This window comes from Lactuca sativa, chromosome 8 (assembly GCF_002870075.4).
Source record: "Lactuca sativa cultivar Salinas chromosome 8, Lsat_Salinas_v11, whole genome shotgun sequence".
NCBI lineage: Eukaryota > Viridiplantae > Streptophyta > Magnoliopsida > Asterales > Asteraceae > Lactuca > Lactuca sativa.
The window spans coordinates 45,246,740-45,390,918 of NC_056630.2; the positions used below are offsets into that span (position 1 = coordinate 45,246,740).

A 144,179-nucleotide genomic window follows, 5' to 3' on the forward strand; every position below is an offset into this window, starting at 1 on the left:
TTGGGTTGGGTTGAGGTTGTACCGCTCTGTACGGTAGCCAACAAACCCTGGAGCAATCCAGATATGAGCTGAGGGTCGGGTAGGGCATGCCAGACTCATACTGAGGGCTCATTAGAATTCCATATATGAGCTAAGGGTTGGGTAGTGCATAGCAGACTCATATTGAGGGCTTAGTAGCATTCCAGATATAAGATGAGGACCGATTGGTATGCCAGACTCGTACTGAGGGCCAAAAATTTGTGTGTCAGTCTAATGACTGATTAGGCTAGGGAGCAAGCTAGACATAAGCTGTGGGCCCGGGGGCAAGCCAAACTTATGTTGTGGGCTCAGGAGCAAGCCAAATATGAGTTGTGGGCGCGATAGGCAAGTCGGACTCATACTGTGGGCTCAAGGGTAATCCAGTCTTTTAGGTGTGGAACCCATTGCATGTTGTTATTGTATATGTGCTAATTTTTGTATGGGTACTTTAGGGGAACTCACTCAGCTTTGTGCTTACAGTTTTGGTTTATGGTTTCAGATAATTCAGTGGATCGTAGCAAGGTGAAGACGTAATCGTACACATCCTCGTGTTGTTGGAACTTAGGATTTTTGGGAGACTTTGATAATGAAAATGTTTTGAAAACTATGTTGTAAACGATTCCGGTTTTAAATAATGTTTTAGAAACAATGGTTTTTGTAAATACCTCTTTAGTGAATTGGTTGTTTTGTAACAACGTAAATTTTCAAACAAATTTTTTTCATTTAAAAATTCACATAATTCTCATATCAAGTTTCACAAAAATCCCATTTAATTTATTTAAAAAACACAACTCTATATTTATTTAATAATAATCCAGGATCCTCAAAACATAACTTCTTCTCTGGTGTGTACAATCGAGCCGGTGCCTTCCCGCGATCCTGAGAAAAACCTGAAACACATAACACATAACACAGTAAGCACGACGCTTAGTGAGTTCCCCAAAATACCACATACAACACATTAGCCAATCGAGGCTATAACTCTGTAGGACCCTCCGGTCCCACAACTCAGGTGGACCCTCTGGTCCCTCAACTCAGAAACTCAATATAATGTACAATAAGCATATCAAAAAACAAATAGCAAGATATCTCAATACACAACACATACACATAAGACCCTCTCGTCACACATAAGTTACTACTCAAGGTAAGTATCGTGAGAAGACTCACTTCGTAAGCTAGCAAGTGAAAACCTCGTACTCGGAAATCTCGAACTCTACCCACCGGTATAGCCTCCGCCTAACACATAATAATTATCCCTAATTAATATTGGCCATCAAGAAGGTAGACTCACCCTTCTACACTCACAGAAGGGTAAAATACCATTTTACCCATCCAGAGGCTTAATACTCCACAATTTGACCAAACCCTAAAAGTCAATGGCAGGGAATACGTTATGCGTACTCGATCTCTACGTTGTACATACTCGGCTGCCATGCAGGCATCGAGGATGCGCAACCCCTACGCTGCACGTACTGGATTTACGCCCAACGTACTCTCCAATTTCCTCATTCTCACTCATTTGGTCTTAAACAGTTAAGACCTTGGCTCATCTCATATATCCAGACTCTCTAATAGCTCCTAACCCATAAAGTCAGTGACTTTAAGCCTTTGTATGGTTGAAAAGGTCACCAACCTCAAAATATACACTATTTTGCCTCAAGGGAGCTCATAACTCATGCATGGAGTGATTTCAACGTCCAAGATTGGGTTTTTATGACATTGCACTACTCATATGATCAAAAGGGGTTGGTCCTAGTCTCTGGAGTTCAAGATTTCATCAAGTCTCCATCTTTTTGGGACAAAACCCTAAAATACTCAAATAAGATACTTATAACAAAAGAGAGGCAAAGTCTGAAGCTTTATACCTCAACAAGAAGCTCCCCACTTAGATTTTCTCGGATCTAGAAGCTTGGACTCCTACTCCTTCTTCTTCAAGACCTCCTATTCTCTTCAAAACCACACAAAAACTCTCAAAGCTCAAACACACACATACAAGCTCTAGAACGAGGGTTAGGGAACTCTTAGGGTTTTCTCTCTAGGAATGGTGGCCAGGAATGAGGCCATCATATCCCATATATAGGGGACTCACCCTAAATTAGGGTTTGCACTCTGGGCCTAGTACGCCCAGTATACTAGGTGGCTCCGCTTAAAAGTCATGTGCATGAGTATGCCAAGCATACACACACGTACGCCCAACGTACTCCGCTACCACCAATTTCAATCAAAGGACTTATCTTGCCCAAACTTCAAACTGACATCGCTTCCTCGATATAACCCCGATTCCCATGAACCCTGATCTCAGATGATCTGAAACAGGATGTTACAATTCTCCCCCACTTAACTTAGATTTCGCCCTCGAAGTCGCTCGTTATCAAAGACCAAACCAAAACCCGAAAAGACCCCATATATTACAACAATCTTCACCAAAAGCATCTGAACCCAACGGGGACTCTCGACCCTGAAGGAGGACAGACCCAACTGCCGCTGCGACTCTTTATCTGACTCTCCAGAACTTGAAACTCTAGTGGTCTATCTCCCTGGCAGACCACCCTCACAACACATCATCCTGCTAATCGCCCATCAACTAACGGACTCTAAGAACCCTCTTCCAACTCTAATCCTTTAATCGATCCCGATCGCAACTTGAAAGGAATGGAAAGGTCATAATCCCCTAAAGACCCACCGCCTGAACAGCTATCAAAACTCATCGGAAGGAGAGAACCCCAAAACTCAAACACAAGAAAAGATCGTGATCACTTGATTTCATCCTCTGATATCTATAGACATAAGCCCCAGCTTCTTCTCAATTATCCCCTTCAACACTGAGCATCAGGTCAGCTTTCGACCTGAAAGATGAACCTCCAAAGGTTACTCAAACCAAAACGTCTCACCAACTTCCTTTTCACGATAAATATCTCGACTCATCATGACACACAAATCACGAAGTTCGCTTTACCCCAAGCGAATGCTACAACTCATCTAAAATCGTTTCACCTCCGACCCCTGTCGACTACCACCCACTGGTTTCCTGCATCTCGCGGTACTCCTCATATCAACGAAATTGACCCACTACGGCCCAAGATATCAGATGGAGGTTAATATCCCCCCTCAAAATGATCCCATCTACAGATCTGAAACTTAATCATGCCTACTCGACACACGAATGGATCTAGACTCGAGCTCGAGAGTCTGGCTCAATAGCATAATTGGAGCCACTCATTTCCAATCTTGTACTCAACTCATGACCCAAAATTCGCGGATTATACTCACACCATCTCTCCAATTCCTTCCTATTACGATAATCCCCACTCAACTTGGGATATAACAATTCCCTACTAACACGGAGACCCCCGTCTCGTCCCTGGTTCAGCAACCAGGCTCCCAAATACTCAAGCAGTAAGGCTACCCAAGCCTAAGAACTCCTCTGTGCCATACTCTGACTGGTGAATACTACAGCTCCCCGCAGAACAATATTCACCCTTATCAGCTACCGAGTGCTACGACCTCCCCCGTAATCTTGCGATACTCTCTCACTAACTTGTGAATGCTACGACTCCCTGCAGTATCACAACACTCTCTCTCTAACCGGTGAATACTACGGCTCCACGTAGTATCACAACACTCACTTGCTCACTGACTCACCATGGGCTTACTCCATGGTGTCTCGTGATAATCCCAAGCGAATACTCCCACCCGGATCCACTTGCTTTCTTATCACCCCATAGCCTCATCATCACGCATCACCACACTGAGTTCACCAACTTATGCACCACCACCCCTGATGTAAGTTCTCGCAGGCAAGGCACTAATCTCAGCACGGATACACCCTTAGCTAGTCTCATTCCGCCGACAGTTAAATGATGGGTTCCCACGGGGACAAAATTACTCGGTACTCTACTCGCCATCTCACAACTTGAGTCCTATAATAACCAAAATTAGGACATCATACTCGGATACCTCGGTACACCATCACAGCGTCTCACGCGGACTTGCCTTTACCACTGATCTTTTGCTTACACAACTCGAAACCTCGAAATACTCCCATCTCCCAAATTAAAACACGGAGGAATCATCAACGACTGAATGACGAAAATCCGAAGCTCCACTCTCTATTGATCACCGCCCAAAGAAACTACTCATACCGACTCTAAAATTGGTCGACAAACCAAATGTTGCCCTCTTCTGGGGGATAGATTACAATCTATACCCATACCTGCAAATCTCAGTTACTGCACGTTGAACTTAGTGACCCATCCGCCTCGAACTCAACATTTGAAATTCCAAAAATTTTAGCCATAATAAATCCTCTGACCAACGGCCACCCGCCATGGATCCACCCCTCTTCCCTTAAGCACGTACTCATCCATCATCCCACCTGTAACGCCCCGGTTTTTCTCGGTACGTTTGGTTATTTTAATTTAATTATCCTTGTAACCTTGGGTTAATTTATTTAACCAATGTCTGATTTCTTATGTTATTGGAATCCTTTGATCATCTTGTAAACTCCTTTTATTGAAGTCCATGGACTATGGGCCTATTTGCAAAGTCCATCTAGTAAATAGTACTTAATGTGTTAATTGAGTCATTTGGAACACACACACAAGAAAAACACTCTAAAACCTCCCTCTCTCTCTCTCTCTAAAATCGTCCTCTATCTCTTTGGGATCAAGAGCAGCCAAGGGGATGTTGTTTGGAGCTTAATTCTTGTTCATTTCCAGCCTTGATTCATATTGGTATGAACCTCCTTATCATTTCTTACAACTTGATTCATAACCTTGTTCTAGTTTTATGATTTCATCTTCACTTCTTTTCCTTCTTATTTGATCTGTAATTGTATGTTATACATCATCTCAAGGTCCTATCTTCACCCCATATATGGTGGATGATGGATCTAGGGTTTTACATGTGGCAAAAGATCATGGAAACCCTAAAAGGGAGAATGGTGATTTTATGTGCTTTATGTTCATTTTCATGTTGATTGCTATTACAATCTTGTGGAAAAATGAAATCCTAATGATACCTAACCCTTTTTAGTACCACCATGATCATGGGGACTAAATTAGGATGATGAACACATCTTAAAATGTGTTTCAAAGGGAGAAGGATGGATAAGCCAAAAAGGAATCACGGGTGGCTACGATTATGTTTTCCATCAGATCTGTAGTCATTTTGTAAAATTCATATCTTGAGCTCTAGAACTCAAACGGACCCCAAACCAGTTCCAAAAGTTTAAAAATTGAGTTGGCTAACTTTCTTAAGAAGGCCAACCTCACTGATAAGGACTTTATCTATGGGAAAGAATGGCATCTTTGCTGTTAGGTCTGATCCGGGTCTGTTCTGATATGTCATTTTGTTTTCATAATTTCTAAGGCTTGGAAAAGGATCCAGAGTGATTCCAAGTTTCTATATGTTCCTTATATTATGAATTTAAGATCTGGAGAAGATGGGGTGTTATTTCCAATTATAAATTGGCTATAATGGATCCACACTCCAGATCAGTGGGCAGTCACCAACTTTTGCTAGTGCTGTGATTGTCCACAATGTGAATTTTATATCTGGAGTTTGGGAGATGCTTTTCATTCAATTCCAACTCTAAGACTTTCATTTGTATGTCCTTTACTTTTATTAATTTTGGTTTGGACGAATTCTACTCACAAGTTACTGTATTGTTGGAGACAGAAGTGATACACCATTTTGTAAAATTCATATTTAATTCATCTTTTGGAGTTAGAATGAGTTCTTTATAGTTGTGGAATCCTGAGCAATCATAGTTTCCTATAAAATTTAGTTAAAGCTATGTTTCTATTTTAGATTTTGGAGTAAATCCATTTTAAACAGCAGGTCTGTTTTAGAGACCTTGCTGTGATTACTCTTTTCTCAACTCATAGCTTCATTACTTCTCCTTTCTAACCTTTAGTCCTTCTTAGGTAGGGTTTTGAAGTTTGCTCAAGCTTGGTAGCATTATTTGATTCTTAGCTATCCTTACTACTCACTCAAGGTGAGTTCTCTCACACCGTTGTATTGATGATTGTGTTTGCTAGTTAGCTCGTGTGTGATTATTTGAATTTATTATAAAAGCATGCTATATAAGTATTGTTTTAATTCGTACATGTGCATTGTATGTAACTAATCATGGATATGGGGACACCACCAAAGGATACGGATTTACCGGTGCGGTGGGTAGGTAAGATCACCAACGTAATACTCATCATGAGGTGCGGTGATTAGGGCCAAGTGATACGGGATCTTCCTGGTGCGGCTCAAACCTACAAGTCCTTCTTGTATTATTGGCATTGATTCGTTCTTTGCCCTTATTATAAAACTATAATTGGAAAATGGATTAGGGTTAGTAAATATGAATGTTAGTACAATGTTTGTGTTTGAATTCACTAAGCTTTGTGCTTACGGTTTCCCTTATAACTTTTCAGGTGTTAAGATTAAAGAGGCTAAGGCTTGACATGGAGCACCGGGACATCACTACTAGTTATTTTTGTTGGGACCTTATTATTATTATTACTTCCGCACTTATTTTATAAGATTATTAAGTAGATGGATTATGTTATGACTATTTCAGTTGTTTTAATTTAATGTAAGATGAGTTTTAAAAGTTTAAAATTTTTGCAAAAATTTGGGTGTCACACCGCCTCGCACCTTGCTGCATCCACCAATATCCCAGATTTCATGTGTCCGCACCGCGGTCCTCCATAACCAGTTCTTTAACCACACTTGAATGAATTGCTGATATTCTCAATTGAATACCCAGTTCTACCCAACTCAGGGTTCGAACCATCACCAATCGGCATACCAAAACTTTACTCCATGGACTGTTTTAACAGGTACACCACACTTGACTCTTGGAATGTACCATAGAAATACTCAATGATCTTCCCGAAGGAAACCAAGCAACTCCAGATATCCCGAAAATCCGACAAAATCTCAAATCCTCCCAATGCGACTGCCTCTAGTCATCTCGAAATCTCATACCGATTATCCGCCGGACACCTCAATTGTTCCGAAAACCTTGACCCTCGGTCCGGAAATAATGCCCTATCACGCACCACGTCTCTGACTCCTCGTCCAGCCTCCCAACATGAGAATCACCATCAAAGCACGAAACCTCATTCTCATAACCGATACACAACATAACAACGAGGGTCACCGCCATGATATATTCCTCTTAACCACCTGAAATTGCTGCTAAAAAGCATGCTACACTCATAAAGGCACCTTATTGGGTCTCTTCCATCTCAGCCTCCACTAACGGCTCCTTGGTACTAGAAATATCTCACAGCAGACAAATTGCCCACATACTCTGATGAAAAGGTCACCACCAATTCTACCCCACGGGGTTTTTCCTCCAAACTCTGAAACTGGAAACTCGATATCTCCTTCGCTTATCCCGGAAAACGGGACAACGCAACTCTTGCCACAGAAGGTGACGTCTCATCCATCAGCCGATGGCTCGACTCATACCTCGATCCTCCAATAAGCATCATCTCTAGTCATCCCTGAGCCTTACGACTCCAACTAACATCTCACCAATAAAATTACTCGGAAATGAACTCGATTTCCCTTTTTAGGTATACTCTATTAAAACTTGCTCGACAAGGCCCTCTGGCCCCACGCTCTGTCACCTGATCTCAGACTAGACAACCACCACAGGACAACTGGTAAAACCAGAAGCACTAACCGCCACGAATCATGGTACTCGAACCATGTGATCACCTCTCAATCTTCTACTTAGGATCTCTGGTATTCTCCTTGTTTTGAGTACGGGTTTTCTGCTTTCAGTAGTACGGGCCCATACTACCTGCCACATCTACCCGTACTTTCCACCCGGATCGTCCCATAATTCCTAAGCAACTCCTTAACCCTCTCGATCACCAATCCCGTTAAACTTGGTCGCTTCCTAGCGAATACTCTCCTCTATCAGCGTACTCATCTGATTAAGGCCACTCCTTAGGTTCTTCCTAGGTCCCTTCACTTCTCTGCCATCAACTGCTGAAGATCTCCTTATGATGCCAGTCATCTACCTCCTGAATATCGTCATATTCACTTAGTAGTTGACTCCCATCATGAAGAGTTCCACAAAGCACAAAGCAAGCAACATTCGGGCATCGAATAATCTCCAGTAACACGTAAAACCACTCTAGGTTACAACTTTATTGCTCTAATCGCTCTCGAAAAGTATCACCGAACCCAAGCAACTCTACCCCTTGCAGTATCTAACTGCCCTCTCAATAGGCTCCTTCGATGCTCATTTAGGTATCTCTCCTAGATTACTCCTCAAAGCTCTCTCTCTAAAATATTATTGTGGTATACTCTTACTCCGCAAATTACTCAGGCACATCACAGATAGCAACATTCCTAGGCTAAGGTATCATAAATCAGGTAACTCTAGCCCTAAAGTATGAAACACCTAGCCTAACTTCTAGCATGCGTCACTAATATCTCAATAAGAACTCATAACACAAACAAATAAGGGTATTTTGGGAATTCACCGTTTGGGCTCTGGCTGATTGTACACACTGCTCCTTCTCGTTTTTCTCTTAGAAACTCTAGCTCATTTCAGAAAAATCATTTCTTTTGAAATTTTTTCTCAAATCCTCAGTTTGAGTCCAGATATACCCGAAGGTCCATCCGAATCCCTCAAACAAAGGCTCTGATACCAACTTGTAACGACGTAAATTTTCAAACAATTTTTTTTCATTTAAAAATTCACATTATTCTCATATCATGTTTCACAAAAATCCCATTTAATTTATTTACAAAACACAACTCTATATTTATTTAATAATAATCCAGGATCCTCAAATCATAACTCATTCTCTGGTGTGTACAATCGAGCCGGTGCCTTCCTACGATCCTGAGAAAAACCTGAAACACATAACACATAACACGGTAAGCATGAAGCTTAGTGAGTTCCCCAAAATACCACATACAACAGATTAGCCACTCGAGGCTATAACTTTGTAGGACCCTCCGGTCGATGTGTCTCAATGGGACCCTCCGGTCCCACAACTCAAGTGGACCCTCTGGTCCCTTAACTCATTAACTCAATATAATGCATAGTAAGCATATCACAAAACAAATAGCAGGATATCTCAATACACAACACATACATAAAAGAACCTCTGGTCACACTTAAGTTACCACTTAAGACATCCCCAAAATCACACCCAGAAAAGACCAATTTAATTTATGCTTTTAAAATAATTTTCAGAGTAATCCTTTGATTTAAAAGAGTTGCGGAATTTGTTCCCAAAACAAAATATGATAAATAAAATTTATCAAAGCATTCCTTAAAGAAATGTATTTTCATATATAACAAAACTCGGGATGTCATGTTCCAATACAGACCAAAAGCATAAACGGCACATTATAAGCCTTACAAAAGTTATATACAACTACTGGCCTATAAACAAAATAACTTGATGATTCATCCATCTTATGGTCTCGCGCCACTACCTATAATACAAATAAAACTGAGTGGGTCAGGCTTGGGAGCCTAGTGAGCGTATATGGTTTTCAACCCACAATAAATAATTATATTTAATTTCACCAACCAACAATAACCCGATTACCCATTCCCGTTATCCACACTTTATGTCCCTAAAACAACATCTATTACCAGGGACCTAATCTAGGATTTTCATCGGGATGGACATTACTGCAAAGGGGTTTCCTCAACAATAGATGTCCTAAAGGCAACCATGAGGGGGATAGAGTACACCGGTGAACACATCATTCACAACACCTACAGGTTATGAACCTGCCAACGTTCCTACTGGAAAGTCTAGAAAGAGTCTGTGGTCATAATCCATACTCCGCTAGATGACTAGATTAACAACAACATCGAGGCCTCTCATCATTTTTATTTCATCACACACCAACTATCTACCCATGTTCTACTCAAAATATTAGTAGATAAAATATACATATTTTATACATAGATTAAAAACTATATAGCATGTTAATTCAATACTCATTCCAAATAACAAATGATACATATACACATAACACGTATTCCATAGAGTATAATTCATATATGTGTATTATCAGGAAGCGACTGCACACTTTACTCATATCATATATCAAATGCATTCGTCAATACTTGTATTAAAATCGTGTATATGAAAGGGACTATGCACTCACTTGATAAGACGATGCTCGGACAACACTACGGCTCTTTAAAACAGTATTCTTCAGCGAAACCGGGATGCTTCACAAAAAGCGGACTTCTCGCGGGCAGAGCTTCGGCTCGAAACTCTTTTCTTCTCAGGATCTTCGGAGCTTCGGGACTCGCTTCGAGTGTTGGGATGATATCGAGGCTTCGGGGGTATAATTTGCACATAAATCGAGGTAATGTGGAGTGAGAGGAGAGAAATTGAGCAACCAATTTGGATGGACTCGACTTCTATTTATAGGGAGCTGAATTTCCATGCTCACATAATGAGCTCGATATGTCATGGCGTTCGTCATCAGGCCACTTGCCCTGGAAGACGTCCATCACCTGCTCACGTCGTGAGCTCTAACACAAGGGTTGAAGTTCATGCCCCAAACTTCAGAAATTCATATCTTTCGCATATGAGCTCCATTTTTAACGTTCTTTATATCCACACGTAGGTGAGATTATGCTCTACAACTCTCGTTTAGACTCTATCGGATAATTTTGACTTTAACTTTTATTATATTATTTTTAGTAGGACGGAACAGAAAAACTCCGTTAGAAGATCACAACTCCTTCATTTGACGTCTGTTTTCGTCTGTCTTTTTTACCCTTGGACTACTATCGATGAGATCTTTGATTCTCGTTAGATTGTTTCGGATAAAACTCACTCGATCTCAAATTCGAACTTTGGGCTGCATACGTTAAGTCGAAACTTAGAAAAATCATAACTTCCTCATACGAAGTCAGATTTAGACGTTTTTCTTATGCACGCTCTCACTTTAATGTATTCTATGAATTTCGTTTAGATCACTATGGCTAAATATCGCTCTATCGTAAACTCACTATTTACGTCATGCAGTGTCGTACCGGTTCTGTCGCGAAACTTCAACAGGTCATAAGTTCTTCGTTATAACTCAGATTTCGACATTCTTTATATATTCAGAATCCTTGTCACGACCTCTACGTCTTCATGTATCGATATGGGTTTTATCTAATATTTTGTTATTACGTTTATTATTGTTCTTAATTCATTTAAGTCACACAATTAAGCATAAAACACATAATACTCAAATAATACATTCTTATTATTTCAAAATGAGTTACAAAGGTTAACCTGGACTATTACATCAACATTAATGCATAGACTAGAAACACGGCCATTACACCACTCAAGGTAAGTATAGTGAGAAGACTCACCTCGTAAGCTAGCAAGTGAAAGCCTCGTACTCGGAAATCTCGAACTCAACCCACCGATCTAGCCTCCTCCTAACACATAATAATTATCCCTAATTAATATTGGCCATCAAGAAGCTAGACTCACTATTCTACACTCACAGAAGGGTAAAATACAATTTTACCCCTCCATAGGCTTAATAGTACACAATTTGACCAAACCCTAAAAGTCAACAAAAGTCAACGGCAGGGAGTACGCTGTGCGTACTCAATCTCTACGCTGCACGTACTCGGCTGCCATGCAGGCATCGGGGATGCGCAACCCCTACGCCGTGCGTACTGGATTTACGCCCAGCGTACTCTTTAGTTTCCTCATTCTCACTCATTTGGTCTTAAACAATTAAGACCTTGGCTTATCTCATAGATCCAGACTCTCTAATAGCTCCTAACCCATAAATTCAGTGACTTTAAGCCTTTGCATGGCTGAAAAGGTCACCAACCTCAAAATATACACTCTTTTGCCTCAAGGGAGCTCATAACTCATGCATGGAGTGATTTCAATGTCCAAGATTGGATTTTTATGACATTACACTACTCATATGCTCAAAAGGGGTTGGTCCTAGTCTATGGAGTTCAAGATCTCATCAAGTCTCCACCTTTTTGGGACAAAACCCTAAAATACTCAAATAAGATGCTCATAACAAAAGAGAGGCAAAGTCTGAAGCTTTATACCTCAACAATAAGTTCTCCACTCAGATTTGCTCGGATCTAGAAGCTTGAACTCCAACTCCTTCTTCTTCAAGACCTCCTATTCTCTTCAAAACCACACAAAAACTCTCAAGGCTCAAACACACACACCCACAAGCTCTAGAACGAGGGTTAGGGCACTCTTAGGGTTTTCCCTCTGGGAATGGTCATGAGGCCATCATATCCCTTATATATAGGACTCAACCTAAATTAGGGTTTGCACTGTGGGCCTAGTACGCCCAGCTTACCCTCTGGTACGCCCAACGTACTAGGTGGCTCCGCTTAAAAGTCACGCACATGAGTATGCCAAGCATATACACACGTACGCCCAACGTACTCCAAAACAGGATGTTACATGTTTTGAAAAGTTAAAATTTGTTGAAATTTTTGGGATGTTGCATTCTTCGAACTGTGGGAAGTCAAAGGCGTGATCGTATACACACATCACCAATTTTATGATTTGAGATTCCACAATGTTTTTCTTATTACTTAGATTTGGATTATTGTTTATGAACAAAATAATTTTATCTTAATTATAACTTTATGGAAATGAGTGTTTGTCTTAAATTAAAAATGAAAATTTTATTGTGAAAATTGGGACGTTACACTTTATCAATAATGTTGTACTGACATCTAACTAGACTTATTGTTCTAAACTCAATAAAAAAAATATTGGATCTTCGTTAGATGTATTTTATTTGTTTCATGCATTTGTATTGCATGCAAGTGTTACAATTCATGCATTTGACATTTTTCAGGACTTTATTTATAGATTGGTTGAATCTTTTTATTTTCATACTACTTAGTTGATTTTCAAGACAATTGAAGACTAGATCATGTTTAGGATGATGTTGAGGTGTTACATATCAAATTTCTTGAAACTTGAAGAAGAATTAAAAATGTAATTTTTTCAAAGAAATGACGTACTCATCCCAGTGGGCTTTCCGCTTGACTTCCACCCGGTTGAGTCAATGAAGAATAAGCAAATTACATGTTTTTGAAGGTCACTCGGTTGAGTGGAATTACATGCAAAAAATTACTTAGTCTAGTGGATATGAAATATCGGTTTTGAGCCTATAAAATACCTACTTAGGTCAGAACTACTATTAATCCTGACTTCTCAAGCAAAAAAATCACAATTTGGAGACAAATAAGCTTGGAGAACTCATTTGAAACATCATTTTGGTAAACTTTAGTTTAATGAGCTTGATATGGTTGTTAAATTACATTTTTGATTGTTCGATTTTCTCCATGAATGACTAAAAACCTTTTTTTTGTTTCTTGTTCAACACTCATCTAAGTATGGGTGATTTCATTAAATTGACGTGTTGAATAGTTTTTTGTTTACAATAAAAATAAATTCCATCAATTGTTACAACACACACCATCATATTAAGATAGAGAATAAATTTCATTTGAATTTCATACCTCCAAAACCATCTCTTCAAAAACCATCAATTTGTAACAAGATGTTACCAAAAGGCTTCTAATCCAACGTTATCCGGTGTTGTCATCTATCATTGAGGTTGAAAGTTCAAGTCCCGCAATGGACATAGATTGAATTAAGAAGTAGTTTAAGAATAAAGGTAGATAACGACGAGTTAAACATTTTTTTCCGAACTGCTAAACATTTTAAATGTTAATAAAACAACTAACATGATTTTTTCTTTATTTGTCTCATTTATGTTGTTGAAATGTTTCTCTAGCATATTAATTCTTTGTTTCAGCAAAAAGTGTCTCGCTTATGTCATTGGATAAACAGATTAGGCAAGTTAAATGTGATGATGTACATGACAATGATTTCTTGCTTATATCATTATCTCATGTATTAATCGATTTCATTATAATATTTCGATTTTTTGTCTTTACTTATATGATTATATCACCAAATTAAGTATAATTTAAATTTATATTAATTCTTAAATAGCACAAATCTCATGAGGAATCTTTTCATATCCACTAATCCACTTCATCGATCAAGGCTTTTTTTCCATTATCCGTAGTTTATATTATTTGTTATTATGGATAAATATTATAAGTAAATAAAATATGCTTTTAATACGAGCCAAAAATAGAGTGTATTTATAAATTTTACAGGTTATATTAAATATATTATCGGATCATGGTAAGAAAATATAGATATGTTATATTATAATTTATAAATAATAATAATTATTATAATAATAATAATAAATAGGAAAGATCGCAAGAAATCAAGAATGAATTTGGTTCCTATTTTCGCGCAACTGAATAAAAAATTGTTCAAAAATATCTCGTTCATCGTCATCGGTGCTCAATAATTTGGTGTTGCAAGACTCTATATCACCCTCCAATCATAGGCGTCGACACCACAAGCAAGCATAACATAAGGTCAAATGTTTGAGCTTTTTCTCTTTCTTTATCTCTTTCTTTTCATTTTCATCCGGCGGGAGGGAAGGAAGTAGATGAGTATACGAAACACATTTTCTCTGCTTCTACGGAACTGTTCTCTTAATCTTAATCCAATACAAGATTCCCCTTCAACTCAATTGCATTTATTATTTGCGAGCTTCGTGTGTTCTTGGTGCAAGTAATTTGTCTTATAGCCTGAGCCTGAGGTGAGTTCGCTTTTTCCTCTTCTTTGTTTGATTGATTATGAAGTATGGATGGATGATCGCAGTCGAATATTTTGTTTTTTCGTTTTCAGTTTTAGTTGTTTGTGGTTGTTAGCAGAAGAGTCAAGTGATTGTGTAAGTTTCATGGACTTTTTCACTTATTTGTTGTTTTCTGGAGTATATATGGTTTATCCGATCATCGAATGTTGTTGACCTGAGTGTTTCTCTGTAAAAATTTCCGATTCCTTCCATATAAGTCCATAATCTACGACTAAATCTATCTAATAGACTGTATATACAACTGTTCTTAAAGATATCTGCGTGATTTTGATTGAGGTTTTTTTTTTCCTACTAATGTTCGTCATCGTATTTTCCATGGTGGAGGGTTAAGTATCATATGAACCTTCAATATGTTTTGATGTTGATTTGTAGTTGAAGTTGAAGTTATGATGTAGTGATTGGTGAATTTACTATAACGGGTTGTTGATTCTGATCCCCAAAAGTAGTCCATATTTGACCCCAAACCATTTCTATTTCAAGATATCCTTTGAATTCCTCTCTTTTTTGCCAAAATTTGAACTTAGATCCTCTTTGACAGATGACATAATTACGTAATTTGAAGTTATAACCTATTTGACAAACATATTTGTTGAATCCATTTTTATGCAGTCAAATGGAGTACTTTTTAGTTGAAATTTGGTCAAAACTTATTTAGAAAAAAACATTAGTAGTTACTTTCAACTACAAACATTAGTAGAATCGAAACATTTCAGAGTCAGAAAACTAAAATCTTTATGTTGATTATGACATTGAAAATGATACAACATCTTTTTGCAAATAGGTGTCAGAAAGTAACTCAATGGAGCATCATCTACAAAATTCTGTTTCAGGTGAGTGGTTATATACTTATATGATATATCTCTTCTTATCATATACTGATATAACAAACAAATGAACAATAATATATATTATCTTTTCCATACAGGTCACCTAGAAGCTCAATTTGCCTCAACAATATTTCAAGAAATGGAAAACGAATGGGGGATTCGACACACAAAGGATAAATATCAAGCAACAAGTGACATAAGCTTGTTTTCAAGCTCATTACCTGTCATTCCACATGAAAAATGTATAATGGTTAATTGATTATTGATTATGTTAATCAGTTTTATCATATTACTTTAAAACAACATTTGGTTCAAATCTTGTTGATTCACAATCCAATAAACAATCTGTTGAAGGTGGAAGTGAAGATACACATACAGTTGGTGATATCACAAACAGTTTAACAGGAAGCATGCTTCCTGGTGATGAAGATGAGCTATTAGCAGGCATAACGGACGATTTTGACCTTGGTGACTTACCTACTCAATTGGAGGATTTGGAAGATGACTTATTTGAAAGTGGAGGTGGAATGGAAATGGATTTTGATTCCCATGATGGAATTCGATTTGGTCTCTCAAATTTAACCATGTCTGATGGTGTCCCTTTAATTAGTATTAATCGACATGAGCTCCTCAATAGTGGGAACACAGTTGTTGTTGGAGAACACCCTTATGGTGAACATCCTTCTAGAACATTATTCGTTAGGAATATCAATAGCAATGTTGAAGACTCTGAATTGAAATCCCTCTTTGAGGTACTTCTTCAAGATTCTTTCACTTTTCTCTTAACATTTTAATGGAAAAAGAGATTGTTTTTTCTAGGAATATGGAGAAATCAGAAATCTTTACACTGCATGTAAGCACAGGGGTTTTGTGATGATATCTTATTATGACATTCGACATGCAAGAATTGCAATGAGGGAGCTTCAGAATAAGCCTCTGAGAAGAAGAAAGCTAGACATTCATTTTTCTATCCCTAAGGTTTGTTTTTTTGTAATTGTGGCATAAATGTAATATTATTGTTGTTGTTTACTTATTTATATTTGTTTTTTATATGCATACAGGATAACCCATCAGAAAAAGATATTAACCAAGGGACTCTTGTTGTTTTCAACTTGGATTCATCAATTTCCAGTGATGATCTTCGTCACATATTTTCAGTTTATGGGGAAGTCAAAGAGGTGATATTTGTCATTTGACTTTCTTTTCCAAAGACTTCAATTACTTTCTTCAGTTCTGTGAATACATTTTGACTTTTTTTTAAGCAGATTAGGGAAACACCAAACAAGAGACACCATAAGTTTATTGAATTTTACGATGTTAGAGCTGCTGAGGTGGCACTGAAAGCTCTAAACGGGAGTGAAATTGCTGGCAAAAGGATAAAGCTTGAACACAGCAGGCCTGGTGGTGCTCGTAGAAGGTATGTATATGTATATATAAGTGGAGGGACTTCAACAGTTAGAAAGGAATTTACAAGGGACTAAAGTCGACATTTTACATTTATGTAGCATGATGCAACAGCTGAGTCAAGAATTAGAACAAGATGAAGCTCGAGCCTTATGGCACCATGTTGGTTCACCTGTCATCAACTCTCCACCTGGTTGGTATTTTTTTTTTTTTTTAAAATTATACTTTTTATCATTAATTAAAAACTTAATTTTTATTAATTTTATTTTTGCAAAATGCCACCTGGCAGGTAGTTGGTCATCAGGTTTTGGAACTCTTAGCCCTGTGAACACCACCCCTTTACATGGGCTTGCATCCATACTTCCACCACATATATCAAACCCCATGAAAATTTCACCAATTGGAAAAGATCAACAATCAAGTTCAAGATCTTTCCCTGATCATCATAACACATCATCATCTTTTCTTGATTCCAAATTTGACCCTTCTTCTAGTATTGGTACCCTGTCTGGCACTGAGTTTCTGTGGGGTAGTCCAACTACTTATTCTGACCACCAAAGTAATTCTTGGCGGGCATCTCCGGTGGGCCCATTTAGTCCTAGTCAGCATGGTACATTCCTGGGACCACCACATCATCATGTAGGCTCTGCGCCACCTGGCATACCTCTTGACAGGTCAGAGAGATCATTCATGTATAACGGAAACCAGATGGGTTCTTTTGGTAAAGGACAGATGTTGTTTGGTAATGTTACTTCATATCAAGGAAGGGGAGGAGGATTGAATGATGGATTAATGGTGGGGAATCGAACTCGGCGAGTTGACTCCAGTGTGACTCAATTAGGGAACAACAACAACAACAATAACAAGCAGTATCAACTTGATTTGGATAAGATTATTACTGGGGAAGACATGAGGACAACTTTGATGATAAAGAATATTCCCAATAAGTAAGAAAGTAACCATCTTTTTTATTTTTATTTTATGTGAAAGTAAATTTATTTTAAATTTTTTCTTTTTCTTGATATAAGGTACACTTCAAAGATGTTGCTTGCAGCCATTGATGAAACCCATACGGGTACCTATGACTTTGTGTATTTGCCGATTGATTTTAAGGTAATTTATATAGCCAAGAAAATTTCACCTTTATTGACAAAAAAAATGGTAATTTGATTTATCGTTGATGTTCACAGAATAAATGCAACGTGGGTTATGCTTTTATCAACATGGTGTCTCCTTCACACATTATCTCTTTTTATGAGGTACCATTTTTCTACCCTTACACATTTTCAAAATTCAAGTTTAATTTTGTTGACTTGTTGTTGTCCAGGCATTTAATGGAAAAAAGTGGGAGAAGTTTAACAGTGAAAAGGTTGCGACTTTGGCATATGCACGGATTCAAGGGAAAGTGGCACTCATAACACATTTTCAAAATTCAAGTTTAATGAATGAGGACAAATGGTGCAGGCCCATTCTATTCCAGTCAGAGGCCCAAGGGAATGATTATCTGGTACTATGTTCTTTTTTCTTTTTCCCATAAAATGATGTCTGATACTATTCCAAACTCCATTCATAATCGGTTTTGAATCTTGCAGGATTCTATTCCATACCATAACATGAACATATGTATTCGTCAACCAGATGGATCTTACTCGGTGGATTCATTCGACAGTTCCAACAGTAGTCTGGAAGAAAACCAGAGTTGACCAAAAATTACTTTTGAAGGAGTTGGTTGCATTTTTTCACTAATGAGAATTCGGTTTGTTGTATTGAGAGCAAGAAGTGGTTGTGTCCAAAATTGTGGCTTTGTGTAAATTAAAAATAATTGAAACTTATTTATATATGTGAATTAGAAGTATAGTGGTTAGGGTCTGTTTTCAAGTGTATAGAAGTGAGGCAACAGATCCCGGATGTAACTGTTATTGTAGGACATGAAGTTATGGTACAAAGACATGATCATAATTTCAAAATAATCATCTCATTGATGTTATATATATATATATATATATATATATATATATATATATATATATATATATATATATATATATATATATATATATATGTTATGGAGGTATTTTATAACATCTAGCAAGTTTGAAATTTGGATCTTTTGTGATAATGCTTAAAAACTTGATGTTGTAAGCTAACAAAAATAAGGAAAATACATGGTTATTCTAAGTTATTGTTGATTCCAAGTCTCCCATGTAAAGATGCATGATTACATGATAATCACAAGTCAACAGTCAGATAAATACTCTGTTTAATCATTAAACACTCCATAACATCATCATCATCATCAGAATTCATAAACAATCCAACCAATGCACATCATATTTGAAGTGCATCTGCAATCGATCCTGCAAGACTCAAGACTTCAAAAGGAGCTTTCTTTTCAATGCTTTTCACAGTAGGACAACATGAGTCAGTGATCCAAAAGTAGGCAAATCCCTTGCTCGAGTTTTCTGCACATAGTAACAATCCATACTTATGCTACACACAGTAAAAACACACACACACACACACATGAGAGAGAGAATGAGATATACTTACCACCATTTTTGTGTGTAAATTTCTCCCAAGAGTTTTTAGGAAACACTGCATGAGTGACATAAGCACTCACCTTGGTTGCACCATGAGCTGCCAAAACTTTCTGCAACACAAGAATCATTATTATATCTGTATATATGAAACTCATTGGAATATTATTATAAGTATATATGTATAATAGCATAGCACTAAAGAAAAACATATAAAAAAGTAGTACCTGACATTCAATTAAAGTGCCTCCAGATTGCACCAAATCATCAACAATCACCACATGACATCCCTCAGGATTACCTTCTTTCAGCCTTACTATTCTTTTATCACCCTCACGAACTTTTGCACAAACCACCTGTCATTCCCAATATCATCACCACAACTTGTACATAAAAATCAACCAACTTCCATTTTTACCCTTTTTCTAAATCAAAAATTTATCTCACCATGGGAAAGTGATCCAAGAGCTTGTGAAATCTTTTCCAAGCTCCATCATCTGGAAAGGCAATTACAACCTGAAATACCATAAAAAGAAACACATTACTATGCAAGAAAATACAAAATTTTAGAATTTTTTATATTAAATTCAAGTGCTAACTTTATCAGCATCAGGAAGCTGGTGAAGTCGTTGCTTCAAGAGAGGAATCCCAGTTTCAAAATAAGGCAAAACATTGTCACTAAAGTAGAACCTTTCCTGCATAGAATACGTGAACATTAGCTTAATAGTATGTAAATATCATAATATGATTCTTTTAAGTATTATATGTATTAAGAAACTTACCTGTAAAGCATGTATGTCATATATGACTAAGCTTGTTGGACCACCTCTTGATATTGGAATGTTTGATAAGATTCTTGCCATGGTGAATGCAGTAGCTACATCTCCTTCTTCTTCCATTCTTTCAAAGGATCCAGTTGGAAAGAAAGGTAACACCAAAGTGAAAGAAGCAACAAAGAGCCTTGGAAGTGCAAATATCACAGAGAGTTGCTCAAATATTACAGATGGGGAGCTGAAAGATGCGAGAAAAGAAACATGCTGCCCTCTGATATCTTGTGCATTGTTTATGAATAGGTTAGGAAATCCATCATCAAAACTCCTGTAACATGGTATAGTATACAGATATAATCATCAATTTATAAAGACAAAACCATAGCAATGAAAGGAATAAGAAAGAAAATGAATCAAGAGAATGAGATTTGGAACATCTGTTTGTTGATATCTAGTAATTGCAAGTACATTGCCCTAAATTTCTGGATAAATTCATTTTTCTGTGCCTCTCTGCTACTAATCAGTAGGTACTTTCAGCTATTGAACATTACATTATTAGATCCTTCAACATCCATCTGCATGCATTTTAGGGGTTCATCTTTTACAGCACAGGAAGTACTGGAATCGGAATTTATAGAGAAGAAAAATGTAACAAACAGCCTCTATGTTTAATTTTTGTATTTTAATAGCACTATTTTACAAAACCTAAGTCAAAATTGGGGTTTTTGGAGGACGGATGAAGTACGGCACAAATTGACACGGTAACTACGAAAAGAACATCACCATTCACCTCATCGAGCAATCGAATCTACTTGATATCAAAATCAGAGCTCCAATAACAAAACCGTAAGGTGAAAGGAGAGTGAAACGAAGATTTTGAAAGGCTAATTCGCATAGATAAACGGAATGAAGAAGAGTTTAGTTTAGTTTATATAAAAGTGGTGAAAGAAGAAAGAAAGACCTCCAGTTGATGGATTGGAGCCGAATGTGGTCGGATTGAGCGGCGATTTTGCGAGCAAGTTCTTCGGCTTCGACGCAGTAGAAGAGAAGCACTTGCTTTTTGTTTGGCTTCGCCATCGTCTTCACTGTCGCCATGCAAACACAGAGAGAAATTAACGCAACTGTTACCTAATTCCAAAGGGGGAATAGACTACTAGACTTTGCGTTTAGAAAATGCGACATTGTGCTTAAAAAGCATGATTCCAGCCAATATGCTACCACAATTGACAACCGAATATTTTTGGAAAATAAAAAACTTTTCTCAAGAAATCAAACTTTTGACCATTGCATTAAAAGTGAGCATTTTATCCATTTATATTTAGATATTATATTTATGATTTACCTTCGTTATTAACAATATATGAGATTTCTTATAGACTATTTAATTTCTCTTTCTAATCTATGCCTTGAAGACATATAAAAAGTATTAATTGAAGTGTTAATTATAAAAAATATTACTACAATTAAATATGATAAATAATAATTATAAATAGTATTGTTAATAATTAATATATTTTACATTTAATTATGATAATATTACATATAATTAATGTTTATCACATTTATTTACGTTAACATTTTTTATAATTAAGAATTTAATTAACGTTTCTTATATATGTCCTTAGACATATATTATAAAATTTCAACTTCAAAAATATAATGTGATGCTGCAAAATTACCATTAAAATTTTGACTTAAGGTTAATATTTGTGGCCATACTTTGATATCTACTTCATATTTTAGTATGGACAACTCCTTTACGAAATGAAATTGTGACATGTGTAACATTTAATGCTCATTTATTGAAATTTAAATATATTCCTACTTTTTGTTCTTACATATCTTTCTATCCAATTAAATAGTGACATGTGTAACATTTAATGCTCATTTATTGAAATTTAATGATATTTTAGGATACTAACATGACACATGTCATCATTTAAATGGGTAAAAAGATTGGTAGGAAAATGAGGTAGGAGGATATTTAATTTCTCTATTAGAAAATCTCAAAGCACACAATGGATGCAGAGTTAGAGTATCAATTAAAGGTAATCTTCAACTTTAAATCCTCCGATGTTTATGTTTATTTATTTTTTAATATTATAGGTTATAACAATTATCATAGTATTAATGGATTTTGATTATATATAAATTTTTTTGCATTTATAGGCTTATTTTTTATTTTTATACAAACCCTTTAAAATCTTGAGTAATATAAAAATTAATGCAAATGATCTCTAGCTCAACTAGGTGATGCATTCAGGTTTTTCCCATTGTGGGGTTTACTCCTGGAGGTAGTGGGTTTGAGCCTTGCTCAGACTAAAGTGGTGAAATTAGGTATGGGGGAAAGGGCGGCGATTCCGGGCAGCCTGGCTTATGACCGGAGTCGTGTCTAATGTTTCTGTGTGCTCCCGTTTAAATATAAACTCCGCCGTTTTCAAAAAAATATAAAAAATAATACATGTTTTTGAGCAAAATATTATATTTCTAATACTTTTTAAACGTAAAAAGGGTCTTTGAGAAGTAGCTCGAACCTTGCAGCTGATCGAATATGTCATCAATCCTCGGCAATGAATACTTGTTCTTCATTGTTGCCTTATTCAGCTCTCGGTAGTCTATGCACATCCTCATGCTTCCGTCCTTCTTCTTCACGAATAACACCGGAGCAGGGTGATGAACTAGGTCGGATGAAACCGTTGTCCAACAGCTCCTGAAGTTGCGTCATAAGCTCCTTCATCTCCGTCGGTGCTAATCGGTAAGGTGCCTTTGCTATCGATGTTGTACCTGGTAACAAGTCTATCCGAAACTCCACTTGTCTATCAGGTGGTAATCCGGGTAGATCTTCGGGAAAGACTTCCGGATAATCACACACAACCGGTATATTCTGCACTTCTTTATTTTCCTTCTTAGCATCGATTACGAATGCCAAGTATGATGCACATCCTTTGGACAAACATTTTCTGGCTTTCATTAGGGAGATGATTCCAGAATTCACTCTGCGTTTGTCCCCGTACACCATAAGTGATTCCTTTCCGGGTGGGTTTACCTTTACTATCTTCTTTCGGCATTGAATCTTAACATCATTGGCGCTAAGCCAATCCATACCCAATAACGATGGCCGGAGTGCAAGCGATTATCCAGATGATGTTGGATCGCCAAATAGAGGAAACAAGGCGTTTACTTCAACAGAACCGAGAAGAACTCACGGTACCAATTGAACAACCCGAACTGAATGATGGGCAGTCAGAAGGAGGAAACTACAGTGGGACTGTTGATCAAGCCAACCCACCGATAGTTAGGCAAAACCAATAGGATTGAGGAAATGACGGACGTGGATGCAAATACAAGGATTTCATGGAGGAAATGACGGACGTGGATGCAAATACAAAGATGACGGACTTGTGGCAAGTACGAAAAGGTATATGAGGGTGCATTTTGATCAACTATTGGGTGTTACGATTTTCCATCACTAAAGAACACAAGGTTGTTGCTTCGAGTTTTTTTCTTGATTGCGTTTTGAAGATATTCGGGGTGCCGTACCCGATTGACCTGATTCTCATCCCTGTGGGGGATGTATGCATGATAATAAGGATGTATTAGCTTAGCTGATTTGGAGCTTTGATTGATTTTGAGGGGCAGCAGGTGGTGGTTCGTACCCCAAGTGGGGGAGAGCTCACCATTTATGGTGATGGTATGTGACATCCCCATTTTCACGGCCAGAAAATACCGATTTTGTTTATGCTTTGTTTAAAAATCAGAGTAACATTTTAAATAAAAGTGATGCGGAATTTGTCCCAAAACAATTTATGATAACGATTTATCAAAAGCATTTCCATAGAAATGTATTTCATTAAAAGAATTGGGATGTCATGTTTGATACAGATCAAAAGCATAAACAGTACAATATAAGCCTTACTTCATTATTTCATATCTACAGGCTTATATCCGTAATCCCTCATCCAAAACATCACATCTATGCTCGAGCGCCACTACCTGTAATACATGAAACTAAGTGGGTCAGGCTTGGGAGCCTGGTGAGCACATAGGGTTTTCAACCCACAATAAATAAGTTTATTAATTTCATCAACCAACAACAACCCGATTACCCGTTCCCGTTATCCTCACATTACGTCCTTAACACCTATCATAAGGGACCTAGCCTAAGGATCATCATCGGGATGGATACTACTGCTAAGGGGGTTCCTCAGCAATAAATGTCCTTAAGGCAACCATGTGGGGGATGGAGTACACCGGTGAACACATCGTTCACAAACACCTACAGGTTGCGAACCTGCTAGCGTTCCACTGGACTATCTAGAAGAGTCCGTCATCGTCATCCATACTTCGCTAGATGACAGAATCAACAACATCAACATCGAGGCCTCTCATCATTTTATCACACATCACCTATTACATCTACCCATGTTTTACCCCAACATTTTCGTAGATATAAAATACATATACAGTTTAAATCATTGAAAACATGTATAAAAACGTTCATCCAGCATAGATAGCAAGTATTCAGATAATATGCACACATAGCACGTAATTTATATAAAATACTTCATATCTATGTGTAAGTTGAAAGTAACTATCCACTCACCTGAAAGGTGGTGACTCAGCACTTGGACAACACTTCGATACTCTCAAAACAATTTTCCTTCGATAAAACCTAGTATCAATACCACTATGGTTTAGTCTAAAGTCAACCGCGACTAATTAATAGTCTAGCTATTATTATTATTATTATATAAACATTAAATAACACTCAATATAACTCATAATAATAGCCTAAATAATTATTTTAAGGACCTAATAACATTACTATAATTATTTGAAAGCTATATTAAAAATTGTAGAAGCGTAGCTCACTTATAGTGGATTTTAAAGAAAACCGGGCTTTGCTCGGAGCAGCGTTTCGAAACCGAAAGACCCTTTTTCTCGGGACTCCGGGAGCCTCGGGGCTTCCCTCGGGAGCTAGGGGTTTACCTAGGGTTTTGGGAGGCTTAGGGCACTTAGAGAGAGAAAGTTTAGAGAGAAGAAATGAGGGAAGGTGTGAAATTTTCGGAAGAGTTCGCATGCTATTTATAACCTCAGCAGCCTCGGACTACGATGTGTGTCCAGCAGCTACGCTGGGCGTAGTCTCGGATAAGATCGCCGCCTTGGACCAACTGTCTGGCACACCGGATGGATAAGACCCAAAGGTATGTTGGGCGTACCAGATCTCGTACGCGGGGCGTAGCGAAGGGAGGCGTGTCCGAATCCGAAGCGTTCACTGATCAGCGATGGATGGCCCACAACGCGCCACGTCACCAAGTTCTTATCAGCCTTCGCAAATTCAACCATAAACTTTAAAAATTCGTAACTTTCACGCACGAGCTCCATTTTCGACGTTCTTTATGGACGCTCTTGGTTTAACGTATTCTACGACTTTCGTTTAGATCGCTAAGGCTAAAACTCGCTCTACCGTAAATTCACTATTTACGCTTCCCGGTATCATGTCGGTTTAATCACGAAACTTCGACGGGTCATAACGTCTTCGTTATAACTCGGATTTTGGCGTTCTTTATATCCCCGGAATCCTTGTTTCCACCACTACAACTTTATATAAAGATATCGGGCTTATCTCACACTTTAATTTTGACGCTTATTTTTATCTTTTATTTATTAAATATTTATAAATACATAATAAAATTCACACAATTCACATAATACTCAAATATTTCATCTTTATTACTTCAAAGTGAGTTACAATAGTTGAACTAGACTATTACATCGTCTAAAATGCTTAGCCCCGAAACCCGGTCGTTACATGGTACCAGGGGTGGTTCAGCGTTTTGTTTAGCCGTTAGGGATAGGCAGTATATCCAGCATGGGTGTTCAAGTTATCTTTCTTATTTGGTTGATACAAGATGATGGGAAGAAGTCAGTTTCTGATATGCCAGTGGTTAGGGAGTTTCCTGATATCTTCTTGGAGGATCTACCCGGTGTGCCTCATGTGAGGCAAGTGGAGTTTCATATCGATTTGGTTCCAAGTGCGGCCCCAATCGCTAAGGCGGCGTTTGCCTTGCACCACCTGAGATGCATGAGTTTTCCTCTCTGCTTCAGGAGTTGTTGGGCAAGCAGTTCATTCGCCCAAGTATTTCCCCTTGGAGAGCGCCAATATTATTTGTAAAAAAGAAAGATGGTTCTCATCACAAGTGTATCGATTACCATGAGTTGAACAAGTTGATAGTAAAGAAATGATACCTTCTCCCGATGATTGATAGCCTCTTTGATCAACTTCAGGGTGCATCTTGGTTCTCCAAGATATATTTGAGATTGTGTTACCATCTAATGAGGGTCAGAGAGGATGACATTGGGAAGACGACCTTCCGAACTCGTTATGGTCATTACGAGTTCGTGGTGATGCCATTTGGGCTCATACGCTTCCCAACAATGCTCATTTTTTCTCATATACTTGGAAGTGTGAAAACAAGTGATGTATGTTTTACAATAAGAAAACTTATTGTTTGTTACCAATTACTCCCTCCGTCCCAAATTGATAGTCCACTTTTGACTTTTTAAGTCTTTTTTCTTTAACTTTGACCTTAAATATTTTTATTTGTGTTATATATTATTTGATAAAACTTATAACAATGAAAAACCATTTAAAATACAATCCATTCATATATTTTGCATCAAATATTATCTATCAAAAACAAAAATATTTAAGGTCAAAGTTGAAGGAAAAAGACTTCAAAACTCAAAAGTGGACTATCAATTTGGGACGGAGGTAGTATTAATTTAATAGAACGATTAGGTGCCCTAAAAGTTAATTAACTATACAAAAATTCAATTCATGAAAGTGGCCAATAAGACACAAATCAAATTCAAGGATTCTAGTTTAAACAAAAACATAATCACAATAATAGAATCACAAATCAAACATCAAATCATATGCTTCAAGTCAAGCAATCAACATGTTTTGAACAAAAACTAGAAATTAGGGTTTCTTAGCCACTGTTAGATGCAATTTGTGCACCTTTTTGCACACCTTTTAGTCCTATTTCATACATCTATTTAGCGTAATTGTCCTTCATTTGTCTTGCATTTCATCATATTTCATGTTAGTCTCTAGAACAACATTATTTTCACATTTTCATGTCTTTTTCAGGTAAACCGGAGGTTGGAACGCGCTTTGGAAGGTTCCGGGAAGCTTTGGTGAAGATTTCGGGTTGATCGGGCGAGGAGCGAAAAAGTTGGAAAAAATCAAGTTTGGATTCGGAGTCAGAGGGGTATACGGGTCGTGTTAGATTTAAAACAATGTAAAATTAACACGAGCCATGTTGACCAAAAATAGGAGTTGTTGACCCTGCTGAACACGGGTCGTGTCAGCTTTACTCTATGTCCAACACGGGCCGTGTTCGACCCAGAAACCAACTTTTGGCAGTTTTTCCTATCTTTAATATTACGGGTTGAGGGCCTTTTTTACACACACATAAGATAACAGAGCACATTTTGAGAAGGATTTTCGAAGGTTTTTTCAAGGGTTTGATTAGCAATCATTTGGAAACATTATTTCTAGTATCTGTAAGTTGTAATTGCATACATTTTCATATTTTTAACTTGTGATCTTGTTCTAGTCATGTGTGGCTAGAACCCTAGTTTCTCCAATTTCATGTTTTGACTTCTTGGTAGTGAATTCAATCATATGACATTATGTTTGTTCTTAATTTCTATCTAGTGAATTTGATTTAGCTTTAATCGAATGTTTGATTCTAATTGTGATTCTTATTGGCCATTTGAATTAGGGTTAGGTCATTCAAGTTATCTCTTTTACAAAATCCGTAATTGTTTTGTGAAATTGAACAAGTAACAAGCATTAAATTGATCTCTATATTGAATAAATTTAGTGTAAATCTTATTCATACACTTTTACACCCCCGAGCTTGTGAGGAGCATTGGGTGTTGTTGGGAACATTCACATAAAGCTTCATGCAATCTTTTAATCTAACTCTAAGAGCTTGTTTAGATTAGGTTAGTAAGGTTAGGGTTAATCAAAGAGCTTGTTTTGGTTAATTAATGTGGTGAATGGGAAGTGTTAGAGCTTGTTAACACTTTCAAGTACCAACTTAGATATAACTGAACAAATATTGTGTCATCTTTGAATCACATTGCTAAGTTGTCATACATGAAGTTGGAGTCCTTACAAAATCTGAATTTTCTTACATATCTATTCAAACAGACAAGCTTAATATAATAAGAATTACTTTTATTAGAACATTGAATTAAATGTAAGAAAAAAACACCTTGTATTTAAATAAAAATGTGGTTTTTAAACGAAAAAAATATGTTTATACGGTTTAAAATGTAATAAAAAAAATATATTTATACGGTTTCAAATGGAAAATAGACAAAATTGAACAAAATTTGATAAATGATGTTTGATTGGAACAAGAAAAACATAGTGTCAAAATTGAAATAAAAAATTAAACTTAGTGTCAAAATCGAAAAAAAGTGAAAACTTAGTGTTTTTTTGTGGAAAACAAAATCAATTTTGACACGTCAGCATATCTTGTCAGCATGCCACGTCATTACAACTGACACGTCATCATGCCACGTCATCAAGTAATTTGGTTAACCGGTCAAGTGGTCAGAATTGTAACAAACTGGAAAACACAGTGTCAAATTTGACACAAGAAAAACAAGGTGTCAAAATCGAATTTCTATGTAAAAAAGATGTTTTTTATGTCATTTACCCGTAATTTTGCAACATCACATTATATTTTTGAAGTTAGAGATTTTCTAATATATGCCTATAAGAAAAGATTAATTGAACTATTAATTATAAGAAATGTCATCGTAATTAAATGTGATAAAGATTAATTATGTGTAATATTACCATAATTATATATAAAATACATTAATTATAAACAATACTATTTATAATTAATATTTATCATATTTAATTATAGTAAATTTTCTTATAATTAACACTTCAATTAATGCTTTTTATATATTAGGAAATTCCAAATCACACAATGCAGAGTTTTCAGTATCAATTGCATGGAATTTTTAACTTTAAATTAGTGGTGGCAATCGTGTCGTGTCGTGTCGAGACACTAAACGGGTTGAGAGTGTTTGACCCTAACCCGACCCATTTAATTAACGTGTCGTGTCGTGTCAACCCGTTTATTTTCGTGTCGAGTTCATGTCGGGTTTCGGGTTAGGGCTATACCTCGAAATATGTTGTGTCATGTGAGGTTAAAAGACTGAGCATGTTGAAAGAGTAGGAGTTAGGTAGGCAGAAAGGAAAAACTAATAGTTTGGAGGCAAAATAGATGAAGTCATAACAAGTTTAGATGACAAAATTAAAAGAGTGGAAGTTGGGGAGGCGGATGACAAAGGTCATGAGGATGCGAGAGTGGTGAAAGAGACTGGGTAGTTTGGGAGAGAATGGAAAAATTAAAATGAAGTCTTGATCTAGATGACTAAGTCATTTCAACATTACAAAAGAATTCAATTCGAAGACTTTCTTTTACTTATGGTTTTGATTTTGTATCTCTCTAATTTATTTAAATAATTCAAAATACTTGCATATAAATAAATGAGTCATTTTCGAGTCATATTCGAGTTGAAATTCTCAACCCTAACCTTACCCATTTAATTTTCGTGTCGTGTCGTGTCAACCCATTTATTTAAATGGGTTGAAATATCTTACCCAAACCCGTTTCTTTCGTGTCGTGTCAATTTTTGCCACCTCTACTTTCAATCCTCCGATGTTTATGTTTTTTTTTTTAATATTATAGGTTATAATAATTATCATAGTATTACTGGATTTTGATTATATATAAAAAATTGTATTTATAGGCCTGTTTTTTATTTTTATACATACCCTTTAAAATCCTGAGTAATATAAAAATTAATACATGTTTTCGAGCAAACTACTATATTTCTAATACTTTTAAACATAAAAAGGGTCTATAGGAGGATATTATTTTCAGTAGATACAATAAAGAGATTTAAATCCTAAATTGAACATAAATCAAGTGATATTTTCTTAACTTACTCGAAGGTAAGTTTCCTGCTATTAGATGATTTTTTTATTTATGCGAAACAGTTAAATAGAACAATAATAACCATCAAAAGGGGAAATCAGATGCAAAGCCCAATGTGAAGAAATTTGGGCTAGATATTGGGCCATACCGTTGGAGACTTTGATATCATTTTCCATTTGTTGAAATTGCATTTGATATCTCATATGTGTTTTCCGGGCTTTCCAAAATCAAAAGAATACACAAAATATTAGGTTGAGGATTGAACTTTAAAGTTTATATAATATTTAATATGTGTAAGACTCATGTATTATATGAGTTTATTTTAGAAAAATAACTATGAAATTCTTAATATTTTGAGAAATTTGAATTTATAAGAAAAAATAGAAAAATAATGAATTATTAAAACTAAGGTGTTTTTTTCTTTTTTAAATTTAAACTAATAATCCATATTCTAATCCATCATTATATATACTTATAAAGGAAGCATTTTTCCTTTCACCGCATTCATTTGAAACTCCCATGTATTTTTCCTTTCACCACATTCATTTGAAACTCCCTTGACTTTTCAATTTCTTTCTAATAATAATTATAATTTGGTTAATTATGTTAAATAAATATCAAACTTAAAGTGTAATCATATATATACTAAATCTCAGTATTAAAATAATATCTTTACTTTTACTTATAAAATTATGTTTTTAAATTTATACTTAATTTATTAGTTTTAATATATTGTTGAATGTAAACCATTATCATTTTAAAGATACAATTTTGGAACAATTTATATAAAAATACTTAAATTATTAATTTAAGTATAACATTACAGGGTCAACTTAACTATAAATTTTAGTTTAACTAAAACAACTCAAAGAATATTTTGTAAATAGTTAAAAGTGATAAATTGTAGTGTCTTTCTAATAATGATTATAAGTTGGTTAATAAGGTTAAATAAATATCCAACCTAAAGTATAATCATAAATGAACTAAATTTCAATTTTAAAATAATAACTTTATTTCTACTTATAAAATTATATCTTTAACTTTTAACATATTATACTTAATTATTAGATTTAATATGTTGTTATATATAAACCATTATCAGTTTAATGCTAAAACTTTTCAACAGTTTGGAGAAAATTTATAATAGATGTGTGTGTATATATATATATATATATATATATATATATATATATTATCATATAATTCAAAATAATCAATACATTACATCAATTTAGTATACAAATTATTATATCAAATTTAACAACAACGCTATTGTTTTATTTAAAAAAATATATTTATAAAGATTTCAACTATATATGTATTTCTACGCATTACAATGTCAACTTAAACATAAATTTCAGTTCCACATAAAAAACCAAAAAATATTTTTTTTAATAGTTAAAAGTGATTAATTATAGTGATAAATGCAAAAACTAAATTGTAATATCAATTTAACTAAAATATTTCCTAAAGATATTTTTATAATCTTTAAAAGTTTCCAAATAAATAGCTTAAAATAACTTAAAAAAACAATAGTTAAAAATAACTTTATATAAATGATTATATTGTTATCTTATTATAAAGTTATATCTTTAACTTTTAACATATTATATTTATTTATTATATTTTATATCAGTTTAAAGCTAAAACTTTTGAACAGTTTGGACAAAATTTATAATAGATGTATATATATATTATCGTATAATTCAAAATAATCAATATATTACATCAATTTAGTATACGAATTATTATATCAAATTTAACAACGTTATTGTTATATTTAAAAAAAAATTGTAAAGACTTCAACTATATATGTATTTCTATGCATTACAATGTCAACTTAAACATAAATTTCAGTTCCACTTAAAAAACCAAAAAATATTTTGTTAATAGTTAAAAGTGATAAATGCAAAAAATAAATTATAATCTCAATTTAACTAAAATATTTCCTAAAGATATTTTTATAATCTTTAAAACTTTCCAAATAAGTAGCTTAATATAACTTAAAAAAAAACAATAGTTAAAAATAACTCTATATAAATGATTGTATTGTTATCTTTAAAATAAAAAAAATAATGTTTGATGTTTTAAATAATTATAATGATAGAAATTAAAACATTAAGCAAATAAATTTTAAAAAATGAATTAACAATAACAACAACTATAAATAACATTAAACCATATATTATATTTAATTTTATTCATGTGTAACTCACGGTTAGAAGTCCTTCAAACGGATTATATTATGAAGTTATAATAGATGTATATATTATCATGTAATTCAAAATAATCAATATATTATATCAATTTAGTATAAAACTTATTATATCAAATTTAACAACAACGTTATTGTTACATTTAAAATAGACATATGTTTGTAAAGACTTCATATATATATATATATATATATATATATATATATACATATATATATATATATATATATATATATATATATATATAGGTGCTTCTACGCAACGCGCTCACATTCGCCTAGTATTCTAATAAAAGAATATCTTTTAACCTCCTTTTGACATGTGTCATCATATTGTGCTTCTTAATTAATACACATTTTATTCTTTTTTTGCCATGTGTCACCCTATTAAACTTCTTAATTAGTGCATGCCACTTGTCAACCTATTAATTTTCTATTTCAAATTTTAATATTCTCACTTTAATTACAATAAATTAATAATGGAATAAGAATTAAAATAAAATTAATACAAATTATAATGTGATATAATTTCACATATTTATTTAAGTTGACGATTATAATTGATTAATAATTTTGTGTTCTAACTATTAAAGTTTAATTAATTTTGTAACCGTGGTTTCACGGGTTATAAAATAGTAAAAGAATAAGTTTATTCTCCTTTTGACATGTGTCATCCTATTAGGTCCTCTAATTAATATCATGCCACTTGTCAACTTATTTATTCTCCATTTCAAATTTCAAAATTTAAAATTTTTCATTCTAATTACATTAAATTAATAACATTAATACAAATTTAAAGGTCATGTATTTGTTTAAATCAACATTTATAATTTTATATAACTAAAAAAATTCTTAATTAACAATTTAATTAAAATAATTGATTAATAATTTTGATTTCTTTTACTATGAAAATTTAATTAGTTTTAAAATCGTGGTTCCCACGGGTTATAAACTAGTTTAGATAAATAAACATAAGAAACTAACAAGACTTTAATTTAAAAGTTTTGAAATTAGAATAAATATCAATTAATGATATTGATATGCATATATTATTATATTTATTGTAATTATTATATTTAAATATTAAGTGAAATTTAATAAAATAAAAAAACACAAAATGCCATATGGAAAAACTTTAATTGAAAAAAATCTCAAAATGAAATGTGACCAAATCAATAAAAGTGTGACATGTAGGAGTTAGTGGTGACTCTTAAGAGTGGATAAGGAGTGTGTGCACACCTATTTGTGGTGGGCCAGGTGGTCTGAGAATCTCGTGCGCTCTTAAGGCAAAATATGGGTAGGTGTGGAAGGTAATATTAACCCGTATTACTGAAAGCACATGACCCATAGGCGTGTCAAGGAAGTCATGAGTTATGTATAGAGTATGATTGAGTGTTTTTGAGGTACGTTGTCTATGATTCTGACTCATCCCTTATTTATTTTCAGTATGGCGATGACGAGAGGTTCTAGTTTAGGCGTTGGGGTTCTCAAGAGATTCAGATTGAGCGATGATGAGATTCAGGGATTGATCTCCGCTCAGGTGACTGCGACAGTCAGGGAGACGATTCAATAGTTGTTCGGGTCTATTAAGATCACCATGATCGAGCTGTTTAATGAGTGTTATATCGTCATCATTGATACTGTTGCAGCTAGACATCAGGATGGAGGGTTGATGCAGTACTGAGAGTTCAATAACACGAAGCCCCTGAATTTGATGGGGTCAAGGACCCGATTGTGGCTATGAGGTGGATCTTTGATGTTGAGGGTTGTTTCTTTACTTGTTCATACCATGAGAATCTGAAGGTTAAGTTTGCATTGAACCTTTTTCGTTAGGGAGAGAAAGATTGGTGGCAGTTAGTGACTCGTGCTTATTCTCCAGCGGAGAAAGCCGTTGTGACATGGGAGCAGTTTTAGAGATGTTTTGAGCTGAGTATGTTCCATTGGTGGAGAGGGAAAGGTTAGCCCAAGAGTATCTATCGCTGAAGCGGACGATATAATCGGTGACAGAGATCACCAAGATGTTTACTGAGAGAGCCCTTTTTCTGCCCCGAGTATGCTGCTTCGGAGCAGGTGTAGATGTCACTCTACTTGAGCATGCTCAAGATTGGGATTCGAGAGTTTGTGTTGACCCAACAGTATTGTACCCTCTCCGAGCTTCAATACACGGCAGAGAGAGGTTGAGATTAATACCCAAACGAGAGCATAATCATGCCCCAATTCAGACCTAGCCGACAGCTAAGTGGTTCAAACCCGCTGATTCCCGATCTAGAGGACATATATAACGCAATTGTGGCAAGTACGAAAAGGTATATTAGGGTGCATTTTGATCAACTATTGGGTGCCACAAATGTGGCAAGGATGGTCATTATGCGAGAGTGTCGTCAGCAGCAGGCCCCGCTGTCGAGCACTCGTATATGTTATCATTATGAGTAGATGGTCCATGTGAAGACCCATTGTCCATTTTTTTCTGCTAGGCCCATGTAGGCACCAGCCCCGATAACTATTCAGATCACAGATGGATGTCAAGGAAGGTCTGATTCCCTGAAGGCTAAAGGACATGCTTTTCAGCTGATTGTAGAGGAAGCCAGGGTGGTGCCTGACGTCGTTACTAGTATGTATTCCTTTATTTTTTGTTTGATTATATTTTCTACATGTTTATATTTTGTTTTTGTTTAGCTACCTTCTTAGTGAATTCGATGTCTGCTCTCGTGCTTTTCAACTCGGGTGCGAGTCGGTCCTTTGTTTCTCAGTCTTTCATTAGGGGTTTCGATATGACCCTTAGAGAGTTGGAGTGTCCATTACAAGTTTCCATCGCTAATGAACACAATGTTTTTGCTTCGAGTATTTTTCATGATTGTGTTTTGGAGATATTCGGGGTGTCCGTACCCGATCAACCTGATTCCCATCCTTATGGGGGATGTGTGAGTGATAATAGGGATGTACTGGTGTAACACTTGAATTGGGGTATGTTTCCTTTTAGCCCTTTTTATTTCAAGATATTGTAATTTGGTCCTTGGGGTAGTACGTAAGCCATACCATTGGGTACACTTAGCGTACTGGCTAAGAAGCGAGTACGCGGGGCGTACCACATGGTACGCTTAGCGTACTAAGGTGTAACGCCCGTAGATCAGGGCTAGTCAATTTAGAGACGTTAAGCATCAAAAATGACTTTTTGAAGATTATTTTGAAGGAATAATCTTAACTAAGTTGTAGTATATGTTACAAGGATTCCGTACATATAAAGAACGCCAAAATCCGAGTTATAACGAAGAAGTTATGACCTGTCGAAGTTTTGCGACAGAACCGTCACGACGCTGAATGACGTCAAAAGTGAATTTACGTTAGAGTGATATTTAGCCTTAGCGATCTAAACGAAAGTCGTAGAGTTCGTTAAACCATTAGTGTGCATAAAAAGAACGTCCGAATCTGACTTCGTATGAGGAAGTTATGATTTTTCTAAGTTTTGACTTAGCGGTATGCAACCCGAATACTCGATTTGAGATCGAGCGGTTTTTAGCCGAAACAATCTAAACAAGAATCGAAGATCTTGTTGATTGTAGTGCAACGATAAAAATACATACGAAAACAGACGCCGGATGAAGAAGTTATGAATTTATAACGGAGTTTTCCTGTCCCGGCCTACTAAAATAATATAATAAAAATAAATTCAAAATTAGCCGACAGAGTCTAAACGAAAGTTGTAGATCATAGTCTCACCTACGCGGGGATATAAAGAACGTCGAAAACGGAGCTCGTATGAGGAAGATATGAATTTTTGAAGTTTATTAAATAATTAAAGTATTTAATTTAAATATAAATTCGGATATTATCCAAAGGGGGGGAATCAGCGGCCTTATCCAAGTTACGCCCAACATAACTCTATTTACGCCCAGCTTAAATCGTGAATCCAGCCCCTATATAAAGGGTGCGAGGCTTCCTTATTCATTTGCTCATTTTCTCTCATCTCTCTCCCGTTTTACCTCGTTTTTCGTGCAACAAATATCCCGTAGCCCCGGTATCATTCCCGAGACCTGAAGCCTAAAGATCCCGAGAAAAACAGTTTTTGAGCCGAAGCTCTGCCCGCGTGAAGCGCGGTTTTGAAGGAAACATCCCAGTTTCGTCGCAGAAGATTATTTCAAGAGCCGTAATGCTGTCCAGTCATCTTCTAATCAAGTGAGTGTGTGGTTACTTTCTTCTAACACATAAATATGAAGTATTTGCTTTGAAATACGTGTTATGTTTATATATATTGTTGTTTATTTGAGATGAGTGTGGAATTGATGTTTTATATAGTTTTTAAATGAGTTAAACTGTATATGTATTTTATATCTACAAATTAAATATGTTGGGTAGAACATAGGTAGATGAGATAGTTGGTGTGTGATAAAAGGATGAGTTGGATTAGACCAAGAGGTTAGTTTTAGATCTGGGAGTATGGATCAGGTAAAGAGATAAAATTTGTTATTAGTCCGGGAGTATGGATTAAGACTATGTTAATTGTCCCTGGTCCGAGAGTATGGATTGTGCACAGTTATTGATCCAGGAGTATGGATCAGATCAGGATTAAGGTATAGTTAATTGTCCCTATTTCGGGAGCATGGATTGGGTACAATTATTGATCCGGAAGTATGGATCAGATCAGGAGGTTAATTTTAGATCCGTGAGTATGGATCAGGGGAAAAGGTTAGTTTTAGATCCGTGAGTATGGATCAGGGGAAAAGGTTAGTTTTAGATCCGTGAGTATGGATCAGGTGAAAGGGTTGGTTTTAGATTCGTGAGTATGGATCGGGTGAAGAGGATAGTTTTAGATCCGTGAGTAGGGATCAGGTAAAGAGGAAAATTTCAGATACGAGAGTTTAGATCGTGTCGTTGTGAGGATCGATGGGGTGGGATAAGAGTGGCCTTTATATGGTGAAATCGTACAAGTCCGAATGTTCTATTTATATAAATATATGATATAACATTGTGGGATGAAAACCCTATATGCTCACCATACTCCCAAGCCTGACCCACTCAGTTTTCTTTGTATCACAAGTATTAATACGAAGACATATTTCACAGAGAGATTTAAAGGAGATATAAATCATTAATGTAATTTAATGTAAGTTCTGTTTATGCTTATATGTCTGTATCGGAACATGACATCCCGAAGTTTTATTATTAAATGAAAATACATTCTATTTGAGAAATGTTTTGATAAATTATTATCATATCTTGTTTTGGGAACAAATTCCACAACCGTTTTCTTTAAAAGATTACTCTGATTTTAAAAACAAAGCATAAACAAATTGGTCTTTTCTGGCCGTAAAATTGGGGATGTCACATAAGGAGGGGTGATCGTGGATCTGAGGCCTCATACGTTGGGCGTACGAGGGATTTAATGAAACCCTAGTTTTGGGGTGTTTCACCCTATTTAAGCTCCTTAAGTTCTTAGGGTTGGTCTCTTTATCAGCCTCCATTGTCCTAAAACCCTAATCTCGAACCCTAATTGCCTCTTTAAGTGTTCTTGAGCCTTGGTCTTGATTTTGGTGGTTTATACTCCTTGAAGTGAAAGAAGAAGAAGTGGGTGGACTCATTCTTTGGAAGGAAGCTTAAAGATCTAGATTTAGATCCATCTCTTGGTGATTTTTAAGGTATAAAGTCCCAAACTCGATTCTTGTACAATTAGATCTATTCATGTCATGGTTTTTATGCTTTTGGTACCTTTTTGGGTTAGTCTGATGAGTTAAGTCGTTTATGGGGATTATCCTTTTAGATCTGGGCATATTATGAGTTTCTTAATCTTAAAGGTGGAAACTTTATGGTGTTTATGGTCTCATGCATGCATTAAGTCCTCTTGAGCTTTAAGAGCTTCATTAAGCAATGCATGCACATAAAGTTAGCAACTTTACATGATAAATCGCCCCAAGGAAGTCATATTTAAGTTTTGGAGTGATGTCTTAATCAATTAAGAGTTGGAAATGAAAGTTGGCTGAATGAGGGAGTATGTTGGGTGTACAAGCAAGCACGCTTATACAAGTGGTACACAGTGAATTGGAAAGAGCTTTCAAGAGTTATGCAAAGTAGGATGTCATTTTGAGAAAAAATGCATAAAGTATGGTGCATATAGAAAACACCAACGCAAATTTTTCATGCCTTAATATCCAAAGTTGTGGAAGTTTCTGTTAAGGATCCAAACATTTTTTGCTTCTAACTTGAGTTTGGTGTATCCGATTGACCTTATTCCAGTTGCACTAGTTAGGGATGGATGAAAATGATATTTAGAAGAGTGTATTTTTTTATGACCCTCAAGGGTATTTTGGTTATTTTTTAACCTTCATATACATTATATAAGTTGTATCTAAGGGATGATTGTTTGTGAAGTTGAGCTAGAAGAGTGTGACAATCTACATTTGAGAATTAGGTGAGTACGTGTGGACTTTCTCACTTTGGGGTATATGGCTAAGTAAATAACTATCTTATGAAAATGTTTTGAAAAGTAAAGTATGTCTTTGAGATGTATATGTTTCTAAAATGTCTAGTTACTTATGATGCAAGTGATGAAGGTGTTTAAAGTTATATGTTAATGATAAAAGGAAAAAGATGAAATGAAAACTGTCTGAACCATGATGCCTCATAAGAGCTCTAGAGGAATCTCCTGGAATGGTACCTTCCCTTCGTGAAGTAGATGTCTTGGAAGCAAGATGCCTTGGTGGTTTGATTTATTCATTCCACCTTGGTCTTGGAAATGGAAAAGAAGTTAATGAAATGATAAGATATGAAATAATACTTATGATATGTATAAAAGGGATTTCCCTTGAAAATGATTGAAAATGTTTTATGGTCTAAAACTCATGTAGCTCACGATACATTTTGTCTTATGTATTATTTTATTATTATTATTTTTTTTTAATTTCATGTATCTCAGGTGATAACTAAAGATGTGAATTGTTTTAGAAGCAATGGTGTCCATAGGAGACTTAGTGGAACATAAGTAACATTTGCTTTTGATATTATAAATCTTGGTTTGCTTGCTATGGTTTATGTGATACAATGTTAGTAACATATATGAGAATGTTTTAAAACTATTTGTCTAAACTCTTATATTTTGTTAAATTTTTATTTTGTAATAAACAATAATGTTAAAATTTGTTTGAAAAATATAAGGTGTTCCAGTTACAAACCTTATGAATCAACAATCAAGTATGTAAAAATGTAACGGACTAGTATGTTGTTTCTATATTTGTTTTGAGACACACGTTTGACCCACTTTGGATTATGTTGAACTATGCTTCCGTTTGAAGTGACATCATGTCAATTATTATCGCTTCTATATGCTATATGATCTGGAGATGATTGTATCATACAAACATACACTACTTATATTGGTTATATGAAACTAATATGATCAAATGGTGACATCAGATTGTTATGTTTACACACAGGGATGTTGCTAATCTTATAAAATTTTAAAATAAAATACAATTAACGATTGTTACATGTAATTTTTGTATAATCATATACAACATATATATATATATATATATATATATATATATATATATATATATATATATATATATATATATATATATATATATATATATATATATATATATATGTGTGTGTGTGTGTTTTTTCTTTTTTTTCTTTTTTTTTTCTTTTTTTTGCTTCACCCCTATTAATATGATTGATGTTTTTCCTCGTGAGGCATCGAGCTTTTCTTGTTTTTTATTAAACATCAAATTCACATTAAATTCATTTTATGATAAAGCTCCTTATGTTAGTCATGTATTTCGAATACAACATGATTTTTTTCAAGAAGATAAACAATTGCTTTTCAATATTTAACTTTTATTAGTTGACAATAAGCTTCTAAATCTCCATTTTATTTCTTTAGATCTCTCTTTTAATAAGTTTTATATCATAATTGTTTAGCTGTCAATCCAATTAATTATTTTTTTATGTTGTACTTCTTCGTTATATTATATATTGTGATATTGTCGACTTTTGACAATTCGTTATTTGCATTTTCAATGACGTGATTAGATATTATTATGTCCACATCACCATGCTATGTCAAATACTCTTTTATTTTAAATAAAGTTTGACATTTTTTGTTGTTTAGAGTTTCTTTAACAACAATTATGAAACAATATCTTCTACCCAACAACAATATTTGAGGGTTTTATCATTTACATTCACATCCAATATACATAAATCAACATTAATTTTCATCTAAATGTATTCAGGAGAGTTTCTTCGATAAGTTTCTTAACCACAAATTATCGTCACATCAACAAACCATAAACATTAACATAAAGTTGTTTCATAAAACTTATTTACGCATCCTACCAATAATTTTTTATTTTGTGATTAATATGATAAAATAATTAACATTCTTAAATTATAAAAAACATTTCCATGAAGGCATGAACCTTGCAATCTTTCAAGCACTTTAGAAAAGTTTTGAAATAAAAAACTTTCACAAATCACAATATATATTTTTTTACTAGGTGTGACGTCCATTTATTATATAAGTTTATTAAAAAAAATTAAATATGAAATTTTAACAATTTGAAAAGTTTGAATTTATAAGAAAAATAGAAAAATTTTGAATTATTAAAATTAAGGAGGATTTAATACATTGAAATGAAAAATGAGAAAAATTTACCTTACATATTAAATATTGAATTTTAATTTAATAAAATAAAAAATACAATAAAATGATAATTTTTTTTTAATAAAATAAAAAATACAATAAATATTGTTCATTTTAATTTAATAAAATAAGAAAATACAATAAAATGAAAAATTCAAAAATTTTAAAAAGTGAGAGATGAGATATGACAAATTTTTTTATTTTATTTATTAGGAAGGATTTTAAATTTGATTAAAAAACTTTTAATAGACTATCATTGTTCATTCACACTGACACATTGTTTTTTGAGGGGATTTAAATGTTTTATTAAAAAAAGAATTGATTTGAACGGCAGTTTTTTTTCGTAAAGCAGAATTCGGGTTGGACACCAAGAATATGGCGGGGAGTAATAGCAGGAGTGGCGGCAAATCAATCGACGTGCAGATCGGTTTGTCAACGGCGTCACGACAGAAACCAGGTTAAGCATGGAAAAGCCTGCATCCGTCGTCTCTCGTCATATTCCTTGGATTTTCTCTCTTTCTCTCTCGGAATCACCTCTAGGGTTTAAGATTCTCGCTTTTTTCTCATTCATATTTCGGAAATTCGCCCCTGCTTTCTTCCTATTCATCGTATTCGATTTCGATCGCCTTTCGTAGAGAAAAAGAAAGCGTTTGTGGAGAATTTTCGGAGTTGAATGGAGAAATATAATTTTGTTGGATTCAATTCAACATTCGTTGTGCTCCGGGATCCGTTCATTGTTGCGCAGAATTAACATCAGGTTGTTTTTGAATTTTGATCGCGTGTACTGAAAGCGAAAATCGCGTCAGAATCCTTTTCAGATCTGCAAAATATCAGGTTACTTTCTACAGAATCCATTCGAGGGAATCATTTTCGTGAAAGAGGGTTGCTATTTGTGTAATTTTTGATACACGATCTAGGTTTGGTGCTGGATTCATCTGGTTATATGATCGATCAAGGGGCACGAAAGAAGAGCATTAACAATATTGTTTATCTTATTTATGGTCCCCTCGATATCTCAGTTATAGTGGGACCTTGGGTTAGAGAATTAAGATTATTAACTTTTGGACAGACAAATCGTTAACTCCTCCGTGTGATCGTTTTGGGTATTTAAGAGTTGATTAGCTCTCTCTACGCACTTAAATTCGAATTAACATTTCGTACCAATAACGGTAGACAAATTAATTCCTCTCTTCAAGTCCATCAAATCGCTGTCTGTGGATTAATTATAGGGTTTATGGATTCAGCGGAAACGTCTACAAGCAGTAATTATAGTATGAGACCTGATAACATGCGTGGTGGTGCATTTCGTAATGGCAACATTGATCAGCTCGACGATGATTCACCATATGGTCAAAGCTCTCCTTCATTAATGGATCCATCTGTTTCTCCTCAAAATTCGATTCTACCTTCACGAGGCTGGGATGACATCTCTGTGTACAATGCAAAGAAGGTAACCCTCGTCACAGCTCTTTCACATGTTTTCTCTCCTATGCACAATGAAACAAGTCGTCCTAAATCATCTCTACTGTTTCATTACATCCCTACTGCAAAACAGCAATCATTTTATTTTTCATGCATTTAATGTTTCTTGTTCTAATAATACAGAAGCAGCATGCTTGGTTTCAAGCCCCTGATGGGAACTGGGAACTTGCGAGGATTATATCAGTTACAGGGGATGAATCACTCATATCTTTTGCTGAAGGAAAAGTAAGTGACCTTATGGATTTTTAAGTACTTTCTTGTATGTGTAAAGATGAAGCAATAAGCTTTGATGTCTTTCTTCTCAATCTAGGTATGTAAGGTGCCATCTGATGTTCTATTACCTGCAAATCCAGAAATCCTTGATGGGGTAGCTGATCTCATGCAACTAAGTTATTTGAGCGAACCATCCGTCTTGTATAATCTTCAATATAGATATGACAGAGACATGATCTATGTAAGAATCAGTAACTCTTTAATAGTTTGAACTTTGAATGTTACTTTAGGAATGAAGCTTCTGATGATGTATTTTTCAACATTCTAGTCAAAAGCGGGACCCGTTTTAGTTGCCATCAATCCCTTCAAGAATATTCCTTTGTATGGAAGAGATTATATTGATGGCTATAAGAGGAAAAAAATCGGTCACCCTCATGTATATGCCATTGCTGATACAGCAATCCGGGAAATGATCAGAGGTTGTTTCTTATATTCCTTGTAAAGTTCTTTATCCAGTCTTTCAATCGACTTTTGACCATGTTTTTCTTGACCCTTTTTTTCAATTTTACAGATGAAGTAAACCAAGCTATTGTCATAAGGTTAGTCCAACTATCCTAATTGAACTCATTGTTTGGTACCCTTTTAATTCTGCCTAATTTGTACCTTTTTTTTTTTCTTCTGCTTAGTGGAGAAAGTGGAGCAGGGAAAACTGAAACTGCAAAAATAGCAATGCAGTATCTAGCAACAGTTAGAGGGGGTAGTGGAATAGAATATGAGATATTGAAAACTAATCCAATTTTGGAGGGTTTTGGTAATGCAAAAACATCAAGAAATGACAACTCAAGTCGTTTTGTAAGTGTACACTTTTTTCTGTATTTTTCTCTAGGCTTTATAATATTTCCTTAATTTCTCATATGTATATTCCAGGGGAAACTAATCGACATCCACTTCAGTGAAAACGGAAAAATATCGGGTGCAAGTATCCAAACATGTAAGATGTCAACATTTCTCTAAAATCATTTAATAATAAAAAAAAATAAGTTCGTATTGAAGTAGTAATACTAATTGCTTTCAAAATTTTAATTTGTTGCAGTTCTTCTTGAAAAGGTACTATTATGATCTTCAATTATTTTATATCTATCCCTTTGATTTTCAAATTAGAAGCTGCTTCCCTAATCTGTATATAATCAGTCAAGAGTTGTTCAATGCGGGGAAGGCGAAAGGTCATATCATTCATTTTATCAGCTTTGTGCAGGAGCTCCACCTTCTCTTAGAGGTAACAATTTCATAATTGTATCCTCTTTTGTTATCTATGAGTCAAGAGTTGCGATTGTTTTCAGTTAATTTGTCATTTATGTTTTGTACAGAGAAAATAAACTTGAAGAATGCTCATGAGTACAAATATTTGCAGCAAAGCAATTGCTACACGATTCCTGGTGTTAATGATGCTGAACAATTTCGTATTGCAATGGTAGTATACCCAAAAATCTGAATAATCAACAATCTTACACTTCTTTACGTTTTCATTTTCACAATTTTTCTTTACTTCAGGATGCTTTGGATGTTGTTCATGTCAGCAAAGAGAACCAAGAAAACGTTTGTGAAATGCTTGCAGCAGTTTTATGGCTGGGAAATGTAACATTTTCACTTGTTGATGATGAAAACCATGTGGAACCTGTGGTTGATGAAGGTAATGCATACTATTTGGGGATCATACTTCAGATCTTTTATCCATTAAGGCATATTTCTACTTTCATTTAGTAACATATAATGTCAATGGCATTGGCAGCTCTTCAAACTGTTGCTAAATTGCTTGGGTGTCGGATTGAGCAGCTACAGCTTGCTTTATCCTCTAGAGAAATGAAAGTTCGTGGTGAAAACTTTATTAAAAAGCTAACCCTAGCTCAGGTAAGAAAATTAATAGATACAAACAGTTGTAAGTATAATAATAAGAATCAAAAAAATATTATGATTTTTTTTCAGGCAATTGATGCAAGGGATGCTTTGGCAAAATCGATATATTCTTCTTTGTTTGATTGGTTAGTGGAACAAATCAACAAGTCACTTTCTACAGGGAAACACATGACAGGAAGATCAATCAGTATTCTTGACATCTATGGATTCGAGTCATTTGATGTAGGTTTATTTTCATTTCTCCTTTTTGTATATATATAGTTAAACAATTAACCTTTCTTCTGTTGACATTTCTAGGTAAATAGTATCGAACAGTTCTGCATTAATTATGCAAATGAGAGATTACAGCAACACTTCAATCGTCATTTATTCAAGTTACAACAAGAGGTAACTAATCTAATATCAATCTATCTGCATGCTCTCACAATCTACATATCTAATTATTCTATCTATCTGGTGTCTCTTTATTAGGAATACATCCAAGATGGAATCAACTGGGCAAAGGTGGATTTTGAGGACAACCAAGCTTGTCTGAATCTTTTTGAACAGGTATCCAATCCAGACTTCTTGTTTTCTATCTTAGGGGATGTTTTTGCTTTTTGACTTAATGGGCTTAATGGGTTATTGTACTTAATCTAGATAGCTATACATGATTGTTTCTTTTTCACTTGATTGAAATTTCCTTTTGGTGTATTTACAGAAACCATTGGGATTGCTAAGTCTGTTAGATGAAGAAACCACGTTCCCAAAAGCAACAGACTTGTCACTTGCCAACAAATTAAAGCAGCACTTGAGTTCTAATCCATGTTTTAGAGGAGAACGAGGCAAAGCATTCACAGTTCATCATTATGCTGGAGAAGTATGTTATGACTTATGAATATAATACTTAGTATTGTTTTGCTATCTAATATCTCTAATACTTCATGTTGTTTAAAATTTGGTTGTTTCACAGGTTAAATATGACACAACCGGGTTTCTTGAAAAAAACCGTGATTTATTGCGAATTGATTCCATTCAACTTCTATCTTCTTGCACAAGTGAACTTCCTCAGATATTTGCTTCGAATATGCTTTCTCTTCAATCTGAAAGTCCTTCGATTGGTTCAGTAAAGAAAGCAGGTGGAGTTGATTCCCAGAAGCTTAGTGTCATGTCAAAGTTTAAAGGCCAATTGTTCCAGTTAATACAATGTTTAGGGAACACAAGATCTCATTTCATACGTTGCATTAAGCCTAACAACTTACATTCTCCTGGAATCTATGATCAGCAACTTGTTCTCCAACAGCTAAAATGCTGTGGTGTTCTAGAAGTTGTTAGAATATCAAGATCTGGATTCCCAACAAGAATGACGCATCAAAAATTCGCAAGAAGGTATACTTCTAATCACATTCAATTCTTCCATTTTTTTATTATTCAAATACAACCTTTTCCTTTTGTTTATCTTTACTAGGTATGGCTTTCTTCTACTCGATAATGTTGCATCACAAGATCCACTAAGTGTATCAGTTGCCATTTTAAATCAATTCGGCATTCTTCCTGAAATGTTTCAAGTTGGCTACACAAAACTCTTCTTTCGAACTGGACAGGTAACAGGTTTCACTTCTTCCTTCCTTCAATTATCTATTACTTGAACTGTATGCCTATTTTTTCTTGCCAGATTGGAAAGCTTGAGGATACAAGAAATCGTACTTTGAATGGCATATTACGAGTTCAAAGCTGTTTCAGAGGTCACAAAGCTCGTCATTTGCTCAGGGAGATGAAACGAGGAATTCACACTCTTCAGTCATGTATGTATACCTTTGACTCTCATTCCGAAAACAAATTATTGATTGCAATCAGGTGATTACATTTTAGTTGATGCATCGTTCTTCTACAGTTATTCGTGGTAGAGAAGATAGAAAAAGGTACGCTATCTTACTACACAGACAACGAGCAGCTGTGACTATACAAAAATGGATCAAAGGAGGAATAGTCAGAAAAGAATTCAAAGAATTTAGTGATGCAGCAGCTGTGGTACAAGGAGGTAATATAATTGTACCAATTCGTTTTAACTTTTATAAATTGACGCATGAAGAATTTGAAGAACATCAAACCTGTACTTTTCAGTGATCCGCGGATGGCTAGTTCGGAGATGCACAGCAGACATTTCGCTGGTTCAGTTTGGATCTGGAAAGGTATGAACAGAACGACGAATTTAGGGTTTTACGATTTTTGTATCCAGATGATTTTAGGGTTACGAATTTTGTTTGAACAGAACGACGATGATGTGGTGGTGAGCAGAATGTATCTTGCAGAGCTACAACGACGAGTTCTTAAAGCGGAGGTCGGTGTACGAGAGAAAGACGAAGAACGGGAAATCCTATTGCAACGGATCCAACAATACGAGAACCGTTGGTCGGATTACGAGCAAAAAATGACATCCATGGAGGAATTATGGCAGAAACAAATGAACTCATTACAATCAAGCCTCTCCCTTGCAAAGCAGAGCCTCAGCAACGACGACGACACTGCTCCGCCACCCGTGAGAAACAACGAGATCCAAAACGGCGGCGGAGCGAGCGAGATGACGGCGGGGCTGAGTTTGATAAGTCGGTTAGCAGAAGAGTTTGAGCAGAGAAGCCAAGTGTTTGGGGACGATGCGAGGTTTTTGGTGGAGGTGAAGTCGGGTCAAGCTGAGGCCGATTTGGACCCGGAACAAGAACTGAGAAGATTGAAACAGGTGTTTGAAGGGTGGAAGAAGGATTATGCGGCGAGGTTGAGGGAGACGAAAGTGATTTTGAACAGGTTGAGCAGTGAAGAAGCTAGTGGTGGCGATAAGGTTAAAAAGAATTGGTGGGGAAGACTCAACAGCTCACGGGTTAATTAACTTTTCTCTTTATAGCATCTTACTTTCAGATCATATTTTGGTTGCAATGGGTTTCATGGTGTTATGTTTTGCATGGAAATTAGCAGTTTTTTTTTGAAGCCAAAAGAAGTAAAAGTCTAAAATTAAATAAAAATCTTTTCAAAATTTTGAATTTTAAATTCTTTAGAATATGCTTGTGACATGTCATGTCATTATTTATAAATTATACTCCATGTTAAAAGAGAATTTGTACGTGTTTTTTTAGTCTTTATTTGATGTTTCTTTCATTTTTTTGTAATGAATTTATAATCTTTTGTCTTATCCTGAAACATTTTTTATTTTCTTTTGCAGGGTAGTTTTAGTCTCTATGATTGAGGAATATGATAAGCAAATTGGTGACCAAATCTTCTTCTACTTGTAAATTTTCTTGTTTCTTTAATTACTAGCCGACTCAAATCATTGTAAAAGGTTAAACATTTGATTGTTGTGTACCCTGGGCCTTTGTTTATCTAACAAATCATTCTCCCTCCCGGTAGTAGAGTGCTTGGTTTGAACCATATATGGCTCAATGCTCGTGTGATGTGGCAATCATTCTCAAACTTGACATGCTTTCCCTTTCTTGCCTCATCATGTCTACCCTTACCATTATGCTGATAGGGTTAGCTTCAGTGTCATGGGTAGGAATGTAGGATTGATGTTGCCCATGAGGTCCGAGTTGTATACAAGAAAAATATTGTTTCTAGGTTGTAAACATGACTAGTGTTGTAGACGAGATTAACATGAATAGACTCAATATCTTCTTCTTCAAGGTTCTTACCTGTTTGTTGCTTGTACAGTTGGCAATCCGAACCTGTTAACACAATCTGAACCCAACCTAGTATTTAACATGTTGGGTAGAGATTTTTCACCTATTTAATTAAACGGGTCAGCTTGTCTAACCCGTTTAATTAAATGTGTTGAGTTACGCTTGAAATTCTCAATTTGTTTACAACGTGCCAATTTTGTTTAAAATTTTAAGTGTTGTTTTTTTAATTTATATTTATTTAGTATTATTTAACTGATTGATTATTATATCTTGATTGGAAGTCTAGTAGCGTAAATTTTAGAAATTAAAAAAATTATAATGTTTTATGTTGTAAATATGTGATTTGTGTTTGTGTTATAGACTTGTAAACTTATGGTAGTATTATTTTCAAACTTTAACTATTATTTGAGTTTTTAAGTTTTATATAATTTCATTTGAAAGATTAATTGATTTTAAGGTTACTTTTGAAAATTTAAATGAGTCTTGTTTATTAAACATGCTATGATGGGAAAACATTAAATGGGTCAACTAGATTTCAACCCATTCACTAGAAAGATTAGGTTAGGTTGGAAAATCTCAAACATGTTTACTTAGAAGGTTTTTAAGACATTTATATTATGTTTTTTTAGACAGACATCTTTTGAAACCACCACCTAATATGTGTTTATGATGTTTTTATTTGTTTTTTTTTTGTTAGAGTAAATTACACGAATAGTCCCTATAGTTTAGGGTAATTTGTACGTTTGGTCCCTAACTTATTTTTTTAACTTGGAAGGTCCCTATTGTTTTTTTTTGTTATGCGTTTGGTCCATGTCTTGCCTAAAAAGATTATTTTGTCCTTGATTTTTTAATTTATTTAAATAAACACACCCACAACCTTACCCACTCATATTACTTTACCTACCCCACAATTTTTTCCTATTTAAATAATAATCTTTTTAGATAAGACATAGACCAAACGCATAACAAAAACAAACAGTAATGACCAATCGCATAGCAAAAATAAACAGTAAAGACCTTTCAAGTTAAAAAAAATAAGTTAGGGACCAAACGTGCAAATTACCCCAAACCATAGGGACAATTCGTGTAATTTACTCTTTTTGTTATCTTTTACAATATGTCAAAACTCAACGTGAATGAAAGACTTTTTGTTTTCTTTTTCGAACACTTTTAGCGATTTCTTGAAAATTGTCGCATCGTTTTCTTCATTTTTCTATTGGCGTTTCATGTTGTTAAATAAATGGAAATCTCCAATAAAGTCTTAATATTTTGGGTCAATTTACAGTTTAATCTCAACAATTATTTTTTAAACAGAAAAGTCATGATTATTTAATTTTATATGATAATCTGTTATTTTCTGTTGAAAAACAAATAATGAGTATTTCGATAATTTGGGCAAAATATAAATAATCAGGATTTTTTTGTTCAAAAAAAAAAGTTGAGACTAAACCGTAAACTAACCAAAAATACTAGGACTTGAACGAAGATTTCTCTTAAATAAATCATTAAACAACATCTCTTTTTTGTTTGTTTTCCCACATTCCGAGTATATTTGATTTTTCTTTCAATATTCTCCTTAATTCATTTGTTTGTGGAAATGTTTAAGAACTCGCCTCTAAAAAATTGGACTTTTTGGTCGTTTTCCACTTTCGGATCCTCAGAACTCGACCCTTGCACATGCCAATACTTTCACTTCTTTTGGAAAAATTGGATGATGAAGGGTATTATTTATAATAGGAAAACATTTTTTTAATTTAGAAAAAAAAACCAGGAGAGAGAGAGAGAGAGAGAGAGAGAGAGAGAGAGAGAGAGAGAGAGAGAGAGAGAGAGAGATGTCATCTAATTGTCACGCTCGACTGAAGCCACATACCCGAGCGGGTGTACGCCATGGCTACCGTGGAATATTGTGGTTTATGTCAGGACCACTCCGCTAGCTTTAGCTTCTTGTAAGAGAAGCAGGAAGTATTGGGTAAATGTAAACTTTACCATCACGACCCTACACCAACACAAAGGTTGGGTTTAACGATAATCAAATGTTAATCCAAATGCAAAAAAATTGTATCAGAAAAATTAAATTAAATTCAACCAAGTTGTAGAGAGCAAGGTTTTATCACTTATTGTAAGTTTTGTAAAGAACAAGCTTCGGTCCACCTTGTTGGATCGAGATCTTCAAGCCTAACTATGGTTCCATTAGAACTACAAGATTAAACTAACTGTCATTAAAAAGAACAAAAATGAGAAAAACATTGTTCCTTGTACCTTTGCGCTGAGGTTTCTTCACCTTCAAAATAAGAGTGAATGATGGTGAGTTGAAATTCTGCTTATGAGCTATATGGTTATCGTGTGTTGCTTAATTTGTCAATTATTATATAACAGGTTTGTACTTGGTCTTTTAAGAGTTTTTTGCACATCTTAAATTTCAGATCTTTTGCGTTGAAATTTTGAATATTCAAGTTGAATACTTAAACGGTAAAATAGATTTAATAATAAATTGGGGGTTTAGACTCAAGTTCTCGAATAAGATTACTAAGTCTTAGCATTGCCAGGTAGTACCTAAAGTTTAGCATATTGTAGCTCTTATAAATTCAAGAATTTTTTGTTCTAACGATTTAAATGATTTATTATATAGTAAACAATAAACAATTGATTTAGAGACAATAGCTTCCTATGTTTGCATGAAACATGCCAATATTTATATACATTAAAATATTTATTTGACTACCAAAAGCCATGTAACATGACATAAGTTGTAAGTTCTACCCATAATACTAAATGATTGCATAAATAGAAAACATAATTTAATTTTAAAAAAGGAAAACCTTCTAAATTCTGATAAGTAGTTGGGTATAAAAGCTCAGACTGCGTACCATTTCCATAGTCCATTGTGAAAGGAAATCCTTGGTAAGACAAAATCTCGACTTATTAAACTCCAATGGCGTCCTCTGCTACAACCTGTTCATCTGTTCTTCATCTTCTTCACAATGATACCTCAACCTCATCGTTATTATCTCCAAAGGGAATGCATCTTCGTTCCTCATCATTTTCCCTTCTATCTCCACGTAGAACTTCATCTCCATCTCCCATGATCCAGTTTTCCCCAAAAGGTTTTGGTAAGATTTATAGCTCTTTCAACAACAACTTTCCACATTCAATTTCTTCATCTTTTTTATTCATTCCTACATACATAAGCATTAAACAAGCGTCTGTCATGTCATGTCATCCTTATGTCAGGTTCAGGTTCAGCAAATCCACTGTTTGTTGCGACAGCAGAGAAGAAGAAATCGCCATTTCAAACAGAAGCTGTTCGTCAATTAACCGGTTCTGTGACAAAAACCGAGGGTTTCCGTTTTGCTATTGTTAGTCTCTGTTTTGCTTTCTTTCTCCATTTTCCCTCTCATCCTTGTGAAATTTGTGACTTTTTCATGACATGACATAGGTCATAGCAAAGTTTAATGAAATCGTTACAAGGCCTTTGATGGAGGGTGCTTTGGACACATTCCAGAAATATTCAGTCAGGGAAGAAGATGTTGATGTATGAATCTATATTCCTTTTCTTTTCTTACTAAATCACATCACGTTAAACATCTTCTTAATGTCATTTGATTACCCTTTTTCATGCTACTAACGTTGTTGTGTTCATATTTTTTATTAGGTGGTGTGGGTTCCTGGTTGTTTTGAGATTGGTTTAGTTGCTGAAAAGCTTGGAAAGTCAGGGAAATACAATGGAATCGTGTGTATAGGAGCTGTGGTATGCAATAATATCTTAATTCTCACATGAAATTAAAAAATCATCACATTGATATATGTAAATTACATATTTATGTGATTTCATAGGTAAGAGGTGATACCACCCACTATGAGGAAGTTGCTAATTCAACTGCATCTGGAGTTCTTTCTGCTGGATTTAATTCAGGTTGGTTTTAAGTAAATATTTAAATCCAAATACCAAAAATCAAGGGAGGTTGATATGTAAAAATGTAACGACTAATGAATTATGATACTTACGTATTGTTTGTTACAGGTGTTCCCTGTATATTTGGAGTCTTGACATGTGAAAACATGGATCAGGTATATTTATAATTTTGGTAACTACCATGTTTAATTTATTTTTATAGTATTAATTTAAGATTTTGAGATATTATAATATTGGCTTAACAAATGATCAGTTTCTAAAGTTGTATAAACATTGTATTGTACAGGCCTTGAATCGTGCTGGTGGTAAAGTAGGGAATAAGGGTTCTGAGGCAGCTTTGACTGCTGTAAGTTTCTTTGACTGATGATTTTTTGTCAAGTAAAAAAAATGAATTTTGTTAACTGAAATCATATAAATGTATTGCAGATTGAGATGGCATCTTTGTTTGGGCATCATTTGAAGGAGTAATAGTTTAATGTAATGCAATACTATTTCATCTTGTGAGGATCATGAGAATGCAAAGGCAATTATTGCTGAAAAAAAAACCTTGTATTGGAGCAAATCATGTTGTTTGAATAACTGGAAGAGTTGAATTTTTTTTTTTTTGGGTTTTCTTTTTGTGTAATTTGCTGGAAAGTTTTGTGTTAAGGTATATGATGTATGTCAGCATGATAATGGAGATTGTGTCAAGTGGAAAAATAACAGCCGAGAATGGACTTGATTTAATGATTTTCTAGATTTTTATGCCATTCGGTTACATTAAAAAACTTTTGGTAATTAAATGGCAATCATCAATGAATTAGACCGGAGGGTATGGGAGGGGAACTTCCCTCACTTTTTGTGGGCCATGCCCCTATTTTCCTCACTTTTCTTTCCCTCACTTAAAACCCAAGGAATGGGTGGGAAGCTCTTCCCTCACTTTTTTTTTATTAAATAAAACTAATTTTTTTATGATTTATAATTTTTAAATTAATATTAAACATAAAATTTAATTAAAAATAAAAAACATTTCATTAATTAAAATAAAACTTACATTAAACCTAAAATTTAAAAAACTAGAAAATCTAAAAAAAAAAAACACACACACACACACAAACTAAAAATCAAACAAACCAACAACGACCTACGAAAAATATTTTTTCAGAATTTTTTCCCTCTTCTTCATCACGAGCTCGAGAGCCGGCCCCGAGAGATGATCGACGTTTTCCATCAAAAACTTCATATCCTCCATTTATTGTCTCTCTGCCCGCTCCTTTTTCCTTGTTTCTTCTTTTTCTTTATCGAAAGCCAAACGTTCGGAGAAATTAAGATTATATCGATCAAACGACGATGTTATTTTCCGCATTTCGTCAATGTTCCCGTTGAAATCATATGCACCCGAAGAAGTCTCTTTTCCCTTTCTCTTCGCTTTGTCCCTACCCATTGGGCGGACAATTTCTTCTAGCTCGAGTTCGTCATCTTGATTTGAATCTAGACCGACCCGAGCATCGGAGGAGGTTGTTTAACCACTAGAGCCTGTTTTCTTTCGCTTTGATGGTTGGACTCCAAAAATAAAATCTTGCTCGTATTTTTTCCACCTAGGATATCGAACTAATAATTTCCAACAATCATGCCACTTGAAGGGTTTTCCGACTTCTTCAAGATAAAACTGCAAAACTTCTTGAAGTATTTGTTCGTCCCATTGGCCGTTTTTCCGTAGGATTTTTAGGTTGTTGTATAACCCGTTTATTTTTGAACCCCCTTTGCTATTTCTCAAAACTTCGAATTCAGTTCATGTTTCGTACGGTAGTCGTCACCTTTTTTTAGCTCCTCTTGAAACCGTTCTAAAATGTGAAACCAAAAATGGTCTCCCGGTTGTGCGTTTCCTTCAATCGAATATTCAGAAATGTCAGCCCAAGCTTTGACCAAAACTAGCTCTTCGTGTGGAAGCCAAGCAGTCGGCTTTTGTCTTCCCGGTTGTGTGACACCCTCGCGCACTTGTTTTTTTCCCTTTACGTCTTTGTGGGGGTGTGGGTTGAGTTTCGGGAACCATCTCTTCTTATTCTTCCGAGTCATCCAACTCGTCGACAAGTTGGCGTTGTTGGTGGGTTTGGGTTTAAGTTTGAGTTTGGGTTTGGGGTTGAGGTTGATTTGATGATTGTTGATCTGGAAACACAACAAAGTTTGAAAACATTTGCGGCGAAACATTTGGAACTTGCATCGGGTAATATTGTCCAACATTTTGGTATTGGAATTGTGGTGGAGATTTAATGGGAGCATCGAGTTGGGGGCGATAAACTCCTTGTGGTGATGAATCGATAGCAAAAATGTTTCGAGAAGGGATGTTTATACTCGAACCATGACTTTTTTTCCTTTGATCGAAAGTTAGGGTTTGATTGTCGGGATTCATTTTTTTTTTTTTTGAGAAGAAAGTAGAGAGAGTAGAGGGTTTGTGTGAATTTTGTTTGATGGTAAATAGTTGTGTATTTATAGGTGTATAAAAAAGTTTAAAAAAATGGATTTAAATCCATTTAGCCGTTGCAGCCAATATATATATATATATATATATATATATATATATATATATATATATATATATATATATATATATATATATTTATTTACCGTTGAATAACGGTTGAATTTCAAAAAAAAAATCACACCCAATCACAGCCGGAGAGAGAACGCAGGAGAGACTTCTCTCACCCATTCCCGCACCGACGGTGCGGTGTTCCGTCGGGCGGGAAGCTCCTCGCGGGTCCTCCCCGCTCCTATTTCGTCCGGCCTACACTCATAAAAATAACACTACACAAAGACATCCGTATGTATCAACCATGGATTTAACTTGAAAATAACATTCATTATATAATATATATCCATGATGTATACACCCTAAAATGAGGTTTACAAGAGTCTACGAGTAGAGATGGCAAAAAAAACCCGTACCCGAAACCCTAACCCGATTTGACCGGGTAAATCCCCGAGTTGACCGGGGATGGGGACGGGGATGGGTATTACCCGAATATAAAAAGCGGGGATGGGGATGAGGATGATTCTATCTGTCGGGTACCCATACCCGTACCCGAAACCGGCCCCAATGGTTACCCGATATATATATATATATATATATATATATATATATATATATATATATATATATATATATATATATATATATATATATATATATATGTAATATTACTTATGTTTTTATTTTTAATAATGCATAAGCAAATTTTTAGTAGACAAAGTAAGGTTTTTTAACAATCAAACGTATAGTTTTTGGAAGAATTTTTATGTCTTTTTTTTTGCAAAAAATGATTTTATTTGTCATCTTGAATGTTATTGTTCGTGTTTGAAGACATTCAGTGATTATAGTGTTTTATATAATTTTGTTGGTTAATATATAATTATGAGTTATTTTTCATAAAAATTCAAAACTTTGTAACGGGGAAAAATCTCTAATTACCCATTGGGGATCCCGATACCCATTGAGGATGGGAATGGGGATAGATTTTTAATCCCCGATGGGGATGGGGTCGGGTATGGGAATCGGGATCGGGATCGGGATCGGGATTCAGGGATGGGGATGGGTAAGGAGAACACCAAACCCGGTATACCCGTACCCATTGTCATCCCTATCTACGAGAGTCCCAAAGACCCAACATGTCTCCTTTCGGTTAAAATCGCATTTGAAATCGAAGTTGTCACCTGTCAGCGGTCTGAAACTTTGGATATATGCAGTTGATTGGTAGATTTCGTCCCCTAAACCAGCCATGACTATCGCCAATGTGGTTTTCAAGCCCCAAAACCCCTTCTTGATTCATCTCATTCAAATCTTTCCTCTTTCTCACACACTCCCTCATTTTCTACTTCCCCTCTACTCCATAACCCGCCAAACGAATCGTTCTCACTACTCCTCTCTTCCTTCAGATAATCTTGAAACAGTAAACAAATTGATATCCATCTTCACGCAGAAACAACCCTTATCTTTGGTATCCACAACAGAGCTAACCACCTTTGGATCGAAGCTGACGACTGATGTTGTTGAAACTGCACTAAAAAGCTTCAAGAACTGGAAAACGGCGCTTAGATTCTTCAACTGGGCATCAACTCAAAATGGGTATCACCACAGCTGTTATACTTATAATGCCATGGCTTCTATCCTATCAGGTGCTCGACAAAATGCCGCAATGAAGGAACTGTCTATCAACTTGATAAAATCAAAGTGCTACATGAGCGCAGGTGCGCTAGGGTTTTTTGTTAGGTGTTTAGGAGGCCTAGGGATGGTTAACGAGGCTAATGAGTTGTTCGATCAAGTTAAGGAATTGGGTTGTGTTCCAAATAATTATAGCTATAATTCACTATTGGAAGCTATTTCCAAATCAGGGTCTGTAGATTTAATGGCTATGAGAATGAATGAGATGAAGGATAATGGATGGAAGCCTGATAAGTATACCTTGACATCTGTGATTCAGTGTTATTGTAAAGCAGGCAAGTTTGAACAAGCTTTTGAAGTGTTTCAGCAGATTGATGAACTTAATTGGGTAGATTCTTACATTTTCACAATCTTGATAATCTCATTGAGCAAAGGGGGTGAGGTGGATAAAGCAATCTACTTGATTAACAAGATGGATGATTTCAAGATAATCTTGAACGAGAAAACCTTTTATGTTTTGATTCATGGGTTTGTAAAAGAAGGCAAAGTAGATTATGCTCTTACCCTGTTCAAAAAGATGCAAACTTTAGGTTTTGTCCCTGAAATTTCACTCTATGCTGTACTCATTGAAGGACTTTGCAAAAGGGAAGAGCTTACAAAAGCTTTACAATTGTATTCTCAGTTGAGTAAAATGGGTATTCATCCGGATGTTAATCTACTCAAAGCTTTAGTATCTTCTTTATCTGATGAGAAAGAAATGATGTCCTTACTCAAAGAGGCAAAAGACTATCTCAACAAGACATCCATGACTACATTATGTAATGCTGCCTTTATTACTCTGGTTAAAAGTGGCTCGATTGATAAAGCATATCATCTCATTCGATCAATAATGAAGGATTATGATCATGTTCCCTTAGATGCCTCTTCTTTTGAAATTGTTATTGATGGTTTGATCCGTAAAGGTAACTTGGATGTTGCCCTAGATCTCTTCAATGAAATGGATCAAATTGAGTGTAAACGAAGTTTGCTACTTTACAATAACATGATTGATGCTTTAAGCAATGAAAAGAAAGTGGAAAAATGTCATGAGCTTCTGAAAGAGATGAAGGATTCTGGATTCCCACCATCACAATTCACACACAACTCTATATTTGGATACTACTGTAAAGTTGCTGATGTGGCAGGTGCCATAGACATGTTACATGAGATGCATACTCATGGGCACCAACCATGGATTAAACATTACACCTTGCTTGTGAAACAACTCTCAAGAATTTCCAAAGTGGCTGAAGCATCTAACTTTTTAACAATCATGGTGGATAAAGGTTTTTTACCTGACATGATTGTGTATTCTGCTGTGATTGATGGTTGGTTAAAGATTGGAGAAGTGGATTATGCTTTGAAGATGTTCAAGGGTATTTCGGGTAATAAACATTGTCCTGATGTAGTTACATATAACACCATCATAAACGGTCTTTGCAAGGCCAAAAAGGTATCAGAAGCTAATGATATATATCAAGAAATGATACAAAAGTGTCTTATTCCATCTGTTGTGACATACAATCTACTGATAGATGCTTACTTTAAAAATGGTGACATTGATCAGGCGATTGGGTTCTTTAAAATGATGAGTCAAAAAGGAAGGAACCCTAATGTTGTTACTTACACTTGTTTAATTGATGGATTGTGTAATGTTGGAAGATCAGATGAAGCTTTGGTGATTTGGAATGAAATGTGTAGTTGTACTTCACCAAACAAGATTGCTTATATGGCTCTTGTTAATGGACTCTGTAAATGCAGGAAGCCAGATGAAGGTTTGATTTATTTTGAGGAGATGAAGGAAAAGGATATGAATGTGGATAGTTATGTGTATGTTGCATTGATTGAAGCTTTTGTTTCTGTATCAAATGCAGCCATGGGTGTTTGTGTTTTGAGAAAGATGATTGGGGATGAAAGGGTTCCTGATTTGTTTGATAAAAACTGTGGAATTTTGAGGGAGGTTGTTGTGAAATTGTTGGATGATGAATTGGTTTGTGAAGAAATTAGAAGATTAATTGAAGATGGTAGTGTTCCAATTCATTTGGTACAAACATGAGAGGTGTAGTTTTAGGGTACTATAGCATATGCATATATACACTGGTTGTAACATTCCGATTTTAAAGATTTTTGTAAAAGGGGAATTATTAGGTGGAATCATATTTCTTTATGTGAAATATAATTTGGGAGTTGAACATTATATGAAAATTATGTGTTTAGATGAAAATAGAGATTCATAGTTGAAATTTGCTGTCAAGAATCAAAGTTGTGGAGCTCGCTAAATACGCCAACTTTTATGAAGAAGCACATCGTTTAAGCGTAAAATCGATTAGGATCAAGTAATATGAAGTTTTTAGATTATTGTATTTCTATTAATTTGTTTTATAATATAAAAAATAGTTTTTTTTTTTCATAAACCTCAAATGATTTTTAATATATAACTATATACTATACCTATAATAATCTACTATAATAAATGAAAATAATTTTGCCACATATCAATTTTTAATGAGTTTTGACACTTGTCATTTTGTGATAACTTTTAAATAAATAATATCCACATGTCTATTTATGGTTTTTTCTATTTTTTAAAATTAAAAAGCCACATTTTTCTCTCTTCTAATAAAAGAATCATAAACTTGCCACGTGTCATTTTTCTATAATTTTAAATTTTTTCTTTTATTCTCAAAAATGACACATGTCTTTTTTTATTAATGATTTTACATTTAAATTTAAATCTTCTTCTAAATCCCTTAAAATTAGTATTATTGATAAAGATTTTGAAATTCAAAATGTTTGGTAATCAATTATATGAAATAATCAATTATAAATAATCTTTTATTTCATTTATTTTATTACAATTATTATTTATCTTACTTTAATTTATCAACCGTATATCATACGAGCTATAAACTTGTCAATTAATAGTAGAGTTGTACACGAACTGTGCTTTATTTTTTCACAAATTCCAATTAAATATTTTTTTATAATCAAGCCGTGTACTACACGGGTTATACCCTAGTAATACTTATATATATATATATATATATATATATATATATATATATATATATATATATATATATATATATATATATAAAGTATCAAATGTAATAAATATTATACTAAATTGCAATTAATTTGTTATTTCATTCCTTATTTCAAAATTTTATTTTAAAAAATACTTATTTATTTACATTTAATATTTTATTTTTTTTAATCAACCCGTGTAATACACGAGTTTTACACCTAGTAAATTAATAAGCTAAGTGAACTATACATACACACACGCACACTAAATGTGTGCCCGCGCAAAGAGGCGACAATAAATAACTCGAATATGTTTTTACGATGAAATAATTATTAGATTTTATTATTAGTTATAATGGTAATAAAAAAAATGACAACTTTTATATAAAATATTTATGTTTATACCTTATATTTATGTTGACTATTTATATCTTATATTGGTGTCTAGTTTAAAAAATGTAAATTAACTTATATACATGAATTTAATATTTTAAAATATTCATTTTGTTCTAAATGGAATTTTTTTTTAATTATTTTTCTTAATTCAACTCTTCAAACTTTTGGCAAGTATTAATGAATCATTTATAATTGATTTGCACAAAAAAGTTTTATAACTAATATCTCTTAAAATTCAATATATCACTAATATGTTTTATAATATAGTATAAGATTTAATATATATATATATATATATATATATATATATATATATATATAAAAGAATAGTTTTAATCTCCTTTTGACATGTGTCACTCTAACACAACTTCACATTAATATTATACCATGTGCCAAAAGATATATTAGACAAATCACTATCACAATTAATGAGGTTAAGGTTTTAAATAAGAGATTTAAAGCTTTTTATAGAAACATTTAATTTTTTTAATTATATGTTAAATTTGAAGTTATAACTAACTTTAAAATTTTTGCATATCTTTTAATTAATAATTTATTTAAAATTATTTATTTAAAATAATTGATTAATAATTAAGAATTTTTACTATGAAAATTGAATTATTTTTATAACTGTGGTTTCCACGGATTATATACTAGTATATATATATATATATATATATATATATATATATATATATATATATATATATATATATATCTGTGTGTGTGTGTATGTGTTGCGGAAAACTTGTTTATGTATAGCAGGTAAGATGTAATTTACAATAATATTAAATTTGAATATAATTAAGAACATGCTTCTGGTTTGTGAAACAAATATAAAAATATGATTTTTTAAAACCTTACATGCATGAAAACCAATATATAAAAATATAGAAAAAACTAATTTATAAAAACTGATAAGAAATTGATAGAGTTCTCTATTTTGGTGATATTTTGTATTAGATAATCATGATTAGTTTTATTTGAGCAATGAGATTTATGACGCTTACAACACTGTAAGATTCAAAACGGAACAATAGTTAACATAAAATTTGTTAAATTCATATGCATTCGAACGTCCATAAAACATTATATTCCAATAGTATAATGTTGTAAAGGAAAATGAATTTTCAAACGGAGAATATGAAATGTGTAACAACGTAACTTTTCAACCAAAATTTTCATTTTTAACACAATAAAACTTGTATCATAACTCTCAAAACACTTATTTCTCGAATATCAACAAAAGGAAAACAAAATCTCAGAATCATAAAAAAAACAATCTTCTGTCGGTGTGTACAAGCCAGTGTTTTGCCGCGATCCTCGGAACTACCTAAAACACATAACACATAACGCATAACACGGTAAACATAAAAGCTTAGTGAGTTCCCAAAATACCACACACATCACAATAGCCACTCAAGACTATAGCTCAGTTAGACCCTCTGGTCGATGTGTCTCAGTAGGACCCTCTGGTCCTACAACTCATATGGACCCTCCGGTCCCTCAACTCAGCATCACAATATAATACTCATAAATCATAACACAAGTAAATAGCAGGATATCTCATTCCACAGCTCATGCACATAAGACCCTCTGGTCACACATAAGATTTACCACACAAGGTAAGTATAGTGAGAAGACTCACCTCGTAAGCTAATGAATGAAAATCTCGTAATCGGGATCGTGATCTCTACTCTTGGTCTAGCTCCTGCCTAACACATAATAATTATCCCTAATTAATCTTAGGCCTCAAGAAGCTGGACTAATCCCTTCCTATAATCTTACAGAAGGGGAAAAGACCATTTTACCCCTCCAATGGTCCAAATGTCCAAATGTTGACCAAACCCTAAAAGTCAACGGCCCAACTTTGACCAGACTCATCGAGTGCACTCGGGTGACTCAACGAGTCCATGCGTGTCCTCTGAATCTGTAACGCCCGTAGATTTGGGCTAGTCAATTTAGAGATAATAGGGGTCGAAAACGACTTTTCGAAAAAAGATTATTTAGAATGAATAATATTAACCAAGTTGTAGTATATGTTACAAAGTTTCCGTACATATAAAGACGCCGAAATCTGAGTTATAACGAAAAAGTTATGACCCGTCGAAGTTTTGCGACGGAACCGGCACGATACCGGGAAGCGTAAATAGTGAATTTACGATAGAGAGAGACTTAGCCTAATGATATAATCAAAAGTCATAGAAAATGTTAAACCGAGAGTGTCCATAAAAAGAACGCCCAAATCTGACTTTGTATGAGGAAGTTATGATTTTTCTAAGATTTAGCATAGCAGTGCACAGCCCGAAAATTCGAATTTTAGATCGGTCGATTTTCAGCCAAAATAATCTAAACGAGAAATGAAGATATCGTTAATAGGAGTTAAACGATAAAAAGACAGTAAAAAACGGAGCTCGTATGCGAAAGTTATGGACGAAGCTTAGTCTCCACTTTTCGAGCGCGGCAAATTCGATACAGTTTTGTAAATCCGAGATAGATTGAGAAATAGCCATCGAGGTCTAAATGAAAGTTGTAGTACTCATAAATACCAACGCATGGATATAAATAACGTCGGAAATGGAGCTCGTATGCGAAAGATATGGACGAAGCTTAGTGGCTACTCTTCGAGCGCGATAAATACGATACAGTTTTTGTAAATCTGAGATAGAAGGAGAATTAGCCAACGAGGTCTAAATGAAAGTTGTAGTCCTCGTAAATACCAACGTGTGGATATAAAGAACGTAGAAAACGTAGCTCGTACGCGAAAGATACGGACGAAACTTAGCGGCTACTTTACTATAAAATCCTTATAAATAAAGGGTGAACCCTTCATTATTTCTTCACACCATAAGCATTTCTTTCTCTCTCTAACTTCTCTCTAACCTCCCTAAACCCCTCCCAAGTCTAGGGAACCTACCTACCACGAGAAGAAAGCCCCGGAGCGCCCGACGGCTCCGAGAAGAAAAGCTTTCGGCTCGGAAACGCTGCTCCAGCGAAGCCCGGTTTTTAATAAAAATCCGCTGTAAGTGAGCTACGCTTATACTATATTTAATATAGCTTTTATTTAATTATAGTAACATTGTTAGGACCTTAAAATAATTATTTGGGCTATTATTATGAGTTATATTGAGTGTTATTTAACGCTTATATAATAGTAATAATAGCTAGACTATTAATTAGTCTCGGCGAATAATAGACTAAACTCGACTTGTAATAATACTAGGTTTCGTCGAAGGAAATTATTTTTTTAAGAAGCGAAGCGCTGTCTGAGTTCGGAATCACCACCTTTTCAAGTGAGTGCATGGTCCCTTTCATCTTACATATAGATATGAAGTATTCTATATAAATTATGTGTTATGTGTGCGTATTATCTGAGTACTTGCTGTCTATGCTAGTTGAACGATTTTATACACGTTTTAAAGGATTTAAACTATATATGTATTTTATATCTACAAAAATGTTGGGGTAAAACATAGGTAGATGTAATAGATGGAATATAAGTTGGACGATGAGTTGAGAGGCGTTATAGACCACGAGGTGAGGGTGAGAGGTGAACGATGTGAGAAGCCTTTTCCCAAACGATGGCCCCGTCATTCAGCAGAGTATGGATGACAACCACAGACTATTCTAGACAGTCCAGTGGAGCACTAGCAGGCTCGCAAACTGTAAGTATTGTGAACGATGTATTCACTCGGTGTACTCTAAACCCCGGCGATCATGCATACTTGATGCCTAAACCCTGGTGATCATGCAGACTTGGTGCCAAAACCCTGGCGACTATGCAAACTTAGTGTCTGTTGTATAAATTATGACGACTATGCAGACTTAGTGCCTAAACCTCGGCGACGATGGACTTCGTGTCGATTCCTTAGGATGATCCTTAGGAATGTATGAACGAGGAATGGTTGATTCTTAGGGTAAATCCTTAAGAGTAAAGAAGATAATGGGGATGGGTAATTGGGTTGATTGTTTGATTGTTTGAACATAATAAATACATTATTGTGGGTTGAAAACCCTATGTACTCACCAGGTTTCCCAACCTGACCCACTCAGTTTATTTATGTCACAGGTGTTGTCATGAAGTCACATTACACTGAGAGATTAACGAGATGTAGATCACTAGTAAGTTCTGTTTATGCTTATGTTTCTGTATTGTCGATGACATCCCAAACGTTTTAAAATAAATAAAATACGTTTCTTCGAAAATGTTTTGATAACGTATTTATCATGTTTTTCTGGGAACAAATTCCGCAACATTTTTATGAAAAGAAGTACTCTGATTTTTATAAAACATAAACAAAATCGATCTTTTCTGGCCTTGAAAATGGGGATGTCACAGAATCTTTCTAAGGCCTCACTCGACTTGTCGAGTTGAACTTTCAATCGACGAGTTACCACTGATCACAGAACGCGAAGCAACCCGATCCGACCCGTCGATTCCTTCCATGGACTCGGCGAGTTTCCTCCAATGGAAATGCTCAAACGAATTTCTGAGGTCAGATCTGTTTCTCTAACTTATAGATCTGACCTTCTAACACCCAAAAGTCACGTAAAGGTCTGAACTTGACGTTCATGCATGGTGTATTTTGCATAATATACCATAAAAACCCCATAAATGCCTCTTAGCTTCAAACCCAAATGTTTACTCAACTAAAGCTTCATATTCTCGGCTCTCTGGACCTAGAAGGGTCCAGATCTATAACACAAACTAGCAAGAGGGGTTTGAGGCATTCAAAACCCCAGAGATGAAGTGATTCAAGCCCTAACCCCATAATGGAATCTACACAATAAGGAAGGAAAGGGGGTCGATTTTGTACCTCAGAATGAAACTCCTTGCTTGAATGACTAAGAACAACAACCCTCCTTGATCCCTCTTGGTGGAACTCTAATCCTTCCTTGCAAAATCACACCAAAAAGCTTAAGATAACTCTTCCTCTCACTCAACACACTCAAGCTCGCTAGGGTTCTCTCTTCTAGGAAGGTAGCCGCTAATGAAGGCCATAAATGCCTTTAAAAAGGGCTGATCAGGCCTAAAGATTTAGGGTTTCTGCCAACAACGCAGATTCGTGAGTCGCCTCACCGACTCGTCAAGTCCATTCATTAATCCGAGCCATCAGTCGCGATCATACTCGACGAGTTTAGGCGCCAACTCGTCGAATCCCTCTTCTTAACTCAAAAGAAATACTTGAATTATGATACCTGGAAATCCGAATGTTACAAAATGTCTAATTTATGTCATATCGATACAAATTTATATATTATATAGATACAAATCACATGATTTTAATGATATATTTTGATATTCCAATTTATACCGAATATTACGTAATAAAATTTGTTATAAGAAAATAAAAGAAGCTATTTAATTTAATTATAAAGAAAAAGATAAAAAGTTATTTACATTAAATCTTAATGAGTATGAATGTTTAAGGTGGTGATTATGAGAAAATGGATGAAGCATGGAGCTTTGAGACGTGGCTTTAGAAAAGGGCTGATAAGAAAGAAGTAAGAATCAAAATAAATAATACAAGTACTATCCACATTTGCTAAAATGTTATAGATATATAATAATAATAATAATAATAATAATAATAATAATAATGTTGTGTCAAAAATGTTTTAGGGTTTCTTTTTATTACTCCAGTACTGTAGCCTTCTTTACGACTCACGACCACCTAGACATTCACTCTGACGTCTGCACTCCACGAGACTTTACGACTCACGACCAGCTAGACATCGACTCTGACGTCTGCACTCCACGAGACTCCACTGCATTCAAGGTTTGTAATTATAACTCAATAAACTCGATATGAAATTTTTTTTTGCAGCTTAATAGACAGCATTTGTGATTCTGAATTTCTGGTATTTGAATTAATCTTTGTTTCGGATATAAAATGTATTATATGTTTTTTTTTGTTATGAATACATTTTACTCTAAAATATATATGCAAAATTATAAAAATAAATAAATAGTTATCTTATTTTTAAATAATGAATATGTGAGTTATTTTTATTATTTCATTTCTGATTTATTAATCTAACTGGTGTTTAGGGAAAAATATTTGGGTGCAAAAAAATTCAGACGGCGAACCATAGAGAGAAAGTGTGAAATCCTTGGCAAGTCAAAATCTCGACCCAAATTCCAGGTAGCAGACGAAAATGGCGGCCACTACCACAGCTTCTTCAACATTTATCCATCTTCTTCACGATGATACCTCATCGTTATTATCTTCAAGGGGAACACGTCTTCGCTCTTCATCACTTGCCCTTCTCCCTACACGTAGAACTTCCTCTACATCTCACCTGATCCAGTTTTCCCCAAAATGTAAGATTTATACATGTTCAACATTCCACTCTCAATTTGCTCATTTGGCATTCATACATATACGTCTGTGATACTGTAAGGTTTGGCAAACCCGCTATTTGTAACGGCAACCACGGCAGAGAAGAAGAAATCACCCTTTCAAACAGAAGCTGTTCGTCAATTGACCGGTTTCCTGACCAAGGCTGAGGGTTTTCGCTTTGCTATCGTTAGTACACTCACTATCTTTTCTCTGTTTTTCTTTCTTTCTCCAATTTCTTCCCTCTAATTATTAGTATGGGAATTTTCAGGGTCCTGGATTCATGATGTCGATTGTCTAGTTAACGAAACCATATTAACCGACATTTTCAAGTTTAATATCATAGAATTCAATCTTTTAGATTAGCTCTTTCAACTTTCTTGAAATTTTATCAATTCTGAAATCAAATTTGAACAGTTGAACATATTTATATACACATTGCCAAGTGTCTTTTCTTTGGTAATCAACATTCATGATTCAAATGTATCATGTATAACAGAGAGAGCTTGATCTGTTTTACATTTTCAGTATGCCAACTCTTGGGTGATAATAATTTTGGGATTCTGTAGACTATTCACCATTTACTACATGTTAAATACACAAAAATTCCTTGATAATTCAGATATTGTTTACCTTTTGTAATATGTCTACTGCTTTTCTTGACATAGGTAGTTGCAAGGTTTAATGAAATTGTCACAAGGCCTTTGATGGATGGTGCTTTGGACACATTGAAGAAGTATTCAGTGAAGGAAGAAGATATTGATGTGTGTAATTATGTATTATCTCCATTTGTATAATTTATTGGGCCATTTTATGCTACTGTAACTAACATTATTGTGTTCGTATTATTAGGTCGTTTGGGTTCCTGGTAGTTTTGAGATTGGTTTGGTTGCTGAAAAGCTTGGAAAATCAGGAAAATATCATGCAATCTTGTGTATAGGAGCTGTGGTGATATATTTATTCCCAACTTTTTATATCATGTTCAATAACTCTAGCAAACAATATATAATATCTTACATGAAAATGGTGATTTGTGGTTTTGTAGGTTAGAGGTGATACTACCCACTATGATGCTGTTGCTAATTCAGCTGCATCTGGAGTCCTTTCTGCTGGACTTAATTCAGGTTGTTTTTAAGTTTATATTTAAAGCCATGATATGAATTATGATACTTACATATTGTTTATTACAGGTGTTCCTTGCATATTTGGAGTCTTGACATGTGAAGACATGGATCAGGTATATTTTAATAATTAATTTAAGATTTTGAGAATTGAGATATTGTGATATTTTACCTTTATATCAAATGATCATTATTTTTGTATTGTTACAGGCCTTGAATCGTGCAGGTGGTAAAGCAGGGAATAAGGGATCTGAGGCAGCTTTGACTGCTGTAAGTTGGTTTGACTGATGACTTTTTTTTGTGAAATAAAAATTGCAAAATTTTGTTGACTGAAATCTTAAAAATGTATTGCAGATTGAGATGGCATCTCTTTTTGAGCATCATCTCAAGGATTAATGGTGTTTCTTCTGTTGAGGTTACATTGCTAGGAGCATATCATGAGAATGCAAAGGCTATAATATAGGCAATCATTGAAGCGAAAATATTGTCTTAAGGAGATCATGTTGTTTGAATAACTAGAAGAGTCTGAATCTTTTTTCTTTTTTCTTTTTTGGTTTTCTTTTTGTGTAATTTGCAGGAAAGATTGGTGTTTTTTTTTTTGAGCACATGATAATGGTGAGCGTACCAAGTTGAAAAAATAAGCTAAAATTGGAACTTGATTTAGGTTGTGTTGACACGCAAGCTTATATTATTTTTTGAGTTAATTACTATGTAGTATTTTGTGATACCACTAAAGTAATTAAAAAGCCAGCTATATTAGCAAATGTAATAGATCGTAAAAGCTTTCAAAAGCTCGTTGAAAAACGCACCCTAATATAATACAAAGGGATTCAATACTTATACAGAGATGTAAATGATAATATTCCAAAACAATATTTTAAAATTAAAAAAGATGATGTTTAAAGGGGTGTTTGGAATTGACTTAGAAAACGAATTACTGACTTATTAGTTTTAATGCTATAATCTAAAATAGTATTTCACATACAAAAACAACTTTTTAAAATTCATTTTACCACCACTAATAAGTTGTTTTTAGAAGCCATTTCAACCTGACTTCTTGAGAATGACTTATAGCTTTTTGAGATTAAATCACAATAACGTCCCTCGTTTTTAACCCGAAAAACAATATCCTTATGTATGCATGCACATCACGCTTTCTGGTTTTTTCCTTTGTGCTATATTGCTCTCCGTTCAATATCACCATCGCCTTTGGTTGCCCTTCGTTCGTCACTGCCACTATTTTTTGTCTCTCTCTATTCAACACCACACCGTGGCTATGGTTTTCTATCAAAAACCATATTCTTAAATTCACCATTATAGTGTTTTCACATCTTTGAAGCATCAATAATACATGATAACCATTCTCTAATCTAATTGTATTAATGTGGTTGTTGTTGTTGTGTTGTTTGATCATCTCAATTTTGTGTAACATTCCAACTTACAGACAATTTTTTTCATTTTTAAAACAATATAAACACCCATTTTTAATAAAAATTGCATTCAGATCAAACCATATGTTCATAAACTGTTATTCAAAAATTAGAGTTATAAAGAAGACAATGATGAATCTTGAATCATAAAATTGTTGATGTGTGTGTACAGTCTCGTCTTCGCAATCCGATAAGTACCTGCATAATATTTAATCCACAATTGTAAACACAAAGTTTAATGAGTTCCCTAAAATATCACATACAACACCTCATAATAATCAACTAAGGGTTATCAGCGGCTTTAGGACTATCAACAGTCCTGAATATCACATACAACACACACACACACACACACTATACACAACTATTGGACTATCGTTAACTTTGGGGACTATCAGCGGTCCCAGTAGTCTAACAAATGCCCTGTGGATTAACAACACACCTCACTGGTTATCATCAACCCTAGGGACTATCAGCAATCTAGGAGTTATCAACAACTCAGTTCACATGTAACATCAATCTATAATTAAGACCCACCTGGTCAACATATGTATACTACCACACAAACAAGTATATTGAGAAGACTCACATGAACGAAACAATAGAAGCTCAACTACATTCCAAGCAATATAACAGCTAACCTGAGCTACGTAAATCCAAACCAAGACTATCCCCTTAGCTAAATACTCACTTCTACCCAAGTTTGACCAAAAGTCAAACTGGTCAAAAAGTCAACAGTCAAACTCTACGCTCGACATAGCACATACCTACTCTCAGCATAGGCCTACTGTCACGAACCAAGTTTCTGGAAAATTCCACAATCGTCTAGAGAACTCCGAAACGATCCAGTATACTCGAGAAGTCTCCAGAGAGATCAAGAATGCTCTACGGGACCCTGGAAGAAGCTGTAATATTGTAGATGTCCGTGGAACAAAGAAGAACGATCCGGAATAATCAAGAAAGCACTAGACGAAGCTAGAACGAGCCGAAAGACTTTGGAACGATCTAGAGCACACCAGATCATACAAGAGAAATTTGGATAATGTCGGGACGACTAGAGATTTCTAGAGCATTGTAGACAAGTATACCATATTCTAAAGTCTTGTAAAATCCATGTATATAATAGAAAGAGTCTAGATTAGTCAAGAATGATCGGAACCTAGAAACTTCCATTTGAGGAGGTGTAAGGTACCTATAAATAGGAAGGATGTCTCATTTGTAGGACTCGTTGAGAAGTTCTTGTGTAAGAAGTTGAGTTATATAACAAAAGCTTTATTTCTTACTTCGTAACATTCCTTATCGCATCTTTTGCCATCCTAGTCGTTAGTACATCGTAAGGAAGTGTTCCAAAAGCCTGACTTAGTCGAAGAAGCACTAAGTGGCACACGGTGAAGGAGTCATCCTGTGACACGTGGTATCAGAGCCAGAGTTCATACAAGCCAGAGATCATAGCTATGGAAGGAGGAAGTAGTGAAGTAGCAAACGTGCCCCCTGTCATCGAGGAGAAAGGAAGAAAGTGAAAGAAGAGGGACCAATCGATAGATGTCTTGGCAAGATTAAATAACAAGCTTACAAGGACGGAGATTAACGTCGGCGAGATCCTTGAATGGAAGGATACTGTCGATCAGTTCGTTGTAGAGATAAGTGACACGAGCGATGGATTGAAGGAGACCAACGGTGTCATCAAGGAAGAAGTCCTTGGAATTATCAACACCTTGCGAAATGAGTTCTGTGAGAAGGTAGCTACGCTAGAAGCCGAAGTAAACTTGTGCAAGGCAGCAAATCGCCGGAGGAGCCGTTACGAATAAGTTGCCACACACGGAAGCACCGAAACCATTAAATTATGGAGGAAAACGCGACCCTAAAGAACTTGACGAATTCTTTTGGTCGATGGAATGTTACTTCAATGCTAGTCAAGTAAAGTAAGACAAGACGAAGGTCGATACAACAGTCCTTTACCTATGTACAAGTACATCCCTATGGTGGAGAAGGAAGCATGAAGACATTGAAAAAGGCTTATACACCATAGACACCTGGGAAGAGTTCAAGAGGCAACTTAAGAGACAATTTTGTCCACATAATGTTGAAGACATAGCGATGAAGAAACTTTGTGGGCTAAAGCATACTGGATCCATCCAAGACTATATAGCTGAATTCACGAGCTTGATGCTCGAGTTACCCGACATGCAGGAGAAGGGCAAACTTTTCTATTTCATGGATAGACTACAATATAGGGCCTACAACGAGCTCAAGAGGAGAAAATGTCAGAGACATCAACGAAGCTATTGTCGTGGCAGAAGAACTAATGGAATTTCGAAAAGAAAGCATGGTTAAGAAGAATAGTGGGGGATAGCAAACTATGTCAGAACCGAAACCAATACAAAACACACCCCAACCTTTGAATATAAAAGGAAAAGTAATTGAATGAAGAAGTTGAAGAGAAGAACAGAAGGAGATCAAATGCTACTTGTGTGATGGGCCTCACCTGATCCGAGATTGCCCGAAGAAAAAGACCTTCTATGTGATGGTGTTGCAAGAAGAAGAAGACGAAGCACAAATAAGCTCAATGCATTTTCTAAACTCAATATCGAAGGATGAGATAAAATAATCTAAAAGGAAAGAAAATAAAGGAGGGAGTCTCATGTTCGTCGAAGCCAAAGTGAATGAAAGGAAGATTAAGGCGCTCCGATCTCCACTTGGTGCGACGTCACCCAGTTTCCTGACTGTGTTCGTTATCACCGACAACAAGAGCTGTTAGTGGACGTTCGGTGGTGCTAGGTGGTCAGAGTTGATAGCGGCGGTTGGAGGTAGGGGGAATAAGGTGGCAGCTGCATGAAGGTTTTAGGGTTAGGGTTTGAATGAAGGGAATTGACGGGCATATGCCCGTCTATATACAAACTTAACTCACAATTACACTTCCAGTCCCTCCTTCTCAATTCTTTTCAACTTAAATCCATAATTTACCAAAAAACCCTCAACCTCCAGAATTCTTTTCAAAACCAATCTGTAAATTACACCTTTAACCCCCAAAATCCAAATTATGACATTTAACTCTCCGAAACCAACACCCTGCTAATTTATTAAGGATTTAGGGTTACAAAATAATATGATTTACATCTTGGGGTTAAAGGTTTATTATTTATTTACTTATTTAATTAAATTTCAAACGGAATGTTACATTTAATCTCATATTATCATCTAACTTTTATGACTGGGATGACGAGGATCACAAACAAGATCTGAATAACCATGCAAACCCGCTCGACAACCTTGATGTCATTTATTATCTCACATTGATGTGCCGGTAAACCACACACGCTCCATAAACAATGATAATTTTCAAGATGTCCATCATATCTCTTTATAGTCTCTATCAGTGTCTCGGTTAACCACATCCGCTCCACTAACGACATATAAAGCATAATGTGTGTTTTCATGGATTAGCATGCTTTTTCACATTTTCCTAAAGCAACTAGAGTGGGATTTTATAAATGAGTTTTAGTACTTTAATAGCATTATACTTTTAATGAAGTTAATGTCCTATCAGATCCGTTATGCTAACGACCCTCCACCAAACAAGGAAGCGGTGGGTGAGAGTGGACACTCATTCAACTACCATTTTACAGGTAGTTTCTTTATACCCCTTTAGAGTATGACTTCGTTTATGAGGCATACTAGCGATCTGACTGACTTGTCTTATACATATATTATATTAATATTTTAATAATATATAGTATAAAGTGTATTTTAAAACTTTTCTAAAATACTAGGTTTAAGTTTAAATTTTCAAAATTAATATAAAATTAATTTAATTTAAAAATAAACCAATTTTGATTTAATCTTTATCTTTTAATTAAACAATTAATTAATTTAATTAAATCAATATGGAAATCCACGGATTGGATTTCGGAATTACCCAGATGGATTAGATCTGGTTGAGCTAGTGATAAGACTGTAGGAGCGTCACTACAATTATAAGATCAGGGAAGTAATGTATTGCTTAAGGTTGTTTGTGATATAAGACTACCATTGGTCATGTAGCAATCACTTTTAGCTGTGGAGTTGGTGACGTCAGGATTCGACGCATGGACCCGACCAGTTGGATCAAGAGGTTGTTAGAGACATAGTGGTAAGATAACTAATGGCAACTATTGATAGACAAGGATTTGGTTCAGAAGTTGCATGGAGCGACTGCGTGTGGGTCTTTTGGCTCCACAAGCGGGCCGAGGCCCGGTATTTCAGATGATTGGCGAGCAAATTGAGACCCAAGAGGTTCCAGTGGCTTTTGGAAAGCGGCCATGTGTTAGTATTTGTGTATTAGGTTGCAAGTACGGATGTAATAACTGGTTGATTGGGAAGTGACAAGCCACTCACAGCGGGATCAGCTGAGCCTTGGCCAAGTATAAGTGATTTGCATGGATAATTAGGTTTGTGATCCTGTTTTATAGTGGGAAACTCGAGCTATTAGAAGTTGAGTAGTCAGCTGAGGGATAAACATACTGGATTCAAAGATAATGATTCAATATGAGTGGGCTGTCAGAGAATCAGGCCATCTCGAGACAACAAATTTCAGACGAAGTAGATGTGATCTTGTTGCGAGGAATTTGTTCACCTGCGGATTTTAGGGATTTACGAAGATTGGCCATGGCTACCCTGGGAAGGCTAGGGTGTGGGATGGTAACCATGTTACTAGAGTGGTTGGGCGTGTAAGGAATGGTAATGAACAATTTCTAGGACGAAATCTAATTTAAGTGGGGGTGAGTTGTAACACCCCATTTATTAAATAAATAAATAAATGAATTAATGAATGTATAGTAGCCCTAAAATCAATAATTATATAGCAAGGTGTTGGTCTCGAGGAGCTAATTGTTACAATTTTAGAAGTCGGGGGTTAAAGTGTAAGTTTCAGATTAGATTCGTAAATATTTAAGAAGCCAGGAACTAATTGGCGAATTATTAGGACTCAAATTGAAGAGATTTTGGAAGCTTAGGGGTTGAATGGTAACATATGGGCTTCATTTGAGAACAATTTGTAGAAGAGGGGCTGTTTGGTAAAATTTGGACTTAATTTGCAAAGGATTTATGGGGCAGGGTTTAAATGGTAAATTATAGACTTCTTTTGGAAAGATTTTATGGAAGAGGGAATGGAAGCGTCATTATGGCAAAGATGTGTTAAGGGATGGGGTATTTAATCGATACCATCTTAAGTCCAAACCCTAACCCTAAAAATATGAGCAGCCATCACCTCCCCCCTTATGCCTCACTCTTCCAGCCTCCGCACCGCCCTTACGCCACCCTTCACCATCGACGTTGCCACAACTGTTGGGATCGGAAAAACCGCCGCCACCATGCAATTCCGATCAACTAGCGGTCGCATCTTCTCTCTCCGCTGCCACCCTCCTTCTCCTCCAAGCCGCCGCTTCTATCTTTCTCGTCGTCGCCGTTCGTGACTCCAGCCGCCACCATCGATGCCAAGCCGGAAAAATCACCGAGATATGTTGTGTCGCCATTCCTACCGTGGCTGCTTTACTGGAAATCAAGATGAAATGCCGCCACCACCGTGTGGTGGTGGCTGACAGTGCAACAACTGCCAACCACCACGTTAGGCGGTTGTGTTCATATATGTATGTGTGTTTTGGCATGGATTGTTTATGTAGGGTCTGGTGTGTGAAATTCTTGGTAAAAATCGCCACCACCATGTGCCACCGCCGGCCACCGCTAGGGTGGTTGTGTGTGTGTTTAGCTTAGCTTAGCTTAGTGTGTGTGTTAGTGGGATTTTGCTTTGTATGCTGTACTCTGTAACGAAATAATCAAGGAATACTCAAAACCACCACCGTGAGGTGGTGGTTGCCGCCTCCTGCCGCCACAACTGCCGTTTTGGGTGACGGTGTGCTTTTGCTTGTGTGTAGTTGATTTTTGGATGTGTGGACAAAATGGACTAAAAACCATAACCACCACTGTGAGGTCGTGGCCGTCGCCGCGATCCGCCGTTGACCACTAGTAATGGTGGTGCCCAACTAACGAAACCCTGATGGGCCTTATGAAACCCTAATGGGCCCAATGAAGCCCAAAGTGATCTAAAAGATTAACCATGTGACTAATGGACTAGTATTTGGGTTGAAAACCCTAATTAGGGTTTGGAAAACCTTGATGTCATGAAACCCTTATTTTGGGGATTGATCGGGACCCGCACTGGAATTGTTTGCTAAACTTAAAATAATTAATTACTAATCATTTGCAATTAATCTAAGGCAATATTGGACTTAATGGATCAAGTCCTTAATGGGTTAAGTGAGAAACACTTAACCTTAATCGTCATTTTATGTGAAAACCCTAATTGCACTTGGGCCTTGAGTTGGGTCTTTCTATTGGGCTTTGGTGATTCGGATATTGATGGGCCATCCAAGAATAATCATATGGACTAGACTAATTTAATGGGCTTTAGGGTAAGGCTAATGTGAGGGTTTGGGCCCAATTTGGAAAATTAGGCCATAGATGGGCCATAGTTGGGGCCTTTATGATTATGAGATATTGGGCCATTAGAAATGCCAAATGTTTGGACTGGACTAAATGATTGGGCCTTAGAATAAGACCAGGTGAGAGGTTGGGCCCAATTTGTAAAATTAGGCAATATGTTGGGCTTTGATTCCTAATTTGAATTTTGGGCCTTTGGATTGGGCCTTGGGCTTATATCAAGCCAAGATGGGGGTAATGTATCCTGTTACTCCAAGAACTTATGGTTATGTGTTGGGACCCGATTATTAATTGGGTGATGTTTTGATATTGACAGTTCGGGAATCTGTCATCCAGTAGTTGGGGTTGTGTCTGCAGGACTTCAGCAGTGTGAGGTGAGTTACCTTCCAGTAGAAGTGGGTCTAAGGCCACAATGTCGATCCACTAGTAGGAGTTGTTTGTTAGATGATTGTCTTTGTGATAATTATCTGGTATGTCATTATCTGTTATGTTTGTGTACTAGGATGCTCTGTGATACATTTTATTAGTAGTAGGGGTGAAATAGTCCTCGGATACCGGTTGAAAGATACCGAAGGGGGCGTCAGAACCCATGCATGCCTAGTAGTAAGTTGTGTTACGTTATTATATGGGAGTGGTAGGGGTGAAATTGTCCCCGACAAGGTTGTCAAGATCGGGATCCTACCTAGGATCGTTTTTAGGTTTGCAAGATCGGGATCGAGATCCTACGATCCCACAAAATAAATTTTAATTTTAATTTATAATATTTAATCATGAAAAATATTTCAAACATTTAATTTTTCGTTCAAAAGTTATAAAAACTTCAAAATATTAGTCATTAGTCACAATAAAAAATTATAAATGGTAGATTGGTAAAGAGTAAAAGACATAAAGTGGTAAAAAAAATTCATTTGCAAAAAAAAAAAAAAAAAAAAAAAAAAAAAAAAAAAAAACTCAAAGGAAGGTAGGATCGGATCGGATCTCGATCCTACGTTCCTACCTACGATCTTGCGATCCTACGTGCGATCCTACCAAAAATACGATCATTTTACGATCCGGATCGTTGTTTATACCCAGGATCGTAGGATCGTACAATCCTACGATCAGGATCGCGATTTTGACAATCATGGTCCCCGGTTACCGGTTGAAAGATACCGAATGGGAGGTCAACTCCCAAATACCGGTTGATCGATACCGAAGGGGTAGGTCGGGCACCCAGATATGCCTGACAATATATTTATGTATGTTATGCTATGTTATTATGAGGTAGTGGTAGGGGTGAAATAATCCTCGTTATCCTGTTGAAAGAGACCGAAGGGGAGACCACCACCCATATATGCTAGGCAGTTATCCGGTAGAAATAGACCGAAGGGGAGGCCGACACCCAAATATGCTTGGCTATGTTATTATGAGGTAGTGGTATGGGTGAAATAGTCCCCGTTATCCTGTTGAAAGAGACCGAAGGGGAGACCACCACCCAGATATGCTAGGCAGTTATCCGGTTGAAATAGACCGAAGGGGAGGCCGACACCCAAATATGCTTGGCTACGTATGTTACTGTATGGTATGCGGTATGATGTGGGAACTCACTAAGCTTTGTGCTTACGGTTTTCAGTTTTGGTTTCAGGTACTTCGTTTTCAAAGGAAAGGAGTCGGCTCGATTGCAGCGCATCACACTATATTTCCGCACATGAGATCTTGGGGATTAGACTCTGATATTGTTTTATGATAACATGTTTTGATTATTTCTACTTTGGTTTTTGACATGAGATGTTATTATGGATGTTTTATTACTTATGGTTTTATAATAACTTATTCAAAAATGAAATTTTCAGCCTTGAATTTTGGGATGTTACAATGCACTATTGAGTTGTTAGACAGGTAGACTAGTGTAAATAGTGACATGTGTTTATATGTTTACTTGATTGCTTGTTTGTTACATATATCTACATATTGAGTGGTGGGTTGAGGCAGTCCTACTTTGTGGTGTAGGCCATGACACTTGGGCGGGCCAACAGTGTGCTATAGGCCAAGTGTGGATCAGTTGTATGTTGAGAGAGAGTGGTCCAGGTGCACTATATGCCTTGCAAGACGGGCCAATCAGACTGTAGGGTTCGGAACGGTCCAAGCATGTTGTAGGACTTGCAAGGCAGGCCAAACAAATTGAAGGCTCGTATGTGCATGCATTGTATGTATATTGTGGTGTGTGGTATGTTAGGGAAACTCGTTAATTTTTGACTTACAGTTGTGGATTTCATGTTTTTCAGGTACCACTGGTGATCGTGGAAAGACAAAGGCGTGACTGTACATACTCATCAATAGCTATGAAGATTTTACATCATTTATATTACTATGATTTTCAAACAACCATAACTTAGAGCAAATGGGTTTTCATAACGTGAGTTTTATGTAAATGATAATTTTACCTTATTTAAAAATGAAAAACATGTTTTTAACAATGGGACGTTTCATGGACTTTGATCACCAAACTTACATCCAAATCACATCATTAAAATAATTCAATGATTAAAATCAAATTCAAATGCATCCATGGTTGAATTCATGTAACTATCATTTCAAAATCACCATAAAAAGTTCACAACTTATTGTTTGACCATAGAGACGAATGTAAATGATTATATTAGTGTTATGTAGCTTATAATTCAACGCTAAGCATGACCTAGTCATGAAGTTTATCAATGGATTCATATTTGATAATGATTTTATAATATTAGAAGCTTAATATATATACTAAGAATTGATGAATCAACTACCATACAAGCTTCAACTGATGGATTTACTATAATTCCTCATTAAAACATCAATCTCTACTTCCGATCTTCATTTTCACTCATTCAATTGATTCCACATCTCTCAAATCTCTCAAAATATATGAATGAAATGAGGAATAAGATTTAGGGTTTTAGATATAACTTTCTTTTATAATTCATAATTAAGCTCTTAACTTTCGAATTTTAGACTTGGCTCCAATACAACCCCAATTGACATTTTTAACTTAGTAATTCTCATTTAAACACTAGAAAGTTAATATATTTTCAATTTAGGTCTAAAAGCTAATTAGATTGGCTAAGTTAAAAATCATATATTAACTTTTATGATTGAAAAGTCAAACTACCAATGTCAAAGATTTTGGGTTATATTATCTCTTAAAAAATAACTAAAATTTTAATTTAATTATTCTATATTAACTAAATATGAGTTTTTAAATCTATTCTTTTTGTTTAAATTAATTTTAAAAGTTATTCATATTACAAAGAATTTCATTTAAGAATTTAAAAAATTTATGTTAAATTCCGGATGTAACCATATAAATGTTGGTTATTATTATTAGGCAGAGACAAAAGATTTCATTGATCAAACTCATTAAATTTTGGCATTGTGCAAATGCCATAAAAAAGCAAGAAGATATTGAAAGAAAAAACTATTTACAGAGTCATTAACAACATACTAGCCCTTTTCAAAAATTTGATGATATATTCAAAGTAACGATAAAATAGGAAATTAATGTAATTTATATAATCTTTTATCAAATATATTATTACAAATGATTAAAGATAAGATATTACATATAAACAACAAATATGCTTAAATATACAAACATGTTTTTTTTATTGTTTTACTTATATAAATAGTTTTTACCAAACACCTTAGGCTGGAGGGAGTGTTGCCACCGAAACCGCACTCCCTCCCTCGCCACGTAAGCGCCACGTCACATTTTACCACTTAAGTGTGGTTTCTTGCCACACCAAGGGTGTGGTGCCACACTTTGCATTTCTTTTATTTTTTTGTTTTTTTTAAGTATTTTAATTTAATAAAACTTCTTTTTTTTTTTTTTAACTAATTTAATTTAATATACCTTCTATTTTAATAAAAAAAAAACATAATTCTTCATTACTTGAAAATAAAAAAAAAAAAACAGTACATTGCGTTACTAAAAAAAAAAAACCACACACATGGCATTTAAATAACCCTATAAACTTAAAAAACATAAATAAAATAACTAAAGGAAACTACATAAAGTCGTTCTCCGAGAACTCATCTTCGGGGTCATCCGGTGGATCCAAATTAAGGTTAATGTTTTGAACCCCGTAAATGTGTTCCACCAAGTCATTGCGAAGATTATGAAATGTTTCATTGCAACGTATCTCTGCTCTTCTGTTTATATACTCTTCGCCACCAATTTCTATTGGTTGTGTCTCTGGTATTATTTCTTCCTCGTCAAACGCACATATCGCTCTTCCTTCGTCTTCAATAATCATGTTATGCAATATAATACACGTATACATGATTTCTTGAAGTTTTTCCTCGCCCAAATAAGCTGCTGGTTTTTTCAGTATGAACCACCGTTTCTTCAGAGCTCCAAAAGCACGCTCAACATCCTTCCTAGCTCTTTCTTGAGCTCTTTTGAATTTCTTTCGTCTAGAACCATGTGGAGTTGAAAACGACTTAACAAACACAACATACTCAGGATAGATTCCATCGACCAGATAATAACCATACTTATATGGCGTTCCATGCACTTGAAAAGAAGAATCTGGTGCGGATCCATCGTATATGTTGTTAAATATTGGTGAACGGTTAAGAACGTTGATGTCGTTAATCGAACCAGGAGAACCAAAAAAAGCATGCCAAATCCACATATCTTGTGATGCAACTGCTTCAAGTACCACCGTTGGGTGACCATGATCACCTCGTGTAAATTGCCCATGATATGCTGTAGGGCAATTTTCCCATGCCCAATGGAGACAATCTAAGCTTCCTAGCATTCCAGGAAACCCATGCACACTAGCATGATGAGCTTGCAATTTACGTGTAGGCTTACGTAAATATTTTGGACCATAAAACTGAATGACAGTTTTGCAGAAAAAATGGAGACTGTCTCGTGCTGTCCTAGCAGACATCCTAAAACTTTCGTCTAACGCATCAGGCGAAATGTCATATGCTAACTGACGAAGTGCGGCCGTGCATTTTTGTAACAGAGTGAAACCGGGTGTACCTCTAGCATCGTAGCGTTGTTGGAAAAAACTGCACTCCCTCGTTACATCTTCAACTATACGTTCGAATAAACCTTTGAGCATTCTGAAGCGCCTACGAAAATAATACCCTTGGTAAGTGGCATTCTCTGCAAAATAGTCTTGCACCAAACGTTGGTTGGCTTCTTCACGATTTCTGTAAATGTATCTTCGTGTTCTCTGTTGAGAACTTGCAGCTGCGTTGTTACATACAACGTTGTATGTTTGTTCCGCCATTTGAACACACGCAATAGCGGTATCAAAAATAGTCTGAAATTCTTCAGAAGATGAAGAAGATGACATTTTTTGGAGAGTGGTGATTTAAAAAAAAAAAAAATTTTTTGAGAGAGAGAAGATTGTATTGTGAAAAAAATTAAGTTTGATATGTGTATATATATAGGAAGGAAAGAAAAAAAAAACAAAAAAAAAAAAAAAGAAAAAAAAAGACGAAATTGCGTTCAACGGTCAAGAATATGACCAACCAATCAAATATTGCGGTCTTCAAAGGCCGCACTGTGGTTTCAATGGCAGGAAACCGCATCCTGGGGGCGGTGTTCCTTGCTGAGGTGGCACCAAGGTGCGGTCCCAAACCGCACTATACCCTCTAGTCTTAGAAAATAACTTAACTATCAATTAATAAACTAAGTCAAACATATTTTTCATTTTATCATTTTTTTTGACAACTCAATCCGAAGACCCTAACTTTGAACAAGTACAACAGCAACTGAACTATTTTCGATCTTCATACGACGGAAAAGGGCAAGAGTAGTGTGGATACGCCGCGCAATTAAGTACGCCCGTGCTCCAAAATAGACAACATACTAATAACAGCTTAGAGCGTCTTGTCGGGGAAGAGTTAAGAGGAAATTGATTTGGTTTGAAAGCAAGGGCTAGGGCTTTTGATAGTAGTCGGATGTCGAAGAACTACAACCATACTAAACCCTGCTTTTCTTGAATCTTGATGTCAGCGAGAATTACGAGGTGAGCGGCAAAAAGTTCGCATTTTTTTTCTTCCCCTTCTTCTCCAGTCTCTCCTTCACACGTAACTGTAAATGTATGTATGCATGGTTGAAAAATTAAACATTTCTGTTGTTAATCGTTAGAGTTGATCGGTTTTACCAGAAATCGACACTGACTCTCTGTTGTTTTGGTGAAATTGTGTCAAGTTTTTTACCCAATTCAAGAAATTTCGGTTACATTCTTGAAAATTTCTGTTCTTGCTACGTAACTTTGTGAATCGCAAGGTACCCTTTACGAATACATGTCTGATCACGCTAACCCTCTTTATGGGATTTCTGGAAACTCAATTCTTGCTATTTAAATCCAGGCTGTGTCAGAATTTGGGACTTGTCACGTGTTGATATCGGAAAGGAAAACTTATCATTCAACTGTAGTGTCTCAAATGGAACCTATAGCTATCAGTTCGACAGACAGCGAGTCTAGTGATTGGGATCTAGATCTGTATAAAGCACTTAATGCATCACAGTTAGAGGATTCAGCTTCTTCATTTCCTAATTCCAGGGGTGATCGTTTTCTTTCACTGCCATCTTCATCCGGGATAAATAGTACAGGTAAAGAAAATACATCATCTTGATTAGGACTTAGGAGACCTATATATATATATATATATATATATATATATATATATATATATATATATATATATATATATATATATATATATATATATATATATATATATATATATATATATATATATATAGTTATTTAACTTATTAAGTCTTTATCTATATATTCTAGGTCTGCAAGGATCAATTCAACCTGAAAGAAAACCTTCTCAGAATGGACACTCATCTCATTCTAATCATGATATGGAGGATGACCAGCTTCAGATTCTATCCAGTTTTGGGGGTAATAATTGATATTATCTCCTTAACATCATCTTGATTTCTGAATCCACTTCCATTTTTAGCACAAGATTTGATAAACAGTTATTTGTAACAGATTCCAAAAGAATACTTCCACCATCCTTTCCACAATCTTCATCAAGTTCCAGGCAAATTGTTCCTCCAAGAGGTGTAGGCAGCAGTCAAACTCGTGAAACATATGGAAAGACTTATCCACATCAATGGCCAAATCATGTAAAGGCTCACATGGAAGAAACTTTCAATAGGGCTAGTAATGATGTGATGAAGGACAACCATGTGAGTAGGGTTCTACCTTCATACATGAATCCTATCTCTGTTCCAACTTCACAATATGGAGCTCAATCTGATCTTTATCGCCCTGGTGTGGTTAATGAACAAGCAGCTGTTGATGAAAGGCTTATTTATCAAGTAGCATTACAGGTATGAGTTTCTCATTTTATCAAATATATTATACAAGTCATCATCTTTCTAGTGATACACTATATTATTGATATATTGCTTAAAACTGAAAAAGATATGTTTTCTTTTATTTCAGGATCTTAATCAAAAGTTGCCTGAAGTAGATTTACCCGAAGGTCTTCTGTCTGTATCTCTTTTAAGGCACCAGGTTTTCTACTCACTCGATCACAAAAAAAGTTCTTTACTTTATTGTGCGTATATATAATATATATTTAGTTATTTATGCCTCTATATATGTTTTAATTATGTGTTTCTAGAAAATTGCATTGGCATGGATGATTCAAAAGGAAAAGAGTGTGGCTTGTTCTGGTGGAATTTTAGCTGATGATCAGGTCTTACTATTTGCTTCCTGCTTTGTTGTTGTTGTTGTTGATTGATTAAAAATTTAGAATCACACATTGACATACTTTTTTTGTATCTTTCTTCATAGGGTCTTGGTAAGACCATTTCGATGATTGCACTCATACAGAATCAGAAATTTTTATCAAAACCAAAATCAGATGAATCTTTAAAAGCTGAAGCTTTGAATTTAGATGATGATGATGGAAAAGATACAGTAGTTGTAGATGAAGAGAATCATGAAGTAAAGTTAATAACCGAAGCCAGCACCTCAACACAAAAATTTCACAACCGAAAACCTGCAGCAGGATCACTGGTTGTGTGTCCTGCAAGTGTTCTAAGACAGTGGGCCCGTGAACTTGATGAAAAAGTTCCAGATGAATCTAAACTTGATGTTCTAATCTACCATGGTGGAAATAGAACCAAAGATCCTGTTGAATTAGCAAAGTATGATGTGGTTCTTACTACATATGCCATTGTAGCAAAAGAAGTCCCAACTAAAGTGACTGATGAAGAAGATGATGATGATCAAAGAACCGGGGACAGATTTGGAATATCTTCATCTTTTGCTAATAGGAAAAGAAAAGGGGTTAATGGTGGTAAGAAAAAGAAGGGTAGAAAAGGAATTGATGGTTCTATTATTGATTGTAGTGGAACTCTTGCTAAAGTGAATTGGTTTAGAGTGATATTGGATGAAGCTCAAACCATAAAGAATGCTAGAACACAAATGTCTAAATCTTGTTGTGGACTTAGGGCTAAAAAAAGATGGTGTTTATCAGGGACACCTATACAGAACTCCATTGATGAAGTTTTTAGTTATTTTAGGTTTCTGAAATGTGATCCGTATGCAAACTATCAATCTTTTTGCAATCAGATTAAGATCCCAATATCCAGAAGCTCTGAAACAGGTTATAGGAAACTTCGAGCTGTTTTCAAGGCTATAATGCTTCGTCGAACAAAAGGTAAACTTTTTTTTTTTTGAATTTTGGTTATCTTTTGTTATCATTAATTCTTGTTTATAAGTGTCTGAATACATTAAGTCCATTTTTTTTGGCTTAAATCAGGCACTTTGATCGATGGTCAACCTATTATCAACTTACCTCCAAAAACAATAAACTTGAAAGCAGTTGACTTTTCAACTGAAGAACGAGCTTTCTATCAAAAACTTGAAGCAGAATCACGTTCAAGATTCAAGGTACTTTTTTGCTTTTTCTCTTAACATCTAAAAAATTTGACCTAAACAAATCAATTTCAAATCTTTTTTTTTTTCAGGCATATGCAGCTGCAGGAACTGTAAGTCAAAATTACGCAAATATCCTTCTGATGCTTCTACGCCTTCGACAAGCATGCGATCACCCTTTACTTGTGAAAGGATTCAGCTCAGAATCTGTTAGCAGAGTCTCCACAAGAATGGCAAAAAATCTCCCAAAAGACATGCAATCCAATTTGTTAAACCTCCTAGAAACCCTAACCATATGTCACTTATGTAAAGTAAGTTAAAATTAACTACCCTTATCATTATCATTCTTCCAAAAGTAGAATACCATTCTTGACATATTTTTACCCTACAGGATCCACCTGAGGATGCTGTGGTTACCCTATGTGGACACGTGTTTTGTTATCAATGTGTGTCAGAATACTTAACAGGAGATGACAACACGTGTCCAGCTCCCAAATGCAAAAGCCAAATTGGTGCAGATGTTGTTTTTAATAAAGCTACTTTAAGGAATTCAGTCCATAATGATGATGATAATCATGGTGCGAGTTCATCAAGAATCGATGCAAAATCGATTGTTTTACAACAAGATTATAGTTCTTCAAAAATCAGAGCTGTTTTGGAGATTATTCAGTCATTTACAGGAGCATGTTCTAGTTCTAGTTCTAGTTCTAATGTTGGTGAAGGACCAATTAAAGCTATTATTTTTTCACAATGGACACGAATGTTGGACCTTGTTGAAATGTCACTTAATCAGTATTGTATAGTGCACAGAAGACTTGATGGATCAATGTCTTTGGCTTCTAGAGATAGGGCTGTTAAAGAATTCAACACTGATCCTGAGGTTCACTTTTTCACATCCTACTTCATACTTTTATAGTTTATACTTAAGAGTAAATTACAGTTATGGTCCCTAAGTATAGCTAATTTTTGCAATTTCAGTCTTTATTTGAGGTTTTGGTGCACATTCTAAGTAAAATGACTATTTTTGGTCCTTGAGTGTAGCTGATTTTGACAAATTTGGTCCCAAAAACGTTAAGTAAGAACCAAAATTGCAAAAATCACCTTTTTCTTGGGGCCTAAAATGTTATAAAAACCTCAAATAAGGACCAAATCTGCCAAAAAAAAACTTTTTTGGACAAAAGTTGCAAAATTCAGCTATACTCAAGGACCAAAAACCTCAAATAAGGAACAAAATTGCATGAGAATTTGTTTGGACCAAAATTAGTAAAATCAGCAATTCTCAGGAACCAAAAATGTTACATAAACCTCACTCACATAAGGAGTAAAGTTGCAAGAGAAAACTTTTTTGGACCAAAATTGCAAAAATCATCTATACTGAGGGACCAAAAGTATAATCTAGTGTTATATTTATTAAAGTGAGAAATGTTGCATTTGCATGCAGGTGATTATTATGTTGATGTCACTGAAAGCAGGGAATCTTGGTTTAAACATGGTGGCAGCATCACATGTTATTCTTTTGGATCTTTGGTGGAATCCAACTACTGAAGATCAAGCCATTGACCGAGCTCATAGGATCGGTCAAACCCGTCCTGTGACAGTTTCAAGACTCACCATTAAAGATACGGTCGAGGACAGAATTCTTGCTCTCCAGGTTCGTTTCAACGGAATCTACCATTCCATTCCTTTTCCATGATTCCATTCCATCGAATCTGTCTCTGTGTGTGTGTGTGAGTTGAATTGAATTGATGAAATTTTGGTGAATGTAGGATGAGAAGAGGAAAATGGTGGCTTCGGCTTTTGGTGAAGATCAAAGTGGAAGGTCGGGCCCTCATTTGACTGCAGAAGATCTGAGATATTTGTTCATGGGGGCGAATCAACCTGTTTAGATTTAAGTGGTGGAAAGCTATGTAAATAGTAGTAGTGGTAGTTGTAGTAATTGGTATTGATGTAGAGAAGGAAAAGGTTATATGTTTCTATACCTAACTTTGAATGTGCTTTTATTCGGTTAACTTTATGTTTCGGATTTATTGATGAGGCACATTGGGCAGTTATTCGGTCCAATTTTGGTTACAAAAATATAAAGTTATATAGTTGTAAAAAGTAAATATATAATTGAAATACATAAACATATCATCCAAATTGTTTCTAACCTAATATAACTTTTGTAAAACCTAAATATATCATTGAAACAACATAGGGAAATTCCAATAATTGTATATCTTGCATATTTTGTATTTCCTTCTTGAATGTTGGTAATAAAGTTTTAGCCAGTTTCTTCGATATTGATATCAGTATATGACAACACTTTCGCTATTTTTTTTTTTTTTTTTCCTTCTGTCATCCAAAATCTTGTCTTCCATCTCGGTTAACCCTTCTTCAAGTTCCACATAGTTTTTTGCTCTCTACATGGAACCGTAGTTACACCTTCTTTTAATATCCTGCCACTAACACAAAGACAACGTATAGGAGCTAAGATTTTATATTGACTAATTTATGTTCTTTCTTGCCACCATGTTAATGATGAATTTCAAACTTGAGATATTAAACAATCCGATAATTAGTATGGATTTCATACTTGACTAATCATGAATTATTTAGAATGGATAATTTAAAAAAACAAATGGACGGAAATCACAAACGTTTTCACAAACAGCCAACGATTAATATAGATGATTAAACGTTGATATGTCGCAAAAATAATAAATCCAATTATATTATTATTGTTACCAAGTTTTGTCAAGGAGTAAAAGGCGTAAATAATAAATCCAGTTATATTATTATTGTTACCAAGTTTCGTCAAGAAATCAGATCAATCATTCGCGACTATATCTAATTATAAAAAAAGAGTAGAAGCAGACTGTCAAGATCGTAGAAAATTGCACCAATTGGACTACTGTCCTTAAAGGGTTTTTACTTCGTTTCTAGGCTCAGAAACCAAACCCAATATTTAATGCAGATTTATCGGAATGAAAAACCAAGTAGAAATCGCCAAGAGAGATATACTCAGAATCCAAGAAGAAATCGCCAAAAGAGAGATTAAGAAAAGATCGTAGAAAACTGCACGGAAGAGAGAGAGAGAGAGAGAGAGAGAGAGAGAGAGAGAGAGAGAGAGAGAGAGAGGCGTGCGTGTGGGCTTGGTCCATCTCTTGATCCACTAAAGCCTTTGTAGGCAGAGTCTTCAGCATGACTGGACCGGCCTATAAACTCACTAAATGTTTCTTCCCCCACCAATATTGGATAATGAAAACTAGCCAACTTGTTTATTCCATTAAATTTCCAACAATTAAAATATCAAAGCTTATGAATTATTTGACAGCTATATTAAAATATCATTGTTGCTAAGACAAAAACAACATTCCAAAGTTCCTACCAAAAAACGATTAAATTCTTGAAAGTTTTGATTGAGAAACTTTAGTAGCCATGACGTGCCGATACTCGTTAAATTCTCTTGAAAGTAGACAACATATAATAAAACTCTACATATCCAATACAATCTTTTAGTGAAACATTAATCAATCGTCCAGGAAAGATACATAGTAATTGAAAATGACATTACTGTAACTGTACATAACAACCTATATAAACATAACAACTTCCATTTGATAAAACACCAAGTAAACATTAACCATATCCATATGATTGATTCCATTTTGTATAAGGCCCAAGTCCAATGAGAAAAAGAGTTAATAGGCCGTTTGATAGTTGCGGACTAAGAAAATGCTGATTGACAAATGTCTGAGTAATATATTATAGCTGAGTAACAAACTATGTTGTTTGATTGTACATCTGACTGAATGTGCTGATTGATGCAAAATGACCATTCTACCCTTATGCTCTTTATAATAATAATAATAATAATAATAATAGCAGCAACAGCAATAATAATAATAATAATAATAATAATAATAATAATAATAATAATGTATACAAAAGCTTCCAACACAATAGACATTAAATATACTATTTTAGAGATTAAAACACAAAAAACTCTCTAGCTTGCTAGTAAACACCATCGTTTGTATAGGGGAAACATGAGTTAGTTCTCGTAACCTCCCATTTCACTTTCTTGAGCTACAAATTTTTATCCAAGGCAAGGGTATTAGTGGAAATCCTTTTTCCTTTCTCAATCAACCATTTTCCAACTCTTTTCTCGTCAAACATTTCTTACCAAAAACGTCTGGCTTGACTCAGTCAGACCCATATCAAACGGTGCCTATGCGTTGTTGTACTTTCGGTTCTAGTTAACCAGCTCATTTTTTCTATGTTTACATGTTATCTAAAGTTGAACAAGTTAGCATTTTTTAATTTTACACTTTTGGGCTATATTTTAAATTTTTTTACAAATTTATTTGAAAATTAAATTTTATTAAAAATTCATCCCAAATTTATTTTAATTCACATAATTGGTTTTTCTAAAATTGTTTTAATAAGTTTTACAACTTTTTTCTAAGTTATTTATTGGTTTTTTAAATACAACGTTTTAATTTGGGTTATAGTATTTTAAACTTTTTCTTGCACTTTCATATGATTTCATACAACTTCTTCTAAACCAAGTATCTTACAAAGATTTTAAACTTTTAAATTTTTTTTTTTATGTTTACATTAAACTTCCTTTTATTACTTTCATGTAACCCTTTCCTTTTTTTGCAACATTTTTTTAAAAAGATTTATAAAATTTTTATAATATTTAAAAAAATTGTAAAAACAAATTTAAAAATATAATCCAAGCTTAAAATGTTGTATTAAAATGTAATTTTTTATAAACTTTTAATTAAAACGTACAAAAAGTTGTGTTTTTCAAAAATATTTAAAAATATTTTCGTTTAAATGTTGTATTAAAATGTAATTTTAATATAAACTTTTAATTAAAACGTAAAAAAAAGTTGTATTTTTCAAAAATATTTAAAAATATTTTCGTTTAAATGCAGGTGTATTAAATTTGTACGAAAATGTAGAAAAAATTAAAAACTTATAACCCAGTTTAAGATATTATATAAAAAAATGAAACAAGTAGGAATATATGGATTAATTATAAATGTCTTAAAAAAGGAAAAAAAAAGTAAAAAGTAAAAACTAAGTATACAATAATACAAAATTGTGATATGTGATTTTTTATTGTAATTGTATTTATTAATTATTTGTATTGATAATATGATTTAAATGATACTTTTTTAATTAATTAGCAAAGATTGGGCCTACCATTCACCTTGATGCAGTCAATTCTCACATCACTCCGTCTTTTGGGCCTACATAGTTGAATCCCTATTGTAAATCCCTCTCCTAGGCTCCTAGCAACTTGCTAAGGGTGGCTTTTTCTCGTTCGCCGGTTAAAAAAAAAAAAAAAAAAAAAATTAAAATCGTTGTTATTAATTTAATCTTTAATTAAATCAGACAAAAACTTATGAAATATTAAAAGCAACCCTTAACCATACGCTAGAAAAAGTTGAACCGCAACTATTCGAAGTTTACTGAATTATGAACACCATTCAATTAATAAATTCCACCAAGCTGTCTATATTAGTCTATTTCCGTAGATGCCAAAACAATGGTCAACATTTTATTTAAATGGACATTATTCAATTTGCACCGGCAAAAAAGAAAAAAAATCAAAAAATAAGCAATGAACTAGGGTTTGGACCGTCGCCGCCAAATGTAGCTCGATACCATATTTATCATAGAGACGATTAAACCATATAAAGTGGAACACAAAAATATCAAAATAAAATTTAGATACAAACAATTATGTACCAAGGAGGCAGAGGAAAATTGACTTGAAAGTGTATATTAAAAAACATAATAAAAAATATTATTAAAAAATTATGTTAGGGGTCAAAATGTACCTTTAAAATATAATAATAGACTAAATTATAATGTATAAAATATAAACAATTTAACTTTAAAATTATGAGAGATGAAAACTGTTAAATAAACATTAATTGAAGGGAAAAAATTAAAATATGAAAATCTTCTATCACCGGAATCTAAATGGTTATTTTCAGAAAAACTGTTGTGTTATATTTTATACCACATGTTTAACAATATATAACATGATTTGTTTTTAATAAATTTTGTTTCGGAAATAGAAAGAACAAATGAAGAGTGAAACCACCTTAAAAACCATATTTGGTATTTAATATACATAAGTATTCCGTCACTCCTCGCATTGCGCGGTTGCGGTGGATAACTCATTTACAAAGTAAATCATAAAAACATAAAATAAGGTTTTGAACCAAACAATTATGTATGGAGAAGTCATACGAAATAAAGTTTGAAAGTGAATCTTGAACATATTAATTAATGTTTAAATATAAAAGTAATATTAATAAAAATAAAAACTCTAAAAATAATTATGTAAATGACAAAAACATAACTTAAAAATATAAATAGGACAAAATCAAACCTTAAAAATACCAATAACTTAAGTTTAAAATTATGAAGTTGATTTAATCAAAATTATTTTAGGATAGAAAATGTAAATATGAGAATTTTTTATTATCATAATCAAATTTGTTATTTTCAAGGAAAAACTTACTTTAAAACTTATATTATATTCTATAAAACTTGTATTTTGATCTGTGTTTTTTATTTGAGAAAATTACTAATCTAACCAAATTTATTAATGATTTCTCATTTTTAGCCAAAATTTAGGATTTATCTCAAAATAGTCATCGAAACCGTAGGTGGTTAAAATGGCCTACTTTTTCGCCCATTTACCTACGATTTTGATTTTAGTATATAAGGAGTTTTTTTTTCACTACGAAACCGTAGATGAAAAAATGGTCTACGGTTTCCTCTGAGAAGTCTACTGTTTCCTAAATAGTAGATTCAAAATGGTCTATTATTTTGTCCAAAAACCTAAGGTTTTAGGGTTTTTTTTACTATTATTTGCTAGAAGTTGACAACTACTTCATGCATTTTGACTATCATCTTCCATTGATAAACAATATGAAATACTCATTTGAACTCGTACTATGATTTTTAAGAGAAAACAAGATGAAAAAAAAAACACTAACTTTTACTCTAAATGAGATTTTTCTTTTAATATATACTAGGGACGATATAGTAGTCAAAATACATAAATTAGTAGTTAAATAGCCAAAAGAAAACCCAAAATCATCGGTTTTTAGACGAAATAATAAACCATTATTAATCTACTCTTTGGGAAACAGTAGACTTCTCCGAGGAAGCAATAGATCATTTTTTCGTTTACGGTTTGGTAGTGAAAAAAAAATCTTACATACTAAAGCCGAACCCATAGGTAAATGAACGAAATAGTAAACAATTTTAACCACTTACAATTTCGACGGCTATTTTGAGCAAAATCCTAAATTTTAGATAAAAAGTGAAATCATTAAAAAATTTGACTAAATTAATAATTTTCTCTTTTTATCTGTCATTGGTTTAAAAGCATAGCCTACAAAAAAGTGAGAACATAGTAAAACTACCTCACAAGCCACATTATTTGCAAATTAAAATATATTAAATATGATTTGGTGATTTGGTCTATTCTTAATTTTTCTATTCATTTTAGCTTTCATATTGTTGTTTTCTGTGTTGCTTTTAGTTATTAATAAAAGAGAGAATATAGTAACTTTTCTTAACTATCTATCTAAAATAGTCAAAAATAAATAATTGTTAAAAAATAATCCACAAAACCGTAGATAATTAGAATGAGTTACCGTTTCGCCAAATGGTCTACAGTTTCAGATTAACTATAAAAAATAAAAATAAAAAAATAAAAAATCATTTCGAAAATCTAAAACTATATGTTATTTCATAACTTACGGTTTTCTCTCCACGATCTACGGTTTCCAAAACCGTAGTCTACGGTTTCAGTAATTTTTTTTTTGTTTTTCGAAAAAAAAATCAAGGATTCATACTATATATATATATATATATATATATATATATATATATATATATATATATATATATATATATATATATATATATATATATATATAGAGGTTACAACCATTTAAAAAAAACAAAAAAATAAAATAAAATCTGTAGGCTTTATATGAAACCTACGGTGTAAAAATCTACAATGCACAAATTATGCATTGTGGACTTGTATACCGTAAGTTTCTTATGAAGTCTCCGATTTACTACTTCTTTTTTCGTTTTTTTTTAAATATTATTTCTATGTACAATCCTAATCAAGAATACAACAAAATTTCGGTAAAAAATAGACGTATCTCTTTTTCTTCGGGTGTTCCATTGAGAAAAGACATTAAAAAACCAAAGAAAAAGTAGTAAAAATGACCTAATATGGAAATTAATATACTATATATTATGAGCCAATGGGCCCCGAAAGAGTAGATCAGCCGAAAAACAGTAGCTCGTTGCCTTAAAACTATAGACTTCACCCCATTGACCGTTGACTACGCTAGCCATCTACTCTATCGGGGGCTTTTTGGCTAAAGTCTTTTTTTGGCTATTTTTAGATAAGTAGTTGGCAAAATGGCTAGATTATTAATTCTCTCTTAATAAAATGAATTTGCTTAAAAAGAAAAAAGAAAAAAAAGTAGATAATAAAATTTGGTACGTATAATGTATAATAAATATTTGATTAAGGGATTTCCCTAACGTTTTCGTTACAATGACGTTACAAAAACCACTATCAACACACGGCACTCCAATTTCACACCTACCATGTACCCTTCCTCACGCCGTCTAATACACCGTTACGCGTTTTCAACACACTACTAAATAAATCGTCAATTCCGTTAGTCAACACATTTACAACGTCGGAGAATTTCGCCGCAGCGTTTCCCATCTCTTTAACGTCATTCTCCAATCGACCACGGTGTTTCTCGTCGCCGTCGGAGACAACTTCGTCGAGGACATCGCATACAGCTACCACTTGCTTTGCCGTATCTTCAAGCTCCAACAACCACCCTTTTTTCTCTGCTCCAATGGAGACTTGCTTTGGCTTTATCAGTTCGTAGATTTGCGTCTGCACGCCGTTGACCAATTCCGCCCATAGGAACTCCGCCGGAACTCGGACTTCAACCGCATCGGACTCTCCGTACAGAACGGAAACCAAAACGCCGGCTACAAAGACGGTTAAGACTCCAAGTCCGTGTAACGTTCGCCGGATCAGATCTTTTGCGTTACTTGTCTTACCAAGCGGCAAGCTGTTAATGGCGAAAGTCAGTTCTTCTATCAAGGTCTTCGCGCGTTGGCCTTTCTCCTTTGAAATTTCTTGTGTGTGGCTAACGGATCTGATCAGAGCATCCTTCGCCTTTTTCAGTTTTTCAGGGGACAGGATCTGACCCGGGGAGTTTATTATCCTAAGACCGAGATTCATCAGAAGTCGTCGCTCAGTTAATTGCTGAATCGCTGACGAAATCAAATTACACAGATCCAGTACCTTTAGACTGTAATCCATATACAAAGCTTGATAATAATCCGATTCAGATCTCAAATTCGAAATCTGATCTTGCGCTTCGAAATGAACAATCGACAGAAATGAAACGGCCTTCGACATCCAAGATAAGCTGATAATGGATGAATCAGTGGCCGGGGTTAGTGTTTTCAGATGGAGAATTACCTTTTCATCGAAGGATCGAGCAGCTAATTGGTAGCTTTTGTGGTTAGGCGAGGATTTCTTGGTGAATGATTTAAAATGGGAAGTTAAATGAGTTTTCTCGACGAGAAACATGGCTGACAGATAGGAAACGATCGGATAGAGTCGCCGGAGACGAGAAGTTTTATTCGCCGGGATTTAGCAGTCTGTTTTTGATTTTCGGGTTTTTAATGTGAATTCAATTTCGATCTCAATATATATAATTCAGAAGGGACGTGTGAATAAATATACGGCAAAGAATCTTCTAGGAAAACCCTGAATTGCCCTCCCACTGACCGTTTGATATATAGTAGAAGTCGTAGGGACCACCGGGTATACGTACATTTGACGGGTTATTTTTTGTTTTGTTTTGTTTGTGCTTTTTTAAATCGAAAAGTGTCAAATTAAAAATAAAAATAAAAGAAAAAATTAATAATTAAGGATATGGAAATCTGCGAAAAAGTCCCAATATTTTAGGCCAGTTTACGATTTAGTCCCAAATTAAATTTTGTTTACAAAAAAGGACAGATTACCGGTTAAAACTTCGGATTAATCATTCGTGGCCGGTTTCACAGATTTAGCCGGTTTCTCGTCTTTTTTCGTTAATTAATCCAAATTTTGGGGTTTTTTCATTAATTAATCAAAATTTTAGGGTTTTTTCATTATTTATTACCAATAAACCAAAATATTTGGACTTTTTTGAAGATTACCTTTAAACTAATATATATTATATGATCTAATTTAATATGTACTATTTTATATCTTCTTTCTTATGCTCTTCTAGGCTCATCGTGTGTTTTTATCGGTGTCGTCAAACCCAACAACAAAAATCTCACTCACAGCCTCGTTAACTCCATCAATTTTCCAAAATTATCCATTCACAACTCTATGATCATCTTTCAATCTCCAAATAAAGAACGGAGAAAATCCTTGTTGATTACGTGGATGTCCCTATTACCTAACCATGACTTAAACCGTGGTTCCAACACTTGGATGTTCCTATTACCTAACCATGACTTGAACCCATACACTAATGGCGTTGTCCATAGTGTTGTTAACAATAGAAGACGAATCTCACATGTTCAACCACTGATACATTGGCTCAAGTCTTACTTGACCATTGTTTCCTTACAACACTATAGAAGCCCCAACATAAGATGAATCCCACATGGTTCATCATTTATTGGTTTTTTTTTGACAAAAAGTAAAGCATTTTGGAAGCCCCAAATAGACTAAAACATAATAATGACAATTATTGTAATATCACACCAATTGTCATTATGACTTAAACGTAACATCACAACAATTGTCATTATTACATTTTAGTCTATTTGGGGCTTCCAGAATGCATTAGTTTTTGGCAAGACAAAAACCAATAAACGATGAAGCTTTTGATAAAGATCGGAACACAATCTTATTGATGGATCCAAGAGCTCCTTCTCGTCCCAAGCCTTTTTCTCCTCAATCTTCTTCCAAAAAATGCACTACAATATGCAATATTAGCCCCTCTTTCTCTCCTACAAGCATATAGCTCAATTAGGGTTTCTCTCAGAGTGTTAAGATGACAAGGGAGGCGAAAATGAAGGCTTAAGGTCCTTTAAATAGGACACAAACCCTGAAAATTAGGGTTTTCACACTCAGCTCCTACTCGTCGAGTAGACTCTAGAAATTACGCGACCATTAACACTCTCTACTCGGCGAGTTGGGGCCTCCAACTCGTCAAGTTGATAAGACAAAAAGAATACAAATTAATTAAATATTATACTTGGGAGTCGGGATGTTACACCTATTGTAAGGAAACAAGGGTCAAGTAAGACTTGAGCCAAGGTATCAGTGGTTAAACCATGTGGGATTCGTATTTTGTTGTTATCAAAACTATGGACACTGCCATTGGTGTATGGCTTCGAAATACGGTTCGAGTCATGGTTAGGTAATAGGAACATCTGAGTGTTAAAACCGTAGCTCGTATGTATACTAAATTAATATTTTAATAGTTTATGATGGATAGCTTGTTGACATTTTTTTTTACAATTAGAGTTAACATTCTTCATGGTTTCAGTACATAATATCGAGTTGGATTTTTTTACCTATGTTGAGTTTTTTAAGCTTAATGGTTCATTCTTCATGTTTTTCAAGCCCTGTTGTAAGGAAACAAGGGTCATGTAAGACTTGAGCCAAGGTATTAGTGGTTAAACCATGTGGGATTCGTATTTTGTTGTGAACAACACTATGGACAATGCGAATATTGTATGGGTTCGAAATTGGATTCAAGTCATGGTTAGGTAATAGGAACATCCAAGTGTTGGAACCACGGTTTAAGTCATGGTTAGGTAATAGGAACATCCAAGTGTTGGAACCACGGTTTAAGTCATGGTTAGGTAATATGGACATCTACGTAATCAACAAGGATTTTCTCCGTTCTTTATTTGGAGATTGAAAGATGATCATAGAGTTGTGAATGGATAATTTTGGAAAATTGATGGAGTTAACGAGGCTGTGAGTGAGATTTTTGTTGTTGGGTTTGACGACACCGATAAAAACACACGATGAGCCTAGAAGAGCATAAGAAAGAAGATATAAAATAGTACATATTAAATTAGATCATATAATATATATTAGTTTAAAGGTAATCTTCAAAAAAGTCCAAATATTTTGGTTTATTGGTAATAAATAATGAAAAAACCCTAAAATTTTGATTAATTAATGAAAAAACCCCAAAATTTGGATTAATTAACGAAAAAAGACGAGAAACCGGCTAAACTTGTGAAACCGACCACGAATGGTTAATCCGAAGTTTTAACCGGTAATCTGTCCTTTTTTGTGAACAAAATTTAATTTGGGACTAAATCGTAAACTGGCCTAAAATATTGGGATTTTTCACAGATTTCTAGGATATTAGAATTCAAAAGGTTTAATGTCATAAAAACCCTCAAGTTTTCAGGGTTTTGTCGATTTTGCCCAAAATTGAATTTTATGTCCGTTTTTACCCTAACATTTTCCAAAAAATATTTGGTTTTACCTTTTTACCGGTGATAACAGGTTACCATTATATTAACTTCGCTAAAAACCCTTAAGTTTACAGTCTTTTTTTTTTTTTTTTTTATTTTTTTTATTTTTATCATTAAGTTTATAATTTTTTTTACACTTTTACCCTATGTATTTTTTTTCTTCATATTATACGTATTCAAGCAGAAAAATCATATGAATATGTATATTATGAAAAAAAATATACTTAGGGTAAAAGTGTAAAAAAAATTATAAACTTAAGGGTAAAAACGTAAAAAATGGTAAACTCAAGAGTTTTTTTTTGTGAATTTAATATAAAGGTAACGTGGAAAACCTGTTATCACCGGTAAAAGGGTAAAACCGAACATTTTTTCGAAAATGTTTGGGTAAAAACGGATATAAATTTCAACTTTGGCAAAACCGACAAAACCCTGAAAACTTGATGGTTTTTTATGACATTAACCCAATTCAAAACTATTTTAACTTTTATAACCAGAAATCATTGCCTTCACCATTAAGAAAAAATTAATGATGTTTCAAGTTTGGATCCATCAAAGACACCATATTTCTGGACTATTGTAAGTATAAAGTTTCAATCTTGCTGTCTAGTCCTTTAGATCTTGTCATTTGGGGTTTTCGATATTTTTGGTCCATTTTATAGATGATCTTGGAGTTGAGTGAACTCTAACATCTTTTGATCAGTTTGGAATGTTTCTTGTACCTCATGGACTAGGAAAGTTGTAATTTTTTGCCTTCCCCTTTTGCCATGCAAGTTATCTTGGTCCATTAGAACATTTTGGTGTATTAAAGCTTAGATCTTTGAAGCTTGAGAGTTGGTGAATATGATGGTTGGAGACTTGGAGTTAGTGGATTAAGTCAAGAAAGATGCATTTTTGGATCCCTTTGAGATTTAAAGTCTACGTCTTGATGGTTTGGACCTTCCTAATGGATAAAGTTAGAAACTTTATCCATTAAGACCTTCGAAATGATCAGATCTAAGCTTTGGAGCTCCTGAAATCTGAAGAAAATGGAATAAGCTCGTTTGAGTTGTTCAGACGAGTCCTCACAACGTTACCTTAGGCTGCCACGATGTGGCGACTGGGGAATCATCGACTGTTTTGGTATTTTGTGCCCATAACGTGGCCAAGGAAAGCCACATCGTGGAGGGTTGCTGTTGGCAATTTTGACCTTAGCCTTGACCGTTGACTTTTTGACTAGTTTGCCCAATGGGTAGAATTGAGTATTAACAAATGATTGATTTCAATTTGGTTTTAGGAAGCTTGTGTTGGTTGTTTTGTTGCTGAGATAGTTGTTAAGCTTTTGATAAGTAGTTCAGGTGAGTTCTTCCCTACTGTACTCGGGGGTTGAAGGCACCAATATCGGCCCTTTGGACTTTGTATGTATCTTGGTATATAGAATGTGGTATGTTGTAGTGATTGGATAGTCGGTAAATCTGTATGATTACCTGTTTTGCTGGTTATTATTTTTATAAGATTATATGCATATGTCGACAGATTGTAATGAGTTGGGTTGAGGTGGTCCTACTTTGTACTGAAGGCCAAGATACTCGGGGTGGTCCGGATAGACTGTAGGCCTTGCAAGGAGGTCCAGTCAGGTCGTAGGCCCACAAAGCGGTCCAAATAGACTATAGGCATTGCGAGGCGGTCCAATTAGGTTGTAGGCTCGCAAAGCGGTCCATACATATTGTAGGCTTTGCGAGGTGCTCCAGGAAGGCTAAAGGCTCGTATATGCATGTTGTTATCTGTTTGCCTGTATGTGGTATATTGGGGGAAACTCACAATTTATGAATATGTTATCTGTTTGACTTACAATTTGATTTCATGGTTTCAGATACATCATATGGTCGGGGCAAGGCGAATGCGTGATTGTGCACATCATCTTTAGATATTTTATTGATAGATGATTTTGAGTACTCTGATTTATGAATATGGTTTTTTGGAAACAATGTTTTGCACGACTTTTGGGTTATTAAATTGTTTTGAAAATGACATTTTTTATCATGATTTTTGGGATGTTACAAAAAGATAGTACCTAAATTTGTATTCCGTTCCTCGGAGTACAAATGACGAATCTAGGACAGTACCATCATACACTTTGTTGAATATTGATGAATTATTGAGAATATAAATGTCATAAAACCATAATATTTGTTTTAAGCTCATAGTAAAAATTGGTCACCAAAGAGGCTAAATCTACACATCCCACCAAAGCCTAATTTCTTTAATTTTTTATTGGACGATTGCATTTTACACACATAATAACTCAAAAAAAAATGTGAATACATCAACACGGCAAGTCAGAAACGACAATTACAATTATCAACATTCATGAGAAAATAACTTTAAATTCGTATTAGTTATGGTTAATATTATTTTTTCTGTATTTTATGGTTAATAATTATCATGATTAGTTTCTTAGTATCTTATAGTCATTATGGTAATAAGCAAAAAAGAACCGTTATTTTTTTTTTCAAACGAAAAAAATATTTTGATGACCGAAACCACGTCTTGTTAGTGACAATATTATTGAAGATGTTTATAATATAGAGTTTAGGTCATTTTTGGTCACTTAACTTTTGGTTTTGTGCTCATTTGGTCACTTAACTCTTTTTAAGTTTTAAAAGGCCATCAAACTTTTGGCTTTGTGCTCATTTAGTCACTTAACTTTTGGTTTGGTCATATTTAGTCACCTAACTTTTAAAATTGTGCTCATTTAGTCACTAAACTTTTAATTTTTTTTAAAAGTTTAGTGACTAAATGAGCACAATTTTAAAAGTTAGGTGACTAAATGAGCACAAATCTAAAAGTTAAGTGACTAAATGTGACCAAACCAAAAGTTAAGTGACTAAATGAGCACAAAGTCAAAAGTTTGATGACCTTTTAAAACTTAAAAATAGTTAAATGACCAAATGAGCACAAAACCAAAAGTTAAGTGACCAAAAATGACCTAAACCCTATAATATATGCTCATAGCGTGAAAATAATATTAATATGGAAGGCTCGGTTAACATTGAACCTGGAAAAAAACAAAATATAATATTGATTCTTGTAAAGTTCGATGTTACTCCTATTTAGAGGACTTTTTTTTAATCAATTTCTCTTTTAATTTTACAAACTATATTATGTTAATCGAATATATATATATATATATATATATATATATATATATATATATATATATATATATATATATATATATATTAATATAATTAAGCCCCTTTTATTGAAAAATCTTGGCTCCGCCCCCGGTCATAACAACAAATCCAGTGAGGCTACAACTTCAAGAACTATTGTAGGATAATGATAGTTGTCCATTCTGTATTGTCCATGATATGTGTTAGGACACAAATTTCATCTCCGATGCATGCAATCTAAACTCCCTAACATCTCAAGTAAACCATGCACATTTGCATGATGAGCATACAATTTTGTATGTCACTAGAAGTAGGATGACACAAATAATGTAGACCATACAAAGACATGATCGATCTGCAAAATCCGTGAAGACTTTCTCGTGCAGTACATGTAGACATCCTAAAACCCTCGTCTAGTGCATCAGGGGGTGCCATATGCTAACATACGAAATACAACAATACATTTTTGAATTGGATCAAAATCTACATACCTCTTGCGTCCGAGCGTTTCCGCATATACTCAGACACTGAAGTCACATTCGACAATACGCATAAACAAATCTTAATGCATCCGGAACCGTCGGCGAAAAATATATCCTTGAAGGAGATCATGCTCGTCAAAATAATCATGCATGAGACATTGGTGGGCTTTTGCACGCTGTTTATGGATATATCTTATTCGTTTATGTTGCACATTGCTTGATTCATCGTTGTTAAGATGTTCTAGTCTGTTACGTATAGAGATGACTGACCGTATTATGCTATAAAAAACATCGCCCGACGAAGAGGATGAAGACAACATTTTTTTATAAATAAAGACCCAATTTGTGAGAGAAAGAATGATACTTTGTGTGTGTGAAATGTTGAGAGAGTAGTGTTAATTTATAAGGGTTGGATTGAAATTTGAAATTGAGTAAAAAAAGATTTTTTAATATAAATGTGAATTTTTTTTTGGAAAAATGATGGATCCAATTAAAGTTCTTGCAACCAATGAGTTTCAAGTAATTCATTCATTCTCATCTCACCAAGCCCATAGGGAGCCTTTTATAGCGGGCCCCTCTTTCACTCGGGGGCAATGCTCTAAATGCCTAGCGAACTTTGCGAGGGTGGTTTAGCGACAGCACTCCTCCAAGTAGGGATGAGCAAAATGACCGAACCGGCCGGAACCGGACCTGACCCGGGAACCGGCTTCGGCCAAAATAAAAAACCGAACCGGCCCGGCGGTTCTATCGGTTCCCGGTTCCTACCGGTTCTTGTCGTGTCTTCAAATGTTGGAACCGGTCTTTGAAAAATAGCATAATACGGTTCCGGTTATATCGGTTTCCGGTTCCAAAAATCCACAAAAATAACGTCCCGGTCCCGGCCCGACCGGTTCCATCGGGTTCCGGTTTCGGTAGGTTCCCGGTCCATATGCTCATCCCTACCTCCAAGCCTTATGAATTATGATTATGATTTTTGTTTTGTAGTTGTAGAACCACTTGTTATACGGTCCCGTATCTTTTGTTTGATTTGACACGTTTTATTCTCTTTTTTGTATTTTTTTTTGGTTTGACACTAGTTCTTTTTCTTTATGGGTCAACGTCAAACATAAAACATTGCAAATTGCAATGCTTGCTTTCACGCCTCCATTTATCTTTTCAATATTCATGCACCACCCCCCGTCATTTCTTATAACTTATAACTTTTACCTTCGTATTTTCAAGAAAAATAATAGAAAATATATATTGCATACATACATGACAAAAATATTAAAACTGTTAATAACATACTTCTGAAAGAGTTTATGCTACTTTAGGCAATAAACCATGAGCAATTTGCTCTCTAGGTCATGTCATACAAGTAAACGTATCCTCAAACTATAATTTATTTTATCACTTAACTTAACGGTTAACTGTCCTATGTTGCATCCATATGGGCAATTGAACATATCACATCCACATGCTGACATGCCCCATCACAATTCACAACTGCAATTCAAGTGTACATCATTGTATATATGATATGATATTTTAATCATTTGATCATTTTATGGTCACTTATCCCATGCATGATCAAAGAAGCAAATTAATTATTAATGCATAAATTCTGAAAATTTCACATCATATCTTAGTTATTAGCACAAAAACATCTCATAAGCTACTAACCTTTTTTTGTTTTACATGGCTTGTGAGCTCCTACAGTGCCAAAAACTAACATGGCATGTAAGCCTAAAATTGCATGCTACAATTTTATGATAACACTAGCATAAAAGCAAAATCAATATTTGAAAAAGGTGTAAACCTTTATAATCAACCAAAAACTAATCGCATACCTTTTAGTTTCCCATAATAAACTATGAAATTTGTCTTTCTTCCTGAAAACAACATGAGTTTGTTTATATAGGAAGGGTAGCTTCAATCTTTCCCCATGATTGTAAAGCAGGCCCATTGAGCCGATTCTTGAACTTCATTACAATTTCCTTTGCCTCATCAGCTTTTGAATTCTTGACCAATCCATTGACCAAAAGCCCAGTGGCTTCAAATGGAGGAACCCATTTCTTCTGTATGATATCTTTGCATATTTCCAATCCCCCATCAAATTCTCCCTCATCAACCATATGCTTCATTAATGTGTAATAACCAAACGATGGTGCCTTTACATACCCATCACTAACCATTTGTTCAAGAAGCTTTTTAGCAGATTCCAAATCTCCTACCTTACAAAATCCAAAGATAATAGTATTATAGCTACAAGAATTAGGTTCAACTCCTTTTGATATCATTTCATCCAACAGCTTCTTTGCCCTAACACACTCTTTGTTCTTGCAATACCTCAAGATTCTGTGATTGTAAGTGGTCAAGTTATGTTCCAAACCTTTCTCGTTGATCTGTTTCACCACCATATCAAACGCACTCTTTTTCTTGCTATCCAAGTAACCTCCCAGCAATATGTTGTAGGAATCAATGTTTGGATGCACATTGTTTTCGGTTTCCATCTTCTCAATCAATGCCTGAGCCTCATCCACATGACCTCCTTTACAATGGGCTTTTAAAATCAAATTATAGGATTTTACACCAGGGGAAATACCTGTTTTGGTTACAAAAGCCTCGAACGTCTGTTGCAATTTATCATCGTAAATTTTGTTATCTATCATCACAGACAGAATCCCACAAAGTGATTTTTCAGTGAGGGTGCAGTTCTGTTGTTGAAGCATTTTGTCGAACAGTTGGAGTGCATTGTCAACCATTCCTACCTGGGAGTATAACATCGCGATCCGGAGCCAGTAGCCTTCGGAAGCAAGCTGAGGAGGAGGGGAACTGGTGATGGAGTTGGTGAGTATGCGGTCGATAAGGTCGAAGCGTTTGGATCGAGAGAGCTTGTGAACGGATAGGGTAAAGAGAGGTCGAAAGCGTCTAAATGTGGGTATCGAAATGGATAATTCGAAGAGTTTGGCGATCTTAAGTGGGTCTTCTTCTGTTTTGATAGCAGATTTCAAAGCGCGAAATGATGAAAAAGGGGTTATGGATGAGGAGAAGGTTCGTACTGGGTTTTGATGGGAGGCAGAGAGCCTAGCGATTCTAGAAAGGTATGCCGCCATTGCCATTTCCTGAGACCGAAGAGGAGGATACAGATGGAAGTTCTCTGTTCTAGAGCTTTTCAATGTTCGGAACCCTAATGCCGGCGGTGTTGTACTTAGGGGTGACGATTTGATTTTGATTTTTTCCGAGTCAAAATAGAAAAGGATAAAATTAACACAATAATCTCAAAAAACACATTGTTTATTGTTAATTTTGATCTAACTAACTTTTCAAAAAATAACCAAATGAGCTCATTTTTTTTTTTCAAAAATAACTAACAAGTATGTAGTAGTGGTGTTATGAGGACTTAAAAATAATCAACATGTTCCTGAGATGCTTATGTAGACTCGGCATTAACTCAAATATGAAGATATTTTGGTAATTTTTAGGCTAAAGGGAATGGAGGTGTCAATGAAAATGCTAAAGATGTTACATCATTTCCTATCTTATGCCAAGGATGGTGCTAAGAAGAGATGTCATGGGTGTAGCGAGAAGAGAGAGGAGAGATAAAGTATGAAGATGTATTATGATTGGTTGATTTGTATTTCTTTATATATTTTAATTTTTTTTCTCCACAATTAAACCTATTAAATTCTCACACTTCCATTCCCTACATTTTTTGTGCTAGACATGTTAAGCCTAGGTGTCATGAAAAAAATTTAAAAATCCTATGCAACAACATGCTAAGAGTGTTACCACTCCCTTTAGCCTTATAAGTTTGTAGTACCAACTTTAGTGACTAAGGTACCCTCTATGAAGCCATCCAGTTTAAAATGATATGAAGGAACATCTAACAATAAGATCAAGGTGGTCTAGTGTATGGGTGAGTAAGACTATCGAAAATTTTGACTCAAACTAGTACCGACACCACAATGTTGATGTTAATATATACCGGTAATTAGTACTCTAAAATCATGAAACTTGGGATTTGTTACCGTAGTATCAGTGCTAGTATTGAAAATCGATACCATACCGATACCATACCGATACCAATAATGTTAGTTTGGTTCGATGCTCGATAAGTTGGTATCATTTTTTCATCCATTTTGGTATTTGATATTCTCGGGTTGGTACCATACTCTTCCTTAATGTAGTGCTAAGAATCATCTCCTTACGAAGGTCGTGAGTTCGAGCTTGCTAGAGTTTTTTTTTTTTTTCTTCCTCAAACTCAATTTCATTAAAAAACCATTATATGAAAAAGGATAGGCAATGAAGGACGAAGAAAGAAGAAAGGGTTTCGAACCCACAACATATAGTGTAACACCTGGGTCTTGGAGGTACTTATTTATTGATTTTCTAGCTTTTGGGATGAGGGTCACAATGTGAGACATGGCTGTCACGTCGTGAGTGACATCGACTTTTTGACCCGAGTTTTTTTAGTCTCACGACATGAGCCTTTGGGTGCTCATGACATGAGAATGGTCTGATGGCCAAAACCCTAATAATTCGGGTATTTAATGGAATGAGAGGGCTAGGGTTGCCCATCCTTAGCCTCCCTTACTCTCTTGCCTCCCGAAAACCCTAATCTCGACCTACTTGAAGCCCTTAGCCATTTTTGTAAAATTAAAGCATTCTTTGGTGGTTTTTAGACTCACTGAAGTGGAAGAAGACCTTGGTGAAGTAACTAGGATTGGTATTGATTGTGTTCAATGTGAGGAGTCGTTGGGCAGCAGACTTGGGTGTGAGATTTGCTATCTTCTGATTGAGGCGAGTTTACTCACTGTTCTTGCTATCAGGGTTTTAGGGTTTATTCTTTATTGACTTATTAATTAATTAATTTTATTTTATTTAAACATGATGTTACAATTATAACAAATAATCCTTTTTACTACGATAATACACTTTTATACGAATAAAAAATAAATGATTGGGTCGTTTTAGTGGAAAGATAATAAATTGACCTGATTTGAAAATATTATATTAAAAAATAATATATACAAAAAATCATTTAATTTTAGAATAAGATATTACAATTGGTAGAATTATCAAAGCCATATCAAAATTATAATAATAAACTAAAAAATTCATATGCAAATGATGCTTGAGGTGTCATATTATGATGTTGTGGTGAATTGCAGTGACTTGTGGTGGTTGCACTTAAGGTGTTGTTGGTGAGGTTGTGGACTAGAGATGACTCGCGTTGGGGTTTTTGAAGATATATGCATAACATATTTGAATTATTGACTTGCCATTGCATTTTGTGTTAATATTATATTAAGTTACTTCTTCTTACGCTTGGTAATTTTTATGAACATATTGAAATCTTGATTTCCCTTGGAAATGATTCTACCCTAAAATGGGAAATTTTAGTTTTGAAATGTTTTTTGAACTTGGATTCTTGACCTATATCCTTTTCCTCCAAGAGTTGACTCTAGGGTTAACTTACCGAACTTTCCAAACCTAACTTATTGTTTTTACATGTATCTATATTTAAGTAAGATATGAAGATTAAAGTCTTAGAACTTACACTTTAAAGATACTTTTCATTGTATGTATTGCTTAAACCTCACATATTTTAAAATCTTATGATTTATATAACTTTGGAGCATTTTTCCGCAACTAAAAATGTTTTGAATGTTTTGAACTTAAAATTTAGATTTTATAAGTTATTTTCAAATACTAGTGCGAACGGTGTTTCCGAATGTAGCTTCACAATAATTTCCAGACCAATGTTAAGTATGAAGAAACACACATTTGTGCTAAAATATTGGATTAGTAAACCAAGTTAATATTAGCTCATCATGTTCCGGAGTAACGCTTAGCGTTTTGGATAAATTCATCATGTTCCATACTAACACTTAGCATTTTGGACACACTATCATACCAAACTAATACTTAATAACACACATTATAATGCATATATACCTAACTAATGAGGCACGCTACATAAATAAAACAAAAATGTTTTATTTACTATCGTACGTAAATAAAACAAAAATAATAAATGTTTTGAATTAGTTCATCATATTTCGGACAAGGGCTTCATTCTTTCAGGAAGATTTTCATTTTATTATTTTTTATATTATAATAAATAACGAGAAAATATAAATAAAATATTAAAACAAAGCAGAACAGTAAATCTGAATCTCTCTCCCCCAATCAAATTTCATGTTTGTATTTGGAAAACATCTTAAAAGTTATATCATGATGTACTAGGTACCATATTTCAGATTTCTTTTAGATAGAGTGACCCTTACACAAATAAATAAGACATAAAATATGAAATAATCGGTTTTAGAATTATTGGCATGTAAAATGCACAAATATAAGTTATTTTCTTTAATTCTCAATAAAAATAATCATTTTTGTAAATATCCAACGTAGAGCTATCGGTAAATCACATAGGGTTTAAGAAAATAAACGGTAGTTTTAGTTTTGACTCGGTGCCGACGCGACCAAAACATCCCCATCGTCATCGAAGTCTCTCTTCCCTCTCCCTCCCATGTCAGCGCCCCTCTCTTTGTAACATCCCGCAGAATAGAGACTATGCCAGTTAACCCTTACTCCAGTTCCATGGTGGATTGAGACGCAGTGGAGGTTTGTGCTTAAATAGTCTATGGAGGTTTAGAGTATATAAGATCCTAGAGTAATTCATTCTGTTTTCTTCCCACAAAAGGACGCTGCCATTGCAGTAAAATCCAGAAAAAAGAACATAATAGCAAGTTTGCTATTAGGAAGCCGAAGGAAGGCGTATGTTTGTTCTGCAAACGCTTAAAGAACGGTCATTTCCATGTTCTTCTCAGATACTTAACCTTAAATCTTATGTTGCCTCCTCTTATCAGGTTAGCTTCTTGCCGTAATCTGGTAAGAAATTCCATGACTCTCCGCTTTAAATTCGTTTCATCCCTTGCCCAATTAAGTAGTTACGACGTGTCAGACTCATCTTCTGACGAAAACAATACCAGTTTGGTCTGTCGACCGCTGGATAAACTCGATAAGTTTGAAGTTATTGAAACCTTGCACAAGTTAAACAGAGAACCCAATATTGGGTTGTCATTTATTACTCAACTTAAAGAATTTGGTTTTAAGCACGATGTAGTAAGTTATATGGCAATTGTTCGATTTTTGTGTCATTGGGGTATGGATATTAGGTTATATTCTTTGTTTATGGATGTTATTGATAATAACAACGGGGAACTTCTTAGTTTTGAAATTTCGGATCTGTGTGATGCATTGATAGAAGAGATTGAGATGGAGGGGCTGGAAAAACTGATAAAAGCCATTGATGTGTTGGTTAAGGTGTATGCAAGTGTTGGAAGATTTGAGGACGCCATAGATACCTTGTACAAGATAAAAAGGGGTCGACTTGTGCTTTCAACAAGAACATGTAATTATCTAATGAACCAGTTGATTGAGTGGGACAAACTGGATATGGTAGAATCAGTTTACAGACAATTGAAGATGAAAGGGTTAGTTCCAAATGTGTATACTTATGGGATTCTGATTAAAGGACTTTGCAGAAAGGGTTGTTTGGAAGAAGCCAATGATGTGTTCAGACAAATGGGAGAGGCTGGAGTGGAGCCTAATGCTTTCACTTTTGGTACCTACATTGATGGACTTTGCTCAAAAGGAAAAACTGATCACGCCTTTCAAAAACTAAAAAGTTTTAGGGACTCAAATCTGCCAGTTAATCTTTTTGCTTATACTTCTGTCATTCGAGGTTTTATAAAAGAGTCAAAGCTAGAAGATGTAGAAAATGTCTTGCTTGACATGTTACATACAGAAGTTTTCCCTGATGCAGATTGTTATTGTGTGTTAATTCAAGGTTATTGTCAGAAAGGTGACATTCTTAGGGCATTGGATCTTTATGAAGAAATGGAATCAAGAGGTATTAAAACCAATTGTGTGATTGTAAGCTCGATAATGCAATGCTTGTGTGGTTTGGGCAAACTGGTTGAATCAGTAGCGTGGTTCTTTGATATTATGAAATCAGGAGTTTTCCTTGATGAAATCTCGTATAATATCGCGATTGATGCTTTATGTAAACTTAAGAAAATGGATGAAGCCATGAAGTTATTTGATGACATGAAAGGTAAGAACATGAAACCAGATGTTGTGCATTACACCACTCTAATCAAAGGTTACTACCTCAATGAAGAACCTTGGAATGCATATGAAATCTTTGGGGAGATGAAATCGAATGGATTGAAACCAGATTTTATCACTTTCGATGTTCTTGCTAGTGGGTTATCAAGATTCGGTAGTTTTGAAGACACAATTGATCTTTTACATGATATGCAAACACAAGGTTTAGAACCTTCCAGTATTACACATAATGTGATCATTGAGGGGTTATGTAAAGGAGAAAAGACAAAAGAAGCTGAAGTTTATTTCAATACTTTACACCCCAAAAACCTGGATAACTATGCTGCAATGATGAACGGATACTGTGAAGCAAACAATACTACAGATGCCTTTGAGATTTTATTCTCTGAGAGACGACTTTTTGCAAAAAGGGCTTCTTGTTTGAAACTTCTAAGTTGTCTTTGTGCAGAAGGTGAAACTAAAAAAGCTATGAAACTATATAAAGAATTTGAAGCATCAGACAATGGTCCATGTAAGACAATGTATAGTGAAATTATATATTTGTTATGTCGTGTTGAAGATATGCGAACAGCTAGGGTCATTTTCGACAAAATGATTCAGAAAGGATTTACACCAGATGTTGTTACATACACCATGATGTTATATGGTTACTGCAGGGTGAAATGGTTAAATGAAGCCCATAATCTTTTTCTTGACATGAAAAACAGGGGAATCAAACCTGATATATACACATATACAGTTTTGCTTCATGGAGCTAGAACAAAAGAGGATGTGAAGGATCTTACAGATGAGTTGAAGGAGAATGGTTTATCTTTTGATGTTAATTGCTACACTGTTGTGATCAACAAGCATTGTCAGTTGAACAACTTACATGAAGCTGTTTTGCTGTTTAAAGAAATGAAAGATAAAGGTGTTGAACCAAATACTGTGACATACACTGTGTTTGCACGTGGTTTATGTCATCAGGGGTATAGGAATCATGCTGTAGCACTTGTTGATGAGATGATATCAAAGGGTATCCAGCTGAATAAAAGTACAATTAGAGCACTTGAAGTGGTGATCAAGAAAGTGTAATTTGATCATTAGAGTACGTCTTTACAGGTTTGAAACTTTTGTATTAAGTTTTCATGCAAAGTATGGTGATTTACTCTGTTTTATATTTGTGTCGTCTTAAATATGTTCTGAACAGGTTGAGACATTTGATAGACACGTGTGTGAGGAGGTCTACATAGTCTTAAAAGGGAGTGGAAAGCTGGAAGAGTTTAATATCTGTTCAAGTTGTACATTTTACATCCTTAAACCTCACCAGGTATATGATTTTGGTGTTTCCCCCTTTTGATTAAGTCTGAATCAGAATGCCATATTTACATGATTTGATTCTAATTCTTTTTGCAGATCTGTGAAAATTTGGGTGTTCAAAATATTGTATATCATAGAAAGTTGCTGATTTTCAATCTATATCTGTATATCATAATTTGATTTAATCCGCATCTGCATTTTAAAGAAGAGGTTCAGATCCAAACATCAAAGGGAAGCTCTGGTTTTCTTAATAAAGCCATAGAGGGGTGATCTCAATGGGCACTTTATATCTCCAGCTCAAAATATTGCCTAAGATCTGAATATGTATATGATATATAATATAGATGATTTGTGCATTGAATACTCCCAATGCATGTCATGTAGGCATCTGAGGTTTTTTAGTAAAGTTGCTTCTAAAGAAAGGTTGATGCCATGTAACTATAACATCTCCTAGGCATTTCTGGAGCTACATATATCTCCAAGAGTGTTATTATATATTCTTTTCAATTTCTTGATCATTTAAACTGTAATTTACAATGTATAACATTTAACCTCTTTGAAACTTGTTATTACTTGTGAGAGTATTCAAGTCTTACATAAAATAACTTTGATTTATTCATAATAGACTACATCTTTATTTATACATAGAGAAGACTCTTTGAGAGTCTAGTACAACACATATGAATACAAATAATAGAATGACTAGACATTATTGCTCACATACGTTATATTGTCTCATATAATTATAATCGACAAAAACACTCACATCACTCACATTATTACAAACGATAATAACACTCACATTATTACAAACGACAATATGTATTGTATAATAATATGTATTGTGTAATTATCTTCAAACGTCATTGCTTATGACTTCCTGTTTGTTATTATTCATCCGTCACTTCCTTGAAAGGTGTTTTCAATATGGATACACTTTTGATGCTCTAATAAATAAAAATAATATTAATAAAGATGTTATACGAAAAATAAATTTTACATTATCAGAAAAACATAATTTTAAGTATTACACGTTAAAAAACTTATTTTCTAGAAAAAAAATATTATATATTATGGAAAAATTATAGGAGAAAAACCTATAACTATAGAATCAACTCAAGAAAATATTATTATACCCATAATAAATAAACAACATATAAGAAATATATTATATAATATTAAAGAAGTGGATAGAATAAAAATTACTTAAGACACGTTTCCGTGTGGAAGAAATTGTAATTATTTGTAATGTAATAAAGTGTCGGTAGATTTGTAATTATTAAAAAGTGTCGGTAGGTTACGATTTATATTCGTAACAATGTGATGTAACATAAAATTAGTAGAATGTGTAAGACCCTCCATCGTCTAGGAGTCTAAAATGTAAATTAGGTTTGTCATATTACAATCATACGATTGCAATAATGTTATTGATAATTGTAACCGACTATTTAAGGGCCTATAAATAGGGCTTTGCCCATACGAAATAAAGCAGAAGTTATTTGTGTGTTTAAAACTTGAGTTAACTCTCAACTCTCTCTGTTGAAATATATTTCTATTTCTGAATAGCAGAACATTCTATCCAAAACCATCCACATAATAAAAGCAGTCTATCATCAAGATTATCCCGACGTATCATTCGGGTATAACCATCCAATCCATCCTAAAATTTATTAGGTTTATACTGTTTGGAAAATTTTGGTATTAGAGCAAATCATTATGACAAATTATTATTTAATTTTGCAAATCATTATTAAGTCTTATCACTTATAATTTTTAATATCAATAATTTTGCTAATTAATAATTAATCACTTTATACTGTTCGTTATGGAGATTTTTTTTTGATTATATGGATGATTTGGATAGAATACTCTGCTATCCAGAAATAAAAATCTATTTCAACAGATAGAAAATGTTGAGGGCTAACTCATGTTTTAAACATACAAATAATTGCTACTTTATTTCGTATGGGCAAAGCCCTATTTATAGGCCCTTAAAGAGCCAGGTACAATTATCAATTGGAATTGTATGATTGCAATACGACAAACCTAATTTACATTTTAGACCGCTAGACTATGGAGGGTCTTACACACTTTACTAACTTTATGTTACATCACGTTGTTACGAATATAATTCGTAACCTACCGACACCTTTAATAATTACAAACCTATCGACACTTTATTACATTACAGATAATTACAATTCCTTCCACACAGAAAGGACAAATATCTTTAATAATGTCTTCCATAATTCGTTTAGGGATTTTCTAATATGTGCCCTAAGGGCACATATAAGAAGTATTAATTATGAAAAATATTACCATAATTAAATTCAAAATATATTTATTATGGAGATTATTAATGCATGTCACATTTAATTAAGGTAATATTCATTATAATTAATGTATTTTACATTTAATTATAGTAATATTTGTCATTAATTAATGCTTCTTATATGTGCCCTTAGAACACATATTAGAAAATCTCATTTGTTTATAGTGGCTACCAAGGGGGACTCTGTATTTGTACCAAAAGTCTTGCAATAATATAAAGTATCTATCAAATTAAGATTAAGATATCATAACATAATTAGACTTTAAAAGAACCGTTTCGGAATCATTAGTATCGGTAAGTTATGTAAAATGCATAAAATTGAGTTGCTTTCTTAATTCTCAGTAAACAAATATTTTTTTGTAAATATCCCACATAGAACTCTTGTTAAATCGTAGGGTTTAAGAAAATAAATGGTAGTTTTAGTATTGACCAGATGTCGATGCGACCAAAAGATCCCCATCGTCATCGAAGTCTGTCTTCCCTCTCCCTCCCATGTCAGCGCCCCTCTCCTTGTAACATACCACAAAATTGATATTCAAAACTGAATGCAGCCAGATTACGTGCTGGATTGAGACGCAGGTTTAGACTATATAAGATACTAGAGAAATTCATTTTATTTTCTTCCCTCAAAAGGACGATGCAATTGAAGTAGAATCCGAAAAAAGGAACATAATTGCAAGTTTGTTGTTAGGAAGCCGAAGGAAGGCGTATGGTTGGTCTACAAATGCTTAGAGAACGGTCATGTCCATGGTCTTCTCAGAGGCTAAACCTTAATTCCTATGTTGCCTCCTCTTATTAGGTTAGCTTCTTGCCATAATTTGGTAAGAAATTCCATGACTCTCCGCATTAATTTCGTTTCATCGCTTGCCCAATTAACTTGTTCCGATGTGTCAGAATCATCTTCTGATGAAAATGATACCAATTTTCTCTGTCGGACGCTTGATAAACTCGATAACTTTGAAGTTATTGAAACCTTGCACAAGTTAAACAAAGAACCCAACATTGCATTGTCATTTATTACTCAACTAAAAGAATTTGGTTTTAAACATGATGTAGCAACTTACATGGCAATTGTTCGATATTTATGTCATTGGGGTAAGTATACGAGGTTATATTCTTTGTTTTTGGATGTTATTGATAATAATAATGGGGAGCTTCTTACTTTTGAAATTTCGGATCTGTGTGATGCATTGATAGAAGAGATTGAGATCGAGGGGCTGGAAAAATTGATAAAAGCCATTGATGTGTTGGTTAAGGTGTATGCAAGTGTTGGGAGGTTTGAAGAGGCCATAGAAATCTTGTACAAGATTAAAAGGGGTCGATTTATGCTGTCAACAAGAACATGTAATTATCTAATGAATCAGTTGATTGAGTGGGACAAACTGGATATGGTAGAATCAATTTATAGACAATTATAGGTGAAAGGGTAATGTGAAGCAAACAATACTCGAGATGCATTTAAGCTTTTTTTGTCTGAGAAAGGACTTATTACAAAAAGAGCTTCTTGTTTGAAACTTGTACGTTTACTTTGTGTAGAAATTGAAACTAAAAAAGCTATGCATATATTTCACAAGTTTGAAGCTTTAGATAATGGTCCATGTAAGATGATGTATAATAAAATTATATATTTATTATGTCGTACTGAAGACATGCAAATGGCTAAATGGGTTTTTGATGAAATGATTCAGAAAGGATCTATACCTAATGTTGTTACATACACAATGATGTTAAACGGTTATTGTAGGGTTAATAGGTTGAATGAAGCCTATAATATTTTTGATGACATGAACAATAAGGGTTTTAAACCTGATATGTGTTGGGAATATTAGGGTTTGTGGTGGAGATCTGGATACCAACTTGGATCGTGATATCACTTTCCGAACTGATATTTCTACATTATTCCTGGGTTACAAGAAATTCAGCCTAGGATAATCCAAGCAGACACTTACGTTTCTAGGCACAGAAAACGTAAGCCAATATGCTTAAGGGTTCTGTGAATGTGTGATGAAAAAACGAGAGCTGAAAAAAGGACCCCCTTCTGGAAAGAAAGAGTTGTTTATATACTAAACACGATTAGGGTTTCATTAGGGTTGGGCCATCATTAGTTGCTTTGGAAGCAAGTAATATTAATCCAGATTAGGGTTACCAAAAACTAACGAGTTTCGTTAGTTTTACCATAATCACCCCAGCCAGGGTATCTGCCCCTTGGACCCCGCTAGGGGCGCTGCCCCTTTGGAAACCCCGGACCCAGGGGCGCTGCCCTCGGACCCCCGACTAGTCGTCGAACCGGCTTTTGACTCGATCTTATACATGCGTGCACTCTGCACAACCCCCGTACATGTATTAGAGTACAAATCATGAAGCCCCTTAGCTCACATGTTAGTTCCAATTACTTAAATTGACATGGTGACACTAAAATCACCAACAATCCTACCCCATTTTAGTGTAACCCTTGAACCAACATAACCTTATCAACAACAAACCAAACTAGTACATAATGAAAATATTGAAACGATTGAATTTCCACTTAGTATCATACACTTGCAAATACTCGAGAATCAGGGTGTTCTAAGAATTGAACCCATCAACCCATTTGAATACCAGAAAGTAAAATACATACTAGTTTATTGAATTTCTAGCACAATACAACTTGACACTATTATAAAGCCAACTCTCCATCACTCTCTCACTCTGGTCCTTGTCTTCTAACCATCATCTCTGCACCGCCTTGCTCTCTACCGCCACAGCTCCAAGCTTTTCTGTTCACCAGCCTCTTTCTACCTACCGTCGGCGAAGCTTTGTAAGACTTGTTTTCTTCTAAACGTGTTGGTGCTCTGTACATTAGCATATCATAATCTGTTCTTCTTATTTTTTGAGTTCTTCTTACTGATTCAAATTTGAATCCACAAGGCTCTCTTAAAATAGATTGATAATCTGATCGATTTCTTTTGGTTTTCTTCGATCTATCAATAGTATGATCGATTTATATTGATTTTCTTAATGGAATCTATCGTGTTTGTTCCTCAAATCACAGTTCCTCTTTACAATCCACTGAATCTATGTAAAACTTATTTACCTGTTTATCATTTAATTTTCATTTGTTTCATTTTTAAGGTGATTTAAGCATAAATGTTTTTAACTTCATCTCTGACATTTTATTTGCTATTGGTATTAGTGCTATTTGTCCGATTATGGAGTTTACTGGAATTAGGTTACTTATCTATCGTATGAACTTGGTATCTACTTTTATTAGGATATTGCCATCATAAATCCAGTTATCATTTAGCATCAATGACAATTTCCCATTTGAGTGTGCTTATGTTTTTAGTTTTAATCTATGTTTCATCTATTCGTATATCTATCCGTATAGTTAACTATTTGTTATTAGTTGTTATAAATGTAGTCTCTCTCTCTCTCTCTCTCTCTCTCTCTCTGCATTTGTCATTTCTTTTTATTAAATGTAGTTTTGGACTGATTACATGTTTTATAATGACATTTGTAGCTAAAACAACATGGACAACAACATGAACTACTCTGTGAGATTTGAAGTGTCTGGATTACCCAACCATTTATCTGCAAACATAATGAAGGATCTCATGCGGTCTTATTTTAGAAATATGACGGTTGAAGTTCTAAGTATTGAAGAGAATACCGTTTCACAGAGATTAAGCGTAAAAGTAAAATTGAGAACCAACGAATCAAAAATCAAAAACATTTTGACTGCATTTGGTAATGGTAATGCTACATATGGTAGATTCCGGTTATCTGTTCGTGCACTAGACGACCGGGTATATGAGTTTAATGAGGACGCGACAATTCATTTTGGTTGTCAAGTGTCGGCAACGAGTTTGAACTAACTATGTACATTTAAAAATGCATCGGTGAAATTTGGATTCAGATTAGAGAAGCTTTACTTCATCGTGTCACATCTTGAAACTAATTACAAGCTCGAGCTTTATCGTGAGAATATCAGACGAGTTCATATAACCTTTTCACATGATGGGTGGGGAAGATTTATAACTTTTCAGGTTGGTTTAATTGAGAAACCATGTCCCAGAGAGTATTTTATGTTGAACACGACTCTTTGTGTGGGAAACAACAAGACTTTTATTAAGACACGTAAGAAGATTTTACACTTTGAGAGACTACTACACTTTTCTTACTTGGAGGCTTTTCTTGGATGGTTTGGAGCAAATAAGCTCCATACCTATTTATAGGCCTCTTAGGAAGGTTCTAGATACTAACATACACTTACTACATACTAGATAGCTCTAGAACTATCTAACATACTCTACTTGCTTCCATATGTTTCTAAAACGTTTTACCATGTTCTGGAGAGGTCTAGGTTGCTCCAGTGTCTTCTAGAATGATCTATAACCTTCCAGGGTCTTCCATGTCGTTCTAGAGTATTCTAGACTCTTCTGGTATATTCCAGAGTCTTCCATAGTCTTCCATAACGTTTTAGAATCTTCTAGAGCATTCTAGAACAAGCTAAACTCTTCTAGATAATATTTGTTCTTATTGGGATAGTGATGATCTTTAACATTTTATATTTATTTTTTGGATAAAAGAACCGTTCATATCAACGTACTTTGCTTTTTTACCCATAATAGAAACTTATTCAAATTATTTTACTAAAATAGAAATATGTAAATCAATAATAGCACTCACACTAGGTTATGTGCACATCGACTATAATCCCCAAGTTTTCCATTTAGCTTTTACTGACTATATCATTCTTTGTAGCTATCCGGTGCTCCTCGCATATATGAGCAAGTTACACACAACATCGATAGCTACCAGCAGTGGTGTAGAACAACAGATTTTACACACGGACTTTCAATCGGACAATCGTCAGATATATGTTTGGAATTTCAAAAAGATGTTGACTTGAGGAAGCTTAGTAACTACTTCAAAGATCGTAAAGGAGACAATCCTCAATTACAAATTGAGCAAGGTCATGGTTTCTCTAAGTGCATGGAGTTGAAGTTAGTCCCAATAGTCGGACCTAGTTTCAACATTCCATATAATATAATTTTTAAAATAAATGAGTTGGTTCAACATGGTTTCATCCCTGGTCCTCTAATAACTGATCAATTTTTTGAGTTATGTGACCCACGAAGGCAAAACGTCACCTCCATTGAGTCTACTCTAGAAACGTTTAAGATTGATAAACAACGCTCTTATGATCCTGTGAGGACGATAAAAGAATACAAACAGAAAATACAAGAATTACCCAGTCCCAGTGTATCATTAGCTGAAAATCTCATATACCTACGAAAGGTATATGTTACACCAACAAAAGTGTACTTCAAAGGGCACATCAATGTATCTAATGCCGTACTACACAAGTATTCCCAATATGCAGAAAATTTCATACGTGTGTCATTCGTTGACGAGGAGCTGAAGAAAATACAAAAACTAAATAATGCAACCAAAATTCAAGAAAGGATTTCATCAACTCTCGAGAGAGGAATACAAATTGGTTGGAAAATTAGGGTTTGTGGTGGAGATCTGGATACCAGCTTGGATCGTGATATCACTTTCCGAACTGATATTTCTACCCTATGCCTAGGTTACAAGAAATTCTGTCTAGGATAATCCAAGAGGACACCTACGTTTCTAGGCACAGAAAACGTAAGCTATTATGCTAAAGGGTTCTGTGAATGTGTGATGAAAAACGAGAGCTAAAGAACAACCATCTTCTGGAAAGGAAGAGTTGTTTAAATACTAAACACGATTAGGGTTTCATTAGGGTTGGGCCGTCGTTAGTTGCTTTGGAAGCAAGTAATATTAATCCGGATTAGGGTTACCAAAAACTAACGAGTTTCGCTAGTTTTACCATAATCACTCTCAAGAAATTAAATTTTTAATTATGTTCCCAAAAACTAAACACAATTAGGGTTGGGTCCCCTCGACCCCGCCCGCTGACCTGGCAGCGGAACCCCAGCCAGGGGCTCTGCCCCTTGGACCCCGCTAGGGGCGTTGCCCCTAGAACCCGCCAAAGGGGCGCTGCCCCTTTGGAAACCCCGGACCCCCGACTAGTCGTCGAACCGGCTTCTGACTCGATCTTATACATGCGTGCACTCCGCACAACCCCGTACATGTGTTAGAATACAAATCATGAAGCCCTTTAGCTCACATGTTAGTTCTAGTTACTTAAAATGACATGGTGACACTAAAATCACCAACAATCCTCCCCCATTTTAGTGTAACCCTTGAACAAACATAACCTTATAAACAACAAACCAAACTAGTACATAATGAAAATATCTTAACGACTGAATTTCCATTTAGTATCATACAATTGCAAATACTCGAGAATCAAGATGTTCTAAGAATTGAACCCGTCAACCTATTTGAATACTAGAAAGTAAAATACATACTAGTTCATTGAATTTCTAGCATAATACAACTTGACATTATTATTGATGGGTTTTTGGCCATATGAACATTCCTGTGTGCACATACAAACCATAATGCTTGGATCTAGGTTTCTCTAATTAAACATGAATTGGATCCAAGACTTCTAATAACTAATAGAGTATAAGAACAATACAAAATCAGAGTTAGAAGCATACCTTGAAACACTTGTTTGATCTTCTAGTTCTTAGAGCTTTAGAGTCACAAATGTCACCCCTCTAATGGCTTACAAACACCAACTAGCAAGAGGATGATTTGAGAGAGAGGAGAGGGAAGAAATCGGCCAGGGTTTCTTTGCTTTAGCAGAGGTGCCGATTTCCCTTGCCCCAAGGGTTTATTTATACTTGTAAGGCTTCTAGGGTTTCACCCTTAAACCCTAGTTGGATAATCTTTTACTCAAAGCAATCCAAATCCTTTCCAAGATAAGCCCTTGGACGATTTGTGGCTTATCCCAAGCTTTAGAAATCGTCCAACCCTATCCATAAAGGATTTACAGCCCAAAGTGTAACTATCAAACAATTGACAGTTTATACCCTGTTATTTAATTAATCTCTTTAAGTCACCAAATTAATTCTAATTAATTTATGACTTATATTAATCAAATAACAATATTATTATTCCTTATATTATTCTCATAATATATTAGTAATATTTATTCTCTCATAATAAATCATCCTGTCAAGTTGCTATGGTGAAGGCAACCCAAAAGGACCATGCACAATCGGGTCAAATACTTGCCTAATATAGTTGCAGCCTTAGACACTATTCCAACAGTCTCCCACTTGGATAAGTCTAGTAACTATATGCACAAGTACAATTCGATTTGCAATCGTAGCTCTCAAAGACGCTGTCAAACTCTGATCTAATCAATCTTGTCCTTTAGATAAGGGATCGTACAGTCCTCTGTTAGATATCATGCTGACAATTCTATGGAATAATTTGTCTAGCATTTTGGTTTCTCGATCTCCGATTCATTTAACATAGAACTTAATCGAACACATCAATTCAGTTCTGACCGAGCCCAACACATAAGTCAAATCAAATCATCGAGCGACCGAGATATCGCTTTTACCCTCTTGGGATAAAAGTAACAGATAAACTTCGACTTATATGCATTTACTTATTCATTAATCAACTATACACAACAATGCGTTTTATAACACCGAGTTACTGATGTGTTTTCGCATTATCAATGTACAACCAATTAACAAATAACAAACCATATATCTAGGTTTTAAGACTATATGATATTATCGTCTTGCGATCACCCTTTTATATCATATTCCATAAGGTGATTCCAGCAAGCGCGGGTAGTTTCCAATGCTCAAAACCAGTTCATAAGCACTCATGAACGTTGCAACAACCCTTTTCTATGTCTAAAACCATTTAGACAATCTACACACCGATTCATGACAATCTTCATTCATATTTACTTCCAACATATGAACGATTGTGGACAATTTGAATAATTCGATTATTCTTAATAAACTCAATTATTCTGGAAGTCAAAACATGCAAAAAATGAAACAATAGTTAAACAATTAACATAAGACAGTAACATTACTCATAAATAATACTCCTTTATTTAATCATCAAATGTTAATTATATTTATCTATTACATGTTTCTACTACTATCTAATCTATGCTAATATCATCCTTCAGCCCAATACTCGTAGCATGCTGAAAGTGCTTAACCCTACTCAGTCCCTTCGTAAGCGGATCTGCTGGGTTATCTTCTGATGATATCCTTTTCACTACGAGTTGTCCTTCTTCTACACGATGTCTAATAAAGTGATATTTTCTGTCGATATGTCGAGATCTACCATGATCCCTCGGTTCCTTGGTCAAGGCAACCGCTCCTTCATTATCACAGAAAATTTCCATGGGCTCCTTTATGGCAGGTACAACTCCAAGATCACCGATGAAGTTCTTCAACCATATTGACTCCTTCGACGCTTCGCTCGCTGCAATGTACTCTGATTCGCACGTTGAATCAGCTACGGTTTCCTGCTTGGAACTTTTCCAAGTTACTGCTCCCCCATTTAGGGTAAAGACCCAGCCCGACTGCGAACGGTAGTTGTCCCTGTCGGTCTGAAAGCTGGCGTCACTATACCCTCGCACCTTCAAGTCATCACTCCCTCCGAGGACTAAGAACCATTCCTTCGTCCTCCGAAGGTACTTAAGGATATTCTTAACCGCAATCCAATGGGCTCTGCCAGGATTCCCTTGATATCTGCTAACCATGCTCAAAGCAAAGGCTACATCAGGGCGAGTACAAGTCATAGCGTACATGATTGAGCCAACTGCGGAAGTGTATGGTACTCGGCTCATTTCTGCTATTTCAGCTTCGGTACTCGAACTTTGAGTCTTACTCAACTTGGCATTACTTTGTATCGGTAATTCTCCCTTCTTCGAGTTTTCCATACTAAAACGTTTTAGTACCTTATCTAAGTATGTGTTCTGACTAAGTCCTATTAGTCTCTTACTTCTTTCTCTCACTATCCTTATTCCCAAAATATAGGAAGCCTCTCCGAGGTCCTTCATAGCGAAGCACTTCCCGAGCTAGGACTTAACCTCCTGCAGAGTCGTGACGTCGTTTCCTATGAGTAATATGTCATCGACATATAGAATGAGGAAGCTTACTATACTCCCACTGGCTTTGACATATACACACGATTCATCTTCGTTTCGTATAAATCCAAACTCTTTGACTTTCTCATCGAAGCAAAGATTCCATCTGCGAGATGCTTGCTTAAGTCCATAAATGGACTTCTCAAGCTTACACACTCTATTCGGATGCTTCGGATCCACAAACCCCTCTGGCTGAGCCATGTAAACATCCTCAACCAACTTCCCATTAAGTAAAGCGGTCTTGACATCCATTTGCCAAATCTCATAATCATGAAATGCGGCAATTGCTAACATCACTCTAATAGATTTTATCTTCGCAACTGGTGAGAAGGTCTCATCGTAGTCAACTCCGGGAGTTTGAGTAAAGCCCTTCACGACCAATCGCGCTTTATATGTGTGTACGTTTCCATCCACGTCGGTCATCTTCTTGAAGATCCATTTGCACCCAACGGTCTTACGTCTGGGCACATTATCAACCAAATTCCAAACTTGGTTATCGTACATGGATTGGATCTCGCTATCCATTGCCTCTTTCCATTTCGCAGATTCCAGGCCTGCCATGGCTTCCTTATAGCTATTAGGTTCATCAAGGTTTATTAGTGTACTATCACTAATATACGTGTCCCCTTCGGTTGTAATATGAAAACCATATAACTGGGGTTGAACTCTAACTCTTTCGAAACGTCTATGAGGTAATGATACGTCAATCGGTTCAACCGGAGTATCCTCCTCGGGTTGAGTGCCAGCGGTAGAGGTTCCTTCATCTATCGATTCTTGAATCTATTCAAGATCGATTTGCCTCCCACTCTCTCCTTGGCTTATGAGTTCTCGCTCTCGGAAAACTCCTCTCCTCGCAACAAAGACAACATTGTCCTTCGGTCTATAGAAGAGATATCCAAAGGATTTCTGCGGGTAGCCAATGAAAATACATCGCTCACTACGAGGTTCGAGCTTGTCGTGAGTATCTCGTCTTACGAAAGCCTCGCAACCCCAAACCTTGATATGTGCCAACGAGGGAGCTTTCCCTGTCCACATCTCGTGAGGTGTTTTGGCAACCTTCTTAGTAGGGACTCGGTTAAGGATATGGGCGGCAGTCTCTAAGGCATACCCCCAAAAAGAGATAGGTAGTGAAGCACGGCTCATCATAGAGCGAACCATGTCCAACAAGGTTCGATTACGCTTTTCTGCCACACCATTCAATTGTGGTGTCCTAGGTGGCGTCAATTGTGAAACTATTCCACACTCCTTGAGATAATCGTGGAATTCAAGACTTAGGTACTCTCCTCCTCGATCGGATTGAAGTGTCTTGATTTTCCTGCCCAATTGATTCTCCACTTCATTCTTGAACTCTTTGAATTTTTCAAAAGTTTCTGACTTTTGCTTGATTAAGTAGATATACCCATATCTACTATAGTCATCGGTAAAAGTCACATAAAAGCGGTTCCCATCCTTCGTGGTTGATCTAAACGGTCCACATAGATCGGTATGTATAAGGTCCAATAGACCCTCACCCCTTTCACACGTACTTGTGAAGGGTGACTTAGTCATCTTTCCAAGCAAACAAGATTCGCATGTGTCATCTTCCCTAAGGTCGAATGACTCCAACACTCCATCCTTTTGGAGTTGGGCTATGCGTTTCTTGTTGACATATCCAAGACGACAATGCCATAAGGATGCTTTATCCATACTATTGGAAAATCCATGCATAAAACATCATTTCCTAAGTTATCTACAATCATAACGGTTTCATAAATTCCATTACATGGTATAGCTTCAAAATAAAAGACACCATTTAGATAAGCCAAAATAGAACCATTCTCATTATTAAAAGAATATCTAAAACCTTGTCTAAACAAACCATGAAATGAAATGATGTTTCTAGCCATTTCTGGCGAATAGCAACAATTGTTCAAATCTGAAGATAAACCATTCCTAAGCACTAAAGAATACACTCCAATCTTGGTCACAGGCGACGATCTTCTGTTCCCCATGATTAGATTTATCCTTCCAAGCTCCACATCCCTATTTCTTCTTAGTCCCTGCACATTAGAACAAATGTGGTAACCACAACCGATATCAAGAACCCAAGAAATAACATGAGATGAATCGTTAGATTTAATTGTGTATATACTTGCGAAAGACGGCTTGATCTTTCCTTCCTTGATGGCTTGCAGGTACTCTGGGCAACTTCTCTTCCAATGTCCTATCTTGTGGCAGTAGTGGCACTCTGCCTCCTTTGGGTTAGGGTAGGGTTTAGCAGGATCAACTTTGGTCCCACTAAAAGAGGCACCATCTCGGGAGTTAACCTTGCGATGGTTCTTAGATGAAGCCTTCCTCTTCTTTCCCCTTCCTTGTCCAATAGCCAAAACAGGAGCAGCGGGTGGATTGGGAGTTGGTGCAACAGACTTGTCCTTGAAGTTGCTCTCAGCGACCCTCAAGAGACCTTGGAGCTTGCTTAGGGTGACCTCTTCTTTGTTCATGTGGTAGGTCATCCTAAATTGATTGTAACTTGGAGGCAAAGAGTGAAGCACCATGTCGATCGCGAAGTCTTCCCTAAAGTCAACATTCAACTTGCGAAGACGGTCGACATACCTTTGCATCTTTTGCAGGTGCACGGTAAGAGACTCTCCATGATCCGTTTTAGCGGAAAGCATGTTAGTGAAAATCTCATAACGCTCTTGTCTCGCGTTTTGGTGGTATCTCTCCAACAAGTCTTGGTGCATCTCGTACGGGTACATGTCCTCATAGGACTTTTGGATTTCGGAGTTCATAGTGGCTATCATGATGCAATGTACCTTTGTTACATCACGCTCGTGAGTTTCAAAAGCGGTCATTTCAGCCGGAGTAGCGATTTCAGGGTTGATTTTCTCGAGCTTCTCATCGAGGACATACTCCTTGTCCTCATAGCGAGCAATCGTGCGAATGTATCTTATCCATTCGCTAAAGTTCGTCCCATCGAAAGTCAACCTTTTGACAAAGGCTCATCAATGTGAATGAACTAGCAACAGCGTTGTTTGCGTTCGACATCTACAAATAGAAAGGACAAAGATAGATTAGAATATGAATCCCTAATTATCACCCAATAAGAAAATTAGGGCTAGGATCCAACAACAATATTTACATATTAGAAAAGGGATGCCGTAATCTAACATGCAAACAATTTGAAGGTAAGTGAATGACGATTCACTAATTCTCCACCACAAAACACAACTTTAAGTTCTATATGTATTGAGAATTCCTAGGTTTAGATGAGATTCATTGAAACTTTTCAATGGCATGTTTAAATCTCGATATGCCCCTCTTGTTTGTGACTGGGATACCGAGGATCACAAAGCGGGTGTGAATTACCATGCAAATTTACATGGTGCCTTCATTGTGACGATCACCTATTCGATGTGCCGGTAAACCACACACGCTCCATCGAACTATGATAAACAATGAATCACCCTTTGCCACATTTTCTTAGAACCAATTAGTGTGCCGGTAAACCACACACGCTCCACTAACTTCTTAGCAAGGGTGCAAAGTGTAATTTCATGGGATTGCATCAATTCACTTTTCCTAAAGTAACTAAGATTGGGAAATTTTGAAAAAACATGCAGTTACTTTGTATTTCATATTATACTTTTAATGAGAGATGAGGTTGCCCTATCCTACCCGTTCGGCTAACGACCCTCCACCGATCAAGCAAGCGGTGGGTGTGAGTGTATACCCATTAAGTGCCATTTTATAGGCCACAACCTTATACCCACCTTATAGATTGACTTCGTGAATGAAACCTACTAACGGTAAGACTAGCATTTTAGTTCTACATATATATATATATATATATATATATATATATATATATATATATATATATATATATATTAATCTTATAATATTATATTAGTATAGGGTTGGATTTTAAACTTGTAAAATTCTAGGGTTTGAAATTTAAATTGTCTAAATTAAACTTTTAATCACAAAACATAAATTTCAAAACTTGAGGGCAAGTTTTAAACATTTAAAACATGGAGGATCAAATAACAAATAATCTTAATTAACAATTAATTCCATAATTATCCATATTTGATTTATTTAATGATTTCTTGCAAAATAATTTACCAATTTAATCAAAATAATTAATTAATTATCACATAAGGAAATTAAATATTTTATTAATTGATAAATATCTTTAATTAGATCAAGATTATAGTCATATATATCAAAAAATCGGATTAGGGTTGATCTAATATGATAAAGGCAAGTTTCCATAAGATAAATATCAAAAAATCCTAATTTTGGCCCTTCCTGACGCTCGGACTCGCCGAGTGCCCAACTGGACTCGCCGAGTTAGGCCAACTCGCCGAGTCCACCATGGGACTCGCCGAGTTCATGACTCAGAACCACAAAATTCGAATTTTGCAAGCAAGAAACAAACAATCATGCATCAATTTAATAGAAACCTATCTAGTCTCTGATACCACTGATGAGTTTTTGGCCATATGAACATTCCTATGTGCACATACAAACCCTAATGCTTGGATCTAGGTTTATCTAATTAAACATGCATTGGATCCAAGACTTCTAATAACTAATAGAGTATAAGAACAATACAAAATCAGAGTTAGAAGCATACCTTGAAACACTTGTTTGATCTTCTAGTTCTTAGAGCTTTAGAGTCACAAATGTCACCCCTCTAATGGCTTACAAACACCAACTAGCAAGAGGATGATTTGAGAGAGAGGAGAGGGAAGAAATCTGCCAGGGTTTCTTTGCTTTAGCAGAGGTGCCGATTTCCCTTGCCCCAAGGGTTTATTTATACTTGTAAGGCTCCTAGGGTTTCACCCTTAAACCCTAGTTGGATAATCTTTTACTCAAAGCAATCCAAATCCTTTCCAAGATAAGCCCTTGGACGATTTGTGGCTTATCCCAAGCTTTAGAAATCATCCAACCCTATCCATAAAGGATTTACAGCCCAAAGTGTAACTATCAAACAATTGACAGTTTATACCCTGTTATTTAATTAATCTCTTTAAGTCACCAAATTAATTCTAATTAATTTATGACTTATATTAATCAAATAACAATATTATTATTCCTTATATTATTCTCATAATATATTAATAATATTTATTCTCTCATAATAAATCATCCTGTCAAGTTGTTATGGTGAAGGCAACCCAAAAGGACCATGCACAATCGGGTCAAATACTTGCCTAATATAGTTGCAGCCTTAGACACTATCCCAACAATTATAAACCCGTGTGTCTCAATCCTCTCATGATCGTATCAAGGTCAAGTCCACAACCTCTTGAAATGCGGCTACACTTCACAATCACGTAGGTAACTCCTTTTCATGTATCTGCACATACATTTATCAAATGAATTATTAAGAAGTTAAGGAATGATCGTATCAAGGTCAACTCAGATTCCATTGTCGAGTTTGTAATGCAAGATTGCTTCTTGGAAGCCCAAGAAATGGCACCTCCCCCAAGCAAGAATACCCAACCAGAAGTTGAGGAATGGTCCTCCATGTTGGTAATCCAACTTGCATCTGAATGACCTTCTAAAACCGAAGGACTCCCCAAGTAACTCAAACCATAATTCATGGTTCCCTTGAGATACTTAAACACTCTATTCACTGCTTGCCAATGTTGAGCACTAGGATTGCTAGTGTACCTGCTCAACTTACCCACAACAAACGCAATATCAGGTCTGGTACTTGTCATGGCATACATCAAGCTACCAATAGCCTTAGAGTATTCAAACTGTGAAATGGGAATACCATTATTTGACATTAATTTCACACTTGGGTCCATAGGAGTACTCACAGGAGAACAATCGGTAAAATTAAACCGCTTGAGAATTTTCTCAATATAATGACTTTGAGTCATTACCAATCCTTTGTTCATCCTCTTAATTCTTATTCCAAGAATTACATCAGCCTCTCCTAAATCTTTCATGGAAAACTTGGATGACAACAATTTATTTGTTTCATCCACTTGATTTTGTTCGGTACCAAAAATCAACATGTCATCTACATATAAGCAAATGATCACTCCAGCTCTAGTAGCATCATCAAATCTACTATAAGCACATTTGTCACATTGGTTTGTTTTAAAACCAAAAGACAAAATCACCTCATCAAAATTTTGATGCCATTTTTTAGGCGCCTGTTTCAGCCGATACAAAGATTTGACAAGTTTACAAACCATATGCTCTTTACCGGGCATAATGAAACCTTCTGGTTGTTTCATGTAAACTTCCTCGTCAAGATCACCATTTAAAAAGGCTGTTTTCACATCCATTTGGTGAATAACCAGATTGTGGATACTTGCCAAGGCAACCAACAACCTAATAGTAGAAATACGTGCAACTGGAGCATACGTATCAAAATAATCGATACCGACTTTTTGTCTAACACCTTGAATGAATAACCGGGCTTTGAATTTGTCAATAGTCCCATTAACATTCATTTTCTTTTTGAAAATCCATTTGCAACCAAGAGGTTTAGAACCCGGAGGCAAATCAGACAACACCCATACATCTCATCATCAATTGCTTCCTTCCAAAAGGCACTATCACGAGACTCCATGGCCTCTTGATAAGTGTGACAACCCGAAATTTATCCCGTCATTTTAACCTCTTCTTCCGTTAATAAAACTTGCTTTATTAAATTGTCCGTTAACCTTTTTGGCTTAGGTTAATAAAATTGGGACTTTTTATGACTTCATAAGGGTTGGAACAAATTAGAAACACCCTCAATATTCCCTTGAAAATTTTTAGTTACAACCAAGTCAAATTACGACCATTTAATCGGGTGCGACCAAAAGCCGCGTTTAACATCAGTGTCGGATAGATTTCCTCCGAGCCACAAACTCAAAACCTATATAAGGGTGAGTGGACTCCATTTGAAACTTTCCACCTTCTCTCTACTCTCTCTCTCTACAAGTTGCCTTCGATTCAAAAACGCCTCTTTCAACCCCAAAATATTAAGTGATCTATCCTAACTTGTTGTTTAGCTCATTTAACATGCAAATTCGTGTTTAAGACATCCAAAAGTGGCAAAATCATGTGTTTACGGCCCAAGAACACTCTTGGACCGCAAACACCCATAAGTGGGGTTTTGAAGCCCCAAAACCCTACTAAATCACTCCTAGGGCTTAGATATGACTTGTGGGCTTGCACATATGAGCTTAGAACACCAAAACCTTATCATATGGAGAGTAAACATGAGTTTATGGCCCAAGAACACTCTTGGACCGTAAACCCCTCTTCATGAGTCGTGAACACCTTTTAAGGTGTTAAATTTGCCCTAAACACCTCTTAAGACTTGGGTAAATGTCTAGAATCAACCACAAATAAAGTAGGGCCTTTAAACATCAAATAAACTAAGGACCTAGGAGTTTATGGCCGTAAACCCCCCAAGGATTGGTCCATGGGCCGTAAACTCCCCTAATGAAGCCAAATGATACCCTAACTTCCCCATTTGACTTGGAAAAATGCATAGAACCTTATATTCTTTCATTTAAGACCTTAATTCATGAAAGGAATGACCAAGTGAGAGTTTACGGCCGTAAACTCTAGGTTTACAGCCGTGAACTCCCTTAAATAGTCCATTTGGAGCCTTAAACCCTTTATATGCCCTAGATTTGAACCTAGCCTAATTCTACGAGTGATATAAGACCTTAAAACATCCAAGAACACACCACCCATGAGTTTACGGCCGTAAACTCATGGGGATATGGTCTTAGGGCCGGAATCTCCATAAAGAGTTTACTCTTGAAGAGTAAACTCCCAAACTAGGCCATACACTCCCTTATTGCAACCCAATAGCCTTCTAGCACTTGACCAAAGTGTTTTTCCGCACATTAGGATGCTTCTACGTGTTTAATTAGTATTATAATCACTAATTGTATGTAAACATATGTCTTCATATGTTACTAGGTCATTAAGTGTGTTCAAGTCTTCACTTGACACCGAACACTCGACCGACACTTCCATCCGATCCACTCGCCACAAGTGAGTTCATACCCCTGAATTAACCTTTTAAATGGTTTTAACTGCTTTTATAGGGGGGGGGGGGGGGAATACAAGTTGAACTGTATAGTTATTAGATAAATCACATGTGATTAATAACTGTATAGCAAAATAGATTTTTGTATGTTAACTATTTTATCCAGCTGAAGATGTTCCAATCTCTCTTTCAACTCTTGTTAAAGTATAAATTTATCTTCTAGATTATAATAAGTATTCGAAAGGTTTTCCGAAGGTTTTTCAAAGGTTTCCAAAGGTTTTTCAAGCTTGGTTACTAAAGAGACATCAAGTCGTAATTTCTTGTTAAAGGTTTTCCAAAGTATTTCTTCGCTTAAACCGTTTTATCAAATCGTTTTCAAAGCTTGTTTTACAAAAAATGACATCAAGTCGTAAATTCTTATTTGTAAAGGTTTTCCAAAGGTTTTACCAAAGTTCTCTTCTATGCTTCTATTTCGTTAAATGCATGCCTATATTTGTATAATTATATAAATAATGTTTAAAGGACTTAGGAAGGCTAGTTCGTCCTATTTCCTTTTCCTCGTTGCAACCCAATAGCCTTCTAGCACTTGACCAAAGTATTTTTCTGCACATTAGGATGCTTCTACGTGTTTAATTAGTATTATAATCACTAATTGTATGTAAACATATGTCTTCATATGTTACTAGGTCATTAAGTGTGTTCAAGTCTTCACTTGACACCGAACACTCGACCGAGACTTCCATCCGATCCACTCGCCACAGGTGAGTTCATACCCCTGAATTAACCTTTTAAATGATTTTAACTGCTTTTATAGGGGGGGGGATACAAGTTGAACTGTACAGTTATTAGATAAATCACATGTGATTAATAACTGTATAGCAAAATAGATTTTTGTATGTTAACTGTTTTATCCAGCTGAAGATGTTCCAATCTTTCTTTCAACTCTTGTTAAAGTATAAATTTATCTTCTAGATTATCATAAGTATTCGAAAGGTTTTCCAAAGGTTTTTCAAAGGTTTTCCAAAGGTTTTTCAAGCTTGGTTACTAAAGAGACATCAAGTCGTAATTTCTTGTTAAAGGTTTTCCAAAGTATTTCTTCGCTTAAACTGTTTTATCAAATCGTTTTCAAAGCTTGTTTTACAAAAAATGACATCAAGTCGTAAATTCTTATTTGTAAAGGTTTTCCAAAGGTTTTACGAAAGTTTTCTTCTATGCTTCTATTTCGTTAAATGCATGCCTATATTTGTATAATTATATAAATAATGTTTAAAGGACTTAGGAAGGCTAGTTCGTCCTATTTCCTTTTCCTCGTTGGGATGTGGTCTGGTGGGTATCGGTTATCCGTCCGAAGGTCGTTTAAAGATTAATTATATATCATGTATACATGTATGGACATAAAACCTCTCTCTCTCTCTCTCTCTCCCTCCCTCTTTCTCTCTCTCTCTCTCAGCGAATTCATCACCTTGAGTAGTACAGGCATCCTTCTATTATTCATGTTTCTGGAACCCTAGTAACTATTATAAGAATATTTAGGAGACTCTATCTCTATCTCTATCTCTATCTCTCTCTCTCTCTCTCTCTCTCTCTCTTTTACTTTAGAATGTGACACACTATTTCCTTCTACGACGCTTTATTACGCCAACGCCGTGTAACCAGAGTCTCCGGGAAGGAGAGCGAACATCATATGTACAGATCTATACGGGACTGACACTCCCACACCCAGACTACTAGCTACAGTCCGCGCCGGTAAGGCCCGTGGGTGACATAAAGCCACTACCTCTACGCGGGACCTGGAGGGTCATCGGATACTCTATCGTCGATTAGCATGGTTACATACGGGTTCACATTCACCCTTTGTTTTAGACTTTGCTAGCTGTGTCGTCCATTCGATACTGTCTGGAGTCTGTGCTTCCTTTTGTTAGACTGAGCCAGGCGTATCATTCATTCGATACTTTCCTGGAGTCTATGATTTCTTTTGCCTTAGTCAGCAGTATTACTGCTGAGGCATATGTTATTTTCCCTTAGTATTTTCTCTTTTGATTTTCTCATTACTCTTTTAAAGTCAATTATGTATTTGGTAATGATAGTAATTTGGGGAAAATTACTCCTTAAAAATATAAGTTTTTCGGGTCTTGGTAGAAGACTGCTTTTATTTAGAAAATATAGGATTTTCTGGAAAGAACACTAATACACCGTAGATTCTAAACCACTATCTTTCATAAAGTTAATTTGAATAAAAATGCGTATTTATACATGACACTAAATACTTATGGACTCACCAGCATTATAAAATGCTGATACTCGCTTTCAAAATAACTTGTATTCCCAGGTCAGCGATAGACAGTTACATCTCGGGAGCTTTTGTGAAGACAGCCCAGTACCGAGCTGCATCTATATTATTACTTGTATTACTTTGATGTTGTTATGAAATGTAAACTATGTAAAATTATTACTATTAATGCAATGATTGTTGTACTTTGATTACTATACTGCATATGTTGTGATACTTGACATGACGTTATCCACCCCAAAACGTTTCCGCCGTTCCAGTTTTGGGGTGTGACAATAAGTCTTAGGATCATCTTCAATACTATAGCAATATGAGTATTCAAGATTAATTTCATCCCTTGAACCTTCCACCAAGTACAGTTGGAAGTCGGATCCGAAATTTTTCGCAACTTGACCTCTTTTGCTTCTACGAATATCTTGTGGTTTTTGCACGATACCACCATCTTGGATTTCTGAATTTTGCTCTTTATTAGCATCAAAAGTCAGATCCTTAGGCCTTTGAATCGATGAAAACCTCATCTCATCAAAAATTGTGTCCCGCGATTCGATAACAGTGTTAATGGAAACCGAATCATTAGGTTCTATTACATAAAACCTATATGCCTTGGAATGTTCAGCATATCCAATGAATATGCAATCAATTCCACGTTCTCCCAAAATTTTCTTTTTAGGCTCGGTAAGTTTTACAACCGCCCGACATCCCTAAACCCGAAAATAACTCAAATTCGGCTTTTTCTTGAACCAAAGTTCATATGGGATTGTTTTGTTCCTTTTATTTGGAACCCTATTTAACAAATAGCATGCCGTTAACATGGCCTCTCCCCAGAATCCTTCACTCAATTTTTTGTGTTCAGCAATGCCATTCTGTTGAGGCGTGTATGGTGTCGTGGTCTCATGAATGATACCCACTGATTGGAAGTATATGGGATCCATATATTCACCTCCCCTATCAGTCCTGAGACATTTAACCGGAATGCCCAATTGCAATTCCACCTCGGTTTTGTATATTTTGAATTTATCTAAGGCTTCATCCTTAGAGTGCAACAAATACACATAGCAAAACCGAGTGCAGTCATCAATAAAAGTGACTACATACTTTTTATTCCCCAAAGACGGAGTGTAATGAAAATCACACAGGTCACTGTGTACAAGTTCCAAAACAGCTGAATTTCTAGTGACACTAGGAAAGGGCTGTTTTGTCACTTTTGTAAGCATGCATGTTTTACATTTATCAGATGTCATATCAAAGTCTGGAATTAATCCATCTTTTGACATCTCATGCATCCTTCTAAAGTTGACATGACCTAATCTTACATGCCAAAGCATAGATTTATCAACGTTAGAAGTAGAAGATACAAATGCAGAATTCTGAACAGGTAATAATTTGTCAACAATATTCAAACGAAAAATTCTATTATTTAAATATCCAAAGCCAACAAACATTCCACCCTTAGACAAAACAAACTTATCCGACTCAATAACTTGTTTAAAACCATCAGAATTCAAACAACTAGAGCTAACAAGATTCTTGCGAATCTTGGAAACAGACAAAACATCAAATAACCTAATTGTCTTTCCATAAGTAAATTCAAGACACACGACACCTAAACCACAAATAGGAATAAAAGAGTCGTCTCCCATTTTCAGCACCGAGCCATCTTCAAGCGGAGTTAATGTTTCAAACATCAGTTTATCCTTGCATACATGGTTCGTTGCTTCGGAGTCGATCCACCAAGCAACATCATCATCCTGCACATAGAATGATTCAGGTATAAATGAAACATAATAAACATAATTCTAATTAGAATTACCAAAGTTAGTAAAAAACTGACCTCCTTTAACTTGGGCCGAAGACCCGTTCCTTGGTTTGTTTTCAACCATATGAACTGAGGGCTGTCCAGGTTCAACTTTTCCTTTGGGTTTTTTTAGATTTGTCACTTTCCTTCGCATGAAGAGATTCTTCAATACGAATGTGACTAGCAAGTTGAACCAATGACAGTTCCTTCTTTTGATATTTCAAGTTATGTTTGAAGTCTTTCCAAGACGGAGGCAGTTTGTCAATGATAGTGGACACAACTATGGATTCATCCATATTCATTTTGTGCAGTTTAAACTGTCCGTATATGCCAAGGAGTTCATTGTACTATTCAGTGACAGACCTTGAATCTTCCATCTTATAATTATTAAAATCACTAACCAGAAACTTCTTGCTAGAAGCATCCTCAGTAATGTATTTCAGTTCAAGGGTATCCCACAACTCCTTGGCACACAAGGCTTCACTATGGATATCAAATAAAGCATCAGACATACCGTTTAGAATGTGACCTTTGCAGATGTAGTCATCATTGTCTCACTTCTGTCTCTTTCTTGTCTCTTCAGCCGTCTCAACAACACCTTCCTCAGGCTCTACTGGTCTTGGAGTAGTCAGCACACATATGCTGCTTTCAGAGTGGTCAGCATGAAGTGCATCTTTTTCTTCCAGCGCCTGAAATCGACGCCTTCAAACTTCTCCAACTTGGAAAACTTAGTGGTCATCTCGCGGATTGAGTCACCCATCTCCAGAAACAGAAAGTATCAGTTTGAATCTTGGGAATATTAGGGTTTGTGGTGGAGATTTGGATACCAACTTGGATCCTGATATCACTTTCCGAACTGATAACTACCCTATGTCTGGGTTACAAGAAATTCAGCCTAGGATAATCCAAGCGAACACTTACGTGTCTAGGCACAGAAAACGTAAGCCAATATGCTAAAGGGTTCTGTGAATGTGTGATGAAAAAACGAGAGCTGAAAAAAGGACCCCCTTCTGGAAAGAAAGAGTTGTTTATATACTAAAAACGATTAGGGTTGGGCCATCATTAGTTGCTTTGGAAGCAAGTAATATTAATCCGGATTAGGGTTACCAAAAACTAACGAGTTTTGTTTACCATAATCACCCCAGCCAGGGGCTCTGCCCCTTGGACCCCGCTAGAGGCGCTGCCCCTAGACCCCGTCAAAGGGGCGTTGCCCCTTTGGAAACCCCGGACCTGGGGGCGCTGCCCCCGGACCCCCGATTAGTCGTCGAACCGGCTTCTGACTTGATCTTATACATGCGTGCACTCCGCACAACCCCCATACATGTATTAAAGTACAAATCATGAAGCCCCTTAGCTCACATGTTAGTTCCGGTTACTTAAAATGACACGACGACACTAAAATCACCAACAATATATACACATATACAGTTTTGCTTCATGGGGCGAGAAGAAGGGAGGATGTGATGAGTATCACACAAGAAATGAAGAAGAGTCGTTTATCTTTTAATGTTAATTGCTACAATGTAATGATAGATAAGCATTGTCATTTGAACAACTTACATGAAGCTGTTTGTTTGTTTAAAGAAATGAAAGATAAAGGTGTTGGAAGGAATACTGTGACATACATTGTTATTATACGTGATTTATGTCATCATGGGTACAAGGAGAAGGCTGTAGAGGTTTTTTGAGAGCACCGGAAGTTAAGGTAAAAAAAGTTTAATTTAAACTCTTTAAAGGGTTCATTTCCCATCATTCCCATCCCCAACATCATTTCTCTTCCACATCAGCGCCACATCAGGTCAACTACCTTTCTTATTCCTCCCGTTCTAGCAAAATGTACAAGTACTAAAGCAAGTTGTATAAGTAATTTAAAGCAAAGAGCTGAAGGAAGGAAATGATGATGGGCTTCAACCCTCTGTTTAAACTGAAAGTTGAAAATGATAGTGATCTCAAGTAGCTGAAAGATTCACATGTTGAGTTATTACATTTCAAAGTATGGTTCAAAGTATAACAAAAAGAGAAAACATATGTAACGTTTTTATATCTGAAAATCAATGTTAAAGATTAACATTTCAAAGTATGAACCCGGTAGAAATTAATAATCTCCACCCTTGAATGGGATAGAGGAATATCCTTTATTATATAGATGATTACAAGCAAAAATAAAGGAGAAAATATCCACTGCTGCCAAGGAAAGAGATAAATAAGAATCTTGTGAAATATTATCTTCTAATATTCTAATATTTTCCATTAATAAACCCGAATAATATTTTCGGTATTTTAAAATCTAAAATGTTACTCAACTAAAATCTTGTAAGATTTAAAGAACCTTAAGGGCACAAAAAATGCAACTTAGTTGAAAAACCAATGATTCTAAATATTTTGGAGGCAGAGATCGAAAGAATCTTTTTTCCCCAATGTTGGACACAAATGAAAAAATATTATTTCGGACCTATACTGAAAATTTCGATTTATAATTTTATTTATTTATTTCCAATAATCATCCTGATTACTTTTGTCTAATACTTAAAAATTCGATTATTTCTGTACAAATATTCCCCAAAATCCACGATTTGAAACGCAAATATTGGCCAACAGTCAACAGCGAACTCAACAAGAATATGGGGCGGAAGAATCACCATGGAATCGGGTCAAACTTCGGTACCAATGTAGCCCGCGTCGTTTCGCACCACGTGTATATTGTGCACCTCCTTCCCACTTCCCCCATCTTCCTATTTTGCCACGATTTTCTTGAGTGGTTCATGATTTGTGAAACTATTAAGTAAATCACACAATTTGTCAACTTCTTGAATATCTGTGGACCGACTTCGCGTTTTCTCTTTCTTTCCTCCAGCTTTCTTGGCAACAAAATCAGATCAATTTACAATGGAAATTGCTACTGCTCACAAGTTCAATCCCATTCGTTTGCTCCCACAACTATCCAATCCAGGTTATGTGTTCCTCAACTTTCTGCAATACCCACATCGGAATTCGAAACTTGATTGACCAAATCAACTATTGTTCTTCACTTAGGGTTCCTAAATCCGTTTGATTTTATTGATTCTATTTCGATTTCGATTTCTATGTGTGTCAAGTTTCCTATCACATTCAAATGATTTCTCAATCATCATCTGCAAGCTTTGATTTTTCCAAGATTTTATGGATGTCATCATCACCCATTTGCCCATGTCAGAATACAATCCAATTGAGTTCGAGTACGAGAACAAGAACAAAAATCAAGACCTCCATTTGTAGAACAAAAGTTTCAAGGAGAAGAAAAACGGGACTGGTTTGGGCTTGTATGGTTCCCATCGATGGAAATAATCAAACTTTGAAAAGTTTCGCAGAAAATCAAATTTCAAATGAATTAAATAAAGCTGGTGAATCTTCGTCTCACGATTCCGTTCAGTCGAGTTATTCCAACGACTTCACTGGATTTACAGAAGACCCCATTGTAGGTAAACTAAGATCTCAACTTGGGCTCATACACCCTCTCCCTTTTCCTCCTCTCAATCGAAACATCGGTGGACTATTTCTCTTCTTTTTTGTTTTTGGGATTCTCTTCGATAAGCTTTGGACATCAAGAAAACGAAAGAACAACGATGAAGTCGGGAATCCGGCGACATGGCCACAAGTTCCCACAAGTTTTTCACTGTTTCTCGAGAAGGATTTACAGAGGAAGGAATCAGTCGAGTGGGTAAACATGGTGTTAAGCAAGCTATGGAAGGTTTACAGAGGTGGACTCGAAAATTGGGTCATCGGTTTACTTCAACCCGTTATTGACGACCTAAAAAAACCCGATTATGTGAAAAGAGTTGAAATCAAGCAGTTTTCTCTTGGGAACGAGCCTTTTGTAGTTAGAAACGTTGAACGCAGAACTTCACGCAGCAACAATGATTTACAGTAAGTTATTCTATTCCCACTTCCATGGTTGCCCCTAATAGAGCTAAAGTTTTTATGTTCAAAATCTTGTTTTACTTTTTGAAGGTATCAAATAGGTCTACGTTACACTGGTGGTGCTCGAATGCTTCTAATGTTGACACTAAAATTTGGGATTATTCCAATTAAAGTTCCTGTTGGCATAAGAGATTTTGACATTGATGGTGAACTTTGGGTTAAATTGCGATTAATTCCAACTGAGCCTTGGGTTGGAGCTGTTTCATGGGCTTTTGTGTCACTTCCCAAAATAAAGTTCGAATTGTCACCATTTCGGTTGTTTAATCTTATGGGTATGCCATTTTTATTAGTTCTTAATCACACCTACGCTTGTTTTAAGATATATTACTAACATATTTTTTAACTTTTTTTTTTCTTGCATGTATTGATGTAATACCAGCTATCCCTGTACTTTCTATGTAAGTGGCTTCTCCTTACAATCATATGATTCTGTATAACGTTTTATAATAGGGTTAAGTGCACATTAGGGCTATGTTGATATCTAATTTGGATGTATCTTGGAAAAAATTTTAGGTTTTTGAAAAAGCTATTAACAGAAGATTTGCCTCTACTATTTGTGCGTCCTAAGAAGATTGTGTTAGACTTTCAAAAGGGGAAAGCAGTGGGCCCATTACAAAACGATTTCAAGTCGGGTGAAATGCAAGAAGGAAACAAAGATTTTTCAGGTGAACTTTCAGTCACTCTTGTTGATGCCCGGAAGCTCTCTTACGTCTTTTATGGTGAGTATTCTATGTTATGCGAATTTCCAACATTACCCTTTTATTATAATTTTACATTCTGACCCATACTTTCTTATTTAGGAAAAACGGATCCGTATGTTGAGTTAAGACTTGGAGATCAAGTTATACACAGTAAAAAGAATAGTAGGACAACTGTGATTGGGCCCCCTGGCCAGCCTATATGGAACCAGGTGAGCTTGACATGACATGACAGAACAGGTTGTACTGTACTGACAACTGACAACTGCATGCATTGACCTGGGACCAAGACAAAGACAAATGTCAATGAGACAAAAGTTAATTCTGTCTTTTTTTATGACAGGATTTCAGTATGCTAGTTACAAATCCAAGAAAAGAGAAACTAACAATTCAAGTGAAGGATTCTTTTGGATTTATACATTTGACAGTTGGTTCAGGCGAGGTAAATCTTTAAATCTTTTACTCAAACAATCACATGTTTCTTTTATTTTTACCTAAAAATGGAATTATTTTTTCAGGTTGACTTGGGATTGTTAAAAGATACAGTTCCAACAGACAGAATTGTGACTCTCCAAGGAGGCTGGGGGATGTTGAACAAGGGATCTGCTGGTGAGATTCTACTGAGACTCACGTATAAAGCTTATGTTGAAGATGAAGAAGATGAAAAGATCAATGGATCAGATGATGAGTTCCAGGAATTAGAGTCAACTGGCACTACATACAATCCTTCCCCACGTGGGACAGAAAGAGAATCACTCATTGATGTTTTAGCAGCCTTGATTGTGAGTGAAGAGTTTCAAGGAATCGTGGCTTCCGAAACAGCAATGAGTAAATCTTCCATTGATACGTCGGATTCGGTGATTCCTGACTTAGTTTCTTCACCCAATTCCGACACTGATTCCGGAGGTATTGATTACATTTCACTTGCTCTAATTTATTGACACGTGTTTCGGTTTGACTAACTATAGAATTGCTAGCAGGATCAGCCTTATTATGGCTTGGTGTGATCACAATCATGACAATAGTAACAGCTATTAACATGGGTGGCTCAAATATCTTCAATCCTTGATGTAATCAAGTAATCCTTGGGGGGAATGGAATCTCATTGAGCAAAGAAATGTTCATTCAGGGAATGGAATGTGTTTGGACATGATGAGTTTTTTATAAGGAACAACCATAGAAGATTGTTTTGTAGAAAGTAGAATGGGAAGGTGGAGTAGATAAACCGGTGGATGGTGCTTCTGTCTGATGTCATCTTCAACCAAACACCAAAACTCAATTTTTATACCTTTTTGGTGTTGGATCATTTTCGATAAAACACTAAATTTGGTGTTTTACTATTCATTTACATTGTATTGATGTTATTTTTTCTTTATAATTTGGTTTTGTAAGTTTAAATGTTTATTTAATTGTATATGATATTCAAAGTAGCCCTCCTCTAATTTTTCAAGACACACGGTCAAGATCCGAGTGTTATATAGAATGCTAGTTTGTAGATGTAATTGACCTCAAAGTTTGATGGAAAAGGGACATTATTTGTGGTTGTTGAATCTGGCTCATCAAGAGCATCTTTTGGCTACTGCTTTTGCCCACAATTCCTCTCCCAAACTATACTCTTCCATATACCTTTAGTCAACTCCTTACACTACTCCTGTGGCTTCTGCTACTCGCTTCATTCCTCCCTCTCATGCTTCCCAAGTCCCAACACCGCCGACAGATTCCATGTTGGTTTTCTCCATCTCGCCGTTGCTGCCCACCTTCATCCTGGCAGCCCTACCCTCTTCCGCCACAACGCCGTCTTCACCAACTACCTCTACCTCTCACAACTAGCCTCATGTTACCACATCTACTCACTCTATATTGACTAGATCACTTTATGGAATGTCAATCCAAAGGCTAATCTTCACACATATTCCTCCTCTCCGGTTCCTCGTTCTTAGACTTAAGCTTTATGCGAGAAGAATACTAAGCAATTATTTCTAATGGTTTTTTAACAACTATATATTTATGTACTAGGTGTGAGACCTATGTATTACATGAGTTTATTTAAAAAAAAATAAATATGAAATTTTAACAATTTGAAAAGTTTGAATTTCTATAAAAAATGAGAAATTTTTTGAATTATTAAAATTAATGAGGCTTTAATGTATTGAATACATTACATATATAAATCATTTCTAATAAATACCTTACATATATATTAGCTAACATATTAAATGTGGAATTTTAATTTAATAAAATGAAAAATACAATAAAAAATGACAAGTGGAAAATAGAAAATTTAAAAATTCTAGAAAATGCCATGTGTTCAAATGAAGGAAGAAATGACACTTGGCAAAAAAAAAACCTTCATTTATTAGAGTAGATTCACACGTTCTAACAATTTGTTAGAACTAAACATCAAATCAATTACAATAGGCACATAAGCAAGGCCTTCCAAACTACACTAGAGTTGGAAGCACGATTATTCAACCAAGAAAAAGATTGTAAAACAATATTATCAAAAAGAGTATTCTTTCTAATCCGTGCACCATCAAACACCAATGAATTTCAGTATACCTAATTAAACCACAAGGAGGTTATGACTATAATTTCCAATCTTAAATTGTTTGTATAACATACATGGCTATTGTCAATCCATGATAGCCATTCCTTAGTCGTAAACGCCGAAGGCAGCCACACGTCACACCACCGAGAAACCAAATCCCATACTTCAACTGCAACTTTACACCGAAATAAAAGATGTTGATTCGATTCAAGACCTTTTCCACAGAATGGACACAAAATCGAATTTAACTCCATACCCTTGTTTGACAAGTTGAATCTAGTAGGTAGTCTATCTAAATACAACTGCTAGCCAAGGATAGGTGACACTTTGCATCGACTTGTGGCTTGGTCCCTCTTGTGAACGAAACCTCATCAATGTGATGTATAGTAACATTCACCGAACTACCCTCCGCATCAAGAGCCCAACAATAATGATCAGGTGATTCTGAAATCACCAGATCTTTAACTTCTTCCATTAGTAATGGTAATTTTTCCTCTTTATAATCTCCACATATATGTATCCTCCAACTTCAAACCTAAGAGCCGTCGGCCCATCTATGACTAAATAAATTCAAGATCAGAATCTAGCTGAAAAAGCCTGGGAAAATGGAACTGAAATGCATACTTACCCCACCAAATATCTTGCCAAAATCTAATGGAATCTCCTCCCCCTAATCTCTTCTTCAATGTGGATAGTGGAACAACACTAGATTCATCCATATTATTAATAGCTCCCACAATTTTTGACCACACACCTTGATTACCACCACCACAAACCACCCTATCAAAACCAACATCAACCCCATGTATAACTTTGATAAGATAGAACCAATATGATTCTTCTTCTGACATGAACCTCCATCTCCATTTCTACAATAGAGCCTTGTTGAAGGCTGCTAAAGTACCCAACCCAATACCTCCATTCTCAAAGCTAGTTATCACTCAACCACACTTAACCTAAGCTAGCTTACGATATCCAATCTCACCACCCCAAAAACTTCTTTTCAAGGAATCCAATTACTTTAGAATCCTAGAAGGAACCTTGAAAATTGAAATAAAATATATGCCAATGCGAACACTACATCATCTGTGTAAAGGAGATGCGACGAACGAAACTCCTTTCTCCCTACCATAACCCCACGAATAAACCATTCTCTATTGCTTCTTGAACCATCAAATGAAGTCCATTCATTGCTAGAATAAATTAAAATGGAGAGATTGGATCTCTTTGCCGAAGACCTCGGTATATCGAAAAATCTGAAGAGGGATTCTCGTTTACTAAAACCGACGCTCTAGCAGAAGATAAACATGCATGGATCCAACCTCTCCATTTATCAACAAAACCTAAAGCATCCATAACATGATTTGGGTATTCCTAACTTAAGGAATCATATGCGTTCTCGAAGTCTATCTTGAAAATTTTCAATTGTTTTTTTACCAATGGACAATCTCACTAAGTATAAGTGGACGATCAAGGTTTGCCTTCCTTTGATAAAACCTGTTCAGTTCCTCTGAAATCAGGTTCCCAACAACTCTAGCAAGCCATATAGCCAAAATCTCCGCGATTATAATATACTGTACCCCTCAGAAAGATTGGTCTAAAAGTTTTCATAAAAATTGGGTTCTTTACCTTGGGGATTAATGTTATGAAAGAAGCGTTACACCCATTCGATATATTCCATGTTTAAAACTCCTGAACATAGGCTACGATATCATTGTTTTGGTCAAAAATTACACAAGTATAAATCAACCAAATTGAATGAGAGGCTGTGATGTTCGAATTATGCAATAGAGAAAGGTAAAGAGAATGACACGACTATTTACAAGGAAAGCCCTTGATCCTTGCTAGGATCTTCGACATAAAACCTTGGGAGGTGGTAAGAACAAGTGAAAAAGTTCGTAGAGTAACCTAAGAGTAAGCAATGTATATCGTGTGCGAGATACATGTGTCAATTTATAGTCTAAACTAGCTAACAAGATGTCCGATATTCCCAGGATCCTCTATAACCAGCTTTGTGAATGTTGATTGACTAGGTAATCCGGGTCTTTAGCATAGTTGAGATGAAACTCTGTTGAGAACAAGTCTTCTCTTGACTATTTCTGCACATGTGTTAGTTAAGAACGAAATATAACCGTTATAAATGTTAGTAGATAATAATAACGGTAATAGTTGGGATCTTGAGATAGTTGAGGATCTTGAATATCTGATGAGGTTTGAGGATCCTGAATGCTTTGAGGATCGTGACCCTAACACTATTCTTTCAAAATCGTCCAATATTTGTTGACAAATTTGAAAGAGAAACCATCTGGTCTTGGAGCTCTATCACCACCACAACTCCAAAATTCATCTCTAATTTTATCCTCCAACACCCTACCCTTAAACATCACTTGATCTTCCTCACATAGAGAAGCAAACCCATCCAAAATAGCCAAAAAACAGAAGCATACTTATGTTTGAATTTTTTAGGAATACATCTTTAACCTTCACCGGATCTTTACACCATACACCGTCCTCCATCACCCCTTGAATTACTTGTTTCTTTTTTCGCTGCTTCAACATGTTGCGAAAAAGGTGTTGGATTAAGGTGTTTAAGTTTCTAACTAAATTGTTATAATGTTAAAGAATAGTAGTAAAATCCTTTTTGGGTTGCCCTCATATCCAAGAAATGGATTGGATTGATTATAAGAGAGAGATAAATGATTTGTTAATATATTATATGATTAATATATTAATTAGAAATACTAATAATTAATCAAGAGTTAATACAAACTAATTTTGGGTTAACTAGAACTAATTAGAGGTACAAAGGTTGAACTGCAATTGTTTAATAGTTGAGCAAAAGAGACAATCCAGAACGTTCCATGAGGTGAACGTTTTTGGAGCCCCATTTTAGGTGTAACATCCCATTTTCATAACAAAAATTTTCATTTATAACTAAGGTAAAACTTCACAATTATAGAATTTAAGTTAAGAAAACCATTGGTTCAAAAAAAGTACATTTGTCTAAAAATTAGAGTAATATAATAAACACAGAGTCTCCATTGCTGCTGATGAATGTGTACAGTCACGCCTTCGCCTTCCCCCGATCATCTCAGGTACCTGAAAAAAATTTAATCCACAAATGTAAGCCAAAGCTTAGTGAGTTCCCCAAAAATACCACACACCCCAATACACATACAATGTATGCATACGAGCCTATAGTCACAAAGACTAGATTGCCCCTGGGTATGTTGGCTAACCGCCTCAATCCAACCGTTCCCCTGAGCCTTCACTCCATGAATGGTTCCTCTCCCATGCCTACGGATTAGAGTCGAACCGCACCTGGTATCTTGTCCTACAACACGAAGCAGGTCCGCACCTGATATCTTGACCCATCACAATATGTTGAAATATATGATCAAACAAGCAATCAAGTAAACACATAAGCACATAAAACTATCTACACAAGTCTACCTATCTAATAGCTCACTACTGCATATTAGGCCTCTCCCAGCACACTACACCACTACCGATAAATCTCCAAGGAATGCATAACTATATGTAACCAGAGGTAAGATAGACATCCGAACAGATGTGTAACACCCGGTTTCTGGTCATTTCTTAATTTAGGGTCGTGGGCCGAAAGTTAACTATGTTA

General features: G+C 35.2%; 12 protein-coding genes and 1 long non-coding RNA gene across 18 annotated transcripts; 8 read left to right on the forward strand and 5 right to left on the reverse strand.

Annotated features, from left to right (window-relative positions):
- The first annotated feature begins 14,350 nt into the window (after positions 1–14,350).
- LOC111884817 (protein MEI2-like 2) lies at positions 14,351–18,990 on the forward strand. 2 transcript variants are annotated; one of them, XM_023881119.3, is made up of 14 exons: positions 14,351–14,709; positions 14,799–14,841; positions 15,548–15,596; positions 15,692–15,835; positions 15,948–16,345; positions 16,413–16,571; positions 16,655–16,771; positions 16,859–17,010; positions 17,099–17,190; positions 17,287–17,944; positions 18,026–18,110; positions 18,188–18,256; positions 18,325–18,504; positions 18,590–18,990. In XM_023881119.3, exons 3-14 carry the CDS (start codon positions 15,566–15,568, stop codon positions 18,698–18,700), a joined length of 2,196 nt encoding a protein of 731 aa, XP_023736887.1. In that variant the 5' UTR covers positions 14,351–14,709; positions 14,799–14,841; positions 15,548–15,565; the 3' UTR covers positions 18,701–18,990. The 2 variants fall into 2 exon arrangements, with proteins under 2 accessions (XP_023736887.1, XP_023736886.1); XM_023881118.3 differs by lacking the exon at positions 14,799–14,841.
- Positions 18,991–19,150: 160 nt separating this feature from the next.
- LOC111884819 (ribose-phosphate pyrophosphokinase 4) lies at positions 19,151–21,506 on the reverse strand. The gene is made up of 7 exons (XM_023881120.3): positions 21,266–21,506; positions 20,317–20,632; positions 20,134–20,229; positions 19,982–20,050; positions 19,762–19,890; positions 19,548–19,647; positions 19,151–19,459 (listed from the first exon to the last, which is right to left on the reverse strand). Exons 1-7 carry the CDS (start codon positions 21,397–21,399, stop codon positions 19,326–19,328), a joined length of 978 nt encoding a protein of 325 aa, XP_023736888.1. The 5' UTR covers positions 21,400–21,506; the 3' UTR covers positions 19,151–19,325.
- Positions 21,507–41,443: 19,937 nt separating this feature from the next.
- Positions 41,444–47,672, forward strand: LOC111884824 (myosin-1). The gene is made up of 22 exons (XM_023881129.3): positions 41,444–42,650; positions 42,806–42,907; positions 42,993–43,136; positions 43,224–43,374; positions 43,467–43,494; positions 43,582–43,747; positions 43,823–43,886; positions 43,989–44,002; positions 44,087–44,171; positions 44,263–44,366; positions 44,447–44,585; positions 44,685–44,803; positions 44,879–45,031; positions 45,107–45,196; positions 45,281–45,358; positions 45,510–45,668; positions 45,762–46,177; positions 46,257–46,392; positions 46,464–46,593; positions 46,683–46,829; positions 46,913–46,980; positions 47,061–47,672. The coding sequence occupies exons 1-22, from the start codon at positions 42,435–42,437 to the stop codon at positions 47,670–47,672; spliced, it is 3,321 nt and encodes a 1,106-aa protein (XP_023736897.2). The 5' UTR covers positions 41,444–42,434.
- LOC111884826 (uncharacterized) lies at positions 45,108–47,067 on the reverse strand. Its single transcript, XR_002847911.3, has 2 exons — positions 46,900–47,067; positions 45,108–46,748 (listed from the first exon to the last, which is right to left on the reverse strand). It is a non-coding gene; the product is annotated as an uncharacterized LOC111884826 (long non-coding RNA).
- A 3,666-nt stretch (positions 47,673–51,338) lies between the features above and the next one.
- On the forward strand, positions 51,339–53,089 carry LOC111884816 (6,7-dimethyl-8-ribityllumazine synthase, chloroplastic). Of its 2 annotated transcripts, none has more exons than XM_023881117.3 (8): positions 51,339–51,566; positions 51,688–51,812; positions 51,893–51,988; positions 52,109–52,204; positions 52,291–52,369; positions 52,478–52,524; positions 52,656–52,715; positions 52,796–53,089. In XM_023881117.3, the coding sequence occupies exons 1-8, from the start codon at positions 51,389–51,391 to the stop codon at positions 52,835–52,837; spliced, it is 723 nt and encodes a 240-aa protein (XP_023736885.1). In that variant the 5' UTR covers positions 51,339–51,388; the 3' UTR covers positions 52,838–53,089. The 2 variants fall into 2 exon arrangements, with proteins under 2 accessions (XP_023736885.1, XP_042753411.1); XM_042897477.2 differs by having other exon boundaries at positions 51,694–51,812.
- A 2,896-nt stretch (positions 53,090–55,985) lies between these two features.
- Positions 55,986–58,700, forward strand: LOC111884807 (putative pentatricopeptide repeat-containing protein At5g08310, mitochondrial). Its single transcript, XM_023881105.3, has one exon. It carries the CDS (start codon positions 56,125–56,127, stop codon positions 58,600–58,602), a length of 2,478 nt encoding a protein of 825 aa, XP_023736873.1. The 5' UTR covers positions 55,986–56,124; the 3' UTR covers positions 58,603–58,700.
- Positions 58,701–66,022: 7,322 nt separating this feature from the next.
- LOC111884812 (6,7-dimethyl-8-ribityllumazine synthase, chloroplastic) lies at positions 66,023–68,105 on the forward strand. The gene is made up of 8 exons (XM_023881113.3): positions 66,023–66,294; positions 66,375–66,499; positions 66,979–67,074; positions 67,163–67,258; positions 67,356–67,434; positions 67,501–67,547; positions 67,642–67,701; positions 67,786–68,105. The coding sequence occupies exons 1-8, from the start codon at positions 66,129–66,131 to the stop codon at positions 67,825–67,827; spliced, it is 711 nt and encodes a 236-aa protein (XP_023736881.1). The 5' UTR covers positions 66,023–66,128; the 3' UTR covers positions 67,828–68,105.
- An 11,258-nt stretch (positions 68,106–79,363) lies between these two features.
- On the reverse strand, positions 79,364–80,668 carry LOC111884803 (protein ALP1-like). Its single transcript, XM_023881100.2, has one exon. The coding sequence runs from the start codon at positions 80,666–80,668 to the stop codon at positions 79,364–79,366; it is 1,305 nt and encodes a 434-aa protein (XP_023736868.2).
- A 381-nt stretch (positions 80,669–81,049) lies between these two features.
- LOC111884806 (helicase-like transcription factor CHR28) lies at positions 81,050–86,283 on the forward strand. Of its 2 annotated transcripts, XM_023881104.3 has the most exons (13): positions 81,050–81,346; positions 81,532–81,609; positions 81,693–81,936; positions 82,127–82,237; positions 82,331–82,674; positions 82,790–82,861; positions 82,971–83,045; positions 83,144–84,014; positions 84,117–84,247; positions 84,325–84,543; positions 84,624–85,112; positions 85,674–85,883; positions 85,999–86,283. In XM_023881104.3, exons 3-13 carry the CDS (start codon positions 81,768–81,770, stop codon positions 86,116–86,118), a joined length of 2,811 nt encoding a protein of 936 aa, XP_023736872.1. In that variant the 5' UTR covers positions 81,050–81,346; positions 81,532–81,609; positions 81,693–81,767; the 3' UTR covers positions 86,119–86,283. The 2 variants fall into 2 exon arrangements, with proteins under 2 accessions (XP_023736872.1, XP_023736871.1); XM_023881103.3 differs by lacking the exon at positions 81,532–81,609.
- Positions 86,284–92,783: 6,500 nt separating this feature from the next.
- On the reverse strand, positions 92,784–94,073 carry LOC111884811 (UPF0496 protein 4). The gene has a single exon (XM_023881111.3). It carries the CDS (start codon positions 93,897–93,899, stop codon positions 92,883–92,885), a length of 1,017 nt encoding a protein of 338 aa, XP_023736879.1. The 5' UTR covers positions 93,900–94,073; the 3' UTR covers positions 92,784–92,882.
- A 7,636-nt stretch (positions 94,074–101,709) lies between these two features.
- Positions 101,710–103,670, reverse strand: LOC111884810 (pentatricopeptide repeat-containing protein At1g61870, mitochondrial). The gene is made up of 2 exons (XM_023881110.3): positions 102,275–103,670; positions 101,710–101,930 (listed from the first exon to the last, which is right to left on the reverse strand). The coding sequence occupies exon 1, from the start codon at positions 103,544–103,546 to the stop codon at positions 102,338–102,340; it is 1,209 nt and encodes a 402-aa protein (XP_023736878.1). The 5' UTR covers positions 103,547–103,670; the 3' UTR covers positions 101,710–101,930; positions 102,275–102,337.
- Positions 103,671–106,882: 3,212 nt separating this feature from the next.
- LOC111884808 (pentatricopeptide repeat-containing protein At2g26790, mitochondrial) lies at positions 106,883–110,449 on the forward strand. Of its 2 annotated transcripts, none has more exons than XM_023881106.3 (3): positions 106,883–109,667; positions 109,756–109,875; positions 109,962–110,449. In XM_023881106.3, the coding sequence occupies exon 1, from the start codon at positions 107,283–107,285 to the stop codon at positions 109,638–109,640; it is 2,358 nt and encodes a 785-aa protein (XP_023736874.1). In that variant the 5' UTR covers positions 106,883–107,282; the 3' UTR covers positions 109,641–109,667; positions 109,756–109,875; positions 109,962–110,449. The 2 variants fall into 2 exon arrangements, with proteins under 2 accessions (XP_023736874.1, XP_023736875.1); XM_023881107.3 differs by having other exon boundaries at positions 106,883–109,653.
- A 25,543-nt stretch (positions 110,450–135,992) lies between these two features.
- Positions 135,993–139,424, forward strand: LOC111884802 (tricalbin-3). Of its 2 annotated transcripts, none has more exons than XM_023881098.3 (8): positions 135,993–137,242; positions 137,327–137,568; positions 137,676–137,694; positions 137,810–138,015; positions 138,097–138,206; positions 138,338–138,436; positions 138,513–138,900; positions 138,972–139,424. In XM_023881098.3, exons 1-8 carry the CDS (start codon positions 136,452–136,454, stop codon positions 139,061–139,063), a joined length of 1,947 nt encoding a protein of 648 aa, XP_023736866.1. In that variant the 5' UTR covers positions 135,993–136,451; the 3' UTR covers positions 139,064–139,424. The 2 variants fall into 2 exon arrangements, with proteins under 2 accessions (XP_023736866.1, XP_023736867.1); XM_023881099.3 differs by having other exon boundaries at positions 135,997–137,242; positions 138,975–139,424.
- The last annotated feature ends 4,755 nt before the right edge of the window (positions 139,425–144,179 follow it).

Excerpts from the sequence above, each read along its gene's own strand:
- LOC111884816 (XM_023881117.3), top strand. The coding sequence starts at position 51,389 with ATGGCGTCCTCTGCTACAACCTGTTCATCTGTTCTTCATCTTCTTCAC. Across the intron at positions 51,989-52,108 it reads TCAGGGAAGAAGATGTTGAT|GTGGTGTGGGTTCCTGGTTG; the intron begins GTATGAATCTAT and ends ATTTTTTATTAG. Across the intron at positions 52,370-52,477 it reads TTCTGCTGGATTTAATTCAG|GTGTTCCCTGTATATTTGGA; the intron begins GTTGGTTTTAAG and ends TGTTTGTTACAG.
- LOC111884824 (XM_023881129.3), top strand. The coding sequence starts at position 42,435 with ATGGATTCAGCGGAAACGTCTACAAGCAGTAATTATAGTATGAGACCT. Across the intron at positions 45,197-45,280 it reads TATTCAAGTTACAACAAGAG|GAATACATCCAAGATGGAAT; the intron begins GTAACTAATCTA and ends TCTCTTTATTAG. Across the intron at positions 46,830-46,912 it reads AGCAGCTGTGGTACAAGGAG|TGATCCGCGGATGGCTAGTT; the intron begins GTAATATAATTG and ends TGTACTTTTCAG.
- LOC111884810 (XM_023881110.3), bottom strand. The coding sequence starts at position 103,546 with ATGGCAATGGCGGCATACCTTTCTAGAATCGCTAGGCTCTCTGCCTCC.
- LOC111884808 (XM_023881106.3), top strand. The coding sequence starts at position 107,283 with ATGTTGCCTCCTCTTATCAGGTTAGCTTCTTGCCGTAATCTGGTAAGA.
- LOC111884807 (XM_023881105.3), top strand. The coding sequence starts at position 56,125 with ATGACTATCGCCAATGTGGTTTTCAAGCCCCAAAACCCCTTCTTGATT.
- LOC111884803 (XM_023881100.2), bottom strand. The coding sequence starts at position 80,668 with ATGTCATCTTCTTCATCTTCTGAAGAATTTCAGACTATTTTTGATACC.
- LOC111884812 (XM_023881113.3), top strand. The coding sequence starts at position 66,129 with ATGGCGGCCACTACCACAGCTTCTTCAACATTTATCCATCTTCTTCAC. Across the intron at positions 67,075-67,162 it reads TGAAGGAAGAAGATATTGAT|GTCGTTTGGGTTCCTGGTAG; the intron begins GTGTGTAATTAT and ends TCGTATTATTAG. Across the intron at positions 67,702-67,785 it reads CTGAGGCAGCTTTGACTGCT|ATTGAGATGGCATCTCTTTT; the intron begins GTAAGTTGGTTT and ends AATGTATTGCAG.
- LOC111884806 (XM_023881104.3), top strand. The coding sequence starts at position 81,768 with ATGGAACCTATAGCTATCAGTTCGACAGACAGCGAGTCTAGTGATTGG. Across the intron at positions 82,238-82,330 it reads GATTCTATCCAGTTTTGGGG|ATTCCAAAAGAATACTTCCA; the intron begins GTAATAATTGAT and ends TATTTGTAACAG. Across the intron at positions 84,544-84,623 it reads CCATATGTCACTTATGTAAA|GATCCACCTGAGGATGCTGT; the intron begins GTAAGTTAAAAT and ends TTTACCCTACAG.
- LOC111884802 (XM_023881098.3), top strand. The coding sequence starts at position 136,452 with ATGATTTCTCAATCATCATCTGCAAGCTTTGATTTTTCCAAGATTTTA. Across the intron at positions 137,243-137,326 it reads CGCAGCAACAATGATTTACA|GTATCAAATAGGTCTACGTT; the intron begins GTAAGTTATTCT and ends TACTTTTTGAAG. Across the intron at positions 138,437-138,512 it reads TGACAGTTGGTTCAGGCGAG|GTTGACTTGGGATTGTTAAA; the intron begins GTAAATCTTTAA and ends TTATTTTTTCAG.
- LOC111884819 (XM_023881120.3), bottom strand. The coding sequence starts at position 21,399 with ATGGCGACAGTGAAGACGATGGCGAAGCCAAACAAAAAGCAAGTGCTT. Across the intron at positions 20,230-20,316 it reads ATGACATACATGCTTTACAG|GAAAGGTTCTACTTTAGTGA; the intron begins GTAAGTTTCTTA and ends TATTCTATGCAG. Across the intron at positions 19,648-19,761 it reads GCACTTTAATTGAATGTCAG|AAAGTTTTGGCAGCTCATGG; the intron begins GTACTACTTTTT and ends CTTGTGTTGCAG.
- LOC111884811 (XM_023881111.3), bottom strand. The coding sequence starts at position 93,899 with ATGTTTCTCGTCGAGAAAACTCATTTAACTTCCCATTTTAAATCATTC.
- LOC111884817 (XM_023881119.3), top strand. The coding sequence starts at position 15,566 with ATGGAGCATCATCTACAAAATTCTGTTTCAG. Across the intron at positions 18,111-18,187 it reads ATTTGCCGATTGATTTTAAG|AATAAATGCAACGTGGGTTA; the intron begins GTAATTTATATA and ends TGATGTTCACAG. Across the intron at positions 18,257-18,324 it reads ACATTATCTCTTTTTATGAG|GCATTTAATGGAAAAAAGTG; the intron begins GTACCATTTTTC and ends GTTGTTGTCCAG.